This window comes from Amphibalanus amphitrite, unplaced genomic scaffold (assembly GCF_019059575.1).
Source record: "Amphibalanus amphitrite isolate SeventyFive unplaced genomic scaffold, NRLGWU_Aamphi_draft 000464F_arrow, whole genome shotgun sequence".
NCBI lineage: Eukaryota > Metazoa > Arthropoda > Thecostraca > Balanomorpha > Balanidae > Amphibalanus > Amphibalanus amphitrite.
The window spans coordinates 301999-445557 of record NW_024881958.1 but is presented as its reverse complement, the minus strand read 5'-3'; the positions used below and the strand labels follow the sequence as shown (position 1 = coordinate 445557).

Genomic DNA, 143559 nt, shown 5'->3' with positions numbered 1-143559 from the left:
GATTTAACGTGTCCTAACTCCCAAAATACTTCGATATTAGACCCGAGTTTTGCAAACCAGTCGAAAGGCTTAGAACGATCATTTGGTTGGGGCGCAGCCAGACGGCTCGACTGGGCGTGGAAGCCGGCGAAAAGGTGATCTCCACGCGATCATCATGTAAAGCGGTCTCCGTCGGACGATTGTGTCCGTGCGCAACGAATGATCTCGGCACACGTGGATGAGTTCGGCAGGACTCTCCACTGAGCGGTACTGGGCGCAGTCGAACGACGGTCGACGAAGCTAGCGCAGGTATTGTTACGAGCCGGACCAGTGTAGCGGGGCCGGAGCTTATATTGTTTGCTGTGTGGCGTTCCTTCGTCTTGACCACGGGGCCTGCATATCGGCTGAAACCACCTAGCCGGGTAGCATGACCTCCACCTCGCCGAAGTGGGGCGAACGACCGCCCTCAGCCCTGCAATGACCGCGGTGCAGTTAATCTGGGTAGGTATCTTCCTGAGGTAAGACACTCGCCTTGGCACAAGGCTTTATATGTATAGGCCTTGGCGAATCCTTAGCCCTCTTGGTCCTAGAAGTAGGTGTAATGCAGTGCGCGCGAAGCCGCCTCGCAGCACCGCAGTTCACTCGCTCGGCAGCGGAACTGTCCGTCCAGTTTTAGGTGGCGCCTCTGGGAACAATGTTTGCCGCTTCTTCCCCACTCTTTTGACATCTAGGGAAGAGGTGCGACTCCCGGATCCGTCGGGAGCGGGTCCCATCTATTACAGTCCCCACCTCATAAAAGGTGGGAGTGGGAGTCCATGCATTGCGTGCACGTTCGACACGATTATTTTCTACAAGGTGCGACTAAAAGCAGACAAAAAGGTTAATTGAAAGTTGAAGGTATTGTAAAAATGAAATATAATAGGCTGACAGGAAAAAAAGATCCACTTAAACGCACGCTTCCTATCGTCACCGTCATAAATGACGTAGGTTTATAATTTGGTGGTCTTGTATTGGCAAGTTTATTTTGGTCTAAATTTTGTGGTTACAACTCTTAAAAATATATGTAATGTTTCCCAGTAATAATATTTCTAAATCTTTGTGGTATTTGCATTAAAAAACACGCTTAAATTTAATTGAAACATGTTTTAGATAATTTATCAATCTCCTTGACCATTATCGATATTAAAATATCAGCTGACTGCCGGCGACAAATATTTCCGGCCGATGTCGGCTGGAATTTTTTTGTTGGTGAAACTCGTGGCTGTGTGGCGGCTATTTTTTCGGCTGGATATTTTATTTCGGCGGCCGGCTGGTATTTTTTGGTAAAACTGGCCTCTGGACAGGCCCGCGGGGCTGACGCCATTTTGTTTAGACGTCCCGTCGTCCCGGGAGTCTGAGTCACCGCAGCAGGGGGGAGGGGTGGGGGGAAGACGCACCCCGGGGCTGTCTAATGTCCGGAGGGACGCCTCGCTCTGGCAGATCTGGAGCGACTCAGTCGCAGAGGCGGTAACAGGGGTTGGGAGGAGCAGAGGCTGTAGGATTCTACATCAGTGGCGGATCCAGGGGGGGACAAAATGGGCATTTGCCCCCCCCCCCCAAACGGCATGATTTTAACATTACGCCTATGGACGATGCATGGAAAGAATCGATAAATTGTTATGGTTTGCCCCACCCCCAAAAACTCTGAGCTGGATCCGCCTCTGTTCTACATAGACGGATCCGGCAGATGCCACACAGGGAGGGACAGGGAAAGAGGGAGGGGGAGAATAATGGTGGGAACTGAGCTAGTTCTGATCAAGTTTACCAAATTTAACTTCCTTTTAGGCATATTCTTAGACAAACTTACTTGTACTAGGTATAAGTATCTTTTAAAAAAAAAACTACAAAGGCCGACAATTGATAACGCTAGCGACATTGATTGTCTCTGCTTGTCAGCGCAGCATGTCCATATCGGTTTGCGGTTGCCGTGGATCTGTCCGTGAGATGAGTCACGTTCAACATCGAGGTAGACGACGACAACGTGTCACAGCTCGAGTGACAGGTTGAGGTAACGAAACTCTACATAAGTTGGCGCCAAATAACCGTGAAACGGAAACGGGAAAATTTGCTCTGTCGAAATCAAGTAGGGAATCGAATGTCAGTGTCCCATAAATCCGTTCTCGTTGCAGACTCCGTTCTTTGCTTTCCTTCCCTTCTTCATTTTTCAGTCTTTCGTTTTCTTTCAAATTTTTCATTTCTCTGCCCGATCCGTTCCGATTCCTATTGTCTTTTTCTTTATCATCTCTCTCTCTCTCTCTCTCTCTCTCTCTCTCTCTCTCTCTCTCTCTCTCTCTCTCTCTCTCTCTCTCTCTCTCTCTCTCTCTCTCTCTCTCTCTCCTCTCTCTCTCTCTCTCTCTCTCTCTCTCTCTCTCTCTCTCTCTCTCTCTCTCTCTCTCTCTCTCTCTCTCTCTCTCTCTCTCTCTCTCTCTCTCTCTCTCTCTCTCTCTCTCTCTCTCTCTCTCTCTCTCTCTCTCTCTCTCGCTCTCTCTCTCTCTCTCTCTCTCTCTCACTCTCTCTCTCATTCTCTCTCGCTCTCTGTCTCTCTCTTCCTCTCTCTCTCTCTCTTTCTCTCCGTCTCTGTCTCTCTCCCCCCTCTCCCCTCCCCCACACTGACCTGAATGGAATGTGCTCTATGGCGGACGACTGCCGTCGCGTTGGCGTGCTTCTTGGTGAGCTGGAGTACATCTTGTCCACCTAGCTCTCCCTCCAGTCAGACTGAGGTGCTGCGGCCGCCTCAGACGCGGCCCCGCGCTGCCGTCCCCCGCCAGGGGAGGGCTCTGTCCGTCCGCCACGACTCGCTGCTCAGTTCAACTGACGCCGAGTCTCGCTGTTTGCACACCCGCAGCTCACTATCAGAAGTGCGGTCACAGTTCACGCGAAGAGTCAGTGACAAACACGGGTGACGGGTAAAGTCTGCTGGAGAAGCGTCCCGGCGCCGACGGACCGCTCCTCGCCGCGCTCCGAGCCGAGACTGCCCGCTCGTCGATCCCCTGTCCTCTCGCTCCGCCCTCTTTGTCCCTCCGTCGCCGTCTGCGCGGCGTCCCCCCGCGAGGCGCGTCTCTGACAGCGCCGCCGTCCGCGTCGAACGCCGCCAGGGGCGCCCCGGCCGGCCGACGGATGCGCGGCGGGCGGACCTTCTACCAGCGGCCGTCGACAGGGCGGCGGCGGGCGGACCGCGCCGAGCATCCGCCGCCAGCTCTGCGCAGATGCGCGCCATCCTCCGACGCCGCTGTTCTGTATAAATAGACCATCTCGTCTCCCGCTGGGAGGGGGAGCGGGGAGGGGGCTGCGTGTCGAGGGACTGAGTGCGTGGTGAGATCAGTGGCGGGGGGAGCGGATGGAGGCGCCGGCTGCTGGTGTTCCCAGCACCCTCCCGCCCCGACTCCGGCCACGAAACATCGGGAACATGGTCACTATGTGTGATCAGAGGACCCGAGCCTCTACGACCAGCCACGTGCCCGTTTGGAGTGCAGGCCACTGACCCGATCTGTGTCACACAGACACAGAGCTGCGTGCAGTGCACATTCGCGCACAGTGCACATCCGCACAGGGAACTGAATACTGATCAGCTGATTCGGTCCGAATTCGCTACACATGCTGATTGGTTGAAGCAGCGAGGCGTCGGTACAAGGTTTTCGGAGCTCCCCTTCTCTGCATATAATCAAGAAACGTTTTCTAGGAAATGTTATGGCGACGCACGACCTAGTCGTCTCTCAAGCAACGTCTTTCGTCAAGGCGACGTCTTTCTCAAGCAAATGCAAGAGAAACATAAAAATAACATGATATAGAAAACTAACGGAAAGAACGATAAATTCGTCATTTTATGCTTCACTGGCCTGTAATGGTTAGCAACATACATAGAACCCACATTGTTGCTACCGGCGTTGCAGCAGCCTGTTGACGGCCCGTTTCAATGACTAACGTGGCGGTACAGGTAACTCAACCCCCGAAAGTCGGTGTTGCTGAGTTGACCGCTGCGATCACATTTCTAGCCTGACGGCTGCGGTCACATATTTCCAGCCATGACCATGCCACCGCCCCGGTCTCATTCCATTCGCTGAGCTGCAAAACTGCCTGCTTGATCCTGCAACAGAGATCGGTTTATCAGTGTCGTCGGAAGTTACTGCCCACGCTTGCGTTTTCAGAGACAATCCGCGCAAAACTGTTTTTCAGAGAGGCTCAGTCCGATGTCACCTACAGTGCAAATTAACAAAAGCATAAAATAACCTTTCGCATAGCCCGCACGCTGTTGTTGTGCACGTTGGACTGCATTCCAGTCAGGTTGATGATGAGCAGACGTTTTTGGCCTGTTTTTTTTTGGCACAAATGCTTATGCCTATTACATTGGTGACCTAAATTCGGGTCGGCTTGGCGATCTATCTAGTTGAACTCAGTGGGAGAAAATAAAGTGCTAAGTTTTATTCGGACGAATACAATTCTAAAGCACTCTGAAGTCAGAGACAATGTTTTTAGATGCTTTTTGAAAATTGAATGCTGAATAATTTAAATGCACCCGTGACCTACATTAAAACTTCGAGTGTCCATAGCACTTCTATCTCAGTCAAGGACGGTTAAACTTTTAAAGTCAACGCAGCCCTCTATATCCCTCGCCCGCACATGCCATTTTCCCATCCTAGAACGCACATGGGGGGGGGGGGTGGTTGCCACCCCCCCGCGCCATTTCGTTCCTGTTGGAGATAGAGCTTAGCAGTAAAGACCAAAAAGATTCTTTGGGAAGAGACGAATCCAATGATACCCAGTTTTACCTTCTCAGGTCAGTCATTGACCTTCCAGGTCAGGTCAAACTAAAAAATGTTGCTGTTTTGGGTAACCGTTGGATATCAAGTGCGCTGCTTATCAAATACCGATGACGATGCTGTTTTCTGGTGCCAAGCCAGCTAGAACCTCTTTGTCACACTATCCGACCAGAATTTTGCTGCTGAGGTCATTTCAGGTCAAGTTAGGTCAAGGTCAATTATATGTGTTTGTATGTCTGTGTGTGTCTGTGTGTATACTGATGTGTGCACCGATTGTTTTTGGGTCCATATCACATGAAATCATGATCTGAGAAGCTTTTACCAAAAATGCAGTAAAAAAACTTCACAAAAAGTAAATTCAGCTTGCCTAAAACGCAATTATCTTAGATGACCTAGGTTGACCTTGACCCTGACCTTGACCCCTGTACATCGTCGAACAACATGTTCCATGATAGGTGGGAGGTAAGACTGGCAAAAAAGGCCGAAATCAGGGTGTCAAAAGCTCACAAGGCCCATGGCAAACGCAAGATGTTGAGAATTGGCCATTTGGGTCATGACATGACCTGAAAAACAAGTTCATATCTCCGAAACCAAAAATCACAGAAACTTGAAATTTTCAGTGGACATCAAGAAAGGATAGACGAGCAGCTATACGAAAAATCAGCCTTCTAGCTCTAAAAATGTTGAGTGCAGAGCAGAAAGACTGCCTGGGGGGGGGTGGCAACCACCCCCCCCCCCCATGTGCGGGCGAGGGATATGGGTCTTGACTTGAGACATTTATCCCCTATAGGTAGGTATTATTGCAATGAGCGAGACGGTCATTTACATATATTTGACACCGTAAAAACGGTCATTAGAGATAATAGCTATCTTACTCAAATTCATGTGGACTGTATAAATAAATGTATACCATTTGCAAGCTCAAATCGCAATAAACGGCACACGGCACAAATGGGTACAGCTCTCGAACCCATTTGACACTTGAGGCATGGATAAGTCGGTGAGCCATTCAGTCGCAGGCAGCTTTGCACACTACGCAGTGCACGGCGCACGCTGCACAATGCATTCGACTCCGTTGAGTCAGTCTTTTCAGGGCGGTGTGAGCCACCATCCTGTCGCTTACACCTCCGACCTACAACTGTCCGCAGTCCTGGATGATGATCTGTTTGGACGTCTTGCCCGAGGGCGACGAGCCGTAGCCCTCTATCTGTTTGACGACGTCCATACCCTCCGTGACGGCGCCGAACACCACATGCTTCCCATCCAGCCACTCTGTTTTGGCCACGCAGAGAAAGAACTGGCTACCGTTGGTGTTAGGCCCGGCGTTGGCCATCGACAGGATGCCCGGACCGGTGTGCTTCAGCGTGAAGTTCTCGTCCTCGAAGCGGTCGCCGTAGATGGAGCGGCCGCCGGTGCCGTTGTGGTTGGTGAAGTCGCCGCCCTGGCACATGAACTCGGGGATGACGCGGTGGAACGAGCAGCCCTTGAAGCCGAAGCCGTGCTCGCCGGTGCAGAGGGCGCGGAAGTTTTCGGCCGTGCGCGGCACCACGTCGGCGCGCAGCTCCATGACGATCCGGCCCAGGGGCTCGCCGTCGGCCGTCATGTCGAAGAAGACGCGCGGGTTGGTGCCGCTGCCGCCGCCGGCTGCCGGGGAACTGGTACCGGCGGGACCGTCAGCCGGGCTGGGCCCACAGCACAGACCGCACAGCCCAGCCATCACTGTGTCGGTGTGGGAGGTAGAGCTGCAACTCAGGTGATGCCGTAACACGGAAGATTATAAAGGTTGCGTGCTAGGACTGGAGCAGTCTATATTTTATGTAACCGCCTTAAATGTTTTTATTTATCTCCTTATATGTGATCTAAGGACACACGATGCTACTTTATCCGCTCCATGAATTAAATTAAATACACTGGCGAATGTTCTTTAGATCAGTGCTGAAAGAAAACGGATTAAGTAAACTATCATTGAACATAAGTCCTTTGCACGTATACCTATCCTAACTTCTGCGCGATAAAAATCCATATTCAATTTCTGAAGCTATCAAAGAAGTGGAAATAATGGTTGAAACTGATCCGCTCGAAAAGGTGCTATTATGAGTGATACACTTGCGCTACAAAATATCTTACGGCTGCCGCAGCTTTTTTATGATTCAGTGACGTACCTATCTGAATAGACGCATACCTACATCGTAGGAGAAGGTGGGGTAAGACGGCCCAGCGGGCAAGACGAACCACCAGCCTTCCCGGCTGAACCGCTGCTGTACATACTCTGCTGCTTTGTGCAATGTGCACTCACTATCTTTATTTTCCTTCGTACCAATGGCCACCTTGAGCTCATAGGGCCAGGATGCATAGATTTTGAGTTATTGAGAAAAATGTTGTTTTCCGTCAAACCGACCTAATAGGTATAAGAGGTCTAAAGGCGATTTAATTGGCAGCGCCTTTCGTGCATGATTACCTAGTATTTATATGCGACGAACACGACGAATATCATTATATTTTGCGGGGGCAGCCTACATGACGATTTATATTGTGAGATTTGATTGACCCAGGTATGTACCCTTTCTCAGGTACCTGGGTCCGCCTATTCCAATATTTTCATTGTAGAATGACGTCACATAGTCTTCAGTGTATACACATGAGTCCAGGGTAACTTCTTAAGGGGGAAAAGGGGAATTTCCCCCTTCGAAAATTCCGCTCCCCTTTCAAATTGTGTGTGAACGGCTAGAGAGGGAAGGGGGAATTTCCCCCTTTCAAATTTATTTTTGAGCCCATTTTCAATCAATTCGCTACTCAGATTCTATAATCATCGTTGATCAGACTCTAGTCATCAATCATCGTTGCTGGCGCTTAGATAATTTTCAATTTGAGGTTCCATCCAACCATTTTACGTTAAGTGCGGCGGGAACTCCAGATTTGACCCGATACCGATCGGATGGTCGGTGGAACCGTCTCTTGTCTTGTCTCTTCCGTCTCTTCGCAATCACTGACATATCGCTACAGGCGTCGGTGTAGAAACCGGCGGGGGACGGGGGTCATGACCTCTCCGAACCAAGGGTCTTCCTTCAAACCAGGGTCCTTCAATTGGTCTTGGCCTAGCAAAAATAGTCACGTCACAAAAATACTCTCTATTTAGAAAGGCGCTAGGTACTTGATGTTTGGCCAGGGTAATAGGTTGATATTACTGATTGACATTTGCAAGGGCGCAGTCAAGTTGGGACCTCCCCCGCCCCTTACCGCCAAGGTAGGTAGGTACCTACGTATATTTTTAGCTAATTTATTTTTTTGGTAACCTTACAATATAAAGTGGCCAGAATCCGGGAAGAGAGTGGGATTTGGGGGTAGGTAAGGTTCTGTGTAATGTAGGGGAGACCCGGGAGGTATGGGCCGGTTTTGTGAGAAGGCAATTTTCTTCCAGTGGTCAGTGGCTACATCCGGTTTTTCACTCTGTGCACGTGAAATTGCCTTTCGCCTGCAAAGTATGCCGAATATTAGGCATCTGGGACCAACTATTTTGTCTCGAGATAACTTTAAATAAATCATGCGCTTTTTCGATCCATCAAAATACACCGGGAGGTATGGGCCATGGCCCGGGAGGTATGGGCCGGTGCCAAGTTTCATATCCTTTTCTCGACAATGAGAACAATACTCGTAGCTGGTATTTACCTTGATCTCTCTTAGAGCCCAGGAACCGCATAAGCGGCCAATGCAGCTTAGGGGAAGGAGGGTGAATTGCGCCACCTTAAGGAAAAATGTTAATTGTAAGAAAACTACTTGAGATGTAAGCATGTACTGGTGACCATTTTAAAGAGGAACTCATTGGCTACGATTTAAGGGCCTCCCGATCAATTAAAAATGTTTCGTTTGCTTCTGACAGCTGCTTTTTCAGAAACATGCAAAAGGGCGCATTTACCAACAACTGCTGTAAATTGCGCCAGGGGGATGGCGCAATTAGAATCCAATTGCGCCCTATCCTTTAACATGGCTAAGCAAAGGAGACGGAAAGCATACACTCCGGCATTCTATGTCATTGTGGCTTACTTGAACATGTATTATGTGAATCAAGCTCGATACATAATAAATGTAGATATAAATTGCGATGTTTTTTTTTTTGCGCAGGTAAATAACTTTACTTGTGTCCGGACTCCGGTATGCTTGTGAAGTGGAACGAAAACGTTTGATGTAACCGACTAGATATATGTATATATGAACGTATGCGGCTAGACGGTTATATTTTCAATCGTTTCTCTCAAAATTAATATTTTGTATTGCTTCTACAACTTTTTTGACATCATTTTTACTTTGTATCATAGCTGTCACCTCTCACGCCTGTGTCCATATTAAAAATGCCGTATTTTGTCAATTACACCGCAAGTTCATAGCCCAAATGGCAGCTACATTATAAGTTCGATGAGAGAAATAATTTTTGGACTGACGATGGCGGGTCGCTCCCCTGCCTGACATAAAACTCCTTCTTTATTGCAATCAGTTAATGATGCATTCATACTGTCGTGATACAATAGCTACACCATTATTCTATTTGCGCCCCCCTGGCGCAATTGCCATGGGCGCAATTAAAATTGAGTTACTTTTTAATAAAAGCGTAGAAGTTACGCTTAAGTTACTTTATTAAACTTTAAATTATTAAAACTTTATAAAGTTTTTAAGTAACTTTATTGAGTTACTTTATAAAGATGCTTAAGGATGTTTACTGTTTCAGTGAAATATAATGAAAAAAGGATTTTTCTTTCCGAATATCACTCTCAAAATCACACAAGTATCGCCTATTTTTATAGCCAACGGTTCAAAATGCTGCCAAAAGGTTAAGAAAACGCCGTAATATCTTCGATGGCGTAATGAGCCTTGCTGATTGGCTTCATCGGAGAGCTTGGGCCATAAAAGGAACTATCCAGTGGTGAAAATAATGTTTTCGAAAACAAAATGCTGAACATGCCATTGAATTCGTGGGAATGTGGGTGGGCGCAATTGGTTAGGAGGGCGCAATACACCCACTTTCCCCTACTTCATGGAGGTCACTTGGGCACATATGTATTTTGGTAAACTCAATCATGCACCATGAAATAAAATATATAATATTTTTCTGTTCGAATGAAATTTGAAGCTAAATTTTCACCTTGCGCGACAAAAATAAAACTTATTGAAGATGACACTCAATGAAAGCATCTTTTTAGGTATTGATTTAGGATCAACGGGGGTGGGTGGCCCGAACCTCCCGGTTAGGACGCCAGAATTTGCGTAGCATCTCAGCTCATAATCTTGCAAGAAAGCTTCAAATTGTCTAGCCAGCCTTAATTTACATGCTTTAAACTTAATGTTAGCATTGGTCTGACATCATAAAACGAGCCTGGTTCAAATTTATCACGAATTTTCTGTATGTACAGTATTTTACTCGAGGAGGGCAAAAACGCTTTATCACCGCTCATTGCCAAAAAAGACTGAGGAAAATTTTGAAAATCACGTGGGTTGTATAACGGAATGGCTGCTACCAGTATACGCGGTCAAATGTGTAAAAACACGCAACACTTCTTCAAAATTGCGATGGCCCATACCTCCAGGGGGCCCATACCTCCCGGGTCTCCCCTACTCGTGATGCCAGCGGCAGCGCTACCGCCAACACCCGTGCAATCCTCCGACGGCCGTCTGCCACCCAGCCGTGGTGGTCCAACTATTTCATTTACTTTACTTTGGCATCCGGTGGACAGGGAATGCATCACCTTTGTGCACACACGGTGGGTCGCGCACCCTCGTGGGTTGCGGTGTGCAATACACCGTCTTTATTGCAAGTTACGTTAATATTGCATTTACGTTACGTTAAGCGTTTAAACTCCGTGACTCATTCATTATCCCCGTCTTTCGTCCCTCGATTCGATGTCTCTCTCCGCTAAACACGATAAAGATTACTGCTCCGTTATTATTAACATAAAGCAAGAATAAGGCCAAAGAGTGAAACATGACTGCTCGGGTACGATATTGTACGCCTACGGGAAATTATGTCACATCCGATAAACGCGCAGATTAGCCTAACATACCCTAACACGCGCAATCTACATATTTACTTTACCTTGCTCCTAGCCTAGCTAGGGAGGCGGGGTGAGCACAAGGCCCCATCTTCCGGGTCAGCGGGACACCTACCTCGAGCGAAGCCAGCACACGAGAGCCCCGATCGGCCGGTGCTCACGCGCTATAACCCAGCTCGAGGCGGGAGTCGGAACGGTCAGCCCGCCCGAGGTGAAAGCCAGCCTCGCGTTCCGACGCGGCGCCCGTCGACCAGGAAAACCTATTCCTACAGGCGCGGGCTTTACATCTGCAGGCGCCATCCTAACAAAAACCTAATGGCATTGGGCCCCCTTTCAGATGCCCCTGGATCCGCCCTTGCCCCGAACTTTATTCCCCCTCTCGACTTTTCCTGTAAAAGTAACCCTGCATATGACGGGGGGTGCCACTAGTCGCTGCTTAGCGGCAAATGTCGGAACAGTCAAAGCTGGGCTAAAACTACCCCCGAGGAACTCGTCCTGGAGACGCCTCTGCGCAAGCTAGAAACTCAACAATTTGACACAATGTGCGCAATGAATGGCAAGGAAAAGTCTCCAAATTTCAAGCCCCTAGCTAGAGTGGTTTTCCGTCGAGAGCAAAAAAAAAAAATACAGGTGGGGGCCGATTCAACCCCCCCCCCCCCCCCACCAGTAGGTAATAGGGTTGAAAGCCATTTTTCTAATAGAAGCGATAATTTTATAGGATAATTTTAAAGAGGAAAAATATCTGCAATAGTTCCTTTCCATGCTACAATCAACAATTTTCCAATTGCAGCAACCAAAGAACAGATAGGTATATGGATTTATTTTTTGCACGAATGTGCCCCACTCTACCCTATCTGCAGTGACCTCAAATAGTAAAATATAGGTATGTTGTTATGGACAATCCCCCATCGATGATTTGTAATGACATGCAATTGCATTTTACTTGATTTCACAACACATTTCTTTAACCCTCGCCCGCACATGCCATTTTCCCATCCTAGAACGCACATGGGGGGGTGGTTGCCACCCCCCCCGCGCCATTTCGTTCCTGTTGGAGATAGAGCTTAGCAGTAAAGACCAAAAAGATTCTTTGGGAAGAGACGAATCCAATGATACCCAGTTTTACCTTCTCAGGTCAGTCATTGACCTTCCAGGTCAGGTCAAACTAAAAAATGTTGCTGTTTTGGGTCACCGTTGGATATCAAGTGCGCTGCTTATCAAATACCGATGACGATGCTGTTTTCTGGTGCCAAGCCAGCTAGAACCTCTTTGTCACACTATCCGACCAGAATTTTGCTGCTGAGGTCATTTCAGGTCAAGTTAGGTCAAGGTCAATTATATGTGTTTGTATGTCTGTGTGTGTCTGTGTGTATACTGATGTGTGCACCGATTGTTTTTGGTCCATATCACATGAAATCATGATCTGAGAAGCTTTTACCAAAAATGCAGTCAAAAAACTTCACAAAAAGTAAATTCAGCTTGCCTAAAACGCAATAATCTTAGATGACCTAGGTTGACCTTGACCCTGACCTTGACCCCTGTACATCGTCGGACAACATGTTCCATGATAGGTGGGAGGTAAGACTGGCAAAAAAGGCCGAAATCAGGGTGTCAAAAGCTCACAAGGCCCATGGCAAACGCAAGATGTTGAGAATTGGCCATTTGGGTCATGACATGACCTGAAAAACAAGGTCATATCTCCGAAACCAAAAATCACAGAAACTTGAAATTTTCAGTGGACATCAAGAAAGGATAGACGAGCAGCTATACGAAAAATCAGCCTTCTAGCTTTAAAAATGTTGAGTGCAGAGCAGAAAGACTGCCTGGGGGGGGGGGGGGGTGGCAACCACCCCCCCCCCCATGTGCGGGCGAGGGTTAAAGGCCTGTAACGGTGAAAATTTGACATTTGACCTGACCTGTGACGTCATCGGTTAGACCGAGGTCAATGAACTTGGGTCACAAGGTAGTTAGTTCCCCGTTGGGGCTATCCAACGCCGTTTGCCGCTCAGTCGCTATATTGCTTGTTTCTCGAGATCTTGGGGGGGGGGGGTAAGATGCCCCCCCCCATCAGACCGCGTTGCTCGGCAGATCCCATCAGGGGCCAGGGCGCGGGTTAAGTTGACCTCATCCGAACAAAAAGAAGGTACCTTGCCTACCTATACCTACCATTAGAAGCACCGGGGCTAGGCGAACCCTATGATGCCAAAATCGCGGCCCTGTGGCCACTGGCCATTTTGCGAAGTTATTCACAAAAAACAAGTCCGTGATTTAGGCCAGCTGACCTGACCTCAGAGGTCACCGGTTGACCTGAGACCTTAGAATTGGGTACCAATCGTTGCATCTCGTAACGGTGAACGCGCTTATTTTTCCGCGAGGCAGCGCAACTCAATCAGCGAAGGGGTTCAATTCCATCCACTCATCGTGATCGGTGCGCGGAGCTTCGTGGCGTCCGTCCGGATTTTCTGCAGTAACACATATTTTGACAAAGCACTGAGCGGATCGAGCGGATCGAGCGGATTAAAAATAAAGGGTGCAGTGTTAAAACATCAGTACATTTAAAACATCAATGAAAGGCGTGTAGGTATGAATATTTCACAAATCACATGCCGTGGATATATTTGCAGTGTTTTAATGAGAGAATGGCAGCTAAAAAGTTGCATTATTTTAGAGCGAATAAATGGCCTTGTTGTGATGACGTCACAACAGCTGTTTTCTTGGGTGACAAATGTTTTTAGGTCAAAGCGAAGGAGTTCTATTATATTTTGATTTGTTTGGATTATATCTGCACACAGGAAAGTAATTTGAAACATTGCAAGTAACCAAGCATTCATGCGATGGCTCACGGGTCCAAGCAGCCTACAAGTAGTGCCTTGAGAGCATTATCATTGGAGTATAAGAGCTTGCAAGAGGAGCCCGTGGAGGGATTTCGTGTAAAACTTGCTGATGATGATAATATGTTTTGTTGGGAAGTTGCATTATTTGGACCTCCACATACTCTTTATGAGGGTGGATATTTCAAGGTTAGTATCCTTATTTTAGAGCAACGGGCAGTGGGCACCCATAAAATTTGGCTGTTACGAGCCAAATACGTTTGTTTATGCATGAAGCAGATCAAGATTAGATCTATAAATGTAAAGAAATGATTATCCTGATGATTATAATCAAAGTGAGATTATAAAGGATTTGATGGTATAATTTACTTTTTCAAGATGATACCTAGCACGACCATACACAACCATAACATTACCAAATTAGATGTAAAAGAAATTTTATTGCTTGCCTGCTTTCAGGTTGAAATGGTTTCAAGAAATAGGGACTTGAGGCCAGTTTTATGAAACATTATTGCAGCCTCAGCCTTCTTTGTGCAACTAGGGTCCAGTCTTCAATTTCATTGGGGCTTCCTGTGGTATTGTGCAGTGCATTAGGTGTAGGTATGTTCTCTGAGTAAAGTGAGCATGCAAATTGTAAGTTTACAACTTACTGGAACTGAAGTTCAGTTCTTAAAGTTCCTATGACCCATTTCAGCTGAATAAGAATGATACATGAATTAATATTTAATGGTGCCTATACTTTTAATTATTGGATGGTATACCTACCATTAATTTATCAACCTGAGTAAAAGTATATAAGATGACTTTAAAGTCCCATGATACATGATTTATAGACAGTTATGTAGCCTTCTTGTTATATATAATGTTTGGTTTGTTAGTATAAGGTCTGTGGTTGATCTTTTGATGTCTTTCACCATTCTTGAAAGTAGAATGGTTAGCTCAGCTCTAGCAGCTGCATACAGGTCCACTGGAATCCTGAACAAATTCCATTTGCTAATTCACCAGGTGGACTCACCTGGGTATTACTGTAAATAATGATCAAATTATCATACAAAAGTAATGATCAACTAGCATGTGTCTTGTGCCTATTCAAGGATAGATGCCTCATGCCCTTACCAGTAGCTTACACTAATGGCTAATTCTAAGGAAAATCATCCAAATGCCAAGAAAACATTGCATTGCTATCTGGGTAGTTGATGGCATATACCATGCAATATTTTGATATGTCATGTGTATGTATGTGTATGTGTATATTTTGATATGTATATGCTCCAGGCTTCAGGGACTAAAAGTTATCCCAGTTCTGCACAATTAACCATTTTATGCCTGCAGTGGTTGATTAATTGGTTATGTATGAAATGACACATTTTTTCTTGTTTTTCAGGCTCACCTGAATTTTCCAAGTGACTACCCATATTCACCACCTACAGTGAAGTTCCTTGGGAAAGTGTGGCATCCAAATGTATATGAGGTGAGATTCACATACATTTGTCAACCACTCATTTCATCAAGAGCTTACAAAATGACTGAGGCATATTGTTCCAATATGGTACTCAAACAAGATCCCCCTGATGTTAAAGGGACCCTCCCACCTTAACATTAGATTTGAGTTGAGATAGCCAAATTGGGGTCCCTGGCTCACAATTACCGGTTTCGGCACTCACAACATCGAGAAATGCCTTAAAGGAAATAGTTCACTTTTAACATGGGATTTTGAACTGGAATAGCAGTTTCGTAGCTTGAGCGGAGACTAGCACAAATCAGGAGCTTTTACGGCTCAACGATCACCCTAGACGAAGATATTCCATTTCTCGTTCCGAAAAGAGTGCCTTGCAGAGGAATGTGTGCCTTGCACAGGAATGCAGCCACGTCATCGTCAGCCAATCAGCATGCTGCTTACAGCTAATGCAGCATGCGTAGGTTTGAACTACGCAATATGATTGGTCAACGCGTAATAAGCTTCCGCGTCAAACATTATTTTACATAGAATATAGTTCGTCCTATATTAAAATATAGAAAATAATTGTTTTTACAAAAAGGTTTTATTTTGTTTTCTGATCATTTTGAGCATAAACAATCGTAAATCCATAGCAAAATACTAATTTCAGGAAAGTGAACTATTTCCTTTAAATCAGAAATATTGAATTTCAAAATTGCAGCATTTTGATTCAGAGGGGCTAATGCTTAGGAATACCCCTCTGAATGTGTGACGTCAGCGCAGATATCTAACGATTTTTAAATGTTTGACTAAAACGTTTTGTAGCACGCGGTGGTATATGCTATTTGCGCGCAACATCTGCCGCAAACGCCGCTTTTCTAAAATAAAGTCGCTAGAAACAGCGGAGATCCCAAAAAGTAAACAAAAGTAAAAGTCTAATATCTTGAAAACCGGTGAATATTTTACGGTAAAATTTGGTAGATATTCGTTTTCGCTCTTTCTGAACCGAGCGACATCACTTTCATGCCAATTCATAAACTTTTTTGAAGGTGGGAGGGTCCCTTTAAGAATGCAACTTTAACCACTTGGTGGCTGACCTGACCTCTAGTCAACTCTGCCCTAGCGCTCGGCCGAGTCTCGCGTCGGTCACGGGTCCGCCGCCTGCCCTGTCCTCCGACTGGCAATGGACAGCGCGACTGGTCGGTCACTGGCCGCAGTGTTCGCACCAGGCCACCACCTGAGAGAGCAGACACGACACGTCATTTTCCCCGTCCCCCGAGACATCAGCGATCACTTCCACGACCGCCTCTGACTCCGGTTACCCCACATGCACGCGTACTTTATGAGCCTGAGAGCTCCAGTGAACTGGCTTCACCAGGATCAGGCGAATGGCGCAACTTTGTCATCACCTTTACCGTCGCCCGAGTCTCGGACATCGTCCAGCCCATATCTCCAGATATCTCCAGATCCAGACGAGATATCTCCAGCACATCGTCCCTATCGTCTGAAGCGTATCGTATCGTCCGTCTCATCATATCGTCCTTGTTGTCTGAAGCGTCTCCAGCGTTTCGTCCGGTCTGTCGTCGCCAGTCACGTTGTCCCCGACAGGGTGTTTTGTCCAGGGGCGTATAGGCGATCCTAGCGCCACCTGTTACAGTCGCCCATGCCTGCCTCAGGTCCGGCTGTGGCGTCCACGCGCTGAGCGTGATCCCGTGCTCTCTGACTTAGCCTCGTGCCTGTCCGGTGTCAATGGCCCGGATATGCAGATCGCCTGAAACAGATCTGGTTCCATCATTTCATTGCCACTATTTCCATTTTTGTTGGTAATGTTTCAGGTCAAATTGCTGTTTGCATCTTTGTTTATTTATTTGTCTTTGCCTGAAATTCAGCAATTTGTAAAAGTAGCCACCGTGCATTTCTGGTTGCCCTGTTGCAGAACGGCGATCTGTGTATCAGCATCTTGCACCCTCCTACGGACGATCCGCAGAGCGGGGAGCTGCCCTGCGAACGCTGGAACCCCACGCAAAACGTCAGGTGCGTCCACAGCAACGGCAGAGCATCAGTGGTTACTTCAAATGAAGGTTGATAGACTGGCGGGTTGTCATCTGTGTAATGTGTATCCCAAAGCATGCTTTCTTGTGGTTTTCGGACAACATGCCTCTGGTTGATACTGATAGTGTTATGACTTATTATGGATATTTTGCTTTGCTCCTGTTCTCTTTGTTATGCTTGGCTGACAGAGCGGTGTAACCGAAACCTACTTGAAATATACGATACGATATTTATATTCGTAGGTATAAGATACGATATAGACGATACAAAAGTCGAGTCTCCTAAACGACCAGAACTGCAAACTTTACGTGGATGGATTCAAAATATGTGTGTCCTAACCACCTTGCATGAAGCCGCTATCTCCTCAGCTATGTGCCCTAGTAGTCGCCCTCCCCTCCCCAGTCGTTAACTGTGTGAGACAGAGTGTCGCCTCGCTCGGCAGGACGATTCTGTTGTCTGTGATATCGCTGCTGAACGAACCCAACACGTCCAGTCCGGCCAATGTGGACGCCTCGGTCATGTACCGACGCTGGAAGGAGTCCAAGGGCAAGGACAAGGAGTACGAGAACATCATCAGGTGAGATATTGTCGGCGGCGGTTGTGTGAGCTGTGGCAGAGAGTACCATAGATGGGTTATTTCCACGACAAGGGCCGCAACAAGTAGCGGTGAATGGGTGGAGCTCTGCTCAATAACGCCCCAGCACTGCCTGAAGCTGTTTGTCATGTCGGAAATCAGCGACATTATATGATAAAACGTCAACGTCATCGCTGAAGGCTGGAGCAAGTTTAAAACATCGCATGTGGCCTCTGGCCCGTTTTAAGTTGCCTTTTGCCTCATTTTACCTCGCATAGTGCCCCAATTCGCTGCACCAAACACGAATCCTATCTCGAAATAAAAACACCCTCAGTTTGTTTTTCAATAGAAAAACACAATTCTAAAGAATAGTGTTTGTCTAATGAAGAAACAACCTTCGGGTATGCATTGAAAACTATTAGATTCGTATCGTGGAAACGCCAAATCATCATTGGTATTTTATGTGCTCTGGATGTAATGCGCCGTTGTGTAATGCGTCCCAATAATTCAAGCTCAAAGGCGGGCGATGAGAGGACTCGTGCTGACCGATGCTGAGGGCCTGGTCCGGGCCGTTTCGGTATTTGTAGTGGCGTCGGACTCGGCTTGTGACGATTGCCAATTGTCGTGCTACGGTCCGTGTTAATTTTCAAATATAACGAGTATCTTTGTGGCCAGCGTTTACTAACTGGGACGCGGTCTACGTCAGCCGCCTTCGGCCATTTTCAGCCCCAACACTCGTCTGTCGCTCCAGCAGTACAGATCCACGAGTGTACCAGAATAGCCCTCTCGGTGACCGCCCCCTCCCCCGCGCTCTCCGCAGAAAGCAGGTGTCTTCCTCCCGGGTCGACGCTGAGCGCGACAACGTCGTGGTGCCCCTCACACTGGAGGACTACTGCATCAAGACGCACGCGCGGCCCGACTCGGAGCCGGTCGACATCACAGACTTCTACGATGACGACTACCTGGACGACGACGACGACGCGTCGTCGGACGGCGGTATGGCCAGCCGGCGGGGCTCTCACAGCGGCCAGCGGCCGCCGGCCGAGCCGCGGCCCGCCCGGCCGGCCGCCGACGGCGCCGGGCCGTCCGCCGAGCCGCCAGAGACGCCCGAGCGGGCCGCCTCGGCGCCAGAGACCGTCCTGCGTCCGCCCCAGTCCTGGCCGCCCTCCTGAGTCGCCGCTCCGATCCTTCCCACTCCGTCCGAGGTAACAGCAGAGCGGCCCATCCTTCCACCGGCAGAGGCTCCCACCTGGCACCATATCGTAAAACCGCTGAAAGCAGCAGTTCATGTAGAATAAAATCATTGTTCATGTGAAAATGGGTTGGTCACGTGTCAGGTTATAAGATGACTTGTTGGAATATGTTCAACATCGTTAGGAAGTCGAATTCGCATTAGCATCATACTTCGTGGCACATTTTCAAATGATCTTTGAAAGGCGATACACGACACAAATACATCACATGCATAACACTTTGGTGTACTCCACACGAGAATGAGCTACCTACTGCCTGCATAAAGTTGCCATACTCAGTGGCACTGCTGATATTTAGTCGTTCAGGCTGCAAGATGGGGTGGACATGGGTCTCCCTCTGGGCCCTATCTTTGCAAATATTTTTCTCCGTTGTTCAGACTAGGATTGTGCTCTTGAATATGTAAGTATTCCAGTCACTGTTGGTCAATATCCGTCCAGTAACCGTAGGTCAGTATCCTTACATATTCATGAGCACAATCGTAGTCTGTACAGCAAGTTTCCTGCAGCGCCCCTGAATATTATAACTTTATGTAGGCAGTAGGTAGCTCAAACTTGTATGAAGTACACCAAAGCGTTACGCTTGTGATTTACCTGTGTCACGTATCACCTTTCAAGGAACATTTGAAAATGTGTCACCAACTATGATGTTAATGCGAATTCCACTTGCTTACGATGTAGGTGGAACGATGCGTTATATTCCACATTTCTTTTGATGGCCTGGATACATTCTGCTGGACACCTACATAGCTGTTTGAAATCAGTCAACTAGCATGTTTGGATTATGATATTTTACCTTTTTCAGACGACCTGGACAACGGGGACGACAGTGGCAACGGCGGCTCGTGATGACCGCCGGCGCCGCGCGCGCTCCTCCCTCGTCTTTCTGGCGGCCGCGGCGCGGCGCTGCGGGCGGCCGGCCCGCCAGGAGAGGCGCCTGTCGCCGCGCGGCCGGGCCGGGCGGCCAGCGGCGCCGGCCGAACAGCAATAACCGAGGAGCTGCGGCAGGCGGCTCGGCAGGCGGCGACTCCGCGTCCGATGGCTGGTGCGTGCTGCAGGGGCGAGCTTCCAGATCAGTGGCGCGTATTTTACAGACAGACTGTCTCTTCTGTGCCGAGAGGCCCAGCTGGTATTGCCATATAGATTTTGTAAGATCTGAGTTTGACGTAAATCGGGTATGTCAGCAACCGATCGCGGATTGATACGAATAGACGATAAGATGAGTTGATATGTGTTGATCAAATCGTGTTTTGTCGGCTCTCTTAGCTGATGGCAGCTTTGAGTTGTCAGCAGTGACGACACCGTTTTATTTTGAAGATGCTCGCGAAACTAGGTTACACACGTTGGCATTAGGTAGGTGCTTGCGTTGCTCTGACAGAGACTGTAGTGTCTCTACCACCTTAGTTTCTTTCAGTTTGTAAGGTCAGCTGCGGGTGCATGCGAACAAATTTGCCAGGTTTGTCCATTGTTTGTTGGGGAGTAACCAACATGCCGTGTGTATTGTCATTCATCATATTGTAATACACGATGAAAAGCTCAGCTATTTGTGATGTGCAGAAGGGTAAAAGGAAAATAGAAGCAAGGGATTTACAGAAAATGGTGCACAAATTCATTGCATTATGCGATAGGGAAGCAAGACCCTCTGACTGCTGAAAGTAAAAGAGAACAATACGAGCTGAATTCACGTCCTACTGCGGTGTTTTTAACACCCCATGCGGTTTTTCGAGAATGTCTAAAAAACGACGGCGATTCGCGTCACCGTTTTTGACACACCTTATCACATATCTTTTCTGCACTTGCTGTGAAAATTGCAGACCAAGGTCACTCAAGTTCAGGTTAGGTCACGTCAAGTGAGCTCACATGCAAGGTTTCAATGCCTGCCATAGCTGCACCATGTGACCGATCGCTCCTCAGCAGACTGCGTGGTAGGTATCTTTTTTTTTGGACAAAACCGATAACTACTCAAGTGCTATGTTATTAGTCGGTCGAATCTCACTGCAAATAGATTTGTCATGCTCCAATCCTTCAATTGGGTATATCACTAAACAAAGTATACGACTTGTGTGGCAATAAAATGCATAAGTTTGTTTTGGGGGCTAATATAAACTTTCAGGTTTGTTGCCAAATTGGATGGAAAATGAATACGATGATAATGCCAATCTAAGGTGCGGAGTCTCGCGCGTCTTGCTGTTACGATTTCCGAGTGACCGATAGCATAGTATTCACATTATTCTCGGTTTTGTCGAAAAAAAAAGAATGCCTACCTACCACGCAGTTTGCATAGTGCTGTACAAATTGCATATCTCCGAATTTTGATATGGGTGACATAAGGTCAAGCATAACGTCATAACGTCGTCATAACGTCAAGCCGCACGTCGCGTTTCGAACCCGGACATTTGCACCCGGGACGTGCGCTCTTACCACACGGAGTCCAACGCTCTACCAACTGATCTACCGGGACGGATGTTTGCCTTCGGCCTTCGGGTTTCGCCTCGTCACAGCCGTCAGACCCTTTGGTCGAACTTTAGCCGAAACACTGAGCAAGCTGCGCGGGGCGATACGTAGGGTGAAGTCGTATAAGAGTACGCACTTAGTGGATTTCTTGCTCTCGTTTGTTTAATATTTGAAAGAAAGAAATCGCAAATAGGGAATATTAAAGTTCATTGAATTAGCCATCAACCCATGGGGCAACGATCCTTCAGCGTAAATAGAAGTGGTCTAAAACTGACATTTTCTGAACCGCTGCAGTTGCGTACTCTTACCATATGGGGTGTGTAAGAGTACGCACGCCAGGCGGGTGGAGTACGCAAGCATATGAACACACGCCTATGCAGCTTGTACTGTCCAAATGCTTAACTTTAAACTCAGAAGGCATTTAAGTTAATTCTAGTATCCAAAAAGAAAAACATAAAATAAATCTTTCAAGTCTATAAATCAGGAAATAATCATGTTGTGTGTTTCTTAAAAAAAAAAAAAATGCACAATCAATAGGGAGAATAACTCGTATTTGGAAGAATTTCGGGTACCCATCTGCATCACAGTGCTCCATTGATGATATACCTACAAAACAAACGTCATTGAGCGATAGATTAATAATTTTATATTTCTGTATCTTCGATTTAATGTATGATTCTGCGTACTCTTACCCTCCTGAACAGTGCGTCCTCTTACCGTACATGCAATTCGCGCACAAAACAACCCCGAAACGTTGTGCAAAACTTCGCAAACAGAATATTGCACTGCACAGTATTTCCCCAGATAACCTCACAAGTTTCCCACAACGATCACGGAAATGCACCTTATCTCAACTGCCAAGTATCAAAATTATTGTACCATACCATAATAATATCATAACGCTCGAAAATAATATTCATCGCCATAAACTCAACAGCGTCGCCGCTCAACGCCCACGTTCCGTTGGTGACAAGCACGCACTGGCGGCTTCATGTCACTTCATGAACTCGACAAACCTGCGTTGCTAAGCAACCGAAACAGTTGATGCGTACTCTTATCGCCCGCGTACTCTTACCCGCCCTTACCCTATGTCCTCGTAGCAGCGTTAACCCGCGCCCGGCTGGGGGTCCTGGATTTCCACGCCCTGCTGGGGGGGGGGTGTTTAAACACCCCCCCCCCTTGTAACTCGGCTCCTGGGCCACGTAGCGATACGCGGAAGGCGGCGTTCGAAAGAGCGTCAAAAATAATGACGAAATCACTTCAGTCAATTTTTTGGTCAGGTCAAAGGTCAGGTCACCAGAGGTCATTGAAGGCAAAATTTCGCCGATTTCCAGGTCGAATGTCGAAAATTTCCAAGAAGCCATTGCATAACTCGGGAACCAATAGAGCTACAGCGCCGCGGAAAAGCGCATTCGATAGCCCTATTAACGCCCTTTCTGAGTAATTCTCTCAGATTTGACCTAACGTCAACAGTTTTGCCTGCAGGGGGCAAAAACTGCAAAAATAGCCGATTTTTTCGAAAACAGTTTTTCTGCAATAACTTTTGACCCAAGCCTTGTACGAGCTTACTTTTACCGGCATCGTGTTCCTCTCGTCAAGACGCATCGAATGAACTATAACCTGACCTTGAAAGGTCAACTTGAAAATTTGACCTCAGGTCAAGGTCATGACCTGACCGGAAAGGGTCATGTTGCATATCAGTCGATCCGTATCGTCGAGCTGAACACATCTAAGGTGTTTTCATCGCTCTAGCATGCCTCTATCAAAAGTTATTTGCGAAAAACTGTTAGATACCATTCGTGACCTAAGATGACCTCAGGGCATAAACAAGGGTCACGGACACCATTTTCATGTTCAGTGTGTCTAAACCACTTGTAATTCGGTGTTTGGGAGTGTTTATAATGTCTTGCATCCAAAAGAGGCGCATTTCAATTTTCTCCCATTGACTTATAATGGCGAGGTCGCAAAATTGACCTGACCTTAGGTCATCAATATCAAAATTCTGAGATATACATTTTGTACATGCTATTGCCCTTAGCAATCGCTGAAAGTTTCAAAGCGATCGGTCACTCGGTGTAGCTATGACAGACATTGAAAGTTTTTATGAGGTGAGGTCACTTCAAGTGACCTGGTGACCTGACCTTGAATGACCTTGGTCTGAAATTTTCACAACATGTGTAGAATTGATGCATGATAAGGTGTACCAAAAACGGCGGCGCTCCGCGCCGCCGTTTTTTGAGATATTCGCGAAAAACCACAAGGGGGGGGGGGTGTTCAAACACCCCCCCAGCAGGGCGCGGGTTAACCCGCGCCCCGCTGGGCTATTCAGCCATACGCGCCCTGCTGGGGGGGGGGGGGGGCAGATTCTGCCCCCCCCGTCTAACTTCCGAACCGATGGTCGTAGAAAGACGGGGAAAATGGCAATCGAAAGCTCTCAAAAAGGCGGATATTGAGCCCAAATTTTTTACTTAAGTGGGTCAGAGGTCAGGTCAAGGTCAGGTCAAGGGTACAAAATGCAGGTTTCTACAGTATCGGCCTTGCACCGTAGGTAGTTGCCGAAGAATGGACTGAGACTGATTGCCCAAAACGTGTTCTTAGACTACCAATACAATATTCGTTGCATACAATGTCATTCAAAGGTCAAGGTCAAGGTCAGGTCAGGACAGGACAGGTCAGGGCACCAAAAACAAAATATAGAAAAGGGCATGTTCGACACATGTTTTATGGGTTATTTCACTCATAGAATTCAATGGGCACACTCAATAAGTGATATGGACCACATCTGGATGAATTTCAGGTCGAGGTCAGGTCAAGGTCAGGTCAAGTGAGGTCAAATTTTGAAGTTGGTTGTTAAGGCCTAAAAAATGTCTATCTGATGCAGTTTTCACGGCAAATCGAATGGTGCTATTTTTGTTTCCGTACGAGGTCTAGAACGTAAAAAAATCATTTTTCAAAATTTTTGTGTGTCGTGACGTCAGAAAATTTTGAATAACTCCCACATTTTTGAACCGATTTTTCTAGAAATTAGTATGTAGGTGCACATAGACCACTTCTCTGACATATATTCCGGTTTTTTCGATACACTCAAAATTTTGGATTTTATAATTACTTTCCCAAAGAAGTCAGTTTTTTTGAAAAATTTGGGCCAAAATACAAAATTTTCACAAAACCTAGATAGCCATTTGATAGACAAAGTAGAATCCCGTATAACCTTTTTTGTTACGTCTTGATTCCCTTATTCCGCGCCCCACTGGGGGGGGGGGGCTATTTATAGCCCCCTCCGGTTTTTCTGCAATAACTTCCAAACCGCTTGACGCATCGACGCCAAACTTTCAGTACCTTCGGCTGCATCAATTTGACACCTTGTGTCAAAATTTAAACTTCGTAGTTACCATAGATCGGCCGGAAATGACGTCAGAGTAACGTCCTGCTCGGCCGACTTCGACGCAAAACATTGAACCACGGCAAACGCTCCCAAGGGCTCAGTTTTTAAGCTAGATCCAATTTCTTTAAATGAGGTGACTCAGAATAGACTGCGCTATCAAACTGCTATCTCGGATTTTAGAAATTTTGAAAACTTTGAAAATTTTATGTTATAAAATTCAAAATTTACATTTTTACATTTTTTTTCAAAAAGTTTTTGACTTTTCGAAAAAAAACGGAATATATGTGATAGAACGCGTTATTATGACTAACTCTAGCAAGTTTTAGCTAAATATCTTCAAAAATGGCCAAGTTATACGCATTATTGCAAAAAATTCACAATTATTAATTTTTCAAAACATTTTTCACCACGTAGGGGAGATCCGTGTAAGACGCCCAGGGTCGGTAAGAGGCCCCATCGCTTTTTTTACCAAACCAATAATGTTATTTATTTTTTAATGTTCTTGTAAAGCAGAAGCCCTCTTGAAACAACAACTCACGAAACCTGAGGTATCAGGTGCGTCGCAGCGACTTTTGGTAAGCCTGTTTCTGTTTTTGCCCCTTTACTTGCTAGATATATGCATCTTTATCACCCTTATATATCTGAAAAAAACAATGGCTATCAAATGCAATCTTTTCTCATCGAAATTGTCACATGTTAGCTTCAGAATAGACCATGTTCTGGTGCGCTGCAAATGTCTCATAAACCATAAATATTGTGGACGTTAAAACACTGTATTTTTTTAAGAGGCCCTCCCTTCGAGGATGATAAAACGCCCCCCGATAAAAAAAACGCCCCCGATGCTAAAACGCCTGCACCTGCGGCAGGCGTGGCATTCTTTTTTCAAGGAGTTTGTTTTTGTTTCTTTTTTCTGTTTCTTTTCTTAGAGGTTATAGGTACAATTTTCGTTGGTCATCAGCGTTTGGTTGTGCTAGTTTTCGCATTGTTCGAGCGCTTTGGAAGTGTTATTGGTTTCGATAACACCGTATTTGCTTAGCTTTTCGAAATAAAAGGCCTTGCAGCTGTGTTCGCAAAGCGTCTTTTACAAGTCGACTTGACTTTTAAAACGCCCGAGGGGGGGGGGGGGCGTCTTACCATACCCATAGTGTAAGAGGCCCTTTTGCAACTTTTTCCAAAATGTTAAAGTTTACGGTTTGTGTACCCCCTAGATTCATTTTGAATGCAAATATGTATGGGAAAATGATGCATGCTCACAGCGCATGCACACGTTAGCGCTTAAATATTATCAGTTGTCTAAAAATAGTAACTGAGCTTAAGGGGGGGCCTCCTGCACCACTCTCCCCTACCTACCTATTTGACATCGTAAGCCAATATAAATAGCACCATCGTGTTCCTGAGCTCAAACTGCATCCAATAGACACCTTTTCTGTTGAAAAATTATAACTTCAAAAGTTGACCTTTTTTGACCTGAAGGTGACCTGAACTAAGCTAAATTCGACTCAAAATGACCTCGAATGACACAGACGACATCAAATTCGAAACATTTGGCCTAAATGGACCTTAAAACATGGTCACGTGACCGACGCATGCTATCATATTTTCATGACCTGTGATGACCTGACCTTGACCTGAAAATCAAAGTGCAAGTTTGGTACCCTCAGGGTATCTAGAGCATCTGTTCACGAGTGTGTGAACCAAAAATGAGCCTGATCTGGCTTGTAAGACGGCGGCCAGAGCCCAAAACGTGAACAAGCCAAAATGCTAATAATTTTTACTTTGACCTGACCTGTGACGTCATCGGTGACATCGAGGTCAATGAAATTAGGCTCGACAGTTTTTCCGGGGCTATCAGACGCCGTTTGAATTTTGACGATCGGCCCAGTAGTTTCGGAGTTAGGAGGGGGGCTATGAATAGCCCCCCCCAGTAGGGCGTGTTATACGCAGACCCCAGTCAGTGGGGCGCGGGTTAAAAATGAAGATGTTAGCGGCGTTTGAAATTTTGCCGTTTTTTAGGCGAAAATGGCAAACATGACGTCACTAAAACGTCAATTTCTCAAAAATTGTTCGACGGATTTCGCTCAAATTTTCAGGGTACGTGTCAAATTGATGTATGATAACGTACTGAAAGTTTGACGTCGCTGGCGTAACGCGTTTAGAAGTTATTGGCGAAAAACGGGAGGGGGCAGATTCTGCCCCCCCCCCCTAGCGGGGCGCGGGTTAACCCGCGCCCGGCTGGGGGTCCTGGATTTCCACGCCCTGCTGGGGGGGGGGGGTGTTTGAACACCCCCCCCCCTTCTAACTCGGCTCCTGGGCCACGTAGCGATACGCGGAAGGCGGCGTTCGAAAGAGCGTCAAAAATAATGACGAAATCACTTCGGTCAATTTTTTGGTCAGGTCAAAGGTCAGGTCACCAGAGGTCATTGAAGGCAAAATTTCGCCGATTTCCAGGTCGAATGTCGAAAATTTCCAAGAAGCCAACGCATAACTCGGGAACCAATAGAGCTACAGCGCCGCGGAAAAGCGCATTCGATAGCCCTATTAACGCCCTTTCTGAGTAATTCTCTCAGATTTGACCTAACGTCAACGGTTTTGCCTGCAGGGGGCAAAAACTGCAAAAATAGCCGATTTTTTCGGAAACAGTTTTTCTGCAATAACTTTTGACCCAAGCCTTGTACGAGCTTACTTTTACCGGCATCGTGTTCCTCTCGTGAAGACGCATCGAATGAACTATAACTTGACCTTGAAAGGTCAACTTGAAAATTTGACCTCAGGTCAAGGTCATGACCTGACCGGAAAGGGTCATGTTGCATATCAGTCGATCCGTATCGTCGAGCTGAACACATCTAAGGTGTTTTCATCGCTCTAGCATGCCTCTATCAAAAGTTATTTGCGAAAAACTGTTAGATACCATTCGTGACCTAAGATGACCTCAGGGCATAAACAGGGGTCACGGACACCATTTTCATGTTCAGTGTGTCTGAACCACTTGTAGTTCAGTGTTTGGGAGTGTTTATAATGTCTTTCGTCCAAAAGAGACGCATTTCAATTTTCTCCCATTGACTTATAATGGGGAGGTCGCAAAATTGACCTGACCTTAGGTCATCGATATCAAAATTCTGAGATATACATTTTGTACATGCTATTGCTCTTAGCAATCGCTGAAAGTTTCAAAGCGATCGGTCACTCGGTGTAGCTATGACAGACATTGAAACTTTTTATGAGGTGAGGTCACTTCAAGTGACCTGGTGACCTGACCTTGAATGACCTTGGTCTGAAATTTTCACAACATGTGTAGAATTGATGCACGATAAGGTGTACCAAAAACGGCGGCGCTCCGCGCCGCCGTTTTTGAGATATTCGCGAAAAACCACAAGGGGGGGGTGTTCAAACACCCCCCCCAGCAGGGCGCGGGTTAACCTGTGACGGTGCGAGCTGAATGCGACGTCGTCAGTCGAGCCCTACTCCCGGGTCTGGTTTTATCTAGACACGAACCAAAACCTTTTCTTCTACTGCAGTCTGCAACACAGACAAACACGATGGCAATGGCATCTTTCCCCAATATCTTTCCCCAATATGCTCTCAATAAAGTCAAAATTGTCGCTTATAGATGTTTAGCTAAGCTTCATTTTTCCATCCGCGGATGACTGGGGTATTTTCCATAACGCGAGTGACTGGGGGCGGGGGGGGGGGCTCTCCAGAGCCCCCCTCTTATCTCCGAAACTACTGGCCGATCATCAAAATTCAAACGGTATCTGATAGCCCTAGAAGAACTGTGCAGCGAAACCTATTTTCATTGACCTCGAGGTCACCGATGACGTCACAGGTCAGGTCAAAGTAAAAATGATCGGCATTTCTGCTTGTTCATAATTTAGGCTCTGGCCGCCGCACACTGGTCGGAAACGCTCCAGCGAGAGGCCAGCGGCCTTTCCGCAAAATTTTTTTGCTTGTTATTCCACAACTAGTGAAGCAAACTTCATAAAACTTTGCATACCTTCTCTGTCATATGTAAGCTATCATTTGGATGTCAAGCACTAAATATATGACGTAAATCTGTTAAGTTATGACGTCATAATTGAGAATAATACAGGATCTAGCACCACTTTAAGCCAAGAAGGGAAATTGGGAGCTGCTATTCGGGCACCGGGAATGGTTTCATGCACTCCTTGCAAGGTCCAGTGCTTGACTTTAGCATTGTTGACTTTGCGTGACGTCATTTATGACGTCACTAAGGCCATGTAAGTTTTTCGTCAATAACTCCTGATCAGATGGAGCTAGAGTCGGGAAAGCCACCATTGGACTCAGGAAGACCTGCCGAATCGAATGATATGCGATATGACCTCCTTCAACATTTTCGTGACCTGAGGGGCTCCGACCTGACCTTGACCCGAGGTTAACACCTTAACCCTCGCCGGCACAGGGGGGGGGGGGTATGATCGCAACGAAACTTTTAGTACCCTCGCATTGATCAATTTTACACCTACCCTGAAAATTGCATGACCCTGACCCCAATGACCTTTGACCTGTGACCTCTTTTCCGTGACCATGTTTGGCCGAAATCGCGATTCGGCGTATGTCGGCTCGCATTAGCCGCGCGTTTGCAAGCTTTTCGTGGTTTCAAACGTTCAAACATGTGATTTGATGTTGCTCCCATACATTAGGATGGGTGTCAAGGTCACCTGAAGGTCAGGTCAGGTCATTGACCTTTGGTGACCTCGCGGGTGAACTCGGTTCACTTTTTCGAGTTTTACATGTTTCTAGGCTAGTTTTTGGAGCTGAATTCTAATTAAGCAACCAATTGAACATTTACGAAGTAGTTTTGGTGCCTTCGTGACATGTTACGAAGCTGTCAGAGGCGGTTGACACGTATTACGAATACCCGTCACAACCCCTACCGGTTGACCTGACCTGACCTGACCCGACCTGGTCTAAATGCTTAAAGACATCATCTCTGATCAAAACTAATACGATATTCGTGATCAGCACCCCGGAAAACCACATAGCAGCCACAATGTACGACTTTCTAACAGGTCCCGATTTTCCCGGTTTTCGGGTCATTGACCTGACCTGGAAGGTCACCCGATGACCTAGGACCTTAAAATTGGGTATTATCGGCTTCCTCTCGTGACGGGCAACACGCTCGTTTTTTCTGCGAGGCTCTAGCTCGGCCAGGGGCCAAACGCGAGGGGGTCGTACCAACCCCCCCCCTTGTGCCGTCGAAGGACGCAAAATTGCCTGTGCCGGTGAGGGTTAAGTTGACTTCACCCGAACACCAAGTATAGCATTCAACGCGCCTGAGCTAGACAAACACGATTATGCCAAAATCGCGGCAGTGCGACCATTTTTGGCAAGGTAATTAACCTAAAACCGAGCCCGTGCCTTGGGGCACTTACCTGACCTAAGAGGTCACTGGCTGACCTAAGACCTTAAAATCGGGTAGTACCTAATTTTTGCGTCTTATAACGGCACACAAGATTGTTTTTTTTTTCCGCGAGGCTCTAGCTCAATTAGAGGCGAAACGGCGAGGGAGATGTACATACCAACCCTCCCCGGTCAATGTAGAAAACCAATCGGTCCGGCCAGGGTTAAATACCGGAATTGTGATCTAATGTAAAAAGACGGCCCAAGGTAACCCGACGTCAGTGACAGGTGTCCTATATTTGCAGCGTCTTATATTCACGAAGGTTTCAATTTCCACTTTCTTCAGCCGAGTGATGGTTGTCAATAGCAAGGCTCTCTAAATACAAGCCGTAATCGCCACGCAATATGTGGAAGGCTTTTGATGTCAATACATACATAAATGCATATGTACATAAAACGCGCTTTTCACAAAATTCATAAACTCAAGCGCATCTGTTTTTAATGACCAGTCAGCTGCGCATGGATGCGTGCAGGCCACACAGGTCAGCGTAAGCCGGGCGCGGCGGCCGAGCCGAAACTGGGGCGGGGCGGGCGGTAGTTGGGTAGGAAGAACGGCTCCTGCAAATTTTGCGCAAATATGCGCAGTTAGCTTTTATGTTGCCCTGGTGTAAATTTAAATCCTACTTCATCTCACAAAAAATCAGGGTGGAACTAGATGGGACTACCTGTTGTTTCCTTACCTAAACTTTGCAGTTATATTCCAGAATCACTGTAGGAGAGCCTTCATAAAAAAGCTATAGTACATCTTAGTTAGGGAAAAAGTATACCAAAAATTTTGCACTGACCAGTCGGCTACTTCATAACGAACATTTTGATGCATAATATGTGGGATTTCAATTTGGTGTCTATCAGCAATAAGACTCTGAATATCCGCCTCAAGAAACCTCTTGCTCCGCGTTAGTTTCCGAGTTCTGGGATACCCCATCTTCGGGGGCTGATTACAGCTATTTTTGGTCACCCGGATTAGTTTTTTTGGCCTAAGTATAATAATTTGATCAATTTCAAATCGATCTATATAAAAAATAATCCGAAACTCCGGAATCGCCCGTGGCCTCTCGTGAGGGCGTTTCCGACCAGTGTGCGCCGGCTGACAAGTTCGATCATGCTCATTTTGGTTTACGCACTCCATGATATATGCCTATTGCCTTAGATACCCTGAGGGTACCGAACTTTTACTTTGAATTTTTCAAGTCACGGGCAGGTCATCCTAGTTCACGAAAGTCGAAAATTGTATGTCATGTATCGGCCACGTGACGCATGTTTTATGGTCCATTTTACTCGTAGATTTCGAAAATAATGAGTAGAGTGCTTTAACCCTCGCCCTGGCAGGGGGGGGGGGTCGATGCGACCCCCCCCTAAGGTTTTTCGAAGATAGCGTAAAAACGGCGGCGCGCAGCGCCGCCAAATTTGGCACAGCCTATGGGGCAACCTTTTTACATATGACCTGAAAATTTCAGGTCCGGGTGACCTTGGGTCAGGTCACCAGGTCAGAAAAACCGGTACAAGGTCATGGTCAAATTTCAATTTTCTTTTTGCACCTGTCCAACTCACATTTTTTGACTGATTTCCTTCAAACTTTCAGGATGTGCTAAGTTCACCGATTTGTATAACATATAGTCCGGCTTTTTTGAGGTCACTGACCTGAGGTCAGTTAGAGGTCATTACGTCGTAATGTTAAGCCTATGGGAAAATACTAAATTCGGAAAATACTGGAGATATCCGCTTCGTTCTATCACTTTTGTGCTTTGAAACCACGGTACTTAACAGCAGGTCATTTGGTGCTTCTTTGTTTGGTGTACTTATCCATGGGTCAGGTCAAATGAGGTCAACTGAGGTCAAATGACGTTTTTGCCAATAACTTGGCACATAATGACGCTAGAGCTTAAAAAATGGTATCATTGTGTTCCTGGTGATCAGCCGAATCGAATGATATGCGATATGATGCAATTTGGTTAACTTGAACTTAATTTATTAATTTAAGTTTACTTAAAATTTAAGAAAAACTTTAAGTACACTTAAGCAAGCTAAAAAGTATATCATTCGACGCGCCTTGACGTGCTGAGTTCACTGGTGCTTTTTTTTGCTCTATCTTAATTAGATCAAAAGTTATAAGCGAAAAACTTTTGACCTGTTTTTAGCGAAATTTTTACATTTATACCCCCCAAAACCCCCCTAAATATTGACCTAGAGCAACCAAATTTGCACAGGGGCGAGAACTCCAGGGGGCCCACCTACCTACCAAATTTGGTGTTTCTAGGTGCCATAGGAGCCAATCGCGAGGGGGGGGGGGTCGCATCGACCCCCCCCTGCCAGGCCGTGTTATGAAAAATGCCCTGCCAGGGCGAGGGTTAAAGTTTTGAGACGCTGGTAGCATGCGTTCTGGATCAAAATAAGCCGAAAATGCTCGGAAATATCGGGCACTCTGGAAAATCAGCGTCGTTTTCATCGGGACCGTCAAGCCAATATGGCGGCCGTCTCTGCCCCGTTTATTTCTTGGTTTGTGAAGCTTGCTGCGCACAGGATATGACCAAAACGGTCCGATCATGATAAGAAGAGACTATGCTGATTAGGCATCCCACAAATGCTGTTCTAAAGTTGTTACCTTGCCTTCAGCACTAGGTTTTTTTTAGTTGACAACTAGCCACTCGGCGTAAATGAGTTAATTGCCGTAAATAAGATTCCTGCACTGTAGCCTAGACCTACCCTCAGAGGTCACCGACTGACCTGGAATATGAAATTCTGGTAGCAGTCGTTGCACCTTGTAACGACGGACACACTCGCTGTTTTTATGTGGCTGTAGACAATTTTGGGGAAAGGTGATGGGGGTGTCGATAATCCCCACCCTCTTGAGTTTTGGGTATGAATAGAGGATTGATATGTCCAAAACGAGGCCCGTGGGTACCTACCTAATGTTTTCGGCGCATTGTGAAGCAGTTTGATAAGATATGACCGGGCTTCATCTGGAGTAAAAAGTACCATGAATGTTGGGAGATGTGCGGGTAACCCTCTTTGTATAGACGGGTGTTTCACTGCTCCCCCGGGATTTCACCATCTGTTAGTCAGTGACTCTGTAGTTGAGGCGGAGCAGATAAGGCGCCTTACTCATGCCCTTGCTCTGTGGCCACGATAACCCTATGCCGTGGGTAAACAGAGCACAGGCCCCGTCAGCGCTCAGCGCTCGGCCCGACAGCCCCCCCCCCCTCCCCCCTCCTCCGTGGAGAGCGGAATGGGGAACGCCGGGGAGATTGGACACGTAGCCAACAGGGCTTACTGTGCAGCGTTGTGGTCTTGTTGTATTGTATTGTATTGTATTTACGTCATAGACTCATCCCTTCATGAGATCGGAATCACAGGGCTATTCTCGAGTCAGAGTCAACACACGCTAAGAAATGCAATGATGAGGATAAAAAGTGAACACACATAAACCACACTACACACACGATGCAGAAGCTAAAAGCGGTTACAGTGACGTGTCAGCTCATGTCACCGAAGATAAGAGTTCTAAGACCTTGCTGGTAAACATCGAGGTGGACATGTCCCAGAACTCGCGTGGTAGGGCGTTATAGCCTGCGGCAGCGCGGTACACGAATTGCCGCTTCCCCGCAGCCGAGCCGTGTATGCGGGGAAGACTAAGCAGGTGGTCCTGCCTGGTGCTGCGGCTACGGTCTGGACGCTCGGCATTAGTGGCAAATAGTGCAGCTAGTGACTCGGGCTGACCTGTTCGTCTAGCTTTGTGTAGGATGTTTAGGGTTTGGGCTTGAACCATAGTGGAGGGGTCCGGCCAGCCGAGTGAGGCACGGACAGAGGAGATGTGGTCGAATTTCTTTTTGCCGGAGATGATGCGGGCCGCAAAATTTAGAATTTTGTTGATGGTGGCGAGGTTCTTGGCAGACCCGTTGCCATAGACGGAGAGGCAGTAGCGGACGTGGGAAAGGACGAGGGCAGACACAAGGATTGTTCGTTTATCACACACTAAAGATAGCGTAGTGGTTGTCGAGTCATATCGATAGGCTTTGATCTATCATCTAAATGGCGTTTGGACCTGCTTTGTGGTTGTTGGTGTTTGACACATACATACCTAGCCAAATGTCGTCTCTAAAAGGTAATGATCATTATATTTTCACTATGCTGCTTTTCATAGGTAATTCACGATGTTGTGTTCGCACACTGTATTACCAGTTCCGCGCGGTTCGAGCTGGTCTCGGAAGTCGGACCAACGCGGCCGGCGGCCCAGTCAGCCAGTCGGCACTTTTCCGTTCCGCCACAACACTAACAGCGCAGTTTGGGATCTGGCTATTCGTCAGCGGTGACCCTGATCGTGCAGGACGGGGGTGCCCGGAGGCGGTCCCGGGCTCGTAACACGTTCCACCGTCTTGGCAAGCCTGGCGCATGGCATAAATACACACATCGTGTGTACGGCATCTAACAGTGGTTACTCGGAATCATGCAGCTCCAACCCTTGCAAGGAGAATTGAGGCCACGGCGGAGACGGAATCCTGTTTGTCACACCAAGTAATTCAAAGAATCGGCACCACGGGAGAAACAAAAGAATATATATTTTTACTTATTGTTCTCGGTGATAAACTTCGACCGGGTCGGGGGGGGGACGTTTTTGGCCACACCTGCCAGTTTTTGCGTGTGTGAAAAAAACGCGAGATGCAGCGCCGCGACATATGGTACCTATAGCTTGTGAAAGGTAATCAATTTCGCATCGTGTATGACAGTTTTGATTTCAGGTTACATAAATGTCAGGCCATGCACACTTTACAGTTTACACCATAAAGAAATTCTAAAACTTCTATAGAAGTTATAGAAACTTCTATAGAACTTTGAAATTCAGACTATTGCATGAAGGGATCAGTGTGAACAATATATATTTCTAGGAATTTTGATATCGGTGACCTAAGGTCAGGTCCATTTTGCGATCTCTCTAATACCCATAATGTCAATCGGAGCACACTAGTGTGTTCTTCAACAGAGCAAGTTCAAAAGAGCACTAAGTGTGTTCTTTTGAACGAACACACTTTAACCCGCGCCCCGTTGCGGTCTGCCGAGCAACGCGCCCTGTGCCCCCCCCCCCCCTAAGATCTCGAGAACCACGCAACATAGCGACAAGCGGCAAACGGTGTTGGATAGCCACCCCAACAGGGAACTACCTTGTGACCCAATATTGACCTAGGTCAAACCGATGACGTCACAGGTCAGGTCAAATGTCGAATTTTCACCGTTTACAGGCATTTCAAGAAATGCGTTGTAAAATCGAGTGAAATGCATTTCAATGAAAATCATCGATGGACAAATGTTCGTCAAACACTTATTTTGCTATTTGAGGTCACTGATACCAGGTCAGGTCACAAAGGTCAGGTCACTGCCCAGCCAGCAATTTTGCTCCGGGCCCAAGCAGGCTCAAGTGCGGATTGCCCGAGATTTTTAGTCGGGCTAAAGTCGGCTAGGGCTTGGGCTAAAGTCGGCGTATGACACAAAAAACGCCGACTAAAGCCCATGCTCTGCCGGAAATATGCCCGCTCTGCGAGCTCCGGACAGCCGTAGTTTAGCCCTAGTTGAGCGACGATTGGCGTTAGCCCGATTTAAGCCCGAGCAGTGAATCCATTTATATAATGGAGGTTACTCTGGGCCCGAGCGGGCTGAACTCCGGCAAGCCCACTCTGTGTGCCCTGTCTATCCCGACTTAAGCCATAGAAGTGAATGGGGTTTATACATTGCAAACTGCTGTGGCTTTGCTCGGGTTCGGCTCGAGTGACGGCTCCTGTTTTCTCAAGTCTCGACTTGACTTCATCTTGCTTTTGCTTCACACTGGATCAAGTAGCAAGGAGCAGCCAATGCACTTTCAGCAAGTTGTGCGGTTTCAATGCATATTTAAAATTGTTACGGTCACTCATATGCTCTGTTAACCGGTCATCGAGCATTGCGAAAGGAAAGTAGTGATTGACTTTGATTGAATGTATATTTCAAACGACTACTGACACTCAAATGAAACACAAATACATGAAACAGTGGACTGCAAACTGCAGCAATAATATGGCATGAGTCATGAAAAAGCGCCATCAAAACTATAAAACAATCAAAGGCCCGCTAGCCTCCCTCCCCGTTCATAATACTTAGTTGAACACTCAACCGAAAGCATAAAGTAAGGACAGCAAGTAATCGCTCATAAGACATAAAGCAATTAGCAAACAATCATTTATAAGGAACTTCTTTCTGGTGAATGGGAGCTTTGGAGGCGTCTGGCTCCTCCACACACACACACACATCTGCAGTAGGTGGTCGGCCAGCTTTCGGCGTAGTTTCCGTATATGTAGGTAGGTATACCTACTTAATTATAAGCAGGTAGTTTCCGCTAAACCACTTGGCGAGGGCGACTGCGGCGTCCATCCGGTCCCGGTTTGTATAACTCTTCCATTTTTGTTTTTAACCATTTGCTCCAATGGTACGTACCTGAAAAAGAAATTAATTGGTTTAATTTACATTGCATGTTTGCTTGAAAATAACTTATTATTGCATTAATACTGTAAAAGCACTTCTCATTGATCCGTATAAAATGATCATTCGATTTTCAACGCGGACAGAGAATGAGCGAGCTCGGTGATAAGTAGATAAATAACTGTGTTTTGTATTTCATTTTCCTGGTTCAGAAGTGCTGGTATTTCACAAAGATATAAAGGCACGGAATGCGGCTTTTCTGAGCGAGGGTATAAGTCGTCAGGCTGAACAGCTATTCAGCTTCATGTTTGATGGCGTGAAACTCAGTCAAAATCATGACGTTTACATACGATCAAGCGCACCATTCAATACACTTACCTACCGTAAAACTCCATGCCAGTCCACTTGATAAGAGCAGTGAGCACTATCCCAATTCTTCGCGCTGTCACACGCGCCCAAACATCAACCACCAAATGCCCCAACACCGGTGTGTCGTTTCGTCGCACAGCGCACAGACTGTCACAAACGCTGCACATGATTGGCGCAGAACTGCGCATGCGCGAACAGCCGAACAAGTATGGCTAAGCTCCGGCTTTACTCCAGTTAGCCGAAGGACACAGCCAGCTTGATCAGCCCGCGCTCCGCCCAAGTTAAGCCTGTTTTTGGATGCGCGGGCAGATGTCGGGCTGATCTACTGCTATCCGCACGTGGGCATAGCTGCGGCATGCCCCAGCTCAGCCCTAGTACAAAATGCATTGGTTTTGATCAAATTGGGCAAACACAAGCTAACCCCAAGCTGCCCGACGTTTGCCACAGTTCAGCCCAAGCGAATTGCTGGCTGGGTGAGGGTCACAATATGAAAATATCATGCGATGCATGTTTTATGGTCCATTTTATATGCCAAATACGATTGTGTGGGTCAGGCAGCCTTTGGGGTCAGTTTAGATTATGTTCTGGTGAAGGTCAGGTCAAGGTCAGATCAAGGTCAGGTCAAATTTGGTCAAATTTCAAAGTTGATATTATTGCATAAAATGGGCATCGATTCTATGCAGCTCGTCACGTTGAGTTCAATGGTGGTCTTTGTTTTGCGCTACGTGGTCTAGAATTGCTAAAAATAGAGTTCAAAAATTGACGTCATCAATTTTGAACAGTTTTTTTTTCGCCATAACATGGCCAAAAAAGGAGATATCGATCTAAAATTTGGTATGTTTATAGAAGAGCGCTATCACATATATTCCCTTTTTCAAAATACGGAAAAATTTGGGATTTTCTTGCGTTTTTCTAAAAAATCAATTTTATGATTTTTGGGGGGTAAAAATCCAAAAATATTGAAAATTCGAGTTAGGAGTTTTGTAGCGCCTCCTTTTTCCAACATGACCATATAAAGAACTTTGAAATTTCTTGGTAACTGTAGCTTTTAGAGCGTTTCAAGATTTCATGTTTTTGGCTCATTTTTGCTCGAACATGACCTCAGTTTGACCTCAATAACTGCTGACCTAAGGTGACCTGAGACTTGAAATTTTGTGTGACGGTGTCAAATTAATGCCGAGGAAGGTACTGAAAATTTTGGCGGCGCAGTGCGCCGCCGTTTTTTGCTATTCAGGAAAAACCTCAGGGGGAGGCCAAATTGCCCCCCCCCCCCAGCCGGGCGAGGGTTAACATCGGGATAGAGGTAAGCATCTGAATCGGAATATTGCACCCGTGACCCCTTCTATGTCGTTGAGGCCATCTCAGGTCATGAAACGTCTCCAACAGTTTTTTTTTTACAATTACTTATGACATAGATCTACTGTTATCTATGCTTATGATTAACCCTCGCCGGACCTATTGGCTTTCTACATACGCGCCGGCCGAGGGGGGGGGGGCGGGTACGACCCCCTCGCCGTTTCGCCCCTGGTGGAGCTAGAGCGTGGCGGAAAAAACGAGCGTGTGCGCCGTTACGAGACGCAGAGATTGGTACCCGATTTTAAGGTCCTAGGTCAACCGGTAACCTCTGAGGTCAGGTCAAGTGCCCCAAGGCACGGTTCAGGTTTTGGTGAATAACTTCGCGAAAAACGGCCGCAGAGCCGCGATTTTTGCAGCAACGTGTTCGCCTCGCTCAGGCGCGTCGAATGATATACGTTTTGTCCGGGTCACGTCAACTTGGGGTGTTGACCTCAGGTCAAGGTCAGGTCAGCACCCCCAGGTCACGAAGTTGGTTGAAAGAGGTCATGCCGCATATCATTCGATTCGACAGGTCTTCCTGAGTCCATTGGTGGCTTTCCCGACTCGCTAGCTCAATTTGATCAACAGTTATTGAAGAAAAACTAATATGACCTTGATGACGTCATAAATGACGTTACGCAAGGTCAACATTGCCTAAGTGACGCACCTAACCTTGCAAGGAGTGCATCAAATCACGATTCTGTGTGCTTAAGATAGTTGGAGATCGTTCCCGGCGCCAGAATAGCAGTTTTCATTTTTCCTCATTGACTTATACCTAATGGTGAGGTCACGAAAATGACCTGACCTCATATGACCTTTAGGAAACATCCGAGATATACAAGTTGTGAGACTCATAATGGATACTAGATCCTGCAACTTGCAAGTTTCATTTCCCTGTGACATCTCCTCTGGCAGTGAGGGCGTTGCGAAATTGCGACATCTGAAGACCGTGCATAGGTTCACTTATGACGTCATAGGTCAGTGACCTGACCTGATTAAAAAATGCGGTTGTTGTCAAAAGATCCAGCGTGAATCAAAGGTCAGGTATGCCAAGTTTCAGCTCTCTATCGCCAGCGTGTTTGGAGCTGTCGCGAAAAAACTCTATGGGGGGCGGCACCCGCCCCCCCCCCCCTTCGGCCGGCGAGGGCACTGGCGGATCCAGGGGGGGGGCCACGGGGGCCATGGCCCCCCCCCCCAAAGGCCTAAAGTGGCCTGTTTGGCCCCCCCAAAACGTAAGAAAAATTGCTAAGAAAATATACCTTGATGGAGGTTTTTAGCCACTTGGTGAAGTAAAGCTTTCCACAGCAGTATATGGAAGCAATATGGTAGCAGTGAGGGTCAGTCAAAAGTTGCGCGAGTGGAGTCGACCTTCAAAAAGGACGACGGTGAAAACAGGGCGCCTGGGGCGATTTGATCAAGGTTCGTGAAATTTACACGTGACGTTTGGGATGTAGAAGGCCCACGGAGGGGGAAGAGTTCCAAATATCACGTGACTAATATGCCCTGCGGCGCCCTGTTTTCACCGGCGTCCTTCAAAAAAGACTTGTTGGCACGTGTTTAAGGCGTGGTAGCTGGGAGTTGGCGGTGTTTCGCGTGGTGTGGCATCACTGGCGGATCCGGGGGGGGGGGGGGGGGCACGGGAGCCTGAGGTGCCCCTGACAGACCCGTGGTGCCCTTGGTAGGTCTGTGGTGCCCCTGGACCCTGGCAGGCCTGTGGTGCCTCTGGCGGGCCTAGGGTGCCCCTGCTAGGCTGCTGATGCCCCTGGGACCTGGCAGGACTGTGGTGCCCCTGACAAGCCTAAAGTGCCCCCAACAGGCCCGTGATGCCCCCGACAGGCCCAAGGTGCCCCTGCGTGATGCCGTGATGCCTGCGAGGCCGGTGGTACCCCTGCGAGGTCGGTGGGGCCCCTGACAGGCCCATGGTGCCCCTGCGAGGCCGGTGGTGCCCCTGCTAGACCGGTGGTGCCCCTGGCAGGCCTGTGGTGCCCCTGCTAGGCCGCTGGTGCCCCTGGGCCCTGACAGGACTGTGGTGCCCCTGCGAGGCCGGCGGCGCCCCTGGCAGGTCTCTGGTGTCCCTGACAGACCTGGAGTGCCCCTGACAAGCCTGTGGGGCCCCTCACAGGCCCGTGGTGCCCTTGTTAGGCCTGTGGTGCCCCTGGCGGGCTGGTGGTGCCCCTGCTAGGCCGGTGGTGCCCCTGACAGGCCTGTGGTGCCCCCGGGCACCAAGGGGGGTCATGACCCATGTGGCCCCCCTTGGATCTGCCACTGGTACATATTATATTGATTTGTAATGGCGTTATGGCTTATGCAATATGCAATTGCAGGCACTTGGTATCCCTCACTTATCCCTCATTGGGGGCTTTGGCGGGCTTCTGAGGGCCCACGTCTATCTCCGGGAGCCCTAGACAGGCTCCTTTGGGTCCTTTCAGTTCACTATAGCATAAGAGGTCTCCATGCGAGTCCTATACATCTGAGGACGTACCCTGACGTCTGAGGTACTCAACTGCAGCTCCAATGGTCTCTTACACTGGCGAATCCAGGGAGGGGGCATTTAGGGCCATGCCCCCTTCCCAGAGGCCTAAAGTGGCCCGTTTGCCCCCTCCCCCAAGCGATAATGAAGCACAGTTCAATCAGTGCCTGGCCCAGGAGCCGAGTTAGACCACCTCCCGTTTTACCACCTCCCGGCCCGCAAAGGGACCCAAGCACTGACTCGAAGCGGGTTAACTGGTCGACAAAAGCAATGGTAAGTGTTTACAAAGTAATATAAAGGCATGGGTCGGGTGGGCTACCATTTATATATTTTTATTTTTAGTTAAAAAAAAAATATTCATAGTGTCAGGGCTGTGACGAAAAATAAGTGGCCTAAATCCGATGAGAAAACAGGATTTGGGGGTACCCTAGGTTTGGCTCCTGCATGAGTTGGCCCCCCCCCCCCAAAACGCAAGTCTGGATCCGCCAGTGGGCGAGGGTCAAAGAGATGAAGGAGAAGAGAAGAGATGACTTGAATAGAGAGCGCTAAAAGCACCATAGATACTTTCAGCTTAACGGTACACAAATAGCCTAAGCATTATGACCTTTTCTGTGACCTTTGCCTAATTTCAATGTTTTAGTCTACCTTTCAGGTCAATATGTTCCAACGATATTTTGAGAGACATTGCAAAAACGTACGAAAATTAACTTAAGTCTCATCCTTTCTAACTATACATTTTGGATTTGAAAGGGAATAACTTTTCGAGAAGCTTTCGGCATTGCGCCATCATCAGCTCTACATCGCCCCTGATGACTGCGATATAGAGCTGAGTATGGCGCAATGCCGAAAGCTTCTAGAAAATTTGTTTTCTTTGGAATCCCGAATTTATGCTTAGAAGACATGACAGTTATCTTAACCCGGCAGTTGCTGGGGATTTCGCCACCCCCTGTTTGCTGAGGGGGTGGGGGCGTTAACCCTATTAGTGGCAGGTTCCTGGCTACCCTTATTAGTGGCAGGGGGGGGGGGCTGTTTACGACCCCCCTTGATATCTCGAGATCTAACGGGCCGATTTTCAAAATTCAAACGGCATTCGATTTCGCTCAACGAGATCTACATTTCAAAAAAAAATGTCAATAGGGGGTAGAGGGGGGTAAAAACAGGCAAATTGCAGATACATTTTAGACTGTTTATCACGGCCAGGTTTCTGAGCCAATCTTAACGCAACTTTTGCCGATCGATAGAGAATGAACCAGGAATTCACATGGATCCTAAAAATATGCATTTTCAAAAATCATAGGCGGATACAGATTATTGAGATTGGGGGTACACAAAAAGTATAGTAAATAAGGTTTTTGTTGGTACTGTTTCTAAAAAGGGTGGCAATGGTCTTGTTATGTTACAATTTTCTTATGAAAGAACGACTAAAATTGTATTGGTCATGCATAGGCGGTGTCAGGACACCTATGTTGGGAGGTAAAAAATAACCCCCCTTTTTGGACGCCTGGATCCGCCTATTATAGCAAAAACGTGTCAAAAGAGGATGCACAATAACTTTGTATATGTCATCACATGATACCTTTCATTCACTGTTCGTAAAACTGGTGCAGCATCGTGATCTTTGCCCAAATGACTCGCTTCACGAATAGTACCCCCCAATTCCCAGTGCTCTGGAGCCGCCCCTGGTAAAGTTATGAACTTGAAATTTTCAGGGAATGTGCCCAATTTAGTTTTAGGAAAAGTCAGAAAATTTCAGCATCGTAGCTTCAGCGGTTTCGGAGATATTCCCGAAAAACCTGAGGGGTGGATAAAAACAACCCCCCTGCCACTAATTGGGTTAAACGCCCCCAGCCGATAACTCGAGAACCAATAGGCGCAGCGAAACGCAGGAGGCGGCAAACGAAAGAACGCGACGAGACGCTTCAGATGAGTACTTAAACCTCGCCAGGCGAGGGCCTTTTCCATAACACGGACGGCGAGGGGGGTTGGTACGACCCCCCTCGCGATTGGCTCCTATGGCACTTAGAAACGCCAAATTTACAGGGTAGGTGGCTCCTGAGGAGATCTCGCCCCTGTGAAAGTTTGGTGACTCTAAGTCAATATTTAGGGGGGTTTTAGGGGGGGGGGTGTGAGTGCAAAATTTTTGCTAAAACATGTCAAAAGTTTTTCGCTCATAACTTTTAACCTAGTAAAGATAGTAAAGATAGAGCAAAAATAAAAGCACCAGTGAACTCAGGACGTCCGTGCGCATCGAATGATATACTTTGTTACCAATTTTAGTGAACTCTGGAATTCAGTTGCCGCTAAGCTAGTTCATTTTTTCCCCTGACTTTGTACCGGTTTTTGTGACCTGGTTGACCTGACCTGAAAAGACTGGGACTTCAAATTTTCAGGATAGGTGCGAAAAGGTTGCCCCAGAGAGTATGCCAAATTTTTACGTTATTTGCCGCCGTTTTCACGTTATTTGCGGAAAACCTTAGGGGGGGTTGCAACAACCCCCCTCGCCGGGCGAGGGTTAAAAGTTGAATTTTGAGGTCACAGGTCGGGTCAAGGTCAGGTCAAACGCCTGAAATCGGGCTTTCAGTAGCATGGACTTCAGGACTTCGCAATGGGCGCCTCTCGTCATAAACTCTGTCAAAACGGTGCGCAATCTTTCATATAAGGCCTACAAGAGTGTCAGCTCCATGTAGGGGTCAGTCAAGCATAGGTCAGGGTCAAGGTCAGGTCAACCGGGTAGGCACATATCTCCGAAAATCAAAACTGATATTCGCAACCTGTGACACATGTTTTGTGGGTAATTTTGGGCGTAGAACACGATGGTGACATTCATTTTATCATATGTGTACGTGTTTTGTTCAAGAAGTTCAATTTAAGAAACGCATGTTTCATGGTCGTGAAGAAGTCACGAGAAATTGCCAGGATTCAGTTCAAGATTTTGGAAAATGCGGAACGATAATAAATAATCGAAGATAGCCATTTGATTGCTCATGGTACCTATTGGCAGTCTAATGGCGCTTGCGGCATGTCTGTATGTCCATTCTGTGATTGTATATGATTTTTTGAACATATGCCGTTTTTGGTCGAAAACTCAGAAATCATGACGTCACTAAAACCTCGATATCTCAAAAAGTTTTCCGACCGATTTTTTTAAACTTTATCACAATAAACAATTCAATCAATGCCCTACAGGTACCCAAATTTTGGCGCGCCTGCGGCGCGCCGTTTTTATAATATGGCCCGGCGAAAAAAGTGGGGGCGTTTAACGCCCCCCCCCCCAGGCAACTCGCGGGCTAACCCGGCCGGGCCCGGAGGTAATCCCAACTATCTCAGCCTGGGGGAAATATTTACCCTCCCCCCATTCTAACTCTGTAAATATAGGAGCTACGGAAACAACAAAGCACCAAATGAAAGCACTATACGAGAAGATTCTAATACACCTACGAGTTTTGACCTCAGATCAATTTGCAAGGTCAGAGGTCAAGGTCAAAGGCAAAAAAGTAGGCATCATACCTCTGTGTAGTGATCTCATACGATGTGTTCCTGAGTACGGCTGGATACATGTATAGGTTGAAACAGACGGGAAACGACATAAGGGAATCTAAGGAATCCGGCAGCGCTCCGCGCCGCCTTTTTTATATATTTGCGAAAAACCACAGGGGTGGGTGTGTTCAAACACAACACCCCTCCCCCCAGCAGGGCAAGGGTTAAGCTATTTGCGAAAACCTTTCTGAAGAATGCAAACACCGATGTATCTTCATTTTAGCACATGTCTTGAGTGGGTTTGACAAAATGACAAAGCATAGATCGGGGAAGTTTGACTGTCGTTGTCTTTGTACCTAAGGATCGGACCATCGCGCCACCACAGCGCTGGTTTAAAGTGCTCTGCCACGTCAGCCGTGTTTCGTCTCGCGCTGAATTGCGAATGATGGCGACCTCGTTGCCCGGGTATCCCCCGCGGCTATCCGACCCGGGGATGACGCCACTTGGCATCAGCCATGGGGGCAACAAGAGGCGGCGGGCGGCGCGTGCAGCGGCAGTCGGCCGGCCATCCGCAGCGGAACTGCTGGTGCCACGCGGGGTGAGGTGGGCTCGTGCGCCGTGCTTTTGAACTGAAGAGAAGGGCGGCGGACTGTCGCGATCTGCAGCACGAGCACCGCGTGTCCGGACTCGGAGGCACAACTCAGCGCAGCCATGGAACATGTTGAAAGAAGAAAAGCCATCCTTGGTTAGTGGGGTTTGACTGATTTCGTAGGACTACATACATAACTACTCTTGGGTCGCGGTGCTGCTTCCATTTCTTTTGCGAGGAATGACATAAGATTGTACGAGCGGGTCATGCAAGCAGAGCATTGCTTTGATAATTTATTGTTACAACTTTAACCCTATTAGTGGCAGGCTCCTGGCTACCCCCTATTCATATTAGTGGCAGGGGGGGGGGGGCTGTTTACGACCCCCCCTTGATATCTCGAGATCTAACGGGCCGATTTTCAAAATTCAAACGGCATTCGATTTCGCACAACGTGATCTACATTTCTAAAACATAAAAAGAATTGAAAAAATGTCAATAGGGGGGGTAAAAACGGGCAAATTGCAGATACATTTTAGACTGTTTATCACGGCCAGGTTTTTGATCCAATCTTAACGCAACTTTTGCCGATCGATAGAGAATGAACCAGGAATTCACATGGATCCTAAAAATATGCATTTTCAAAAATCATAGGCGGATACAGATCATTGAGATTGGGGGTACACAAAAAGTATAGTAAATAAGATTTTTGTTGGTACTGTTTCTAAAAAGGGTGGTAATGGTCTTGTTATGTTACAATTTTTTTTTTTTATGAGAGAACGACTACAATTGTATTATTCATGCATAGGCGGTGTCAGGGCACCTATTTTGGGAGGTAAAACATAACCCCCCTTTTTGAACGCCTGGATCCGCCTATTATAGCAAAAACGTGTCAAAAGAGGATGCACAATAACTGTATATGTTATCACATGATACCTTTCATTCACTGTTCGTAAAACTGGTGCAGCATCGTGATCTTCGCCCAAATGACTCGCTTCACGAATAGGACCCCCCAATTCCCAGTGCTCTGGAGCCGCCCCTGGTAAACCTATGAACTTGAAATTTTCAGGGAATGTGCCCAATTTAGTTTTAGGAAAAGTCAGAAAATTTCAGCATCGTAGCTTCAGCGGTTTCAGAGATATTCCCGAAAAACCTGAGGGGTGGATAAAAACAACCCCCCTGCCACTAATAGGGTTAATCCCTGCAGATAAAGCAAACTTTAAAAAATTGCAATGACGATAACCGCCGTGGGCATTTATCATTCATGGCGGGCACATATCATAAAGGGCATTAACCCGCGCCCTGATGGGGTCTGCCGAGCAACGTGGTCTGATGGGGGGGGGCATTTTGCCCCCCCCCCCCTAAGATCTCGAGAACCACGCAACATAGCGACAAGCGGCAAACGGCGTTGGATAGCCCCAACGGGGATCTACCTTGTGTCCCAATTTCATTGACCTCAGTCTAACCGATGACGTCACAGGTCAGGTCAAATGTCGAATTTTCAACGTTTGACAGGCATCTCAAGAAATGCGTTGTAAAATCGAGTAAAATGCATTTCATTGAAAATCATCGATGTGGAAATGTTCGTCAAACACGTATTTTGCCATTTGAGGTCACTGATACCAGGTCAGGTCACAGAGGTCAGGTCACTGAGGGTCACCATATAAAAATATGCGATGCATGTTTTATGGTCCATTTTAGATGCCAAATGCGATGATGTGGGACAGGCAGCCCTTGGGGTCAGTTGAGATTATGTTTTTGTGAAGGTCAAGTCAAGGTCAGGTCAAGGTCAGGTCAAATAACGTCAAATTTCAAAGTTGATATCTTTGCATAAAATGGGTATCAATTCGATGCACCTGGTCACGGGGAGTTCAATGGTGGTCTTTGTTTTGCGCTACGTGGTCTATAGATTTGCTAAAGATGGAGTTAAAAATTTGACATAATCAATTTTGAACAGTTTCTTTCGCTATTACTTGGCCAAAAAATGAGGTATCGATTTAGAAATTTGGTATGTAGATAGAAGAGCGCAGGGACTATCACATAGGTATATTCCATTTTTTTCCGAAACTCGAAAAACTTTCGGATTTTTTTGCGTTTTCCTTAAAAATCAACTTTTTTATTTTTGGGGGTCAAAATCCCAACATTTTTAAAAGGCTAGATAGCAACTTTGTAGCGCTGTATTTTCTCTACATGACCACATAAAGAACGTTGAAATTGCTTAGTAACTGAAGCTTTTGTGAGCGTTTCAAGATTTCATGTTTTGCTCATGTTTGCTCGAACATGACCTCTGCAGTTTGACCTCAATAGCTCCTGACATAAGGCGACCTAAGACTTGAATTTTTGTTCAAGACTTGAATTTTTGTTTGTGGTGTCAAATTGATGCCCGGGAAAGTACTGAAAATTTGGCGGCGCTGCACGCCGCCGTTTTCTTGCTATTTAGGAAAAACCACAGGGGGTCGGGGCAAACTGGCCCCCCTCCAACGGGGCTAGAGTTCAAGTACACGTCAAACATTTTCGCTTATAACTTTTTATCTAATAAAGGTAGAGCAGAAAAAAGCACCGGTGAACCAGTGAGCTTAGCAAATCAATGCGTATCAAATAGTATCGTTTGTTACCAGTTTGGGCGAAATTTAACCCTCGCCGGACCTATTGGTTTTCTACATACGCGCCGGCCGAGGGGGGAGGGGGGCGGGTATGACCCCAACCTCGCCATTTCGCTCCTGGTGGAGCTAGCGCGTCGCAGAAAAAAACGAACGTGTGCGCCGTTACGAGACGCAGAGATTGGTACCCGATTTTAACCCTCGCCGGCCGAGGGGGGGGGGGGGGGGTTCGGGTGCCGCCCCCCATACATAGTTTTTTTTTCGCGATAGCTCCAAACACGCTGGAGATAGAGAGCTGAAACTTGGCATACCTGACCTTTGATTCAAGCCGGATCTTTTGACACCAACCGCATTTTTAGGTCAGGTCAGGTCACTGACCTATGACGTCATAAGTGAACCTCTGCACGGTCTTCAGATGTCGCAACTTCGCAACGCCCTCACTGCCAGAGGAGATGTCAACAGGGAAATGAAACTTGCAGGATCTAGTATCCATTATGAGTCTCACAACTTGTATATCTCGGATTTTTCCTGAAGGTCATATGAGGTCAGGTCATTTTCGTGGCCTCACCATTACCTACAAGTCAATTGGGAAAAATGAAAACTGCTATGCTGGCGCCGGGAACGATCTCAAACTATCTCAAGCACACAGAATCGTGATTTGAGGCACCCTTGGAAGGTTAGATGCCTCACTTTTGCAATGTTGACCTTGTGTGACGTCATTTATGACGTCATCAAGGTCATATTAATTTTTCGTCAATAACTCTTCATCAAATTGAGCTAGCGAGTCAGGAAAGCCACCAATGGACTCAGGAAGACCTGCCGAATCGAATGATATGCAATATGACCTCTTTCGACCAACTTCATGACCTGGGGGTGCTGACCTGACCTTGACCTGAGGTTAACACCCTAAGTTGACCTGACCCGAACAAAAAGTATATCATTTGACGCGTCTGAGCGAGGCGAACACGATGCTACCAAAGTCGCAGCTCTGCGGCCGTTTTTCGCGAAGTTATTTACAAAAAAACTGAACCGTACCTTGGGGTAATTGACCTGACCTCAGAGGTCACCAGTTGACCTAGGACCCTAACCTTCCAGGCGGTGGGGGGGGGGGGCATTTTTTGCCCCCCTTTAGTTTTTCGATATATCTCGAGAACCGCTGCGCCGATCGTCACCAAACTTTCAGTACCCCCCGTGAATAGCTATTGCACATTGTGACCAAAAATTTTCCCAAAGGCTATGATAGGTTGGCCGCTAATGACGTCAGAGTGACGTCATTTTTGCCATTTTCGACCTAAAAAAAGGTTTCGCGGGAAGAGCTGTCAGGCCTACAGCTTTAGAGATACAGAAAAATGTTACAGACATAAGAGGTGTAGAATTAAGAGGGCTACACTATTGTTATGTGGGATTTTAGAAATTTTTGGATTTTGACCCCCAGAAAATAAAAAAATAGATTTTTTTTTGAAATTAATAGCCGAAAAAATCCATTTTTTTTAATTTCGAAAAAACCGGAAGATATGTGATAGTCCCTACCGCGTTCTATCTACATACCAAATTTGAGATCGATACCTCTTATTTTGGCCAAGTTATAGCGAAAAAACTGTTCAAAATTGATGATGTCAAATATTCAAACTCAATTAATAGTAATTCTAGACCTTGTAGCGCAAAACAAAGAACACCATTAGACTCCCCTTGACGAGCTGCATCGAATCAACACCCATTTTATGCAAAACTAGCAACTTAGAAATTTGACTTTTTTGACCTGACCTTAACCTGACGTCCATCAGAAAGTGACCTAAACCGTATCTGATGGTCTTATAACCAACACCATTGAGTTGGAAATGAAAAGTTGGCCATAAAACATGCATCGCACAACATTAATAAAGTTGGGTTCATGTGGTGACCCTTGGAGACCCTTGGTGACCTGACCTGTGACCTGACCTGGTATAACCAGTGACCTCTAATAGCAACATATGTACTAGACAACTGACGCCCTATCGCTGATTTCCAACAAAATGCGTTTTACTCGGTGTTATAGCGCTTTCCCTAGATGACCCGTGAACGGTGAAACATTTTATCTTTAACATGACCTGTGACGTCATCGGTGACCCCGAGGTCAATGAAATTTGGCTTCTCTCGACAAATTTGACAGGGCTATCGAACGCCGTTTGAATTTTCCGGATCCGTCCAGTAGTTTCGGAGATACGGGAGGGGGGGGGGGGCAAAAAAAAAGCCCCCCATCCCCCACCGCGCGGAAGGTGGCCGGGAGGCCCACCGCCTGCCGGGTTAAAATCGGGTACCAATCTCTGCGTCTCGTAACGGCGTACACGCTCGTTTTTTTCCGCGACGCGCTAGCTCCACCAGGGGCGAAACGGCGAGGGGGGTCGTACCCGCCCCCCTCGGCCGGCGCGTTTGTAGAAAACCAATAGGTCCGGCGAGGGTTAAGGTCCTAGGTCAACCGGTGACCGAAGGTCAAAGGTCAGGTCAAGTGCCCCAAGGCCTACGGTTCAGTTTTTGGTGAATAACTTCGCAAAAACGGCCGCATAGCGCCGATTTTGGCAGCATCGTGTTCGCCTCGCTCAGGCGCGTCAAATGATATACTTTTTGTTTGGGTCAGGTCAACTTCGGGTGTTGACCTCAGGTCAAGGACAGGTCAGCGCCCCCAGGTCACGAAGTTGGTCGAAAGAGGTCATGTCGTATATCATTCGATTCGGCACGTCTTCCTGAGTCCATTGGTGGCTTTCCCGGCTCGCTAGCTCAATTTGATCGGGAGTTAATGACAAAAAACTAGTATGACCTTGATGACGTCATAAATGACGTCACGCAAGGTCAATATTGCAAAAGTGACGCATCTAACCTTGCAAGGAGTGCATCAACTCACGATTCTGTGTGCTTGAGATAGTTGCAGGTCGTTCCCGGCGCCAGAATAGCAGTTAATTGACTTATAATGGTGAGGTCACGAAAATGACCTGACCACATATGATCTTTAGGAAAACTCCGAGATATACAAGATGTGAGACTCGTAATGGATACTAGATCCTGCAAGTTTCATTTCCCTGTGAAAGCTCCTCTGGCAGTGAGGGCGTTGCGAAGTTGCGACATCTGAAGACCGTGCAGAGGTTCACTTATGACGTCATAGGTCAGTGACCTGACCTGACCCGAAAATGTAATTGGTGTCAAAAGATCCGGCTTGAATCAAAGGTCAGATATGCCAAGTTTCAGCTCTCTATCGCCAGCGTGTTCGGAGCTATCGCGAACAAACCCTATGGGGGGGGGGGCGGCACCGGCCCCCCCCCTCGGCCGCCGAGGATTAAAGTTGATGGTGCTCCGTGCCACGGTTCTTACGCTATTACCGAAAAAAAACTTTGTGATTCCGTTGCCGCTAAACAAGCCCAATTTTACTTTGACCTTGCATCGTTTTTGGTGATCTAGTGACCTGACCTGAAACTATTGAGACCTGAAGTTTTCAGGGAGGGTGCCAAAAGGTTCTCACACAGGGTATCTCAAAATTGGCGGCGCTACGCGCCGCTGGTTTTTCCAGTTAAAGCTCTGAGAAATTATTGCGCATTAAATTAAGATCTTAACCCTCGCCGGCACAGGGGGGGGAGGGTTGATGCAACCCCCCCCCTAAGGTTTTTCGCGAATAACTCGCATAAAAAGCGGCCGATCGCGACGAAACTTTCAGTACCCTCGCATGGATCAATTTTACACCTACCCTAAAAAATTTATGACCCTGACCCCAATGACCTTTGACCTGTGACCTCTTTTCTGTGACCATATTTGAATCACGGTTCGGCGCATGTCGGCTCGCATTAGCCGCGCGTTTGCAAGCTTTTCGTGGTTTCAAACGTTCAAACATGTGATTTGATGTTGCTCCCATGCATTAGGGTGGGTGTCAACTGTCAAGGTCACCTGAAGGTCAGGTCAGGTCATTGACCTTTGGTGACCTCGGGTGACCTCGGTTCACTTTTTCGAGTTTTACATGTTTCTAGGCTAGTTTTTGGAGCTGAATTCGAATTTAGCAACCATTTGAACATTAACGAAGTAGTTTGGGTGCCTTCGTAACATGTTACGAAGCTGTCCGAGGCGGTTGACACGTATTACGAATACCCGTCACAACCCCTACCGGTTGACCTGACCTGACCTGACCCGACCTGGTCTAAATGCTTAAAGACATCATCTCTGATCAAAACTAACACGATATTCGTGATCAGCACCCCGGAAAACCACATAGCAGCCACACTTTACGACTTTCTAACAGGTCCCGATTTTCCCGGTTTTCGGGTCATTGACCTGACCTGGAAGGTCACCCGATGACCTAGGACCTTAACCCTCGCCGGCCGAGGGGGGGGGGGGGCGGGTGCCGCCCTGACCTATGACGTCACTGACCTATGACGTCATAAGTGAACCTCTGCACGGTCTTCAGATGTCGCAACTTCGCAACGCCCTCACTGCCAGAGGAGATGTCACAGGGAAATGAAACTTGCAGGATCTAGTATCCATTATGAGTCCCACAACTTGTATATCTCGGATTTTTCCTAAAGGTCATATGAGGTCAGGTCATTTTCGTGGCCTCACCATTATAAGTCAATGGGGAAAAATTCAAACTGCTATTCTGGCGCCGGGAACGATCTCCAACTATCTCAAGCACACAGAATCGTGGTTTGATGCACTCCTTGCAAGGTTAGATGCGTCACTTTTGCAATGTTGACCTTGCGTGACGTCATTTATGACGTAATCAAGGTCATATGAGTTTTTCGTCAATAACTCTTGATCAAATTGAGCTAGCGAGTCGGGAAAGCCACCAATGGACTCAGAACGACCTGCCGAATCGAATGATATGCGACATGACCTCTTTTGACCAACTTCGTGACCTGGGGGTGCTGACCTGACCTTGACCCGAGGTCAACACCCCAAGTTGACCTGACCCGGACAAAAAGTATATCATTCGACGCGCCTGAGCGAGACGAACACGATGCTGCCAAAATCGGCGCTCTGCGGCCGTTTTTTGCGAAGTTATTCACCAAAAACTGAACCGTACTTTGGGGCACTTGACCTGACCTCAGAGGTCACCGGTTGACCTAGGACCCTAAAATCGGGTACCAATCTCTGCGTCTTGTAACGGCGCACACGCTCGTTTTTTCCGCGACGCGCTAGCTCCACCAGGGGCGAAACAGCGAGGGGGGGGTCGTACCCGCCCCCCCCCCCCCCTCGACCGGCGCGTATGTAGAAAACCAATAGGTCCGGCGAGGGTTAAAATTGGGTATCATCGGCTTCCTCTCGTGACGGGCAACACGATCGTTTTTTCCGCGAAGCTCTAGCTCGATCAGGGGCCAAACGCGAGGGGGGGGTCGTGCCAACCCCCCCTTGTGCCGTCGAAGGACTCAAAATGGCCTGTGCCGGCGAGGGTTAATGATATGAACAAAAGCGCAACAGCAATAATGCTAACGGTAAATACGGACGTGTTTGTGGAGCGCTCTTGGAAACGTCTGACCCTCCAAATGGTTAGTACCTATGCTATGTCTTGATCATTTTTCTGTATCTTCAAAGCTGTAGGCCTGACAGCTCTTCTCGCGAAGGTCTTTTTTCGGTCGAAAATGGCAGAACATGACATCATTCTGACGGGGCGCGGGTTAAGGTTCACTAAAATGAAGTGAGCTTAGATTAATTATTTAAGTTATAAGTTCATAAGCTCATCAAAATGCATTTTGTGCCAAAATGATAGCAAAAACGTAGTTTGACGTCATTTGACCTCAGATGATTCGACCCTAGCATTCTTGCAGCAAGTACCTACCCATTAAATTTATCACGTATTGCTGTAAACTGACTACTGAGGCATCACAGCACAACAAACACGTTGAAATGGAACATATTTTTACACGTTAACCCTCGCCCTGGCAGGAGGGGTTGATGCAGCCCCCCCCCCCAGGTTTTTCAAAGATAGTGTCAAAACGGCGGCGCAAATTTGGCACAGCCTATGGTGCAGCCTTTTTACATATGACCTGTAAATTTCAGGTCCGGGTGGCCTTGGGTTAGGTCACCAGGTCAGAAAAACCGGCAAGAACGTGTTAACCCTCGCCCGTAAACGGTGTTTTGCCACCTTCGCCCATGCAGGGGGGGGGGGGGGTTGGTGCGACCCCTCCTGGTGTTTGAAAACGGAGCGTCGTAGAGCTTAGCGAAAAAGGCCAACGGATTGCTCTCAACGAGGTCTCGCGATTGGTGGTATATTTTTTGGTCTTAGGTCAACATTTGACCTACTTATGACCGGTCAAAGGTCAAGTTTTCGGAAAAATATAACTTTTTTTCAGAGTTCCGCGCCAATTGCGGCAAAACGGTAAGAGGCATCGGCTTGAAACCTTCACTATCGTGATCCTTGATCAACTCTCTATTCGTTTGGTGTGTATTTCGATGTCATAACACTAAAAATGATGCGGTGGAAGCATCGGAAGTCTGCAAGGTCATTTGTGCATTGGGTCACGTCAGGCGTGTGACGTCACTGACCTGACCCTGACCCAAAATGAACTACAAGAAACAACCGACGATGCCTGAAATGGATAGCAAATTCGAATTCAGGGCATCAAAGTACCCCGAAAAGGCATACAAGTGCAAGAAGTCATTACAGGTCAACCGAGGTCACTGACCTTACCTTGACCTTTAGTACCTAACCTTCAAAATGTCAACGGACATTGTGCCAATGTCAAATCAGCCAGTTGTGATTTTAAAACAATCCATCAGTGTGTCAGGTCAGTCGGCATTTATGCCAATGTAAAGCAATCTCCAATTTAGTGTAAATCTGGCCGGAAGTTGTTCCCTTTATGACGTCATAACTCCGTGACCTGACATGACCTTGACAAAAAAAAACAAAAGTTGCGCAAAGGATGCCCCAAAGGGTACTGAAAATTTGAGCAGGCTATCTGAAACGATTCGGCGTGTAGCTAAGAAAAACCTCAGGGGGGTGGGGGTTGCACCAGCCCCCCCCCCTACATGGGCGAGGGTTAAAATTTCAATTTTCTTTGTGCACCTGTCCAGCTCACAGTTTTGGACTGATTTCCTTCATACTTGCAGGATTTGCTTAGCTCACCGAGTTCTATAACATATCGTTCGTTTTTTATGTCACTGACATGAGCTCAGTTAGAGGTCATTACGTCGTAATGTTAACCCGCGCCCCGCTGGGCTATTCAGTCATACGCTCCCTGCTGGGGGGGGGGGGGCAGATTCTGCCCTTCCTGTCTAACTTCCTAACCGATGGTCGTAGAAAAACGGGGTAAACGGTAATCGAAAGCTCTCAACAAGGCGGATCTTGAGCCTAATTTTTTGTTTTGCCTAAGTAGGTCAGAGGTCAGATGAAGGTCAGGTCAAGGGTACAAAATGCAAGTTTCTGCAATATATGTATTATCGGCCTTGCACCGTAGTTGCCGAATAATGGACTGAGACTGATTGCCCAAAACGTGTTCTTAGGCTACCAAGACAATATTCGTTGCATACAATATTATGCAAAGGTCAAGGTCAAGGTCAGGTCACGTCACCAAAAACGAAATATAGAAAAGGGCATGTGCGACACATGTTTTATGAATCATTTTATTCATTAGAATTCAATAGGCACACTCAATAAGTGATATGGACCATATCTGGATGAATCTCAGGTCGAGGCCACAGGCAGTGAAAACCTAGTCAGATAGCGTGACAAATAGCTGTTCTAGCTGGCTTGGCACCACAAACGGCAGCGCCATCGCTATATGATGGGCACCGCACGTGATATTCCAACGGTGGCTCCAAGCAGCAACATTTTTAGTTTGACCTGACCTGGAAGGTCAATGATTGACCTAATGAGGTAAAATTGGGTACCTACCTACCATTGGATTTGTCTCTTCCCAAAGAATCTGTTGGTCTTTACCGCGAAGCTTTATCTCAAGCAGGAACGAAATGGCGCGGGGTTGGCAACTAGTGATGTCAATTACGGAAAATCGGAATACCGATACCAAACCAAATACCAACCAAAACCGTGGAGAAATACCGAAACCAAACCAACTTGGGAACATGAGGAAAATAACAAATTTTTACCTATTTCTTAGCCTCTTAAACATTAGCGAGGGTTCATGATACCAACAAAATACCAAACACATTAGGATTGAAATACCAAATACTGAGTTGGTATCGGTTTGGTATCGGTATACCAAAAAGTTGGTATCCGATTGACATATCTATTGGCAACGTTCTAGGATGGGAAAATGTGCGGGCGAGGGTTAAGTAAGAAAAAAGTAGGTATATCCAGGGTTACTTTTACAGGAAAAGTTGAGAGGGGGAATAAAGTTCGGGGCAAAGGCGGATCCAGGGGCATCTGAAAGGGGGGGGGGGTGGGCGGCAATACCATTAGGTTTTTCGTTAGGATGGAGCCCGCAGAACCTTACCTACCCCCAAATCCTATTCTTTCCTCGGGTTTCATTCAGCCACTTTATTTTGGAAGGTTGCCAAAAAATAATTTTGCTAAAAAATATACGCACCTACCTTGGCTGTAAGGGGCGGGGGAGGTCCCAACTTGACTGCGCCCTTGCAAATGCCAATCAGTAGTATCAACCTATCAGTGGTATCAATAACTAGTAGGTATACCCCGGCCAAACATTAACCCTCGCATGTGTGCGGCGTTTGCCAGCTTCTAATGTGTAGGGGGGGGGGTCGGTTGGACCCCCCCCTTGCCGTTTGGCCCCTGATCGAGCTAGAGCTTCGCGGAAAAAAAAACGAGCGTGTTGCCCGTGACGAGAGGAAGCCGATGATACCCAATTTTAAGGTCCTAGGTCATTGGTTGACCTTCCAGGTCAGGTCAATGACCCAAAGTCGGGAAAATCGGGACCTGTTAGAAAGTCGTAAAGTGTGGCTGCTAAGGGGTTTTTCGGGGTGCTGATCACGAATATCGTGTTAGTTTTGATCACAGATGATGTCTTGAAGCATTTAGACTAGGTCGGGTCAGGTCAGGTCAGGTCAACCAGTAGGCGTCGTGACGGGTATTCGTAGTACGTGTCAACCGCCTCTGACAGCTTCGTAACATGTTACGAAGTCACCAAAACTACTTCGTAAATGTTCAAATGGTTGCTAAATTCGAATTCAGCTCCAAAAACTAGCCTAGAAACATGTAAAACTCGGGTCACCCGAGGTCACCAAAGGTCAATGACCTGACCTGACCTTCAGGTGACCTTGACACACACGGGAGTAACATCAAATCACATGTTTGAACGTTTGAAACCACGAAAAGCTTGCAAACACGCGGCTAGTGCGAGCCGACATACGCGAAATCGCGATTCCGGCCAAACATGGTCTCGGAAAAGAGGTCACAGGTTAAAGGTCATTTGGGTCAGGGTCATGCAATTTTCAGGGTAGGTGTAAAATTGATCAATGCGAGGGTACTGAAAGTTTCGTCGCGATCGGCCGCTTTTTACGCGAGTTATTCGCGAAAAACCATTGGGGGGGGGTCCATCCGACCCCCCCCCCCCCTACACATGCGAGGGTTAAGTAACGCCTTTCTAAAGAGAGAGGTTAATCCGCGCCCTGATTGGAGGTCATTTTGGCCCCCCCATGTGGGTTTTCTTGAAAAGCGAAAAACGGCGGCGCGCAGCGCCGCCAATTTTTTAGTACCTTACCGGGCATCAATTTGAAACCTTCGCACAAAATTTCAAGTCTTAGGTCACCTTAGGTCAGGAGTAATTGATGTCAAACTGTTCGAGCAAAAATGAGCAAAAAAACATGAAATTCTTAAACGCTCACAAAAGCTACAGTTAACGAGCAATTCCAAAGTTCTTTGTGTGGTCGTGTATGTACTATGTAGAGAAACGACGGCGCTACAAAACTGCAACCTCTACAACTACAAGGTGGGCAGTGATATCCGAACAAAAACTAATGAAGCACAAAACTTGAATTATAACTATTAGTATTAGTGAGCAGTGAAAGTTCCATTGGGAAAGCCGGCTGTGATGAGATACATTTTTTTTTGCGCCCTGCTCTGCATGCAAAGCAGATGAACGTGAATGCTGCATAAAGAGAAAAGTCATTTATTACTCAAAGCTTTGATGCCTATGGGACAAAAATAACGTTGTTTTTCCTTCAATGATTCCGGTTTGGAGGATGGTTAAACACGGCCATTGTCATATTGGGACAAAAATTTTAGATGTCTGGCCTTGGCGTCGATGAAAAAGTGAAAATAATCGTGAATAAATGGGTCGTTTCTGAGAAAGAACACAGAATATAAAAGGGGGTCCAAAAGGGGGTCACCTTCTTTTTGCGTCAAAGGAGGGGCCATGGCCCATTGCCCCCCTCCCCCTGTATCCACCCTTGGTTCGGAGAGGTAATCCCGTCCCCCGCCGGTTTCTACGCCGACGCCTGTACCTACCGATATGTCAGTGATTGCGAAAAGACGGAAGAGACAAGACAAGAGACGGTCCCACCGACTATCCGATCGGTATCGGGTCAAATCTGGAGTTCCTGCTGCACTGAACGTAAAATGGTTGGATGGAACCGAAAATTGAAAATTAATAATTATCTTAACGCCAGCAACGTTGATTGATGACGAGAATCTGATTAACGATGACTATAGAATCTGAATAGCGAATTGATTGAAAATGGGCTCCAAAATAAATTTGAAAGGGGGAAATTCCCCCTTCCCTCCCTAGCCGCTCAGACACGATTTGAAAGGGGGAGCGGAATTTTCGAAGGGGGGAAATTCCCCTCTTCCCCCCTTTAAAAGTAACCCTGGGTATATCATTCGACGCGCCTTGACGTGCTGAGTTCAATGCTGCTCTTATTTTTGCTCTATCTGAATTATATCAAAAGTTATAAGCGAAAACCTTTTGACCTGTTTTTAGCAGAATTTTTACATTTATGCTCCCAAACCCCCCCTAAATATTGACCTAGAGCAATCAAATTTGCACAAGAATTCCAGAGGGCCCACCTACCTACCAAATTTGGTGTTTCTAGGTGCGCTAGGTGCCATAGGAGCCAAACGCGATGGGCAGGGGGCTCGCATCAACCCCCTGCCAGGCCGTGTTATGAAAAATGCCCTGCCAGAGCGAGGGTTAAGCCATTCGGCCAAATTTTCTCGGAATTTGTCGCGACCTCTACATGACCTCAGGTCACCTGAACTTGAAAAACCTGGATGTATGTAGGCACAGACTTCTCTATATATATATAGAGAAGTCTGTGATGTAGGTTATACAACTCGGTGAGCTTAGCATACCCTGACAGTTTGAATCAAATCGATTAACAATTCTAGATTTTATTGACAAAATAGCGTATTTCCAGTGCCATTTTGACCATGTACCAGTTTTTGTGACCTTGTACCTGACCTGAGGTCACTGGAACTCAAAACTCCTAGAACATACGGCAAATGATTGCCCCAAACTGCGTCTTAAATTTGATGGCGCTATGTGCCACGGTTCTTACGCTATTAACCGAAAAAAAACTATGTGATTCCGTTGCCGCTAAACTAGCCCAATTTTGCCTTGACCTTGCATCGGTTTTTGGTGATCTAGTGACCTGACCTGAAACTATTGAGACCTGAAGTTTTCAGGGAGAGTGCCAAAACGTTCTCACAGAGGGCATCTAAAAATTGGCGGCGCTACGCGCCGCTGGTTTTACGGTATTTGCCAAAAACCTTAGGGGTTGCATCAACCCCCCTGGCCCGGCGAGGGCCGTGTCAGGGGGCCCTGGCCGTGTCATTGTTCCTGTGCTGACCTCCGTTACCGTTTCCAGCGGTTCACCCGCAGGTGCGCGCGCTGATGGGCGCCGAGCCGCGGCTGGCGCTGGCCTCTGCCGCCGTGGTGGCCGCCCAGCTGTACGTCGGCTACCTGCTGCGCCGCTTCTGCTGGCCGGCCGTTGTGGCCGCCGCCTACTTGGTCGGCGGCTCGCTGTGGCTGCTGCAGTTCACCCTGCAGCACGACGCCCAGCACCGCAACGTGTTCGGGCCGCGCTGGCCGCGCCTCAACGACGCGCTGGCCTGGGTGCTGGGCGCTCCGGCGCTGGTGCCGTACCGGTTCGGCCGGCGCCGCAAACACCTCGACCACCACCGCCACCTGGGCGAGCCGGGCAGGGACGCTGACCGGCCGTCGGAGCGCCAGGTGGCGCTGAGCCGCCGCCGCGCCGGCCGCCTGCTGCTGCTGCTCACCGCGCCGCTGGCGTCGCGCGCGCGCCAGCTGCGCCGCCCGGCGGACGCCGCGCAGTCGGCGCTGCTGGTGACGGGCGCGCTGCTGCTGGGCGGGCCGCGCACGGCCGCCTACCTGGCGCTGGGCCCGCTGCTGGGCCGCACGCTGCACCCGTTCGGGGCAGCACTGCTCTGCAGCCACTCGTACGGCCCCGGAAACCAGGCGGTCACCTACAGCTACCGCGGCCCGCTCAACTGGCTCTTCCTCAACACCGGCTACCACATCGAGCACCACGACTTCCCCAACGTGCCCTGCTGTCGGCTGGCGGCGGTCACGCGCGCGGCGCCCGAGTTCTACGCTGGCCTGCCCCACGTGGACAGCTGGTTCACCTGCATGATCAACTATGTGACGGGCGCGAACCGCGACCTTACCACCCGACACGACACCTGAGTTTCAGCAGTGAGCACTGAGCCAGGGCCGGACGAAGAGACCGGTTAACCCTCGCCCCGTTGGGGGGGGGGGGCCATTTTGGCCCCCCCCTGTGGTTTTTCCTGAATAGCAAGAAAACGGCGGCGCGCAGCGCCGCCAAATTTTCAGTACCTTCCCGGGCATCAATTTGACACCTTCACACCAAATTTCAAGTCTTAGGTCACCTTAGGTCAGGAGTTATTGAGGTCAAACTGAGGTCATGTTCGAGCAAAAATGAGCAAAAAACATGCAATATTGAAACGCTCACCAAATCTACAGTTATCAAGCAATTTCAAAGTTCTTTATATGGTCTAGTAGACAAAAGGCGGCGCTACAAAACTGCTATCTCGGATTTTCAAAATTTTTGGTTTTTGACCCAAAAAAATCAAAAAATTGATTTTTTTAGAAAAACTTTGAAAAAATCCAAAAATTTTCCGAATTTCGAAAAAACCGGAATATATGTGATAGTCCCAGCGCTCTTCTATATACATACCAAATTTCAGATCGATATCTCGTTTTTTGGCCAAGTTATAGCGAAAAAAACTGTTCAAAAATGATGACGTCAAATTTTTGAACTCAATTTTTAGCAATTCTAGACCTCGTACGGCAAAACAAAGACCACCATTGAACTCCCCGTGACGAGCTGCATCGATTCGATACCCATTTTATGCAAAAATATTAACTTTGAAATTTGACCTAATTTGACCTGACCTTGACCTGACCTTGACCTGACCTTGACCAAAACGTGATCTAAGCTGGCCCCAAAGGCTGCCTGACCCATATAATCGCATTTGTCATGTAAAATGGACCATAAAACATGTATCACACGACACTTTCATATTGTGACCCCCCCGTGACCTGACCTCTGTGACCTGACCTGGTATCAGTGACCTCAAATAGCAAAATATGTGTTTGAAGAACATTTCCCCATCGATGATTTTCAATGAAATGCATTTTACTCGATTTTACAACGCCTTTCTTGAAGTGCCTGTAAACGGTGAAAATTGGACCTTTGACCTGACCTGTGACGTCATCGGTTTGACCTAGGTCAATAAAATTGGGTCACAAGGTAGTTCCCCGTTGGGGCTATCCAACGCCGTTTACCGCTTGTCGCTATGTTGCGTGGTTCTCGAGATCTTAGGGGGGGGGGGCAAAATGGCCCCCCCCCCCAACCGGGCGCGTTGCTCGGCAGAGCCCAACGGGGCGCGGGTTAAGAGACGATGAGGCAGCCCGCGCACGGCGGGATGCGGAGCGGAACAGGATTGCGCACAGTGGAAGGTATGGAGGGCGCGGGGTCCTCCGGGAGAGAGGACTTCACGTGCAGGAGAGGACTGCACCGGGGAGAACAGCGCTTTGGGAGACGACTTCACCGTGGGAGGACTGCACTGGGAGAGGACTGGGCGGGGAGAGGACTTCACTCTCTCACAGGTCTCGTGGCAGAGCAGGGCTGCAACCGTCCGTGGAAAGCGGCATCAAATCGGAGAGCGCAGTGGATGCAATGCCGGGACAGGGCCGCTCAACGATCGTGTATAATTTGTGATACTGACGCTTGTCCTCTGCTTCGTGCATAGTTTGTGATAACGACGCTTACACCTTGCTTTGTGAGAATCGAATGGTATGGTATGCATATTGACCGCAATGCTCTTATGCTATTATTGTGTTACTTGATTGGTGAGAGCTGGTGCTTTTACAGCCTGTAGCTATTGTTTCTGAATGAACTCGGAACCTTGTTGAATATTCTTGTGTGTAGGAATAGCACGTGTATAAGGGTTATACACAAAACATGGCTGTTTTCAGGTACGGAGGACTGTTTGTACCTGATTATTTGATTGATTGATTGGCAGAGTGATCAAGGCCGTCTTTGCATCAGTGTTTTAGAGTCTGTGAACCTTGAGGTAGATATAGCCCGTCTTCGCATAAGCAGCCATGACAATTTACGAAATCGTCACTTCCATGAATATGAGGTAGTTATTCATTTGAGCTGGTTGTGGTGGCCGTCGGCCGATCTCGATGGCTTTGATTTACAGCTAAGGCATCAGACTATGTAAAAGAAAGCGCTTTTTGCGTAAATGATTGCTGGTTCCAGCAGGGGAAAAGCCAACCCCCATGAGGCATCACGAAAAGAGCGCAATGCACGGCGTCTGGCATGACTTGGTGTTACTGACAACCAAGCTATTTAGCCGATGGGTATTCGCATGACGTTAAACGCCGTCCTGAGTGACGAGCAAATATAGGCCTGCAATAGATGCGTACTGGGTATGTGCATGACAGATTATATGACATAGCTGCGGTGCTGATGTAAAATATATTTTCAAATCAAGTCGTTAGCGTATGAACCAAAATATGAAAAACTTCACCACTGGGTTCTCTTATGCTATAAGAAATATAGGTAGGTAATTGTTACACTTCTTGGCTTAGTGTTACATACCGCTACACTGGGTGCGCGTTGCGGATCATGGATCCGTAATGTTACACAACATAGCACGCTTAGCGGGCACCCAGACCCGTAACAAACCATTCAACCATTGGGACTGAATTGATGAATATTGTTTTCAACTATCACATAGTAGACGTTTTCACGACGGGCTATCCGGCGAGTGCACCTAATTTGACCAAATCTGCACCTAATCTCCTTTACAGCAAATATCTTTATATTATGAATATATTTCTCTGATAATATGGCAAAGCAGGCATATAAGCAATTAGCGCAACCCTAGCTGATAGCTACTAAGAGACACACTGAACACAGTTTGACCAAATCTGCACCTAATCTGTACCAAATGTGCACCAAATGTGTTCCAGATGGCCGTCGTGAAAACGGCTAGTAACTCTTTGGTAAGTAGATTGACAATGGAGGTATCAAGTACATGCATACAAACCTTCACGTTTCCCTGCTCCCACGAGCACAAAATGATCACAACAACGTATAGCCGCCTAAAATAGAATGTTGCTGATGCTTATCACATCATTATTTTCCCATTTGTACCAATCATGTCACACAGTAGAGTGATCTTCTTTTATGTAGACCCCTCACAAATGAGCGTGGTCGATGTTAACGCTGCGAATACCTACACTCCGAACACTGATGGATCCCAAGAGGGAAAGTGAGCAATGCATTGACAGAAGCCCCAAACGACCCTCGTCGTCAGCAATGGTGGCGGGTATGAAAATCATTCAGCATTTCGGCCAGTTGCCCCATGTAAATAAACCAGTAAAACTCCTTTTTGGCGAAGAACGAGCGAGCGAGATAGTGAGCCCTGCACGTGCGGAAGGGCGAGAGGGTGCTTCCAACGGGCTTGAGCACCCTTCTAACTGGTCGCTAGCGGTGTGCCAAATTTGAGCGCAATCGGCCCAGCCGTTCCTGAGATCTGGAAGCGGCATTCTGCACGTGCGCACGTGCAAACGGGGTCCAATATGACTTTTGCACGGCACCCTACTAACTGGTCCCCAACCGTGTACCAAATTTGAGCGCAATCGGCCCAGCCGTTCTCGAGATCTGGAAACGCCCCTTGCACGTGCGCACGTGCAGTAGTACCCTAACCGCAACACATGGGAATGCATTGCCTGGTGGGTGCCTACCTGTATGCCAAGTTTCAGCGAAATCGCCCCAGTAATTACCGAGTTACTGAAATGGGAACAAATTTGGCACCTCTTATTGTTGTATTTTGCACGTGCACTGGGGGTGACCCACATGCATCGAGATTATCCTATTTTGGGTAGAAGGGTTGCTGCTACCCTATAAAAAATTGCCGCAAGTCAATCGCCCAAGCGGCTGCTGAGATATGAGCCTCTCAAAATCACTACTTTTGCAAAACAGCTTGAACACCCTTGACTTTTCACGTGGCACGTGCCACGACGGTCACTGAGATGTATCAAAAGTAGTCAATTACGGGGAAGAAGGGATGGGGCTACCCAGCAAAAAAGACCGCAGGCCAATCGGTCCAGCGGTTGGTGAGATATAAGCCTCTCAAAAGCGTTACAGGCCGGGCCGGGACGGGCCGCTCATACTGAGATTTTTCCGTTATATTGAAAAGACTCACTTCGCTCGCTGCGCTCGCTCGCTCGTAATCAGTAAATGGACAATATCTTTTGGGGAAAGGTTACGTCAAATTCGGTTATTTTGTGACCTCGAATACGCAATATACATCATCGTTGATTACATTTCATTGACAGCGTTCAATTCATGAAGGGATGTATATCCACATTACCACATGCATTAGCATTCAGCACATGCCAGCCGCGCCGTCACACATACGTTTCATGATCAACAATAGCATAATGTTGTCGTGATTTCATATGAGCATCTGAATGAACAATCACCTCCAACACGCAGCACAACAAATACATCCCGACGACAGAAATCATCGGAAGTCTAAGTGCCGGCGGCGTCGATCAGGGAGCGTGCTTCTAGTGCCTCCCTACAGCGAGTCCAGGTCCGACGGAGGACGAGCGCGCCGCGTCGGCGGCACGCTCTCCTCTCGTCGGTGGCGACGACTGGACGCGTCGGCTCCGACACCAGTGTCGGTGGTGGCCGGGGACGCGTCGGACCGACGGGCCGGGGACTGTAGGATCGACGTCCCGGAGGCTGGAGGACCGGTGGGCCGGAGGCAGGAGGTGCCAATCGTCAGGTGAGGGCGGGAAGGGTGGAGGTCAGCACTGGCGCAGGCGGAAGCAGGTAAATTTTATTGGACGGTCGCGGGTCATACGGACAACTGCGAGGTCAGACGATCGTTTGACGATGGTTTTGGCGATGAAGAATCACGAAAGACACGTTTTTGTTGGGCATGTTTCTTCATTTTCAACTGATTTACCGGTAAAGCATATATGTATGGTTTCATTATTTTTTTTTCACATCCCGGACCTCCCTGCGCGACGCACAGGTGCGTCTCTTATCGCGTTGATCGAGTTCTGTCAAGTGCCACCTCTTGCTCAGGTGAGACCAGTCTGCCGTCTCCTAGGGCGCAGCTCTACGTGACTTTGGGCGTGTTTTTAGCCGCGACGGCTCGATGCTGGTCATACAATGATTTTTTCTTCAAAATGTCATCTTAGGGGTTTTATGGATCAGTGTGACAAAATAACGGTTAAAATTGAAAAAGCTAGCTTGGCCTTCTTCATAGAAGCAGAGCCGGAAATGAGTTTAGACCAGAATAACACCAGCGAGTACCTATTGGCTCAGAACCAAAGAGGACACAGAGTTGTTTGTGATTGATCACCTTTCTTCAAATATAGCTTGGAAGGACGAACATTTTCTTGAATGAATAAAACGTGCACGGGTAATCATTTACATTTTTTTGCTTCAATAGGTTGACTGGTTATATTTAGCCTCATATTCACTTTTCTAGCCTGTACATAGGTAAGTGTTACCTAATGTCGGACATCATTGACTTAAACCCCAACCAATATTGACTGCACCATATATTAGGAACATAAAATGTCATACGATTCTCTGTTTTCAGTGACAATGGCGTTGAAATCTGCAACCACGTCAATCCTCACACTTCTGCTGTCATTTATTGCCGCCACCAGCAGCGTACTACCATCCACCGTCAAAATCGGTAAGTGCAGCCTGATCCCACCAGGAGTTCACATCACCTAAGACAGACAGGCAAGCGCTTAGCCTACTGAGACACCAACAGTAGTCCCATATGTTGGTCCGCCTGTCCCCATGTGTTACCACGTCTCTGCTGAAGCCTCCCAACACACCATGGAGTTTTGTGTTGTGAACTGGGCGCTGTCGGCTGTCGGTTCGTGGCGCCGCTGCGGCCGTGGAGAGCTGCGGCAGCTCCGTGGGGCTTCGGCAGCTCGCTGAGCCGGCGCGGCGGTAGCTGCTGACCGACCGGCCCCTCCAGAGAAGCCGGGAAGCCCCACCGGGGACGGAGACCCGCCGGCGACGGGCGAGGGGGGGGGGGGGGCACGAGAACCCGGCTGTCTTTCCGGAAGAATTTAGGGTACTAAGTGATGCAGTACTCAGAGTTATGCAAAAACCATACGCAAACAGTCGTTACACTCTAACAACTGTGTGAAGACTGATAACAAATCCACGTAATCTCATGTAAGATATTCATCCTTGCGATCAATACATTCCACGAGGCAGCGAACGAGTAAAGAAAGTATTGCCTTTGTGCGTACATTGGAGAGTTCGTCTCTTTTAGCTCTGTCGGCAAAAATAACAGGCTAACATACGGCCATCCGCCCCGGTCATCTGTGTTTGTCGGAAAACACCTTCCTGAGAGACAAATCACGCCCTTGGGATAGCTTCATAACACGATGTTGCGGGACCCTTGCGACAAATCCACTGAACGTTGTGAATTACCGGCTCTCATTGTCCGGGGACACACTTTTTAGCTTTAACTGCTTACTGCCGAAAAAAAAAAACATTAACAAGATAGTTTGTCTATCACTAAATCCCACGTCTCCGACCAAATCATTCTCTCGTAGAAGCAAAATAGATCCAGAAACTGGGCGTCACCCTCCATCAGCGCACAGTGACGCTGTTTTACCGGCTGTCACGGGCGGCAAAGGGCTGGCAGGCGGACGACGCTCTCCTTTTTATCATGCCATTGATTCGACAAACGGAACTGAAAGCAGAGCGAGCCGGATTGGATGGCGGTCGCCAATTTCATTCGGACAGGCGCGAGCGGTCGCACGGCGGGGAGGTGACGGCGGTGGAACTGGGGAGCGGACCGGCGCGCGGAGGCCGCGGGAAACGGACCACGGAGTGCGGCGGAGGGATGCGGGTGTGTGGGTGAATGCTGCATTTATTTTACTCCCAGGTGACATTGTAAAGCACCAGTGGAACATGCTGAAAAACAGTGAGTTTGCATCACTTTTTCTTCGACAATTGGCGGATTTGATTGTTCTGAGTGTAGTTTTGATGGGTTTCAATATATTAGCGGCCTATTCATAAAAATCGACGCATTTTCATCGACAAGTGATATCAATGAAGTTCTTGGCAGAAGCTTGATTAGGAAGTGCAGAAGCTATTTATTATGTTTTATGTAAGAATCGCAGCTTCTTTTATACAGACCCGAAGAACAAAGATTTCCGTCTGAAAACTTGAGTCTTCCGTCTTGGTAACATTCGCAAGAAAATATATTATTGTTCTCAATCAAGAAATTGACATACACGAAACCTTTGAGCAACTTTATTAGCATCAAGTGCAGATCGTTTAGTGCGTATCAACTGTATGGTGCCGACTGTATGACTGGTGGGACCGTTATGTTTGGCAATAGGTCATATTGCTGGCGGACTAATGTCCGAAATCCACCAATTTGCCGATTGGCTGGTGTCCACACTGACGGCCCACATTCCCAAATAAGGGTGGACTCTCCAAGAGAGCCCCCCCCCGCCCCCGCCGAGGAAGTAGGCGCACACCCGGTGCTGTGCCTTGGGGGGGGGGGGGGGGTGAACTGGGGGTGCTGAGTGATGGTCGCGGGGACCTGGTGCGCGGCCGGGGGCGGGCCGGCAGGTCGTCAGCTCCGTCACCATTGTGCGCTGCCATTCAGGCGCCGCCGGGAGGTGGCGGTCCAGGGAGATGAATGAACAGCTCGCCGCTTAATGACGCGGCAGGGGAGACTCGAACGACGGGATCCCAGCGTCCAGACCCGAACACTGACACCCGAACGATGTGATCCGAGCGTCCAGACCCGAACTACGAGACCTGAACACCGAGACCCGAACATACGAGGCGCAAACACAAGCTGCAGGGGGGTTCAACTGACCAAAGAGTACGCAGACGGGCCAGGACTGGTCTGACGGCCAAGTTGCGTGACCTCGCAGTCGATCGCTGTCAGTAAGTAATGACTAAGGAACTTGAGGTCTGCGCGCTCTGATGAGATGCGGTGCGTCAAGAAAGCGGCACTCCCATATTGAGTAACTTTAGCATCAGTGACTGGTCCTTCTGGTGCTGCTGATGATGGTGCTGATGCTATCAATGGTGCTGGTGCTGCCGCTGGTGGTGTTTGCGATGATGCGGAAACCGCTGCGAAACTTTTGCCATGGCAGGGTGGGGAAGCATTGAATGATGTGAGGGTGAGGTACAAACACATTCGATAGATTATGGAGGCTAGCCAATAGCCATGCTGATTTTACCAGTCCTGACGAGTACATAAAGCCGCACGTAAAAATATGCGCATCATCCAAAATAAATAACGAGGCCACAACTCCTTACTCGCCATGACAAATAGTGCTGACGATGGCGAACAATGCTTAAATAAGGAAATAGTTCGTGAGATAAGAGTACTAGGGCCTGTCACCATCGTCGGGTCCATTTGAGTCGCAGCTCAGTCGTCAGTCATGGCCTCTGTCAGAACTCAGATGGGTTTACTCAGAAAACATCCATTAGTGGCGGCTTCGGCTGGCTGAAAGGCTAACGAGCCGCCATCGCCAACGGAGAAAGGCTCCAAATGCGTGGCTATTAGCTATGATGCATGTGAATACCCGCATGTCTAAGAAAACGTGACGTCATGCAAGGAGACACTAGACAGCACTGCAGCATGTTTCAGCACTTGATGGAATATAAAGACCGTTTTGACGACGGACTCGAGCAAAGAGAAAGTGCGAAGTGGTACATACTAAGTTGTTGCTGACAAAACATTTTCTTTCTACCAACTATAAATAACTTAAGTCCTTTCCATGGAAAAGCCCGATCAAAAGTAGCCCCAGATTCTCCACCAGTCGTCTATCGCTGCTCCAATCAAAACAGTCGTATGCTGGTCACTGTTCAATACATTTCGCTGCGAGTCACTGCTGTAGCGATTTCGACATCGCGTCGGGAGCTCCCTAGATTGTTTCACGGTCAACTGGCTCACATTGAGCCGTTTATCGCCGCTAGATGTGGCAAAAAGGGTCCAGTTGGGGCTCGGCCGGGGCTGAAAACCATTCAGACAGGAAGTCCCTGATCAGGACTGGTCATTGGCAATCAGCCGACAGGCGGGGCCAGCAATCATAATAAAAAACGAAGATGTCTGTCATGACGTCTGTTGAGGCGTGTTATGTAATCAATACATTTGTCGAGTACGCATCTAATGGACTAAATTTATCGCAGCTAATACCGTTTTCACGACGGGCTATCCGGCGAGTGCACCTAATTTGACTAAATCTGCACCTACTCTCTTTTACAGCAAATATCTTTATTTTATGAATATATTTAAGTGTTTATGATGTTACGCAGCAGCGTGACAGAAGACGACTATCAACAGTCAACAGCAGCAGAGTACCCAGAATCACTGAGCATTTCGGCCGCTCCTGTCATCTCTGTCTGCCGTTGCCCGATTGGGGCAATGGATGCGTCATTACTGGCCAGCCGCGGGACGGGACGCGGGGGGGGGTGGGATGGACGGGGGGGGGGGGCACATCGCGATCCATCAGCGCGGGTTTCCGGCTGGCTGGTCGCCGGTCGGATGGCCGCCACCCCAGGGTCGCTGCGAGGCGCCCGTGTCACGCGGGTGCCAGTGAGGGACAACAGCGCGTATCCTAACACGCGCCGCACCTCCCTCGGTAGGTGCTGTTACAGAGGCCTTGTCATGTATGCTTTCCTTTCAGTTCTGAGCCCTCTATGTAGTTGTAATCTGAATATTGAAAGATCCCATCGAAAGGCACATACACGAAATGCATATACGCATAACCGGAACATTGTATCCAATCCGTTGCCGTGGACGCCGATACGATTTCATCATCCACTCAGATGCAGCTGTCTGATCCGTTGGACACCACGACAGTGGAATCAGTGACGAAGTTGAAGTGTGTAAGATAGGTTCTCAGAATTGCGTCCAGATAGGTTATTGAGCCGGTAGGTGTGTCTGAAGGGCTGTTGCACGTGGCAAGGATCACTCCGGAAGTGGCTCTCGACCCGTCCGGCCAATATCAGGCTGAGTCGGGTACTCCAGGTCTCTCAGCGCTGAATGAGGCGCCGTTTCTCCGTTTTGGTGGACGATCGGGATACCCACCTGAAGGGTCGCTGAGAAACCTCCCGGGGCGGGAGCTGAGTCAGACCTGCGGCTGTGCCAGAGCTCACAGACGCGCTGCGACAGCTCACAGACGGGCTGCGACAGCTCACAGACGGGCTGTGACAGCCCTCGGTCAGCTGCTCACCGCTGTGACAGCTCACAGACGGACTGTGACAGCCCACAGGCAGGGCTGTGGCAGCCCTCGGTCAGCTGTTCACCGCTGTGGCAGCCCTAGAGTGACGGCTGTGCGCTGGACAACGGCTGATCCGCGCTACCGGACGGCAGAACGTTCGCTGGTGGCGGTGATGACGAACAAAAAGTACATTCGCTCGGCCACTGGGGCCTTTTTGTTCTGTTTCACTGGCAAATGAGGCGCGGGGAGCGGTGGCACGCGCCCGAGAGCCGTTTTCAGCGCCGACGGAGTTAGCGAGGGATCTTTTTGTCTTCGCCGCTGCTCGAAAAGTCTCAACCAGAACGGCTGTAAATTACGAAAGGAGGAATTCCTTCCTTATCAAAGCTTGGCTCTCTTCCACACGCCGTGATATTATTTAAGATTTCTAAGGAGGTAATTTTGAGCCAAAGAATGTCGCAAATTGGTGAATCTCGTCTAGCTGAACAGTGCCGCTTGGTCTCAGCGTTTCCGATATATGCGGGGCGTTTTCCGGTACATCTGGCGGCAGTTGGCGGCAGAGATGGACCGGTGCCACCACCAACCTGGCCGTCTCGTCTGGCTCCGATGGGACGATCATCGCCTTGTGCTCCATTTCACCGGCGCTATCGCTCCCCCGCCGACTGATAGCGAGGCTCCTCTGTCGTCTCCGAATGTGGAGCGGAGGGAGGAGACGAGATCCACGTACACTGACGGTGGATTTGGCGACCGGCGATAGGCGAGAGAACAACAATGGGTGCCTGCTCACAATAGGGTAGAAATCGGAGGCCCACAGGTTCTGTGCAATGCACAGGACCTGGGTGCTTTGCTCGGGTCGGGGGTCTCGCCCGGTCAGGGGTTACGTCGGTTAGGGCCGTGAGTTTTGCCTGGTTAGGGGATGCGCTCGGGTCATTGGGTCTGGTCCCCGCCCGAGCCGCTTTGTTTACATACTAACGCTCTGCTAAGGCCGTATGCTGTCTCGAGTATCTGCCCACGTGGCTGAAGGTCTGTTTTGTCTCTTCGGTCCAACTTCAATTAGACGGATCAGCATTGAGGCTGCTCTGAAGCTAAACCTCTTTTATCTGTCGAAATAGCGGTATTGCTGAATTGCTAATCTCTCAGTGGCAATCGGTTGTGCCTACCTATATAGCAAGGATTACAAGAAAATTTATACATTGATATTGGTATCTCAAATGATGCACCGAACATATCCTCGGCCCGGATCGTTTGACTGAGGTGTTTGCAACGTGTTATATAAGACGGCCGCAGAAGAGCAGGCCCCCGCATCGCAGACCGAGCTAGTGAAGCGGCTAGGTATGCATTGCATCTGTTATAAACGATGTATGAAATTTAGATAGCACAATGTTTATAAATGATAAATAAGAGCGCGATGAGCAGCAGCACCTGCGCATTTCATACGGCAAGCTGGCAGCTGTTAACTACACTTGAAATAACTTGTATAAGCTCTCTTCTGGAAGGGTCTTGTGTCCAACGATTCAAGCGGTGGGATCTCCTTAGGACGCTCTAACTTACAAGGCAATCAAAAGTTGACCAAGAACGAAGCTGTTCTCATCTAAAGCATGCGAGTTGAGTCTGTATCCTATATGTGCATCTTTGGACCTGGAGTTTTAAACACCCCGACCACCAGCGTGCCCGTACTCATGTGACATGTCATGTCGGCGGTCTGCTAACAAATCCCCCGGGGCACGGGAGCCGGTCATGGCGCTACTTCTCCCCTACCCTCCCCATTTCAGCGAGGGCGCTCCCGGGGGTCGCCAATAGGGCATGGTAATCTGACGGGCCTAATGAGACGTGGATTTGTCATGATTGGCCGGGATTAATGGTCGGTGGATGGGTCTGTGACGCCCCTCCCCTCGCTCTGTCACGGTCTCATTGACAGAGCTGTCAATGTCTCAGCGGTGAGGCGCAGTGCCGTGGTTTTCCCGGCCGTCTGTTCCAGGAATGCAGCAGACGTCAGGCGTAACGAAGTTTGTGCGTCACGTGACATGTGTCACAGGAGACGATGGTGTCGCTATGTGCCAAAGTTCATCACATTAACGTACATGTGCCAGTGTCGATATCTTTGGCAATTCAATTCAAAGAACACGCGTATGAGTCACATGACAATAAACATTTTCCATGCGTGAACTACGGTAGCCATTCTAGATACGTTTTGAAAAGCCTTTAACTAGTTAGCTTGAGAGCAAATAAGTTTACACTGTACATTGCCCTGATAAAATTCTGACCGTCTGTTTCAGGTGCCATTTTTACCGAGGACCAGCGGGACAGTGCAGTGGAGATGGCCTTCAAATACGCCGTGCTGCGAGTGAATAAGGATGAGAACATCCTGCCCAACACAACGCTCACCCATTACATCCAGTACGCGCCGAGGGACAACAGCTTCCACACGGCCAAAATCGGTAAGACGGTGATCGTAACTAAAGGAACACATATGTACTGCGTTCTGCCTGCGGGCTATCACGAGTGAATAGAAAACCACATAAAAAGCTGGTAATGTGGAAGTGAAGATCACATAAGATGTCAAAATAGCATACCTTCTTTTATAAGCCATGTTTTGGCTTGAAATTCCACGGACTATACCCATAGACGGCTGGCTATTCTATGTAGGTTTGATCATTTTTCTTTTCATGGAATAATTAACCGAATTCCGGTAACCCAAGAACGTTCTTCCGCCGAGTGAGTCTGGTGTATGTACACTGAGCCTCCTTTGGGAAAAGCATACGTCATCATCTTTGTTACAAAGCAGTGATGATAAAAACCAGACTAATATCGCGGCGTTCTGTGGGCGTTTTTACGGCTGTGGAATGTCATTCATCACGAGTGTGCGCGGTTTTCGTCCGCCGTCCCCGGGCGAAGATAGATGTGCGCCTGGTGCGGCAACTGCAGAGAGCCACACTGTCCCATCTTATATAATTAGCGATGAGAAGATCATGAATAGATTGAAGGGAATATGCAGCGCCCATTTTGATGGGACCAGCGCATTTCCGCAAAGCCAGCAACTCATCATAGCTCATGGCGAAATTCTTACCGATTAATTTCGCACAGATATAGTTACTTTCAATCACATTGCGAGAAACCTTGCTGGTTATATTATTATCACAGGAAATTTACTTTCTACAACGTACTTACATACATACATGAGCGTTAGTGCCTACATTTATATGTAACCTGGACTCGAAAGCGACAACAGCATCCAGCTCTGTTTTCAGCCCCATTACGACATAAATGTGACGTAAAATAGAACCATCAACTGCTGTCGCGCTTGCCGCCGCAATGATGTGACTTTAAACAGGCACCCAAGCATCTGATAACCCATGCGTTAATCCTGCGAGGCTGTATGCTTAGCAAAAATTCGCAAACTTGCCTCAATTTGTTATAAGGTGATTTGTGACGATAAATTACCGATTCCAGTCAAAGGATGATTGTCGAAATGCCATCTATGTTTTCATCTATCGTCCTAGTAGGACATACCTGTCAGTGTTTTTGTCCGTCAATCCTGGTTCAGCCTCACGTGGACTGATAAATGGCCGTTAGGTGATCAGGGACACTCCGCAGAGGACCTGTCGACCGCTGTGACCGGTCTGACGCCTCCCCGGCTCTGTTCGGGTTAATCACAGTACGCCAGTGACCGCCGTGGGTCCACCACCTCCGCCGATCGGGTCGGTCGGACCGCCACGTCAGCTAATGGCACCACTCGCCTCTGTCCTAGGGGGAGGGGGGGGCAGGGGTCCATCAGCTGGGGCAGAGAGCCAGCGACCAGCGAGGGCACCCACCCACAGACACAGAGCTGCCAGGTCCGTGATGAGGTATTGATGAGCCACACGGGATATTACTGTAGGACTTGGCAGCCGCGGAACTGAGCAACATGAGGAATCGACAAAATCTATATCTATGCTGTGTGTCACCGTTAGCCGTTAAAAAATATGAAACTTAATGCCGCAAATGCACTTTCGAAATCAATGTTTATTTTGGTACAGGCTTGATCCACTTCGCTCCTTGATCGAAATGAAAAACACCGTTCCAAAAGTCGCACATTGCGGCTAACGAGAACTAAGAAATAAGTTGAAACATAAAGATAAACCTTTCTTGAATGTCACTTTGACACTTGTTAATCAGTGAATGCATCGTCCTTGACCTTGGCTTTGCATATTTACTTTCACTGTTTCAGAATGAGCTATAATAATGACCCCGTTTCCATCAGTTTCTCATCCAAAAAGCCCCCTTTTCCTTAATTTTCTAAGCACAAAAATATGACAACAATTTCGTTGCTAGGCAACAAACGCACAGTACCCCCCGGTCGCGACATCCTCCCCCACCAGTGTTCACAAGGGGGAACACGAAACATGTCACTCGCGATACAGGCCACACGTTCCTGACACCCCTCGGTGTCTTTCACTCTGCACTTAACGACCACACCGTGTCAGCTCTGAGCACTAACGGCCCATGCCGATTCTGTCACGGCTCGCGTTGACCTTACGCAGGTCACAAATGTGGGTGCTAGCCACGCGGATCATTATCAATGTCTTCGAACACAGAACGTACCCCCTCCATCAAGATCAACATTACTTTCACGGTTCGTCTCACATGAGCATCACATATTGGGCCAGTTGGCCGTGCACCCCGTCGCACGGATTCTCCGATGATTCCGATTTAGAGGCTTAGTTGAGACTCTCCAAGAGACACAACTTCGTTGTCGGGCGAACATACGTCCCACTCTTTGTCTTCACTTCCGCTGATCTGACTCCTCCGTCAGAGCCTGGGTAGACTCTTGTGATGCGTCCCAATTCCCAGTATCCTCTAGGACTCTGACTGTTGACGACCAAAACTACGTCGTCTATCTGCAGATTCTTCTTCTCTGTCTTCCATTTCTGTCTGTTTATCAGCGTAGGAAGGTACTCCTTGAGCCACCTTTTCCACAGATGTTCAGCGAGGATCTGTACTTGTTGCCATCTCCTCCGTCCAACAACATCAGCATCAGCATCATTGAATACCCCTGGCGGTAGTCCTTCTCTTCCATCAGATGAGCCCAACAAGAAGTGGTTGGGCGTAAGAGGTTCGGGGTCTTGAGGATCACTGCTAATGTAGGTCAGAGGACGGCCGTTGATCATGAATTCGACCTCCGCTAGGGTCGTCTGAAGAACGTCCTCCGAGACGCATTTGTTTCCTAGAACCACTTTGAGGGAGCGCTTCACCGAGGCGATCAGACGCTCCCATGCACCGCCCATATGCGGGGCGGCTGGCGGGATGAACACCCACTGGATGTTTCTCTGACTCAAAGCATCGGATATCTGTGCCTGATTCCAATGTTCGATGGCTTCTCGCAGTTCTCTTTCGCCTCCGACTAGATTAGTGCCATTGTCCGAGTAGATAGTTCGAGGTCTACCTCTTCGTGCGATAAAGCGGCGCAGTGCCATGATGAAGCTACTGGTGTCCATCAAAGCAGCTAGCTCCAAATGGATGGCCCGAGTGGCGAGACATGTGATCAGCAGCACATATCTCTTTTCTGTCTTTCGAAACTTCTTCACCGTCAGAGGTCCGAAAAAGTCGAGTCCGACTGTGCTGAACGGACGTCTCATGTCTAGACGGGCCTCTGGCAAGTCTGCCATCCTGGGTGGCTGAGGCGAGGCGCGGCGGTTACGGCAGAATGCACACTTCCACAGGTACTTCTTCACAGCTGACCGCATCCGTTGCACCCAGTACTTCGATCTCAGCTCACAAAGTGTTCTTTCCAATCCCCAATGCATGACTCGCTGATGTGCATCGACAATGACCAGTCTGGTGATCTCACTCTTGGCGTCAAGAATGACGGGGTGTTTCGTGTACTCGTCTAACGAAGTCTTGCTCAGGCGCCCACCAACTCTCATGAGGCCGTGTTGATCTCGGAATGGAGACAGGTGGTCGAGACTAGCTTGTTTCATGCAGGTTTCTTGATCGTCCTTTATTATGTTGATTTCAGCCGCATCAATTTCTGCGCTGCGTAGTGGACCATCAATGACTTCTGTGCCAGCAACCTTGCTCTTCACGTTGCTGATGAATCGCCTTATCCATGCGACAATGCGTCTGTAACGAGTCCATGAAGAGAACCGCGCCGGGTCTATGAGCTGGGACAGTAGAGAAGTGATCTCTTCTTTTGGTGAACTAGCATGACTTGTCGCACAGATGGCTGCTGACCTCTTGACTTCTACACAGTCTGGACTGATGTCTCCTACGTCTTCTTGTGGTGGCCAGTGCTCTTCTTTGCTTTCTAGAAACGCTGGGCCTAGCCACCACTCTTGCTGGTTTTTCAACTCTGACAGAGACTTTCCTCTTGAGCAGAGATCTGCCGGATTTTCTGAGCCTGGCACGAAGCGCCACTGATCTGGGCTTGTCGTGTCGTGAATCTCAGATACACGATTCGCCACAAATGTGTGGTATCGCCGACTTTCGTTCTTCAAAAACTGCAGCACCACTTGACTGTCTGTCCAGAAGACGATTCGCTTGAAGTTGTAGTTCATTTCCCTTTTGATAAGACTGGCTACTCTTGTTGACATGACGGCACCTTGCAGCTCAAGTCGGACTATCGACAGCTGTCGCAGAGGTGCGAGCCTAGTGCGAGCCATCACAAAGCGACTGTGATAGTAGCCGCTGGACAATACTCTGATGTATGCTACGGTACCGAACGCTAATTCGGAGGCGTCGCTGAACATGTGCAGCTCGTACTGAGCGTCAACTTCTTGTTCCGGCGCGCCATACCACCGTGGAACACATGCGTCCTCAACATGCTGAAGCTCTTCTTGCCAGCGTCTCCAGATATGTAGGGTTTCTCCTGTGATTCCTTCATCCCAGCCTAGCTTTCTTTCCCAGAGACTCTGGATCAGTTTCTTCGCCACTAGTGTGTAGGGCGCCACGATCCCTAAAGGATCAAACATAGACGCGACTTGCTTCAGGATTCCTCTCTTCGTCGGCGGCACCGCGACTACGCTACACTTGACGGCCAGGTAGTCGTCCTGCGGGGTCCATTTGCATCCTAAAACGCTGCAGTACGACTTGCCCGAAGAGTCTATCTTCAAGACAGCTCTTTCATCAACCGGGACTTCAGCCAGCACCCTCTCCTCATTGCTCATCCACTTCGTGAGGCAAAACCCTCCTTTGGCGAGGATGCTGGAGACTTCTCTTTTCATATTGAGTGCAGCTTCACTGGAACATTCTGACTTGACGAAGTCATCCATGTAAAAGCTGGTCTGAACCGCTTTCTTGGCTGCTGTGGACTCTTCTGTGCCAGTGCAGCCGTCTTCTGCCGCTCTCTGTAGTACAAAATTTGCGATCGCTGGGCTGCACTTCGCGCCAAATATTGCTACTTGCATTTGGTACATATCAGGCTGTCGTGTGGTGTCAAGGTTTCGCCACCAGAAACTTAATGCTGGCTGGTCTTCCTGGCGAATCCTGATCTGGTGGAACATCTTCTTGATGTCTGCTACCATGGCAGTCTGTTCCTCTCTGAAGCGGAGCAAAATTCCAACCAGATTCTGCAGCATGTCCGGTCCCTTCATCAGCTCACTGTTCAGGGACACTCCCAGGTGTGTCGCTGCAGCATCAAAGACTACCCTCAGCTTGGGTTTATTGGGGTTTACTACCGCGTGATGTGGTAGAAGCCAGCGCTTTTTCAAACGCTGATCGGCTTCTTCTTGAGACAGCTTGCGTGCGTGCCCCGCTTCAACATAAGCTTGGAGCTCGGCTTCATACGCCTTAGCCTTTTCCGGGTTACGTAACAAGCCTTTCTCAAGGCTCTGAAGTCTTCTCATGGCTGATGCTCTGTTGTCAGGCATTCTCTGATCTTTGCCTTTCCAAAGAAGTCCTGCTTCGTATCGGTCTCCGCATTTCTTCACTGATGTATCTAGGAGACGCAATGCCCGCAGGTCTTCTGCTGAAGCTTCCCCTTTGAGCTCAACTTTCGTGCCAAATGAATCAGTCTTCCACCACTCTTCGACACACTCTCCGAGATGCCTGTCTTCTGTGTCCGCACGGTGGATGAACATCACCTCTCTGGTTTGAGGTGGGACGAAACCAGCGATCGTGCCGGTCAACGTCCAGCCAAATGCCGTGCGCACCGCCACCGGTTCTCCTGCTCGTCCAACTTTGGCTTCGCGTTGAAGAACGGCTTCAAGGACATTAGCGCCTAGAAGCACCTCCACTGTTCCCTGTGAGCAGTCAGGTATGTTTATGCCTTGTAGATGCTTCCAGTCATCTTTCAATCGTTTAGGAATGTGCTGTGCTCGGACGTTTACTCGCGGCACAGAGAACGCTTCAGGAACAAGGATCTTGCGGTCAACATCTTGACCTTCGCACAAAGGACTCAGAGTCAGCTGGACCCTTTCAGACCTCTTGGTACTTCCTCGTCCTTCAACATTTTCGATGCATAGCGACTGCGCTTCGCCTGAAATCTTCACATCTCTGATGATTGCTTCCGAGCATAAGCTGGTCTGAGATCCTGGATCTAGCAGGGCCAGCGTGTCTCTAAATCTTCCATCTTGGCCGTGCACTCGAACGGGAACTATCTGGAGAAGCGTCATTCCCTCTGCTGGTCGGTTTCCCGTTACTGCGGCTATGACTCTCTGGTCACCACCGTGAGGCCTTACACGGTGACTGCCGTGCAGCATCTTGTGGTGTTTCATCCTGCACCCGACTTCTTGCGAACAGAGATTCAGATTGCGTTGGCACAGGACGGGCGCTGGACGGCAGAATAGGCACATGCACTTCAGGGCTGTCATCTTCAGACTCCTTTTCAGCTGGGGAATCGCCTTCGGTTTGAGCTCCTTGCTCTTCAACTGCGGATGCCTCACCATCAAAATCCTTTCTGCGGTCCCAGCTGAGCTCACTCTCAGCAGCTGCGGTAAGGCGCGCTTCTAGCCTGGCTAACTCTTCGGCATCTTTAGCGGCTTGAAGCTCATTTTTTCTTCGCAACTCTTGTTCTTCCCTTTCTCTCAGGTGTCGCCGCTCCAGAAGCTTACGTTCCTTTTCTTTCACTTGAAAAGCAATGTCAGCGCTTCGAGCAGCTAACGAGCTGCTGGACTGGTGAGACTGAATTGAGCCCGACACTATAGATGGTGTTTCACCTTGTCTGGATTTCAAATATTCTCGTATGCATTGATATGCTTCGTCGTGTTGCTGCTCTGCAACCTTCATGTAATCGACCGCTTCTTGAACAAGTGCTTCATCTTCTGCTATTGCTTCTTTGAGCTCTTCGTTCACTTCTTCTAAAGACTCAAGTGCAGCGTCCAGCTCCTTAAGCATGTCGACCAGCTGCGTCCTAGAGCCTCTATTTTCAATCATTACTAGGGCTCGTCTTCTTACTCTGGTGAGATTTGACAGCATCCTCCCACGCTTCCTTTTGAAATCAGATGCTGACATGATTGGTGCAAATAAATCAGTGTATCTTAATCAAAGTTGATAACTTGAATTCAGACGCTACATTGGTTTGCATCATGCTACTTTATATCTGAGCAGCTTCTCTTAAACTTATGCTGTGCAGTTCATCTTAGAGTTTTGCAAACATTTTTGGAACTGTCACCGTTAGCCGTTAAAAAATATGAAACTTAATGCCGCAAATGCACTTTCGAAATCAATGTTTATTTTGGTACAGGCTTGATCCACTTCGCTCCTTGATCGAAATGAAAAACACCGTTCCAAAAGTCGCACATTGCGGCTAACGAGAACTAAGAAATAAGTTGAAACATAAAGATAAACCTTTCTTGAATGTCACTTTGACACTTGTTAATCAGTGAATGCATCGTCCTTGACCTTGGCTTTGCATATTTACTTTCACTGTTTCAGAATGAGCTATAATAATGACCCCGTTTCCATCAGTTTCTCATCCAAAAAGCCCCCTTTTCCTTAATTTTCTAAGCACAAAAATATGACAACAATTTCGTTGCTAGGCAACAAACGCACAGTACCCCCCGGTCGCGACACTGTGAATAAAAAAAAACATCTTTATTGACTTTTGTGGAGTTGAAATTAAGAATTGATCATGGTAAAAGCACTGATAATCGCAAATTATTTTATTCGACGAAAAAATAAAATAAACACAACCTTTTGGTGGGCTTTCACAATCAGTTGTGTCTTTTTTTTCTAAATGCGTCATCTGCTCAAAATCGTTTTCATCTTCCGATTTCCCACCCCCTCATCATTTTATTGCCACTCTTGGATCGATCGATACCCAAACATCACCGCAAACTTCCAGCCGATTCCTAATGTTATGCAAACGCGTTTCTCGCTTGTTTACACCGTTTATCGTTTGTAGCTGTGAGGAAACTCTCCAGCCATTCCCGGCTTTGTAGTGGGACTAAAGGAGCGTAAAACTCCGCTCCCTCTTGTTATGCCGGCTAATTTAATATTCTAATTGCGCCGTAACTGTTTACCGGGCGTGGCGCCTGAGGGCTGCCAAGCTTTGTTCCACAACCGTCAAACCTAATTTGGGCGGAACACCAAATGGCTGTGTGTTCGTGCGCTTCGGTGACGGGGATGAGCAAAACATTGGTTGAAGCCATCAACGACAGGCACGGGTGCATCAAGGCAGAGGCAATGTTTTGATCAGGGCAGAGGAGGAACTGTGCGGGCTATCCTCCTGACTATCCCCATGATCATTGAATGTTTGCTTTCACAATGTGAATTTTTGTTGCGAACATGGTTACACAGTCCCAAAAACCACGACTATGCTGGTTTTGATATGGAACCAGACCCCTCTTTTCCATGTTCTCTCGCATCCCCTTCGTAGTGGAACTCTCCGGGGTTTGTTCCGCAGTTTTTGCTGTCGTCCGTTCACGTCCCATTGCCTGATGTCTGTGCTCATTTCCTGGGACCACCTTCTCTCCACATTTCCGCCCTTTTTAGTGCATAATTCTGCAGAGTGATGAAGAGCTTCCGATGCAATCAGTGGTTGTGCTAGCTAAGAACACTGATACCTAAAGTAAGCCAGATAGAGGTGGTAGCTAGCATTTAGGCACAATGGTAAATACTTACGTATGTGTATGCATTTTAGCCACAACCTAGGGCACAGCTCCGTGGACATTCCCTCTCCGGGCTAACCACATCCACGCTGTGCCCCTCAGCGTGTCACCTGGTCGACCAGGGGGTGTACGCCATTTTCGGCCCGTCCGACCCGCAGCTGGGCGCGCACGTGCAGTCCATCTGTGACGCGCTGGACATCCCGCACGTGGAGACGCGACTGGACGTGGAGCGGCACAGCCGCGAGTTCAGCGTCAACCTGCACCCGCACCAGCCGCTGATGAACGCCGCGCTCAGGGACGTCATGGCCTTCCTCAACTGGACCCGCGTGGCCATCGTCTATGAGGAGGAGCACGGTGAGCGGCGCCAGCGGTCGATAGAGGGGGAGGAGAGGGGAGGGAGGGATAGAGGTGGTAGGGTGAGGGGATGAGCATTAGTGGATCAGCGAGAAAGAAACGCTAAATGCGTAATTCATGCACGCATCTGAACCTGAATGGAGCGTGATTTAGTGGCGCATAGGCCGGTGTGGCACAGTCCTCGCGAACACAACGATTGTATTGTCTTCTTAACAGGAGACAAAATTGTTCCTGAACGGCGAAACCCGCTTCGAATTAGCACTTGTCTATTTTAATGTCTTATAAGCGAGGGCAAGAAACGCCATAAGGCGATAAATCCGATCCAGCTACTGGCTAGATGTGTCATAATTCAGGCTAATAGCCTCAATGCCATCGTTCCATCGTTCTCGGACCATCGTTCATTTAGTTGTCAGTTAGACATTTTAGCAGACTGATGTCGTGATTCAAACTTTACGTCAATTGAAATGTCAGATAAAGTTGATGTTTTAGTTGGAAATGATAGAGCCGCAATAAAAGCTATTTTTGCGTGTTTTTTTCAGGCCTGGTCAAGCTCCAAGACTTGATACGGACACCGTCTAACATGGACATCGACATAACGCTTCGCCAAGGCTCGCCGGACACCTTCCGACGGGTGCTGAAGGAGGTCAAATCCCGGGACATCTTCAACCTCATCGTGGACACCAAGGCTCAGTCCATGCCGGCGTTTCTCAGAGCGGTGGGTGAGCACGTCCTCTCATTTTAGGACATCATATAGGTCACCTGTCGGCTCTTTTTCTCTAAAGATACGTGTAATGCATCGTTTGGTTGAGCCGGCGTACCGTCACTGGTTTGCCAACAGGTATCGATCGATCATTTTCGTTTGAGTGGAACACCGCATGTTTTAGCGGTGAGGCTGTGACTTTGCTGGTATCCGTGAAAGTGAATGCGATATTCACATGCCTTTTGTTTCGTTCCCAGATATTACAACTGCAAATGAACGACTACAAGTATCACTACCTTTTTACAACGTTTGTAAGTAGCCGCAGGTTGTTTGAAAATCAGACATGAGACAAACACTATTCGTTAGAATTATGTTTTTCTATTGAAAAATAACCGGAGCAGTTTGAGGTTGGTATTAGATAGTTTTTTTTTTTAGGGCTTCATATCTTATTGGTAATGATCCTGTTTCATATACACGTTCTGGGCTTAGGACAGGCTACCTTGCTTTCGTGCACTTGATATCTTATGAAAAAAATATGTCGCGCCACATATTTCTCTTGTTCAAGTCAGCTGCTGCTCTAGCTCGTATATCCAATGCCCATGTGTAGCTCGGAGCCAATCTCGGGGTTGACCGCCTCACCAGCTGCCGGGGTGATCCCATATCACACCGTGACCCCACATCCCACCCGGGTGTCTGGCGGCGCTCTCCGGTCATCCCCGCCGGCTGCAGGACGGCGCCGCGCCGATCCGCGCCGCGCTGCGCCGGATATGAAGCCGGTCGAGCGCCGCCGCCGCCGCCGGTCGGCACTGCATCAGCGTGCCATCAGAGACACTCGGCTCACCGTCCACTGCATCACGGCCAGTCAGCAGCACACGGCGCCGGCCGTCATCACCCTCCCCCCCCCCCCCCGACGGCCTCCCGCCGCCCCGGCCCTGACCCGGCCGGCCGCCGCCTCAGGCCACTACAGACAGCGGGGGTCGTCTGCCCGGTCTGCTGTCCGAGGCCCCGCGGAGGTCACCGCACACGGGCCGGGGGGGGGGGGGAGGGGAGACGGCCGAGGGAGACAGGGGAGGGACGGCTTCGCTAACGATCGGGACAGTGCAGATGGCAGCGAGATGCGAGAAGTGGCACTGCCAAAATTTGTGCTGGAATGAAGAAGCCTATAAATTATTTCAAGGATCTTAACCCGGCAGTTGCTGGGGTATTTCGCCACCCACCGTTTGCTGGGGGGGGGGGGGGGGCGTTAAACGCCCCCAGCCGATAACTCGAGAACCAATAGGCGCAGCGAAACGCACGAGGCGGCAAACGAAAGAGCACGACGAGCCCCTTCAGATGAGTACTTTAAAGTTGAATTTTGAGGTCACAGGTCGGGTCAAGGTCAGGTCAAACACCTGAAATCGGACTTTCAGTAGCATGGACTTCAGGACTTCGCAATGGGCGCCTCTCGCCATAAACTCTGTCAAAACGGTGCACAATCCATCTTATAAGGCCTACAAGAGTGTCAGTTCCATGTAGGGGTCAGTCAAGCATAGGTCAGGGTCAAGGTCAGGTCAACCGGGTAGGCACATATCCCCGAAAATCAAAACTGATATTCGCAGCCTGTGACACATGTTTTATAGGTAATTTGGGGCGTAGAACACGATGGTGACATTCATTTTATCATATGTGCACGTGTTTGGCTCAAAAAGTTCAATTTAATAAATTCATGTATCATGGTCGTGAAGTAGTCACGAAAAATTGCCAAGATTCAGTTCAAGATTATGGAAAACGCGGAACGATAATCAATAATCGAAGATAGCCATTTGATTGATCATGATATTGGCAGTCTAATGGCGTTTACGGCATGTCTGTATGTTTATCCTGTGATTTTATATGATTTTTTGAACATATGCCGTTTTTGGTCGAAAACTCAGAAATCATGACGTCACTAAAACCTCGATATCTAAAAAAATTTCCGACCGATTTTTTTGAAACTTTGTCACAATAAACTTCAATCAATTCCCTACAGGTACCCAAAATTTGGCGCGCCTGCGGCGCGCCGTTTTTATGCTATGGCCCGGCGAAAAAAGTGGGGGCGTTTAACGCCCCCCCCCCCAGCAACTCGCGGGTTAACGATTACACCAAATGATTTGATAATAGTGCCAGGGTTATAAAAGCCATGATATGAAATACCAAGCGATATGAAGCCTGTTAATAATTATCCAGCAGTAAATTTAGTTGGAAATAAAATATGGTGCATTATTGTTGCAAAACAAAAGGCTTGGAACGCCTTGCATACCAAATAATATAGGTAAGTACAAAAATAGGTAAGTAGATTAGTGAGGTAAATTGTAAAGCTAACGACAAACTTTCCGTTACGGCGTAAAAGTGTTTTGGTTTTGTTTGTCGACTTTTATAAGGCTTCCATGAGTAATGGAGCGATCTGCAGCTGAAGGAACGACAAATGCCATACGTTATTGTCGTTACCCAAAACTCCAATCGCTGCCCACCGGTCGTTGTTTACCACACTCAGGGTGGGGTCCCCGACTACCCGCTGGACGGCGGCGGTAGATAACCGTTTGATGTCGCGTGTCGGTAGATTGCCCATGACGGGGTGCGCTCCCAGTCAATCAGTTATGTGGGGACGCCACGCGAATAACCCTGCCGCGCCATACATATTCAGTGGGGCTCCGCTGATCTATGTGGCGCAGCTGGGTCATCCATTGGTCGTCCCATATCGCCCAGCATCAACAGACTACTCCGACGTTCTCCCCCCTCCCACGCACAGCCTGCTGCTCACACCCACACACGCACACTGCCCGACAACGACAGAAGTGGAACAAACCATGAGGACAAGGGAATAAATGTGTCATAAAATCAGAAAATGCTCATCATAACCAATTCGAAAAGTGAATGATCTTGAAGTAAGTACTGGTGTCTACGTATCTTTGAAAATAGTTGACGCAATTACTCTAATAAGTTGCACACAAAATGAACATCAGCCAGACATCGACAAAAGATGCAGCTGCTGATGCTGATAGCGCTTATTATTCCACCGTTCCAATAACACTGACGCCTTCTCATCTGCGTCCTGTGCAGGACATAGAGACGTTTGACCTGGAGGACTTCAAGTACAACTTTGTCAACATGACGGCGTTCCGGCTGGTCTCTGACTCATTCCACGTGCGGGAGATCCTGCGGCAGATGCAGCAGTTCCAGCCGGTCGGCAACAACATCGTCTCCAAGGCCGGCGTGATCGAGGTCAGTTCACAGCCACACTCGACGTGCCCTCAACGGTGCGCTTCAGGTAAGTCCAAACTTCTGAGCCCAATGGAGGCGACGAAATCTCACCTTGATAGGAAAGATAACAGTTGTAAAATCAATGGTTATTTCTAAACTAGTACATATTGTATCGTCATTGCCAACCCCAAACGAAAAGGACATTTCTTACATTAATAATATATTGTTCAAATATATCTGGAACGATGGTCCTGATAAAGTTAAAAGAAACAAGTTGGTACAAGATTACGATCACGGGGGTTTGAAAATGGTCGATATTAGGTCGTTTATAAAGAGCCTAAAAGTTAACTGGATAAAAAGACTATATTGGTCAACATCTGATGTTGTATGGGCTAACATAATCAAGAAAACTTTACCTCCTATTTGTGAACTAGTTTGCTACGGCACGGAGAAGTTGAGAAACATCTCGAATCATAGATTACGTAATACATTTTGGAAAGATGTGCTGAACGCCTGGGCGGATTTTTGTGCGGTCTTCCGAACAACACCAGAAAACGTTCTGACGGACAAGCTGTGGTATTCAGATCACAGCAAATTCCAAACGAGCATTGTAAAAGATTGGGATAGAAAGGGTTTGAGATTTGTTGCAGATTTGTATTCTAAGGATAGCGGATCATTTTTAGAACAACGAACTCTAAGTGAAACCTTTAACATCAAAATGTCGTTTCTATGCTATGAATCTTTAACCAGAAGTATACCGCATCATGTGGATAATACTGTTGTTGCCTGTAAAATCATTTACCCAATAATACCTTATAAAATAGCGCTACTCTCCCAGAAAACAAACACTTCACGCTTAGCATATAATGAATTCGTTTCTGCCCTGTTAAAACGAGAAACAAACCAGTCAACGCAAAATCATATTAAGCGTAAATGGAATAGAGATATAGGGTGTACGCATGAGGGCACGATGTATGATATTCGCCATGCGACTAGAAACACATACTTACAAACGTTCCATTATCGTATAATAAATAGAATAATATCTACAAACACTTTTTTGTATCGTATTGGAAAAGCAGAAAGTGCAGTTTGTACTTTTTGCAACGAGCGTGATGAAACGTTATGTCATATACTTTGGGAATGTAGAATAGTAAAAGACTTTATAAAAGATATAGTAGCATACTTTCGAAAAGAATACAATTTTATAGTAAATATCTCAGTGCAGTCGTGGATATTTCCAAGGCTAGCGGATGAAAGCGAAATAAATATATTAATATTCACATTAGCAAAACAAGTAATATTTAGGGCAAGACATAACACTCAGATTCCCAGCATACATCATTTTCATCACATACTTAAAAGAGAGGCTGAAAATGAAAGTAAATTCTTTTTAAGGCATAAGTCTACTGACAAGTTTTTGTCCAAGTGGGGCAACGTCTCGAATATTCTGTCACAGAATCTTCCCTCCGCACACAACCAACCTACATCCTAGATTTCTTTACCCATCCTTATTGGCCGGCCAATCTCTCCAGCACTCTCTGGTCGGCCTGCGCTCGCGGGACGTCTCGGTCGCTGCGGGTCGTCGGCGGGGGGCCGGTGGTTGGCGCTGGGTGGCAGCCGCTGCCTGGTGGTCCGTGTGCCCTGGCCGCCCTTCGCGGGGCGCCCGCTAGCGCGTCTGCCGCCGCCGCCGCCCGTGCTGGTTTGAGCTGTATCGGGCAATTTTCTTTTTACCGTTCTTGTTTTTCGTGTTTACTCCGCGTGTCATGAGAACTGGGACTGCGTTCCAGCGCTCAAGTGTCACCGGGACAGTTTTTTTTTACCCGCCTCTGTCCTCCATTGTGCGTCGTGAGGACAGGGAACTGTTCGCTGATGTGTCAGCTGTGTGTTCCCTGTGGGACTCGTCTGATTGAACGAATATACGATAAAATTAAAAAAAAAAATTAAAAAAAAAAGTCCAAACTTCTGAGGACGTGATTGCATACCACATATTGCCGAAATATGCAGCTTGCATTGCCTTCAGCAGTTGCTGCAGCAGCAGCAGTGATGCTGCTATGCAGCATAGATGACGCATTGTCAATGATAAGTAAAACGTCCCAGCCTGCACTGCACCGGCCTCTTCACCCCTTATGCAGCGATCAGTAAATCTACCCTGCACCTCACGTCTGTGCGCGCGCGGCGGTGCCTCCCTGGTACGCGCCGTGCACACACACATACTGACGCGGTGTCGGCTGTCTGAGCTCGGTGGATCCTGTCGCACAGGGGCTGCGGCTCCGGTCAAATCACACAGATCGTGTTGACAGAGGCCCGCGGCGGCGCTGGCCCATTGATTCCGGCTTGTCTGTGGCGTCGATCGGGGATCGTATAACAGGAGCCCAAGCAACGGGATGATGGGGAGGTGGTACGGAGAGAGAAAGAGAGAGAGAGAGAGAGAGAGAGAGAGAGAGAGAGAGAGAGAGAGAGAGAGAGAGAGAGAGAGAGAGAGAGAGAGAGAGAGAGAGAGAGAGAGAGAGAGAGAGAGAGAGAGAGAGAGAGAGAGAGAGAGGCTTAGCACAGTGCAGACCGGGCTGTCAAACGTGCTGACATTTGTTGATCGAGGTCAACACCGGACTGCCGAAAACTGCTGATTGCTGATGCAGTAGTTTATGAAAGGCTCAAGCCTCAACTCATGACATCCCTGGTCCCCTGGGTCCGGTCCTGGGTCCTGGTGTTTTGGTCCACAAAAGGACAGATGATAGTCAAGGTTGGCGCTGACCTGTGGCCTCTGACCCTGCCCTGAGCCTGTGACCTCTCACCCTTAGCCTGTGACCGTTGACCCTGATGCTGAGACACATCAACCCACCTGTTCTAGTCATACTGGCGCTGACCTGCGACCCACCTGTTTCAATAAGAACTAGCCCTGACCTGTGACCCCCTGTTCCATTCGTACTGGCGCTGACCTTAATTAACCCCTCTGTTCCAGTCGGAGCCGGCGCTGGTGTATGACTCTGTTCTGGTGTTCGCCCGCGCGCTGCCCTGTGACCCGTGGTCGTGACCCTCTGTTCCAGTCTGAGCCGGCCTGCTGACCTGTGACCTGTGACCTCCCTCTGTTCCAGTCTGTCGCCGACCCTGACGAGCCTCTGATGGGGGCCGGGACATTTATTGTAGCGGAGGAAAAACTTCGATGAATTTTGAAGAATGTATTGAAGAAATCCGGACGATAGATGATGACGAACGGTAGACGAGGGTGAAATGAGGAGCGCAGAGTAGACAGGTGGACCAGAGAAAAACACAGTGAGCACTGTCGATGAAGTTCACTGTTCAGAGTTCAGATGACACATCGGCGCCGCCGCGGACGGGGCGCCGTCAGAGCCGTTCACTGCACTGCAATACGCCGGCGCTCGTCGGGGCGCCGGCGAATTCGCGCACTGCCACTGAGCTGGGCTCAGTGGCGTTCACTGGGCACACGAACGGGGGTGCCCTCGGAATCGTGCTCGGTGGCACGACTCCGTCACTGTTCACGTTGGCAACCCGCTGGGGGTGCCGTCGGAATCGCGCACGATTCCGTCACGGGTTCACTACACCGGCGCACATCGGGGCGCCGGCGGAGCCGCGCACCGCCACCGAGGACTGTACCCGGTGGCGTTCAAGTGGAGACTGCCCGCAGCGACTCGAGGAGCCGCCGCGGGCACAAAGAACAATCAGTCGTACATCTAAAAGCAATTAGAATATGAAACGAGAAACCTGTGAGAAGAGCCAGAGCAGGCTCGCGCGGCACGTTCGGTTATACGATACGGCGGCGGCGAGCACGAACAGCCGTCAAGTGTGAAGCGATAGCGCGAGTGACAAATTGTAGGCAATTAGAACTTGAGACGAGAAACTAACACAAGAGCTGGTCCAGGCTCACGGGGCATGACCAGTACTGCGATAGATCACGCGTGGCTGTCAAATGTAAAACGAAAGAGAAGAACAACAGGGCAGTTCATTTCGTCGGTGACACACTCCTCCCCTGTGATCGACTTAAGACGGGAGATCACACAACCACTGAACACCGACGGAACATTCTGTACATCCACGAGATTCACGACTTCGCTACGCAGGTTCTCGCGAGTTCTTCCTAAACTACACAAGCACCTATACAGATTTATGGTACACTACCTATATCACTTAGTACTAAATCATAACGAATGCAAACACTTTCGGCACCTTCACAATCGTTCATTGCGCTAGACCTCGTCCCTGGTCATCTGCACATTAGTCCACTGGTCGCGTCACTTTGTCACTTCTGACGCCAGTCTCCGGTGCGCAGTGTTCGGCTACACCAGAAACGCAACGCGAGTGTTCACACGGCTGTTGCCGGTTTCGGTTGTCGTTCTCCAGAATAGCTGATGTGCTGTCCTTCCAGCAGTCAGCTGATCGGTCGCTGCTCTCAGTAGGTCAGCAGGGTCCTTCGTCGCCTCAGTTTCCCTCGGTACTCAAGGTCAGTGTCAACCGGCAGCGCGGCACGCGCCACTCAGCTGAGCTCCCCCACCTCCAGATGTCACTCGTGCCTAATGGCCGGCTGCGCGGACGGGGGAGGGGAAAGCGGTCCATGTGGCGAGCCGGGCTAGAGGGGGACACGGGAAAAGACATAAATCTCGGCGAGTTTGGTGTCTGCTCCACGGGACGGAGGGCGAGATGAAGTTTCAGAAATGGTCTATAGGCCAGGCTCAGTGGGTCAGTGGGAGTACGGTCGAAGTACAGCTGTCAGGATGTGGGAATGATGTGGCGACAAACCCGTTCACTACAGCTGAGCTGCTTCTTCTAGGACAGCGACCACGTGACCGGCCGTGTGTGGGTCGCTCCATTCGCAGTGACGAGTCGTACAGCGCGCACTCGTCTGTCCGGTCCTGGCAGGAGCTCTGTTCTCGAACCAGGGACCAGAGTCCTTTCGATGTGCCAGGTTTTGGGATTTTTTTCTTTCTTCCATCGGCTCCGGATGTGTCGTAGCATCCAGAGTTTCTCCTTGAGGATCTGCACCGTGATCCGATACGGAGCGGCGATCCTCACGGGGTCGAAGATAACCGCAGTTCTCCTGAGCGCTCCTCGTCTGGTCGTCTGCTTCTTACTGTCTCGGAACTGGGCACTCGGCGAGTCTCGCTCTTCGTCCCAGACAGCACCCAGAGCTCCTTCCGCAGGGAGATAGGTGTCATCGTAGTCCGCATCGGGGTGTGCTTGTCTCACATATGGTGTGCTGCTTTGCACTTCACTCGTGTTGTTCATGGTTTTCGAGCCGTAAGTTTTCCTTTGTGAGCAGATCGGGACCATCTCTTCTTACTGCTCTGGCGGCCTCTGACACGGTTCGTTCTGGTTGCTGGGCGTCGTCCATACAGACACTGCCGTGTCGCGCTTTCGTGGTCTCTGTCTTCAGTTTGACTTGTGCATCTGCATCATGATCGGTGACTGTTTTCTGCGGCACAAGGTCAGCGGACGCCAGCCACGATTCGGTTTTGAAGACGTTTTCTTCCTTCTCGTTCTGGTCTGATTTTTGTCCGTCGTTCAGGTCAGGCGAGAGGCGGTTTTGAGCCGTTCTTTCTTGTCGGATGAACTGTTTCTGATCAGCCGTCTCCTGGATATCCGCTACGCAGGCCACAGCCCTTTCCTGGAATCGTTGCGGGACGTCAGTTTGACTTTTCCGCATGTCTGACTCAGCGAGTGGTCGATTGTTGCACGAGGCGCCAAGCACCTGGGCAGCAGCGTCGGAGTCGGAGATCACCTGGATTTCCGGGTCTTCGCTCGGTTTTCTGGCTGAGGGATGCTGCAGGGATTTTGCTGCCTCAGCTGTTTCACCTGGGTTCACTTTTCGGAGGCGTCCTTCTTTCGAGCAGGATTCTTGAGTCACCTCTTTCAGGTTCTTGTTGCTAGCGAGTTCTTTTTCCGAGCTCAGCAGGTCTGGCCCAGCGGGTAGCTGGTTGTCGAATGAGATGCCAAGTACCTGGGCAGTAGCGATGGAGATCCATCTGGTTGTCACTTTCTGGCTGTCCGTAACTTTCAACTTCTGGACACTTTCTGACGCCGGTATCCTATCTTTGGGTAACTCGTCGATCCACGATGGTCTGCTGATCTGAGGGCTAGCTGGGACGGGGCTAGCAGGGAGAGGGAGAGGACAGTGGAATGATATTTCGGACTGCGGGAGTCTCGTAGTAACCGTTCGCTGTCCTTCCCGTTCAGCTTTCGTGAAGTCGTCCCTTCTGCCGGCGTTTCGTCGATCATTCATCTGCTGTCGCCATTGTGCCTCTAGTGCAGCTTGTTCCATTTCATCTTTTGCGATTTGCAGCTCACGTCGTCTTCTCACTTCATCTTCATGACGCTTCAACTCCTCTTGCTGCCGCCTCAACTTCTCTTCTTGTTGCTGCTTTCGCTCCGCTTCCTGTCGCTCCATCTCCAGTCGTTTTTCCAACTGTTTCACATGCAGAGCCCTTTTTCGCGCCGTGAGCTGAGCCTCAGCGGATGCGCGGGATGCTGACGAACTGGAACTCACCTCAGGGCGCGGCTGCTGCAGCGTCGAAACCTCCATGGTTTCTTCAGTTTCTATCGTCACAGGAACTCCGCCGACAGCGCCTTCACTTTGCGGTCTCCCTTCTTGTTTTTCCATTTTCGATGAAGTTTCCTCCGCTTCTGATTTCTTCTGGCCTGATCCGGCCCGGAGGACCATTAAATGTCGCCGACCCTGACGAGCCTCTGATGGGGGCCGGGACATTTATTGTAGCGGAGGAAAAACTTCGATGAATTTTGAAGAATGTATTGAAGAAATCCGGACGATAGATGATGACGAACGGTAGACGAGGGTGAAATGAGGAGCGCAGAGTAGACAGGTGGACCAGAGAAAAACACAGTGAGCACTGTCGATGAAGTTCACTGTTCAGAGTTCAGATGACACATCGGCGCCGCCGCGGACGGGGCGCCGTCAGAGCCGTTCACTGCACTGCAATACGCCGGCGCTCGTCGGGGCGCCGGCGAATTCGCGCACTGCCACTGAGCTGGGCTCAGTGGCGTTCACTGGGCACACGAACGGGGGTGCCCTCGGAATCGTGCTCGGTGGCACGACTCCGTCACTGTTCACGTTGGCAACCCGCTGGGGGTGCCGTCGGAATCGCGCACGATTCCGTCACGGGTTCACTACACCGGCGCACATCGGGGCGCCGGCGGAGCCGCGCACCGCCACCGAGGACTGTACCCGGTGGCGTTCAAGTGGAGACTGCCCGCAGCGACTCGAGGAGCCGCCGCGGGCACAAAGAACAATCAGTCGTACATCTAAAAGCAATTAGAATATGAAACGAGAAACCTGTGAGAAGAGCCAGAGCAGGCTCGCGCGGCACGTTCGGTTATACGATACGGCGGCGGCGAGCACGAACAGCCGTCAAGTGTGAAGCGATAGCGCGAGTGACAAATTGTAGGCAATTAGAACTTGAGACGAGAAACTAACACAAGAGCTGGTCCAGGCTCACGGGGCATGACCAGTACTGCGATAGATCACGCGTGGCTGTCAAATGTAAAACGAAAGAGAAGAACAACAGGGCAGTTCATTTCGTCGGTGACACAGTCGGAGCCGGCGCTGGTGTATGACTCTGTTCTGGTGTTCGCCCGCGCGCTGCCCTGTGACCCGTGGTCGTGACCCTCTGTTCCAGTCTGAGCCGGCCCCCTGACCTGTGACCTGTGACTCCTCTGTTACAGTCGGAGCCGGCGCTGGTGTATGACTCTGTTCTGGTGTTCGCCCGCGCGCTGACCGCCATGCAGGACGGCGTGCAGTTTCGCAGCAGCGGGGTCTCGTGCGGCCGCGAGCAGCCCTGGGTGGACGGCAGCAGTCTCTTCAACTATATCAACGCGGTGAGTCTGTTGATGTTTAGTCGCGAGGGGCACGGAGCGATGCGCAGATGTGGGCATGCGTACTACGTAGAATGTGCGAACGTAAGCGTCGCATGTGTCCACTGATCTTTGGTCTGTGTTCACCAAGGTCAGCTATCGGTGTTGAGATACATATCTCCTTCCTGTTGTGAATGAGCGGAACACTCGAGTGCAAAAACCCACCCCTCGGAAAAATAGTCGGTAAAAAGTGGGCGTGGATGCAATCTTTGACTAGGCATTCTGGGAAGGTGTCCTCTGTCCGGGGCCGTATCGTCAGTCTAGCCGAGCAGTGTTCGATGTGTGATCGTTCACGACGTAGTACTTTACCAGATAAACTTATCGGTGACCGGAGGACAAAGGGCAACAAGACAGGAGCGCGGTTCTCGGGAGCGGGCGGCGTGTCAGTGCCTCGGCAAATGACTAACGTTGCTGGAGTGGCCCAGTCACCTCGGTCAAATAAGCATCTCAGATACGCAGCAGCTGCTCTGCCGGACAATGACTCAAAGTCAACACACGTGGACATTTCTGGGTAGTCTTGTGTGTTTAATTATCCTACGATCGTTTGTTGGTGGCGGATTTTCCATCTGTTCATTCATTTAATTGTGAAATTCGCTTTAGAGTGCAGCAAATCAGTCAATCAGTTACGTTAACAACCAGGCCTGCTAGTGCTAGGTGTAACGAAGTTAGTGTTGTCGCTTGCCACGGGTGAGGCTAACCGTTAACTGAGTCAACAGTAAGACCAGCTAGTTTTATTTATTTTATTTTCTTCTGCTTCATTTGATCAGCAGCAGCCCGCACCTCCATTTCTGCTATTTTATTATAAGTTTGTGAGCCACCTGGCGCCTGTTTCCGATCTTTGTCTTCCACTTTTCACAACTGGGAAGGAGCTACCAGCCGGGCCTCGCTCCTCTCCGAGCCGTTGTGTGCCGTGACCCCAGTCGACCCTAGTTCACCACCAGTGACCGTTTGCTGCTCTATACAACCCAGTCCCGTCTCTGTGTGTGTGTCTGCCGGCCTTGATATCCCGTTCACATGGTGACAGGGGCCGCGAGACGTCGCAAAGTGGCCGTCTGTTTATTGCTGACCTCCCGAGAGCTGTTCACCACCCGACATCTCTGTTAGTATCCACGTAACGAGACATGATACAAGATCGAACAGTTCATTCAAACGCTTCTTGCAATCGACTTTACACAGCGGTCCGCTTCACTTCGTGTATGCTTGCATGCAAATTGCAAGTGGCTGCCACTCCTCAATATGAAAAAGGAGTATGTTTTCCAATTGATGACTCAACAAAAACAAAAAATGTAAGTTTGTTGTTCCAAGCGACTCCCCAAAAATATGACAATAAACAGCTCTTGTCATTTTCAGGAATGTTTAGTGTTTACCCTAGAGGAAATTGAGCAATGTTTTTTTTTTTAATATGACTGTCGGTGAATTTAACCCGCGCACCGACGCGACGGGGGGGGGGGGGCGGGGTTATCGGCCTCCCCCCTAAGGTTTTTCGTGAATAGCGGGAAAACTGCAAATTTGGCATGACTATTCTCTCATCAATTTTGCACATGGTGTGCAAGTTTGAACCCCCTAAGTCCTAACTTTTAAGGTCAGGTCACCAGGTCACGTCGAATGACCCAACCTCAAGTCACTTTTTTGCAACTTTGCCACAGTGTCAGAGCTACAGTAGATGACGGAGGTCTTTGAAAGTCGCAGGACGTTATTAGGTCATTAATAGCTAAAATTTGCATGTCTCCGAATTTCGATGTCGATGACCTAAAGTCAGGTCAATTTCTCGACCTCCCCATCACACATTGCCCCAAAAGACGGTAAATAACTTTTGAAAATACCCATCTCCAATTTTAGTGTTTTCTGGACCAAAATTTTGCGAGCAATCCGATGGTGTGGTCCCGGAGATCTGAAAATTTCCATTTTGGAGATAGCACCTATTTTTTGAAAAATAAATATTTGTCAGGCATAATAGTCAAATAAATTGAAAATATAATGAGTTAATTTTTGTAACAACACTAGAATGTGTCGAACATGAAATAGAGAAATATTTTAGCTGAGATGATACTATATCTGCGCATACATGTACATGAACTAGTACATTAACCCTCGTCGGCCGAGAAGGGGTGGGGCGGGTGCCGCCTCATAGGGCTTTTCGCGATAGCTTAAAACTCGCCTAGGGTAAACAGCTGAAACTTGGCATACCTAATCTTTTATTCAAACTAGATCTTTTGACCTCAACTGCGTTTTCAGGTCAGGTCAGGTCACTGACCTATGACGTCATAAATAAACCTCTGCGAGGTCCTCAGATGTTGCAACTTTGCAACGCCCTCAGTGCCAGAGGAAATTTCACAGGAAGATGAAAGTTACAGGACGTAGTATCCTTCTGAGGTCTCACAACTTGTATATCTCGGATTTAAGCTAAATGTCACATGAGGTCAGGTCGGTCACGTGACATTACCATTATAAGTCAATGGGGGAAATATTGAAACTGTTATTTTGGCGCTGGAATTGATCTAAAACTATCCCAAGCACATGAAATCGTGGTTTCATGATCGGACCTTACAAAGAGTGCATGAAACCACGATTTGATGTGCTTGGAAAAGTTTTAGACAATTTCCGGCGCCAAAATAACAGTTTTCATATTTCCCCCATTGACTTATTATGGTGAGGTCACGTGACCGAACTGGCCTCATGTGACATTTTGGAAAAATCCGAGATATACAATTTGTGAGACCTGTAGAGGATACTACGTCCTGTAAGTTTCATCTTCCTGTGAAAGTTCCTCTGGTACTGAGGGCGTTGCAAAGTTGCAACTTCTGAGAACCGTGCAGATGTTATTTATGACGCCATAGGTCAGTGACCTGACCTGACCTGAAAACGCAGTTGGTTTCAAAAGATCCAGCTTGAATAAAATATTAGGTATGCCAAGTTTCAGCTGTCTACCCTCAGCGTGTTTTGAGCTATCGCGAAAAACCCTATGAGGCGGCATCCGCCCCACCCCTTCTCGGCCGGAGAGGGTTAATGTACTAGTTTCTGTACATGTATGCGCAGATATAGTATCATCTCAGCTAAAATATATCACTTATTCATGTTCGATACATTCTAGTGTTGTTATAAATATTCACTCATTATATTTTCAATTTATTTGACTTTTGTGCATGACGAATATTTACTTTAAAAAAATAGTTGCTATCTCCAAAATGGAAATTTTTCAGATTTCGGGGACCACACCATCGGATTCCCCGCAAAATTTTGGTTCAGAAAACACTAAAATTGGAGTTGGGTATTTTCAAAAGTTATTTACCGTCTGTTGGAGCAATGTGATCATTAGTCAATGGGGGGGGGAATCAACTCCCTGTTTTTCCACCAAAACGCGTCGGAATGGCCCCATATACCATACCTGACTTCATATACCATCAACCTTCCTACTTTGAGGCCTGTTTTGCTGTTGGACAGTTGTAAGGTCATGTGACGTCATCAAAGGTCACCAACGGTGTTTTGCCAACAACTCCTTACAGGAACGAGATGCAGCCGCGCGGATGGTCTCATTGTGTTCAGCTCGTCAAGGCGCATCGAATGATATACATGATGACCTCGAGGTCATGTGACCTGAGGTCAACCATTGACCTTGACCTTTCGAGGTCAACATATATATGATGCGGATTGACGAGAGGATCACGATGATGCTCTTAGTTTGTTCCTAGCTTGACTAATTCGAACGTTATTTGATAAAAACTCTCAATATCTAGCGCCGCCATTTTGACTTTTTTGACCCCTGTAACGTCATCTTTGACCTGACCTGAATGTGTCCTATGTAAAAATTGTAGACCTTGTCCGTGCGTACCCCATGCCGTTTACCGCTTGTCGCTATCTTGCTTCGTTCTCGAGATCTAAGTGGGGGGTGCGGTCATCCGCCCCCCCCCCCCCCCCCCGTCGGTTGTAAGCTGGCGCAGACCCCGTCGGTGCGCGGGTTAACCTCATTTATTGCACACATTTTCAGTTTGGCATATATTTGCTGCACCCGATAATTTCGATGACATCGATGACATATGATCGATCGGGTGATCACCGCTAACCAAAATAAGAATACAGCTGCACAGTGCACACAGCTGTTGGGCTCCCTACGTTGCACATTGTCCTCACCCGTTGCATATGACGCTGCTTTCTGCTGCGTAAAACTTGTATCACATCGGATGGTCTCTTCAGCCTATTTTCTTTCCACTTCCAAGAAACCTATCTGTGACAGTCCAAGGGAGCACACGAAATCCGCCGAACGAAGACCTCTTGAGCGGTATTCAGTATGGGGCAGAATCGTGTTCAAATAGTGCCAGTCACTCGACAAATGTAATCTGTCTCTTACGTCTGATTGGCCATCGACACGAGGTCTCACATCGGCTGAAGAGGGGGCCATTGACGCGCAGTAAATGTGCGTTGCGGAGCTTGCTCGTGCTCTGCTCTTGCTTGACTTATATTTTTTGTCACTATTTGCTCTCAGAAGCATCGATGAAATATGAAAGCGTAATTAATGTTATATTAGGTGAGACAGCCGAAATGTGCTGCCCTGGAATAAAACAGACTATTCCATTTAGACAAAGGCGAGTGAGTTAGTCAGTTTGTATTTGTCGATATCAGCCGGGACGGACTCCAGAACGGGCGGCGGGCTGAGGGTTGCAAGCTTTGCTCATATTCTTGTGACGCCAGGCAACGTTTTGTTGAATTTAGCCATCTCGGGTGTGTACTTCAAACTTCCGACATTCCAGTTTTACGGAGTCTGACCGTTCTCGAATTGTTTCACTGACGCCCCTCTGTTGGCCAGGTGCGGGAGCTGCGCGGTCTGACCGGGCCTATCCAGTTCAGCGAGGGCAAGAGGACCACCTTCAAACTGGACCTGCTCAAACTCAAACAGCACGACCTCGTCAAGGTATGAATGGGTCCTGGCGACATCTTTTACAGCACAGGTGTGCATGTGCGCACGGTCCGTTGCATTCCTGGCTGACTGCCGCGGACTGGAGTCGCTGGACGCATTGACGCCGAGAAAGTTAACCCTATTAGTGGCAGGCTCCTGGCTACCCCATATTAGTGGCAGGGGGGGGGGGGGCTGTTTACGACCCCCCTTGATATCTCGAGATCTAACCGGCCGATTTTCAAAATTCAAACGGCATTCGATTTGGCTCAACGAGATCTACATTTCTAAAAAATAAAATTAAAAAATATCAATAGGGGGTAGAGGGGGGTAAAAACGGGCAAATTGCAGATACATTTTAGACTGTTTATCACGGCCAGGTTTCTGAACCAATCTTAACGCAACTTTTGCCGATCGATAGAGAATGAACCAGGAATTCACATGGATCCTAAAAATATGCATTTTCAAAAATCATAGGCGGATACAGATCATTGAGATTGGGGGTACACAAAAAGCATAGTAAATAAGGTTTTTGTTGGTACTGTTTCTAAAAAGGGTGGCAATGGTCTTGTTATGTTACAATTTTCTTATGAGAGAACGACTAAAATTGTATTGGTCATGCATAGGCGGTGTCAGGGCACCTATGTTGGGAGGTAAAAAATAACCCCCCTTTTTGGACGCCTGGATCCGCCTATTATAGCAAAAACGTGTCAAAAGAGGATGCACAATAACTTTGTATATGTTATCACATGATACCTTTCATTCACTGTTCGTAAAACTGGTGCAGCATCGTGATCTTCGCCCAAATGACTCGCTTCACGAATAGGACCCCCAATTCCCAGTGCTCTGGAGCCGCCCCTGGTAAAGTTATGAACTTGAAATTTTCAGGGAATGTGCCCAATTTAGTTTTAGGAAAAGTCAGAAAATTTCAGCATCGTAGCTTCAGCGGTTTCGGAGATATTCCCGAAAAACCTGAGGGGTGGATAAAAACAACCCCCTGCCACTAATAGGGTTAAGTGTTTGTTTAATGTAAAATTAATGCAACTGTTTGTTGTCCGTAAAATGCAACAAAATGATATTCGGAAAGGCCTACAGACAAAACGGCATCAGACATCCACACACAGGCCTACATACAAACTGACATTTAGACTGGCCCACAGACAAAGTAACATTCAGACAGGCATATAAACAAACTCATGACATCCGAACAGCCATCAAATGTATAAACATTTGGACAAGCATCAGACGGGCTGACACTTTGACAGGTCTACTGACGGACTGACATTTTGACAGGTCTACTGACGGACTGACATTCGGTCGGGCTGAGGTCTACTGACGGACTGATATTCGGGCAGGTCTACTGACGGACAGGCAGGCCGGCAGTACACAGCTCAGCGAGCGGACGTGCGGTAAATCAGGAAGCACTCAATTCCATAGTGCCGGACGGTCTCCCTGATGCTCGTGATTTGCGTGGGTACTGGGTATGCTGCATAAAATCTGCCGCTGCAGGAACATAGCAATACTCATAATTGGATGGTAGAAAAGAGCTCCGGAAAGAGCCTTTTTCTAATGCTTATTTTTTTTTTTTTTTTTGCAAATACATAGTTGGTCATATAATAGGGTCTCACTAAAAATTAAGAGTTCAGAAATACAGCGGCATCCCATTTTGTAAATAAAACGTTTGTAGTGTTGGCATGTTGTCACTGCAACAGAGTATGGCGTGACGTACCTGTGGTAGGTATATTGGTAGAACCCCAGCTATAGGACATGACGTGACTTCGCTCCGAATGGTGATCGCTGGCGTGCGGTCTATCATCCCGGGACACAGAACCTCGGAGCATGTAGGAATGTTCTGACTATGCTGATCTCTCTGAAGCCAAGGCCAGGTAAATAAAACGGCGGCAGCCGTATCAGCTGTCTAATCGTATTTGCCCACTTCAACTTTTAACCCTATTAGTGGCAGGGGGGGTTGTTTTCATCCACCCCTCAGGTTTTTCGGGAATATCTCCGAAACCGCTGAAGCTACGATGCTGAAACTTTCTGACTTTTCCTAAAACTAAATTGGGCACATTCCCTGAAAATTTCAAGTTCATAACTTTACCAGGGGCGGCTCCAGAGCACTGGGAATTGGGGGGTCCTATTCGTGAAGCGAGTCATTTGGGCGAAGATCACGATGCTGCACCAGTTTTACGAACAGTGAATGAAAGGCATCATGTGATAACATATACAGTTATTGTGCATCCTCTTTTGACACGTTTTTGCTATAATAGGCGGATCCAGGCGTCCAAAAAGGGGGGTTATGCTTTACCTCCCAACATAGGTGCCCTGACACCGCCTATGCATGACCAATACAATTGTAGTCGCTCTCTCATAAGAAAATTGTAACATAACAAGACCATTACCACCCTTTTTAGAAACAGTACCAACAAAAACCTTATTTACTATACTTTTTGTGTACCCCAAATCTCAATGATCTGTATCCGCCTATGATTTTTGAAAATGCATATTTTTAGGATCCATGTGAATTCCTGGTTCATTCTCTATCGATCGGCAAAAGTTGCGTTAAGATTGGTTCAGAAACCTGGCCGTGATAAACAGTCTAAAATGTATCTGCAATTTGCCCGTTTTTACCCCCCTCTACCCCCCAATTGACATTTTTTAATTTTTATTTTTTAGAAATGTAGATCACGTTGAGCGAAATCGAATGCCGTTTGAATTTTGAAAATCGGCCCGTTAGATCTCGAGATATCAAGGGGGGGTCGTAAACAGCCCCCCCTGCCACTAATAGGGGTAGCCAGGAGCCTGCCACTAATAGGGTTAAGGCTATGAATGCTCACTGTGGGTGGGAAGGCAAACAAAAGAAAAACTTAGCGTATGAACAAGTGTATTGGCACAGATCATGCAACAGTACATGATATGTAATAAATTCAACATTGCACACATCTTAGTCATCAACATACGCACAACGTAAAGTCAACAGCGAACTCGGCGAAGAAGGCTGCAGCAGGCGATTTTACTGAATTGAAAATGTGGCTAGACGCTTTTTCTGCAAACGAGGAGCTATGATCTACAAATACACAGGCCACAACTAGGTATTTCATATAACATAGTTACATAGTTACATAGTAACATAGTTAGTAATTCAGTGCGAATCGATCCTCAAGTAGCGTTGTCGGTTCATGACGCGAAGCCGCGAGGCCCAAACGTCGAGCGACAGCGACTTTCATATAGCAAACAGTAGATCGGATTTCGTAAAAGACATCGATTCGGAGGTAATGCCACAGTGTAGCCACAACCTCATTCCACATGATAAAGACGCCATCTCAATGGAGTCACTCTTCCGTACATTTTCAGCAACCCCTGTGACTTAACCCGCGCGGGGCTGGGGTCTCCAGCCGAACGCGCGGGGCTGGGGGGGGGTAAATTTTACCCCCCCCTGTTATCTCCCGAACTAATGGTCCGATTTGGAAAATTCAAACGCCAATCGAAAGCTCTCATCACGAACTACTAAAAACATGTACTTAATTTAAAGTTTGAGGTCAAGGTCAAGGTCAGGTCAAGGGTACAAATTGCAAGTTTCTACAGTATCGGCCTTGCACCGTAGTTGCCGAAGAATGGAGTCATGGACTGAGACTGATCGCCCAAAACGTGTTCTTAGGCTACCAAGACAATATTCGTTGCATACAATATCATTCAGAGGTCAAGGTCAAGGTCAGGTCAGGTCAGGTCAGGTCACCAAAAAACAAAATATAGAAAAGGGCATGTGCGACACATGTTTTATGGGTCATTTTACTCATAGAATTCAATAGGCACACTCAATAAGTGATATGGACCACCTCTGGATGAATTTCAGGTCGAGGTCAGGTCAAGGTCAGGTCAAGTGAGGTCAAATTTTGAAGTTGGTTGTTAAGGCCTAAAAAGGTGTCTATCTGATGCAGTTTTTCACGGCGAATCGAATGGTGCTATTTTTGTTTCCGTACGAGGTCTAGAACTTCCAAAAAAAGTCATTTTTTCAAAAAAATTGTGTGTCGTGACGTCATAAAATTTTAAATAACTCCCACATTTTTAAACCGATTCTTCTAAAATTTGGTATGTAGGTGCACATAGACCACTTCTCTGACATATATTCCGGTTTTTTCGATAGACTCAAAATTTTGGATTTTATAATGATTTTCCCAAAAAAGTCAGTTTTTTGAAAAAAATTTAGGCCAAAATCCAAACTTTTCAAAAAACCGAGATAGCCATTTGATAGACAAAGTAAAATTACGTATAAACTTTTTTGTTACGTCTTGATTCCTTTAAAAATGAAGATGTTAGCGGCGTTTGAACTTTTGCCGTTTTTGAGGCGAAAATGGCGAACATGACGTCACTAAAACGTCAATTTCTCAACAATTTTCCGACGGATATCGCTCAAATTTTCAGGGAACGTGTCAAATTGATGTAAAAAAAGGTACTGAAAGTTTGGCGGCGCTGCGCGCCGCCGTTTTTGAGATATCGCAAAAATTCGCGAGGGGGGGGTAAAATTTACCCCCCAGCCCCGCGCGGGTTAACCAGGACTCGATAGAAGCAGGCGCTGACGCATTTGCCCAGGTCCCCGTCGTCCGAGACATACCTACATCGATGCATTCAGTTCGTCATCGTCAATGCAAGCCCAAAGTCTTGCTATAATAAGCATCACTTTATGTGCATCATTTGCGATGGACGGTTCATGGACGAACCACACATACTCGTGCAGGTCGCATGGTTCCCTGCAGGTCTTCCACAGCGGCCCCCATTTAGCGCTACGTAACCCGTCACTTGTCACGTGCAATCGCGACATGGCATATATCTCGGAGATCACGTGCTCGACGAGCATGCAGTTTATCGACTGAAGCACTTGTCTATCGATGTTTGATCATGAAGCGATGTGCCTAATGGGTTAAGGTTATCATTAATCTGTGCCTTTCTGAAGTCGCATTGACATTTCGGTGGACATCTCTGGTCACCGTAAAACAATGCTGCTTCCCTGAAGCCAGGAACTTGACATCTCGATCCACCTTTTGGCGAGATATTACCCCTCTGTGAGGTAAACGATCAGTGACATTCCCGCGAAGCCGAGGAACATGCAGGCGATGCTGACGAAGGCGTTACGAGAGTGTTCGAGCTCGTCGGGCACCAGCTCCATGAAAGTCACGTGCAGAAACACTCCGGCGGCCAGCGCCTGGAACGTCCCAGAGATAGCGTTGCCAATCAGACCGGTGGCTGTCCCCACCGCAATACCCAACCCAATTCCAACGGGGATCATCAGTGTAAACGTGCAGATGAGCTTCAGACTGCGCCAGAACGAGGCGCCCTGCTGCGCGATCTTGACACCGATGGCCAGCGCTACCAGAGACTCATGGATGAGAATCGCCAACAGCAGGTTCAGCAGGGTGGAGAGTGAGACCTGGAGGCCGATCGCCATGCCCTCGAACAGCGAGTGCAGGCTGATGGCGGCCAGCAGCATCAGGAAGCGCAGTCCCGAGTGTTCGGCCTCGAACATGGCGCCGTGGCTGTGTCCGTGCGCGGCGCCGTCGTCCTCTGGCGCCGCGGCCACGGCCACCTGCTGCAGCTCCACGCCGTTCAGCGCCTGCTTCTCGGGCCGCGCCTCAGAACTCTCCTGCAAGGAGTCCCTCCGACTGGGCACCTGCGACGCCACCTCGGCAATGTCGTCCATACTCAGAGCCCGCAGACCGGAGCTCTTGCCCTTCGGCTGCCGACTCTGCAGCCAGATCGCAAAGTTCTCCGCAGTGAGGATCATAAAGAATCCACACAGCACAATGGCCTCACCGACGGGGTAGTGTACTTCAGTTTCCAGTTCCTGCCATACCTTATTGAACAGATCTTGCACCATCGGAATCAAACCGAGAAAACACAGGTCGAGAAATACTCCAGACGCCAGCGAGTTGGCGACGCTCACCATCAGCCGGAACCCGGGCGAGTTCGTGTCCAGAGACTTGGAGTTCCTCCTGAGCAGAATGCCGGGCGTCACGCCGATCGTCGTCGTCATGAAGAAGATGGCGGTGATGCCGAGAATCTGTGCCACGTAGACCTCCATGTCGAGGGCGGCGGGCGCGGAGCGGGTTTGGTCGGCACGGGATCTCCACCAGTGGCCGACTGCGGCCTATGGCGGGAGGCCACGGCGGCGCGGGCGCGGCAGATAACCGTCCGATCGCTCCGTGTCGAGAGGCTGGGGCACGGCGGAGGGGCGCGCGGGAGGCGGCACACGATCAGCGGCGCGCGACCCACCGAGATGCACTGACGGTGCGGAGAGGCGTCCGCCAGTTTGTATACGAGAGAGACCACTGTCGCCGGACGCGCAGAGCTGCCTGGTAGCGGCCGCTGGTCAGCTGGGAGGCTCGTCAGTGCACGGTTCAACTTCTGTTTATCTTTTCCGAGGGATGGCGTAAGTAAAGCCTGTAAGTAAAAAAATGCTACAGACCGTTTAAACTTCAAATCACTTTTATTTGGCTACTGTTATAGTAACCTCTATCCACTAAAGTGTGTCAATTGATACCTCCGGTGCATCTCTTACTAACGTGTGTCCACACTGCATCGATTTGGGAGTGAACTACATGCCCTACTCCACACCAGCCTTGCAGGCTGGTAGTGTGACTCTTGTTCGCCCCTCCCGCAGGTGGGGGAGTGGACCCCGGCTGGACAGGTGAACATCACGGACTACGAGGCGTTCTACGACCCCGGATCGCTGAACGTCACACTGGTGGTTACAACTAACCTGGTGAGTCGTTGTACTGGCTAATAAACAACGAACTAAGAATTGCTAGCTAGCTTATCTCTTACGAGCTGCAATATAACATAGCCTGACACTCTGAAACAGCTTTGATTACTGTAAGACCATTTTTAGTACGAACGGTTCGGGGTAGCTAAACAAAATAATCAGCTTCTAGGGTACTCATGGACCAGAGCGGGTAGACGATTTCATACTCAAACGGCAATACCACTGGAGAGATCCCAGTTCCATCACCAGAAAACGTCTAAATCTAGAATCATGGAAATTCATCATCATCCTAATGAGCATTTGTATTTATCACCCAACATTGTCGTGGCTCTCGGTTAAGGGGACCGTGGATGCCGCAGACAATTGGATCATGGGTCATGTCTGCTGGTAACAGTGGTTTATGACAGTTGTGGACGACAAAAGTCTCTGATAACATGACCATTGAGATGCACCAGAATTGCCTCCCGGTCTATTTTAGGATTTGTATTTGTAGTTCACATATGTTCGAAAAGTCTGTTCGTACATACATGACGTATTCAGAATACTATGATTTTCAACAAGCAATTGCCGGCTTGGTCCGCATCTCTTTCTCTGCTGCCCCTGTGAGAACGTGCTAATCGTATTTACGCCCCAGTTGGCACGTGCATTAGCCCGTGAGACGGCAGCGGATAGCTGCCCTGACTGCCGGCCTCGCCACTCACTGAGGTAGCTGCGACTGCAGGATGCGCAACACTGAAAAGATGAAGCCACGGGGCCGAACGAAGACGCTTCGGTGTTCTTTCTCGTACATCATGTTTCTAAGCTCATTCAAATGTCGTTCTCACCTGATAATAGGGGAAGTTGGGGCAATGCCGGAGTTGGGGCAATGCCGAAATTCGAGATATTTCTAAAACCATACGACATGGATGCCACGTCTCAGTGATGCTCTGAAGCTTAAGTGACTACAATTATCGCATGTTTGTTACGAGTCGTCATTTGGAATACTTCGGCTGTGAGGGCGCCAAAAGCGTTTTCAAGGTACGTTTCCCTTGTACTACATGCGCCTTTGAAGCTGCATTTCTTACTCATTATGCTACCGTTTGTCTGGCCAATTCGGTCAAGTAATCTTCAGCATGTCTTTGCATAAGTGTGCTGCCTATTTGAAATTTATACAGCACGTTGAAAAGTTATGGGCCTGCAAATTAAAGTATGGCTGGCTGGGGTAATGCCGAAAACGTGCAATTACGCGCGTTAAAGCACGCTACGTGAACTTTACCGCTGTAGAATAGCAACGCGTATTTTTAGTCACACAAATTACACTTTTAACCGACACAACGGCCTGTTACCATAAGGAATGATTTACCTGGCCTTTTCTTATTATATCACACAATTATAACTTCCAGTGTGCACCAAGCGTCCTCAAGCTCTTAAAACGCGTGTCAGCTTTGACGAATTCTGGATAAAATTTGAGATAAAATAGCAAAACATCAATTTCGGCATTCCCGTAGATCATTTCTCCCATTTTCGGCTTTCCCCGCAGTCCGGGGCAACGCCGAAAAAGTCACTTCTTTGATATTTTTAGTTTTTGCGTTTAACGGTATGCGAATTCATCAAATGCGCCTGGTATGTTTGAAAGACAAAAGACTGGCCTCTCGAATGACGCCAACAAGAATAGCTTATGTTGTCTACCTTGCGTGCTACGGGCGTCAGAAAAAAAGTATTCGGCGTTCCCCCAACTTCCCCTAGTTTACTTGTCAGTATGTACCGTTCTTTTTGTTGCCACGGCTCGGATATCTCATAGGGACATTACCTTCAAAGCCATTCAAATTCGGTGTTTTTTACATTTCATTTATTTGAAACGATTTTATCATTCTTTTAAAATGCATTTCCGAGCGCCATGCTAGATTTTTTAATGCCAAAGTTTATTTGATCATGACCCTCAACACCACGCTGTCCTGTAGACGGTAGTTTCATGCGTATGAAACAACTTGTGCTTGGTGTTTATTATTATATCATATATTAATTTACTTTTTTCTAAACACAAGGGGACACAGCACTCACAATGTCAGCACTCAATCGCACATTCTCTGCCCGAGCCAGGAAACGCCCTACGTCATGATGCGCGCTGGCAAAAACTACACGGGCAACGCTCGTTTCTACGGCTTCTGCATCGACTTGTTGGAGCTGATCGCCGACATGGCCGGCTTCTCCTACATCATGGAGGTGGTGCCCGACCGGCGGTACGGCGCCCAGGACCCCGAGACCGGAGAGTGGGACGGCATGGTCAACGAGATCATCAAGGGCGTACGTGTCGCCGGCCGCGCACCTGGGACTCCCCCGGGGAGGCACAGCGCCGGCACTTCGGCTAGCGTTGGACACCGCAGAGAGATTTCACCGCAGTGGGGGGCCGTAGAACACTGATTTAGTTGATACGTGTATCTGGTGAGAGCAGGTGATCCATTAGACACTTACGCACTTTTAGTTCCGTTTTGAGCATCCTTCCACGGTGTAGGACAGTCGTCGTCTTCTGTAACTTGTCTTACCCTAAACAGTAGTCACCCACCCGTAAAACTCACCTGGTCACCGGCTCCGTTCCAGTTTCACCAGTAAGCTCGGTATCACGGTAAAATAAAGTGGGTTATCTCAAGTGTGTTACTGAGCTCACATGGACGTCTAGCGAGGCAACGACTTTCATCAATATCATGGTGCCTATTTTTAACGTCCCTATTCCCCGTGATACGCTAAATTGCACAAATTTCCCAGACATTTATTCAATAAAACCTGTTAGCCTGGTGAACACGTGCTATCGATGATCGATAATCTCATATCCCATGAGTGCGTCATATGGTATGAAAACGCTCCACCAGAAAATAAACTGAACTCGGAGCCTTCGATCATTTTGCGTGTACCAAACGAACCCGCATTATTTTATGAGGCTAGTAAAATGCTCCTAACTTTTCAATGATGCGTAAGTATTCCAATCTGAAAGAATTACGACACTGTTCCTATCAAAATACCACTTCTCTTCCAGATATCCCATTTCAGCTTTTGCCGCATGTTCGTCCGCTGGAACCCAATTGGGCGGTACCTCTCGGCTGATTTTGCATTCAACTCCTGTCGAGCAGCGCTGTGCGATAAGCGGACCGCAGGAGATCAGGGCGGCACAGCCCGACAGCGAGCTGGCTCGACATAGATCGACATGGCTGGACATAGCTCGACATAGATCGACATGGATCGACACGTCTCGACATAACTCGGCAGGGCATCGACTCTCCTTGAATCGAAATGGAATTCGTCTCACATCAACTCTTACAGTTCGACTCCTCGAGAATCGTCTCATCTTTATGCGTGGCTCTACCGATGAACCCGCGCTGTTCCGTCTGACTATATGGCTAGCGCTGGCCGCGGTAGGCAGGCTGGTGGAGGGGGCGGTATTTATTGGAGACAGCCCACCGCGGTCCTGTCGCGGCGCGAGGCTTTCTGACGCGGACCGCTGAGGGAAGGCGCGTGACTCGTGTGTCGAGTTCCCGGCAGGCCCCGCCGCCGAGATGGGCCGGCCTTCCCCGAAACTCCGCGGCTGAGATTGGCACTCTAAACGGCTGTTTGGTGCAGCATCCTCAATGAACGCCGCTTGGTTCCTGGTTCGATTGAAATGTCATTAAATGGTCGTCACCCCGAGTCCAATTAATAATTTGCATGCAAAACAGAATCGCAGAGTGATTTGCTAATCAGTGAGCCAATCATAAATTTGTGGCAGGAATTTTGAACAACGCATGGCGAGAAGCGCTTTATGGAGAGAGCTCAAGCCTCAACGGCATGTATCCATATAGACGTGATTTGCGCGAAATACGCACTTTTTTATTTAACTAATGTGCTTGCTGTTTTAATGTGCTTGCTGTTTTCCAAAATCCCACGACTCCCCTATGACTACTTACCCAGCCTGGGTTAAAAAGAAACAAGCCAGTAAATGCTCATTGCATTCAAGACACGCTTTCACTCCTATCTGCCATTTCGGTTTTGATGTAGGAGATGTTGCGCTTTACTCTCGGCTCGCTGCCATAAAAGACTGTCACCACTCCCAACACCACCACCGCACAGGACACGCCGTACGTGATGTTGCGCCAGGGGGCCAACCTCACCGGCAACGACCGGTTCGAGGGGTTCTGCATCGACCTTCTGCGCGCCATCGCCAACTTTGTGGGCTTCAACTACACGATCACGCTGAACCCGGACGGCCTGTACGGCGTGGTGGACCTCGAGACGGGCGAGTGGAACGGCATCGTCCGACAGCTCATCGACAAGGTGCGGGACGTGCAGCGCGCCGGACAGGACGCGGTGACGACGCTGCAGTCTGTGCTGAAGATGATGCTTACCGCCTGCCGGCTGCATGCAGCTATTGCATGTTTGCAAGGTTTGTCATTGTTTGACGTTTCTGGCAATGGATAGATAAAAGTATTTGTGGAACGATGTCGGTGATGATCAAAGCATGTTGTGTTAACCCTCGCGGGCCCGGGGGGGGCGTTTTTCGCCCCCCCCTGGCGAATATTTGCGATAGCTCCCGAACGCTTAGGGATAGGAAAGCGAAACTTTCAGTACCTTTTCTCCCACCAATTTGACATCTTCTGAAGCAAAAAATTTGAACCTAGCCCCCTTGATGACGTCACAAGGTCCATTTTTCTAGACCCCTGCACGGCAAACTTCGGCGTCACAGACGCAAACTTCAAATAGCTGCTAAAAATAGAGTTTTGGAGTTAAAGACAAATTACGAGCACGGCTGTGTAGCGTTTGACATAGAGAAAAATAGAAAAATAGTTTTGATGACCTGAGGTCAGAGGTCAGGTCAACGACCCCGAAATGTGGTTTTAGTTTTTCGCAAATAACTTCGACAAAAATAGTCCTAGAGCTTCGGCAGTGGTACCATCGCATTCGCCTTGTCAAGCCGCGTCGAATGATATATATTTTGTTCGGAAAAGGTCAAGTTTTAGGTTGACCTCATGTGACCTCGAATGACCTCTGGTTGACCTTGACACATGAAAGATCGTTTCTGATGGATTTGTATCCGCTGCTCACGAATCTGGCATCTATTTTCCTCTAAGCCTTCATTTAGAGCTTCTGGATGGCAAAATTGTCTTACTTATTATTACTAACTTGAATTAGTGAAATAGCCTCTAGCAGGGATACTCTTCAGTGACCTTGACCTTTGAGCAGCCTTGTATCGTAAGATGAACCACAAATAGGGAACTGATAAGCCTCAAAGCATTTCAAAACATCTTGGAAGTTAGCACGCAACATGTGCGAAAAAGTGCCAAGTTTGAGGTCAGTTTTGAGCGTGACCTTGACCTTGACCTTTGATTTTGAGCACATTTTCGAAATTCTCAGATTCTCTTCTTTCGTTTGACACCCAATTTTGCCGGTTTGATGCAGTCTGCCGTCCTCTAGAAGGCTTACTTTGAGATCACTACACATGTGCCGGTTTTGGCCTTTGACCTTGACCTCTGACCTTGAAAATTGACCTGAGGTCAAAAATTTTAGGTGCATTAGAATCCTCTCGTAAGGACCTTTCGTTTGGTATCGCTTTTGTTTCCGTAGCTCCCTTATTTACGGAGTTAGACAGGGGGGGCGAAAAACGCCCCCCCCCCCCGGGCTGCGGTGGTTGGGATTACCCCCCGGGCCCGGCCGGGTTAACGTACATTTTCGCCTGCTTATGATGTGGAAGTTTCGCGTGCACGGCAAACGCTCGGATGCTGAGGTTTTTTATGATTGCACGATCATAACAGAAGGTGCTTATGAATGAGTTACTACGGCGTTTATGATAACTGCCGTGACCATTGGTGCATCCTTCATGCATGCACGCTATCATGCGACTCGTATGCGATTTTACCACTGTTTTTTTTCTTTACACCGTTTGGAATGGGCGCCGCTTTGGCTATTTTTCTTCACGGCGCAGAAAAAGAAGACCAATGAGTGCTCGCCTTTCCGCCGGCCATCTGAGGCCATTCAGGGTGGACCCGCTCTCCCTCGGTACCTGTGTCCGGCGCCTCACACTCACTGCGAGTGCTATTCGCCATTTATCTCCGACCAGCGGGTGTGGCAGACCTAACGGAGATTGAGGATCGGCCGGCTCATACGAGTATAGGAGGGACGGACGTAACGGACGTAACCACCGGCCAGCCCCGCACCAATCCCCGTATTGGGCCTGTTGACGGGCCGGGTGTATTTACTGCTCTGTAACGTTTTTATGATGCAGAAAAAGGATTATCCACGAAAATATTGATTACAATTAGTGCAAAACAATCCACTCCAGTGCTACAAGTAAGTGTTGGGCGTCCTGCTTGATTATGAAAGTTTGGGTTGTTGAACAAGAAAAGGTGACAGACGAACTATCATTTTTTCGATAAGTGGTAACCGAGAAGCACGTCAATCACTGTTTTATTTGTTTTATTGATGAATTTGTAACTATTTGTTGAGTTGCAGTATCTCAGTCGCATGTTCGGTGTCTCAGCAGTCAGCACCCTTCACTCAGTAGGTCGTTTGCATGAGAAGCATGTCTGTGCTGCATATCATGTTTCATGTTTACTTGCTGAATAATGAATCAAATAATTTGTCAAAATATTTCATTAACAATTGACGCGTTTCACCCCTATAAAAATCCCTTCACAATCTCTCGAGATCGCGTAAAACACTGACTTGTAAAAAACAAAGCGCAGCGCGTGTTCGAATACCTACATGTTGCCCGTTTCGTCCCGCAGAAGGCCGACCTGGCCGTGGGCTCAATGTCCATCAACTACGCCAGAGAGACGGTCATCGACTTCACCAAACCCTTCATGAACCTGGGCATCACCATTCTGTTCAAGGTAAGGGCGTGCAAGCGGGCTAGCGGATGGCCTGTCTTTGTGCAAAAAAAAAAAAGGAAAAAGAAAAAAGAATCGGCTGTGCTGGATATTCATGTGCGACATTGTTTATCAGACTGCGATGTTTCAAGTCAAAACATTTTGTCCTACTTTCTATAGGTACACACAGCTCTCTCCCTTTGTCCTCTCTCTCTCTCTCTCTCTCTCTCTCTCTCTCTCTCTCTCTCTCTCTCTCTCTCTCTCTCTCTCTCTCTCTCTCTCTCTCTCTCTCTCTCTCTCTTCTCTCTCTCTCTCTTTCTCTCTCGCGCTCTCTCTATCTCTCTCCCTCTCTCTTCATCTCTTTCTTCACCCCTCTCTCTCTTTCTACATCTCTCTCTCTCTCTCTCTCTCTCTCTCTCTCTCTCTCTCTCTCTCTCTCTCTCTCTCTCTCTCTCTCTCTCTCTCTCTCAAGCTCTATCTCTCTCTCAAGCTCTATCAAGTGGTCTTCGATTAGCCGCATAATCAAATTGCACCGATGCTTTGACGGGCGAGTATCAATATTATGCTTATCAACAAACTTTGACTGTTCAAACAGACCTCGCATCGGCTAATCAAACAGTTCCTCCGAAATGACGTCCATGCACTCGAAGGATTGAACACGGATATAGCTTGTTGTTAGACTGTCGGACATTGTTCGAAATGCCAGTCCTAATGTAACGATGCCGCGCATTTTATTGCGTCCTTTACACGGCTAGCAGACTACTCAAAATCTTTAGGAGCACAATCCGAGTACGACCACCACAATAGTGCTTATCTGTGGTGACATTCGTTCACCCCTCATCCATTTGATCGTGCTCACGGGCGTCCACTCCGCCCCAGTTCCCTAACCCGCGCGCCGAGTCAGCGCCTTCTCTCCCCGTCTGTCTGTCTGTGCGGCCCGGCGCGGCCGCCAGCACACATCGCCCTCCGGATCTTGCGCATCTCCGGGTCGTGGCAGGGTCCCAACGCCGTATCCGCCCGGTGGGGGGCGGTGGGCCGAGCCAAGTGGTCCCACACGCCCGGCGGAGCAGACACGCCCCCACACACTGCCTGCCCATACACACCAACATACACACACGGACACGCTGCTAATGCCTGGCCGGTAATGTCATAACGCCGAGCGCTCACAAACAGGAAACTGCTCTCGCCGCGGCTGCCCACGCAGCTGGGTCTCGGTCAGAATACACCAGAGATGTCTCGGCCAGAGGCGCCCTGCCAACAGCCGTAAACTGTGTTCTGTTGTGCACTGATAACACACTAGCGCTGCGGAGATAGATGCGGAAAACACACTGACCAAAGAGGCAAAGATTAGACGAACAAAAACCAAGAGATAACCCAGTATAGTTTCTGTTACAAGGCTCCTGTAAACGGAAAGCATGTTTTACAATGAGTGTCCTCGTCACAAAAAGATCACAAATGAGCGACAACATTCGACGCATGTTTCTGTAACGATGCTCACAACTTTTTCTGACCCCCCCCCCCCCCCCGGCTTATTCTGCTGTATGATCGTTCTCTGTGCCACCTTGCCATGCAGCATATTGTGCGATTCATGTCGCCGTATGGCCTTGTAGTTATGTCGCTGTATGACTACTGTGGCTTTTTGTGACCCAATGTAGCGTTGTATGACCCACTGTGTCGCCATATGTTCCCGCGTGTCACCGTCTGACCCGCTCCGTGCCGCGGCACCCCCGTCCCCCGACAGAAGCCGACCAGCCAGGAGACGCGGCTGTTTTCGTTCATGAACCCGCTGGCGGTCCACATCTGGCTGTACGTGCTGACCGCCTACCTGCTCGTCTCGCTTACCATGTTTGTGGTGGCGCGCGTCAGCCCGTACGAGTGGCACAACCCGCACCCGTGCACCGCCGCCGGCGACGTCATGGAGAACCAGTTCAGCGTCAGCAACAGCTTCTGGTTCACCATCGGCACGCTGATGCAGCAGGGCTCCGACCTCAACCCCAAGGTGGGCGCGGGAGGGGGACAGGCGTGAGTCACATCCGATCTCTGGCCCAAGGGCGAGGGGTTGGGGATGATGGTCCGGGACTCCGGAGGGGTCAGCAGCAGTGACTGACAGACCAATCAGTGGCCTTTATCGCGTCTCTGGGACTGCGACTGTGTCCCGTGAGTCCGTCCCCTCCCTCTATTTGCTGCTGACACTTCTAGTTGATACAGTTTCAGTGCCTTTGACCTTTGAACGACTGTCCCCCGGGAGACTTGTTTGTATCGCCATTACATTTGCATATCTGGGTGATGCCGGGGCGGCTATTAGGCGGTCGTAGTTCAGAGAGGCTCCTCGGCTCGCAGGATCAACTCCTCCGGGCTAATTGCCTGTCTTTGGGAATCATGCAGTCCTGCAGCGGAAGGCTGCTCTGAAGACGTTAGGCACTGAAAGGAGACCCGACAGGCACCTCTCCACCACCGTGCTTTCATTACCCGGTGTCTTAGAACATAATATCGGAGTTAATGCGAAACCTTCGTGTGGTGGCTTTTAGACGAGATTGACGATCACTGTTCAAAAAAGTATGTTTAAGCGTGTTTATTGTTCACTAATCACTCTGACAGCTGAGATCTTTAGAAAAAGGGTCAACATAAAGTTTCACAAGTCCGAGACCAAAAAGGAAGCAGTTAAGTTTGCCAGCGTCCTACAAGTGTCACGTATCAACTCGCTCACAAAAAAGAGATAGTGTGACAGTTTCTAACATTCAAACAGCGTGAAGTTAGTTGACTACGAAGCTGCTTTCGCCTATCACGCGACCTTTTCATTCTATATATGCGAATGTGTGTGGAAAATTGGGTGAGTCAAGTCAATTCATGCCAATACCTACGGTTATGTGATGAGTGCCCCCAGGGGGTCCGGAAGCGGTGGGGAGTATGTTTTCAAAAAAAAAAATATATTGTTTAATAAAATTTCTTTCATCGGGGGTGTTTTTCTTTCCGAGATGGTTGCCGACCTGCGCCGTGCTCTGGAACAACCTCAGGTGAGTGTTTTCGACTGGTAGATCCTCAAATGGTTGATTAACGAGTTGATTTTCTTGCTGTTTGACTTCTCTCTTGTTCAAACGCAATTGCACACCCATTTTCAATTGATGATCGGTCCGTTGGTTTCAAGCTGACCGATTCCTTTCCGCCACCGTTCCTTGCGCCTGGGGCTCGTCACAAACAATATTTATAATGAGGCTGGCTTGTCGCTTGTCAACATATAGTCTTCACTGCCTAGGATGGTATCTGTCTCATAAGGAATTTAGGACACGGAAGTCTCCCCAAAGTATATAATTTTGATGCCTCCCTTGAGGACATAACCTGAAGCCACCATCTGATACCTGATAGCTACCCACAATTCTCTCCCTTTCTAATGCCTATCATCCCAAAGGTAATCGAGTACATCCCCATTTAATGTCGCCCTCAATGCTGAGATTAGATCTCCCGCTGGTCCTTACACTATATGACGCATACCTCAATCTCCCTCAGACCCACTCTCTTTGTCATACCTCTCTCATTCCACTACAATAAATTTGATCTCGCGTCGACCTCTCAGTCCCTCCCAGCAATTATTCTAACTCCCTCCAGCGGTACATATCAGGGACAATAAACGCAATTTGTTCAATAGACTCCGTGATTAGTGTGAATTTCATCTAGGCTTACTCTTACCTCCCAACGACTTATCGCGCCACATTCCAACATTGGAATCGTGTGTGCTCTTCCTAGCACCTCTTGGGCTCCCTGGCCCAATATCCTCGAACACCTACATCACTTGACCCGGATTACTTGTCTAAAGGTGCAACGCAGGTAGCGATTACATTATTAGCGTTCGTCGATGGGTGTGATTGGTTCAATCAATCTCTGCCGGCCCACTCTCTTCGAACACCTACATCATTTGACCCCGATTACTTGTCTTAAGATCGACGCGGGTAGCGTCAGTTATTAGCGTTCCTCGGTGGCTTATGATTGGTCCGTCAACCTCTGCCGCTCACGGCACATCTCTGTTTCCCTACTAAAACCCCGCGGCCGGACGTTGGTTACTGACCCTTGCAGCCCTTCTGTGAGAGACCGTCTTACGCGTTTTCACCCAACGAACCGGTGGACACAAGCCTGCTACCCCGACGACCGCAGTCTCACCGGGCTCATAGACAGGCACCTACTCAGTACTCTCATGCAGTCATGGCACCCGCAAGTGGCGCCTTTGAATCATTGACCGGTGTGATTCGAAAGACTCCATGACTGAATCTATCCTGCAATTTTATCCGACGCCGTGGAATTCTGTCCTGCAGATGTGTTTTCAAGCGCGTTAGCGTCATGAGTGATGTATGCTGCGATCTTTCCGACGGTGGACTTATCACTTACCTCATCCCGGCGGTATTACTCCTCGCCTTATTATTCTATCATCTTCTTCGTATTTGTCACTCACCTTGGGCGGGGTGCTCCCTCGCCCCGTCTCTCTCTGACCCACCTCTCAGCTTGGGCGTCTTATGGCGTTCTTCGTTCCGATATCTGCCTAACATACTTACTTCTTCCGTAACGTGAGACAGTTCCGATCCTAGTAGACTTAGACGTATCAGCAGAGTCAAAAACACATGAAAGTGTTGCAACATACCTCCTCTTCGGCTAGCATCCATCCTTAGATCTTTTCCTCCTTGTGTAATTCCGGTTTCAATATCTATCGACCACTTCAGAGTCACTCCTTCTGTATCTCCTTACCTGTCTGATCCGTAGAATCCCTTCAGTCCATGTGCGCACCGCTGCGCGGTACGAGTCATTTGTTTCCCGCGACATGAACACAAAAAAAAATCATTGGATAGAGAAATCTGCGCCGCCAAATACTCAGACCATCTACTACTCCTTTCATCTACACGATATTTACGCCTATCAGCCGAAACGTCTCCACCGTAGCTTGCTATATTCACTCAGTGACGTCATATTCCAGGAAACAGGCTGTGTTTACACTTGTTGATCAGTAATGACGTCATAAGCTCGTGTCGTCGGCGGTTGGTACATCCTGACTTCTCATCGTCTAACCTTGGACACGCCAACTTTTGGTCGGAATTTCAACTTGACTCTCTTGAGTGTTCCCCGTGGTTTCAATGAAGCAATTCTCGGTAGTGCCCAATCATTTGTGATCATGAATATTTTTATGTGGATTGTTGACTGGCGTCCCTCGCCACGCTGTCGCAAATTTCTCTGGGGTCGTAAGTATTTGCATCAAGGGAACTCTAAGGTAGTGCGCCGGATTAGTCTCAATTTTGCATTTCGATTTAAAAACAATCCAATTCATGTGATTTCCTGTTATCTTACTGAACCGATTTATGAGAGTCAATTTTATAATGCAGATTTTATTGACATACTCGACCAGATGATTTATTAACTTGCAATTGGCAATCGACTTGTGGTGTTCTAATTTAAGGAAGCTCGGTTTACCGATTGCTATGTTGTTGAAGGTATACAAATTTTGGCAAATGTGATATCCAATTATTCGAGTGGGAACATCAGCAATGAGAAATGGTTATATCAAATCAAGCGGGGACTGTGTCCACTTCCAGTCTTGAGGACAGGTTAAACTTTCTGACAATTTTATGCTATGCAACTGGAATTGCGCGGTCGGTTGGCAGGCCGAGTTCAGCACAACAAGCTATGCTTAGTGCGAGCTCTGATTTCTCAACTCTGCCCATTCACCCATTCAGACTAAATTAAAAAAAGGCAAGAGCAGTAACTTTAACAAGCTAATGGGAACCGTCCAATGGAGAATGGTGCTAATTTCAAACTAAATTGATGGCTCGGCAAAGACTGGTGTAATCAATAGTACGCTCATTGCCATTTCTCCAGTGTTAATGGTAATTTGATTTATTTACCTAGTGGGTACTTTTGCTGGCAAACCTGCTATTATAATCTCAGTCAAGGTAGCTGTCCAGGATAGAGGACAATCCGATAGACAGCCCTTCGTTGTATCTGTTCCGCCATCTGACAAAGTTTGTCATGTTCAATGATGCCTTATAAATTTCAATTCCAGGATATCCCTTTTAAGTGAAACCGCACTGGTCTGAAACTGTTTTGCTAGCATCCAAGGCCAGATATGAGATTAGTGTGACCTGAGGGGTCAATGGTCATTGACATTGAAATTCCATGTTCAATAGATCATGTCAATAGAAAGAGATCAACTAAGGGATGTTACTGGGAATAATATGACTTGAATTGTTGCATGTTACTGATTTATCATCTGAATTCATAAATTTCAGTGTGTCCCTCCAAAACTTCGTATAAGTACAGTTGTCAGTAGCTTTTCACACCACGCTTGACATGAGATGACTGTTCTCCTAGGCTTGGGGTGGCAATGTCAAAGTTTTAGTGATGCGCGCTCAATCATAACACAATTAATTTCCCCATTCCTGTTTTAGCCTATAATTGTCTGCTAATCTAATGTTAACCTGACTCGCGATGTAGAGTTTGGTTTCGACTGACGAAGGTAACCTGTTTCTCCCAGATTTAGACCGTAGAGTTGTTCACCAAGATTTACTAAAATTTTGATCGTATGTGACTGCTGTCAATTTCTCCCCCTTTTTTGACCACCCGCAAATTTGTCCGCCTTCCTACTGAGGTCAGCGTGGGTCAATCGTTGAAAGAGGGGTTCGTCCAGCTGTCTTACCAGATAATTCGTTTCTCTCAGCAGGTCCATGTTTGTGCATTGTTCGCGATTCCGCTGAGCTGAGGGCTTGCTGGGCCAGCGCTCTCCAATCCGACGGGACTGGATGTGAGATCTACTGCCCACGCCCTTGGCTTCCTCTGGTCTACATTAGCAATTCACACCTTGCCTACTGATTTGCAATGAAGTATCATACCCTACTCGGATGTTTACGATAAATTAAGTGTAATTTCAATGCAATGATCACTAAATGTTATTTAGATCATTTGAGAATGTGCCCTGTGATCAAAAGCTATCTTGTTTGATTCCCTCATATGTTAGATGTTGAAACGAAGTTGAAACTCAGACCTTTGGTTTGTTATTGCTCTGAGTCCTTTAAACAAAAGATATTTCATCGAATCTATACGATATCTGTAATTTAAGCCAACGCAGAGAGTTAGATGATAACCATTTTTAAATGCTTGTAATTATGAGCTTAGCGGGGATATGACCTTGTTCCACACCTGACCGGCGACCATTCTCGACTCATCGACTCATCGAGCGTCGACTCATCGACGCTTTTGGCGCCGCCTAGTGGATGTAGTTGTAGGTTACACGGGCTAGGTGGCAGTAGAGTGCCACGCATCTCATTCGTACCAAAAGCTTTCATTTATGGGGTCGATCTTTGTAAAGACTGAATTAAAACGTTTTGCTTCGACATCCTCCTCCCTCTTTCTCTCTCTCTCTCTCTCTCTCTCTCTCTCTCTCTCTCTCTCTCTCTCTCTCTCTCTCTCTCTCTCTCTCTCTCTCTCTCTCTCTCTCTCTCTCTCTCTCTCTCTCTCTCTCTCTCTCGCTCACTCACTCTCTCGCTTACTCACTCTCTCGCTCACTCACCTTCTCGCTTACTCACTCTCTCGCTCACTCACCTTCTCGCTCTCTCTCTCTCTCTCTCTCTCTCTCTCTCTCTCTCTCTCTCTCTCTCTCTCTCTCTCTCTCTCTCTCTCTCTCTCTCTCTCTCTCTCTCTCTCTCTCTCTCTCTCTCTCTCTCTCACTATGATCATTCACATTCGCCCTCTCACTCACCCACTCATTTCAGTCAGTCACACGCAATTGCGTGCCGACACGAGGGACCTCTTGCGGCAGTTTAGGGAACCAGCTTGGTCTATTTCACGCTAGGCGGCACTGCTAGTACTGTCAGCTGCATCTGAGCGCTGTCGGAGTTTGTGCCGAAGGCAATGGATCTTGTAGGTGGCGCTAGTGGTGCTACCGTTGGTGCGTCAATTGACCTGTTAATTGTTTAAGGTCATGTTTAAGGTCAATGTCATACATTTTTCATTTCGCGCGGACTACAATCGCTCAGTTTAGAGAAAAGCTCACAGGTCCAACATCAGCTAATTAGGATCTGCATCTCGTTCAGTAAGGTGGCCTGGGGACAATCTGACCTGAATAGAACAAATTCTTTATTCTACATGAAGGACATGAGCTGCGGTAATTTCTCGCTTCCCTCCGTAACCAACTCTAGGCGTGTGCAAGCAGGGTGACATTTTTGACATAATCACGTCACATTGAACGGTAACTCGCTTGATGTTTATGATCCATTGTCTCAAATGATGCATCAATTTAGCAACCGTAACATTTCCACGTTATTCTTTGATATACCTCGAAGGGGGAGCTGGCATCAATATCCGTTAGGTACTGATAATGCTAGGAGAGAAAGGGGGATTGATTGACAGGTTACGAACAGCGATAAATTTATAACGATTGAAAAGGTGATTCAGATTTGTATCGGTTATATGAACGCGAATCACGAAACGACTCAATGCTGATTTAATAACAACCCGGAAGGCGATTCAGACCCCCAGCGTTCTTGTTCTGGCGCTGAGCTGCCGAAGGAGCAGAATAATGTTTGATGTTTATGTTTACTCTCCTTATCCGAATGTAACTGAACACGTCACGACTTCTTGGGCCGCCTTCGTATCAAACCTTATCCAAATGGTGAATCTGTCCCAGGAATGTGGCGATCCTACGCTGACCGTCGATTTATCTCGAATAGCACTTGTAAGAATTGAGAATCGATTGACAGACTTGGAATTAACACTAGATTGACAATGGATTGATACGCTGGCCTACCGAGTTCAAACTAGTTAGATTATGAAACAACTTATGCTGACCTGCTAGCTTCAAAAAAAAAAAATGTATCTGTGATGGTCGCGTCGTGAGGGGTGATCATTGCATTTCCGTTGATTGATGATCAGACGGCCGTGGCGTAGTCCCATTTAACTCCGGTGAACCTGTGGTGTGAGGCCGGCGTGAGGCCGTGTGATCGACGATGACGACTCAATGATAATTACGTTAGCGGTCTCTGTGAATCCGAATCAGCAACATATCTGGAGTAACCCTCCCTTCTTTTTTTTTCCCAGACAGATTGTTAAATTTTCACGCTATATTTACAAACGGGCGATACAGCAGTGGTCAAGCTCAAGTCCTAAACGGTGCATTGCGATCGAGATAGTCAACTCGCCATTCTCGATACAAACCTAGCCTTAAACCTAATCCTAGCTCCCTCACCGCGAAAAAAAAGATTAATTACAAACATCGCCAATTGAACTGTCATGACGTCATCTGACGTAGTTTGACGCGTCAATGGTGACCAGCGCCCCAAAAATGATACCACCTGACCTGTTCCCCTCCCCTCGAATCCCACACCCCACTGCGGCCGGACCGCGCGCGTGATGGCCGACAGATAGTGCCACCCCAATACCAATGTAATGGTGAGCCATTAGCCTACACTGACCATTACTAACCCTGTCCCTCTAACCCCTCTGTCTATCCCATAGACAAGGCCGGACCAGTCAGGCCCATTAGCCCCTCCCCGTCTTTACAAACAGACGCCCCACTGCCGCGCTGCTCGGTCGGGAGCGGAATGTAGCGACCATCTGCCCTCCCTTCCCTGCCGAATAACACTCCCACGATGTTAAATCCATTACCCTCTAATGGTGGCTCAGGTTAGACCCCAGGGAGTGGCATTTGTAATCCAGATCAGAGACATCCGATGGGTAAATGGGAGGTGAATTGTCCATGACGGGGAGGCAGTCTTGATGAGGCGGACAGATGAGATGACTCACTTGACAGTGTTTGATGATTGCTGTCCACTCCAGCTGAGGTCCGGTGCAGTGATGATCCGATCAGCAGAGAAGCCGCTCCGGCCGAAGTTGGGCGGGGCGGTGTCCCGCGCCGAGTCCCGAGGCGTTCTGTCTGGTGGTCGGCCTCCGGTGGTCGGTCTCGGGTCTGTCTGAATCCCTTCTCCTTCTGCATTGAGTTTTTGTTCTCCTGTGATTTCCGGGCCGGAGGTTCCGGGCGTCGCCGGGCCTCGCTGACCGGGGCAGAAAATTGGCGACATCCCGTCTCGCATCCGGAGTCGAGACCGTCGCCCTCCTCCTCCATTCCGCCGGAACGTGACGTCATCCTCACTTGCTCGGCTCATCCGTCTCAGCTGTCTCCTGCCGGATGACGTTTTCACACTCGATTTTCGCCGGATGTCGGTCCCTGCCTGTGCCGGACGGCTGACCGCAACGACATCCTCCCACCTTCCTGTCAGCTGCGTCGGCAGGATGTGCGTGGCGCCAGGCGTCGGGAGGCTGGTCCAGCACCGGGAGCAGCTGTTTCCGGCTGCGTTGCGTTTGTCGGCGGCCACTGCGCCGGCCCGGATGGGTGTGTTTGTACTCCACCCTTCGGCGAGCCTTTGATCTTCGCTTAATGGTGACCGGCCGACGAGTCGGGGATCGTTTGGTCGACCCCCTCCCCACGCCGGCTCAGCGCCGCGGCAGGCAGTGCGATCGTCCTTACGTATAGAGTGTGAGAGATGTCCTTTTTGATGTACGGAGAAAAAAAATGTCACAGCTTCCAGCTGTTACAGTTACATTTTTTTTCTTTTTTATAGGCCTTATCGACGAGAATTGTTGGTGGTATCTGGTGGTTCTTCACGCTGATTATCATTTCGTCATACACTGCGAATCTGGCAGCCTTCCTCACAGTCGAGAGAATGATTACACCGATTGGTAAGCTAAGTGCCTAGCTAGGAACATACCTAGGCGTTTTTTTTATTATAATCCAAACGCTAGTAGCAAAGTACTGCACTCAGACCCAAGGTGTCGTCTATCCGTTTGTGATGTTACAGACTAGAGTACTGAGGGACTGGTCGATCTGGAGATCAATTACCACAAGATGATCTCGTCTCTTATGTTTCAGAGAGTACCGAGGGGCTGCTGATCTCAATGATAACTGGTAGTTACGTCACGATGATCTTGTCTCTTACGTTTCAGAGAGTGCCGAGGGTCTGGCCGATCAGAGTGAAATCAGCTACGGCACTCTGGAGGGAGGGTCCACGCTCACCTTCTTCAGGGTAAGCAAGCGCCTGCCTTTAGGCATTATCTACAAAGGGAACGGCTCGTGTCTGAATCATTGACCATGTTGAAACGTTACGATTGATGTCATGTTCATCGTAAAAAGTCAAAGCACAATGATAGAATCAACGCAAATGTTGACAAATATCCTTTTGTCGTTAAAAAAAATATATTACATTTGCTATATAACCTGAAAATATGCATTATTCCCATTATCAGTGACGATGACTTTAGTTATTCCCATCAGTACCAAAGTGCCATCTGCATATGCAGCCACATCAGCTGATCACAGGTAATATTTCTGTTGCAGGATTCCAAAATAGACACGTACAAGAAGATGTGGCGGTTTATGGAGAACAAGAAGCCGTCCGTGTTTACGAAAACCTACGAGGAGGGGATCGAGCGAGTACTGGAGGGCAACTACGCCTTCCTCGCCGAGTCCAACACCATCGACTACATCGTCAACAGGAATTGCAACCTGACGCAGATCGGAGGACTGCTCGACTCGAAGGGGTTCGGCATCGCAACAACCATGGGTGGGTTTTCCTGCGCCTGAAGTTTTTTTTTTATGAACTTTTTTGCTTCACAAATATGATGCTGTGAATGTCAATGATAAATGATGTCTGAAGTCACGTGTGATGAGGTATTATTACGTCGATTTCAGGGTCGCCGTGGCGGGACCCGATCTCGCTGGCCATTCTGGAGCTGCAGGAGAAGGCGGTCATCCACACGCTCTACAACAAGTGGTGGAAGGACAATGCCGACTCGTGCAACCGAGACGACAAGAACAAGGGCTCCAAGGCTAGCGAGCTGGGCGTCGCTAACATAGGTGGGCGCCACCGACAGCGGTCAATCCGTCCCCAGGGCGGGCCTGTTGGTCTGTTGGACGGGATTGCAGCCCGCCGCATGAGGCTAAGTCATGAGGCTCAATGATGCAGGGAAGATGTTATACGAGTTATTCACGAATTGCATCCGATACTCTCCAATAAAGCTTCTTAGAGTACAATTGCAGTTATCTCTGGAGTACAACAATAACGAGGTACCAAATATAGTTCATTGTCCTCCGCCCTGATAACGTCGACCCTGCAGCTCCGTTATAACGCTGATAGTACCTATACCGGTGACAAAGCCGCCCACCGCGCCGCCGTGCCCTGACCCCCGGCCCTGTCTCTCTGTCCCACTGCTGACCCCGGCCCTGTCTCTCGGTCCCGCTGCTGATCCCGGCCCTGTCTCTCTGTCCCTCTGCTCCCCAGGCGGTGTGTTCGTGGTGCTGCTGACCCCGTCTCTGTCCCGTGTCTCCCTCTGCTCCCCAGGCGGTGTGTTCGTGGTGCTGCTGACCCCGTCTCTGGCCCGTGTCTCCCTTTGCTCCCCAGGCGGTGTGTTCGTGGTGCTGCTCTGCGGCCTGGCGTTCGCCGTGTGTGTGGCCATTGTCGAGTTCTGCTGGACGGCGAAACGCAACGCCCAGCTGGACAAGGTATGAACGGATGGTATGACGACAAACCATGGACTTCGTCACAAACGTCAGCAATGTACGTCACAGAGACCTGTGTATATGTTAAAATTCACCCCTTAACACCGACCAGAAAACTCAAGTCATGCAGAATTTCCTTATTGCAGCGCCGGATGAGGCCGACGATCTTGTTATGATTGGCGCCATTGTTTGCTATTACGATAAGGTGAATGGTGCAATGCTCAAGGACCACTATCGCTATCGCCGATGTCAACAAGTGTTGCATCAAGCTATTTACTACCTGCATTCCGACTGACAGCTTCCTGTCTGTCGCGCCTGGTGGGTGATTGTGTCAATCGCCGGCTCCACCCACATGCGCTAAGCGTGAATGCGCGAGGGATGCATGTCTACCCAAATCCCTCGTGTTCAAGTGCCTGTCTATATGCTAAAACCGTAACTAGGCCAAGACAAACAGGGAGTTCGTCATCTCTGATTTGACGCTGCTTCTCCAAAGTCAACGTCCGACCACACCTATTTTTCAACTGTGTGACATGTCACACATCTCTCAGGTTGTTTCCCCCAAACCGTCGGTAACATCTCCATGTCTCCGCCCGGCAGCAATCGCTCTGTTCGGAGATGCTGGAGGAGCTGTGTTTCGCGATGCGGTGCCACGCGTCCCACCAGCGGCCGGCGCTGACCCGCCACTGCGACCGGTGCCTGACCCCGGCGGCGCCCGACATGCCCCGAGGCGCGCACGACCCGCCCCTCAACGGCAGTCAGGTGCGCTCCTATGGCATGGGCATTGTAGGGATTAGTGATGACTCATGACTGTTTTACGCTCTTAATGGTTTCTAATTTGGCAATTAATTCGACTAATATACATTTAGCCTCCGTTTATTTTATGTAGACTCGGATTTTATGAAAGCTGCTGAATTTTCCTCATTCAAAACAGTGTTGACTGTTGATTTAAATGCCCTTGTAGACCGGACTCACAAAGGTTCATCGGTGATTCGACGATTTATCTACACTGTCATATTGCTCCTGTTTCAGGGTTTGCGATGTCTCAAGTCCACTGTTTCGGTCCCCCGTCCAAGCCGTTATGTTAGTCTCAGTAACTCTGCCCCCGTCCCTTCCTCGCCTGTGTGGTGACCGTGACCTTACGGCGGTGCTCTCTACTTCAGTCGGGTCACGGCGACTCCCACTACGCCGTCGCAGGCCGGTATTGCTTCACACCCTGCCAGGACCCGGAGGTTCGTATGTGTGTGATGTCAGCCGCGAGCTAATGAACGCACAGCCGTCGCCTCACTGCGTGGTATAGTTATTTTTGTTTCGATAAAACTGATAGAAGTTCTGAGGCTACGGTATCGTGCTGTCACGCACGTTATCTTGCTTTGATCAATGCATAAAGTAGCTCACACATACAACTCCGTGCAAGGCGTAGCGCTGGCTAATATCGTAAGTGGTCTGGCAAATCCCGGCAAATATTTACGTTCGTCGCTGTGTATCTAACGCACCGTCCCCGGATGTGTACATTCATTCTCATCTGCTCTTCCGGTGGCGTTAGGCAGGGTGGGCTCGATCATATGCGAGTCTGGACACGGGCAGCTCTTTGATTAGGTTGTGCAAACTAATCGGAGCTCCGCGAGTAGGTACGTGATAAGCTGTGATTAGCAGACGACGAAGTCTTTTTCACATAGGGTATGATGCACGTACTATTTAGTCTTTTACATTGCGTTTGCCTGGGAATCGAGGTAAATAAAACATGAAAGAGTATCTCGTCTCCAAGCCCGGAAAGCTATACTTTTTTTTTAAAGAGTATCTCGTCTCCAAGCCCGGAAAGCTATACTGTTTACTCGTGTCCACAATAATTTGATGAACACAATACAATAAGTTTGAATGCAGCACTGACTGCGTGTTGATATGTTTTTATGTGGGCGAGGATGGATGACATGATTATTATTAATATAAGGAGGCTTGAAATGATCTCACGCATGTCAAAGTGTTTTTATTTTAGGCAAAATAAATATCTAAAACAGTAAAACTGTTTTACTGTTTTAGATATTTATTTTGCCTAAAATAAAAACACTTTGACATGCGTGAGATCATTTCAAGCCTCCTTATATTGATATGTTTTCCCAGGGCAACGGTATGATGAAGATGGTAGAGTTCTCTCGAAGATCGCCGGCGCCACTGCCCGAGTACGAGGCTTATGACGCGTAGCCAGCACGGACAACGGACCACTGATCTACCACAGTGTAATGACACATGTGCATAATAAGAACCGGACCTCAACTGTGCACGGTCTATATGGGACATATTTGAGTGGCAGTTACGAACATGGACCAATGTTTATCAAGTGTTTGGGTCACTGATATCTCTGCGGAACAGAAACGACCATCGGTCTTCGGAGGTGACGCAAGTTGTGACACTAGTGTCACAAGTGAATTGCTTGTACATTTGTCAATGCAGTATATCACATGTGTAAAAACCGCATCGTCATTTGCACCCTTATCAGTATTTGCACTGTATTATCTATATCCTGCAATTTATATTTTAGTCACCGTGAGGTGGGGCTATTTGAGACAGTGGGTCTATTTAAGTCTGTATGTAATGCTTAAGTAAAATCGCTATATAAACGAAAACCGTTTGACATTTTTTGCAATTTTTGCTCTGGCAATTCACCGCTCGATTCATCACGGTATGCAATCGAGCGGCGAATTGAAGCACACCAATCTGAGCAAAAATAACAAAAAAAATGATGGTTATATAGCAATTTTGCTAAACCACTAACTACACACTGTCCCAAATAGCCCCACCTTACGGAAGTTACGGTAGTCGTTGAACGCTATATGTGAATGTGATGTGAGTAGGTAGAAATTGTGTTGGACTTGGTACTGTTGTATTTTTAACTGTGAAGACGATGCTAGTCACGCCAATGATGAATAAGATGGTGTTAACTTTGCAATGAATTAATAATATAGGTACCTACAAGCGTTCCATTAAATACCTCTTGTCTTGAGACCGATGTAACAAATGACAACATTGGAAAAGGTTGAGCCGTGTCTGACAATGAACGAACAGGTACCTGTACATTTACTGTACTCAATAAAGCGCCCCACTTGCATTCTATCATTTGCACTTGCACAGTCAAAATAAATAACTAGCACCAAAACACGATAGTGAGCTTACCACAGCCCATACAGCTTTGACTTTGAGGCAGGAAAGGGCTATCAGCCGCACTCTGGCGGCTAATGGCTGAACCTCTAGTTCCGTAGGTACACGCCAGCAGTGGTGGCGCTACTCCGTCACTTCTTACTTGCTTGCATGTTTTGCTCTGCGGTGACTTGACTTGGAATAACGTTAGGCCCCCGTTATCACTCGTTCCGTCATATCTATCCTCAGGATACTGTAATCCTCCTCCACGCCGCAACCCCCCTCCGGACCGGACAGGCAACTTTATCCCATGATGCGGGCTGCTCCCTTGGAGCGCACCGCAGCTCCTGAGGGAGCCACCCGTAGCCGGGTGCAGGGAGTGCTGGGGGGGGGGGGGGGGGGGGCATGGGCTGGGTGGCCTGTCCCTAACAGACGGGCTCAGCCTCGACGAATCCCTGGGGTGCCTGCCCAGACCTAACCTAACCAATGTTTCCCCCTTAATTCCTATCATCCTTCCGGCTCTGCAATGGTCATTGGACCGAAAGGGCCTAATCCAACAAAACAAACAAAACAAACACAAGCCCCTGCTACCTATTGAGGCAACTCCAGGGCCATGGGATACTAAGGTGTTCAGCTGTTGGGCTGAGACGACCGTCTGGTGTGCAGCTGCCCCGCATTAGCGGTAGCGGAGCCAATCACAATTCACGCTAAGAATTATGACCAGCTAGGAAATTGAATTATGTCCACGTGTTTCCACTAATATGTGACCAGCGCCAGATGGCCTTTTGTCTCTCACCACAGGTACGCAGTGACAGAGCCTTTGACCTCGGGTAACAGTTATTTATAGGTATGTATCTCTCCTCCGTCCTTGGTGACTGGTGAGTCGTTCTAATTATTCAAAATTTCCAAGGAAACGAAATATTACTTGCTTTTGACGTATCCTGAGACAGTAATTATTCGTTTTGCAACCTCTTTTTACAGCGTGCTAATTTGCTGCCCTTCCGTTCACTTGTGTTTTATATCTTGCATATACGCACCACCTCCACTGCCTTTTCAGTTTGGATTCTTTTTGAATATTTCCACCGCACCTAGCCGGCCATCCGATATGCATAATCATCCACATGTCGACAAGCAGCACTTTCCGGCTGCTGGATTATGCTCGAAATGTAAAACTGTGGCCAAACTTGTGCCGAAAGGCCGACAGGCAAAGTTTGGCAAACTTTTAGGGTCGTACCAACTACGGCGTTTTCATTACGGCGGCACATTAATGGTCGGGAAGTCTTTTCAGGCCGCGCTGCCAGCCCCAGCCGCGCCGCAGCGATATCCCGTTGATTAGTGCTGAAAGCAAAATAAAATAAACCAATACTTAGACGCTGCGCCGCAGGCTAGCACAACTACACATTTTTCCAGCTCGGGGAAAATAACGACTTAACTATTCGTGTGGTAGCCAACAAGCTATTTAACTTATGGCATTTGCGATGTGTTGTTTTTAAATATTGCATTAGATGCCTACAGACAAAATAAGAGCATAAGGGTAAGTAAATAATCATCTTCGTGGCTAACATCTAGCGGACCTTGGCATTCGCCTATCAGAAACTTGTTCTATATCCTTCTGCCCCTGCTCATCTATGTAAAATATTACATCGCAAGTCAATTTAATGTCATTTGCATCGTTTCGATACGGAAGGCCCAACATAAGATGGCTCTATTGGAGCTGTTCTCCGGAGGGGCCATTTGATCCGATAACGTCTCGATAGCGCGCTATATGTGGTCGTTCATTGCCACCCTGAGCCCGCTGGGCCTATCGTTTTGTCAAAGAGGCGGCCGACGGGACGCCATGGGAACATAAGTCTGGCCACGCAGTTAGACACTCCCCAGGGCGCGGCAGCGGCGTCTGTATCATATGTGTGCAGCAGCTTATTGACTTCACGTCGTCAAAATGGGATGGACCTAGTCTACATACCAGTTAGGTGCTTGTTCACCATTTAGTTTTTTTTAGAACTCTTTGATGACCGGGAGAACCTACTTGGAACTTGTTATTGAAAACTGATGAACATTCCTGCATCAAAAATATGGAATGCATTCTGCCGTCTCCGAGTGCCTTCGTCTCCTCTCCCCGTCTCTTCGTCTCCTCACCTTCGTCTGGTGGTCCTTGCCGCCTCTCGTCTGTGCGTCTCTCCGTCCGCCCGTCTCCCGTCTGGCCCGTCTCTCCCCGACGATGCGTCTGTTCCCACCAGGCGTCTGCGTGCCTCGTGCCAAGCGCATCCGGCCGTCTTTGTGCGTCCCCAGCCAGGTCCGTCCATTTCCGACACGGCGCCAGCGTCGATGGTGTATCTCCGGACCCCCAAACGACCCCAAGGTAAATCATTAGCCGTGGGAGACAGCCGCCGCCGGCGCGGCGCGGCGCCGCGAGCTGCGTCTGCCTGCGTTGTGCGCCGTCAGGGCTGGGGAGACGGGATGGGGCACCCGAGAGGAGCAAACCTTAGCGATAAAGAGCGATGACGCATATCGGAACTCCTAGCTACTGTAGAAAGGATGCCTAGCTTGTTATTGTGTTTGATAAGTGTAACTTCCCACAAATGCTATGCTGGTTTGTTTTCAACCATAAATGGCCCGGACTTTTACGATGTTGTCTATATCCAATAATCATGTCTTTCATCTATGTTTTACCTACCGTCTCAATAACTGCGCAAAACTTTATGGCATATATTATATATCCAGCAATGCAGGTACCCAATCGGTATCGATTGCAGATTCTGAGGACCTTTAGCCAAGTGGAGATGTGATAGCGTCACGCACCTACCAGATGACCTCCATTTGGACCATCAATTGGAGTCTCATCTGGCCTAGCAATCTCGGCTCAGTGACTTATGATCCATCCGTGCTGTAAATGGACGACTCCTGGGATGGACGGACGGGGTTCCAATTCGCCGCGGCTCCGCCAGCGTCGCAGCACGTCGCTCAGTGGGCGTCCCACCCGTGGCCGATATGGTCGTGGGCCGGCACTTGGACAGCTCTTGTCCGGGACAGCTGAAAACAACGAAAAATGATGTTTCGTCATGCAGTTGTGGTGGCGTCTGTAGTGGTTTTACGCTCCTTTTCTGGCAATAGCAAACTGTGGAATGGAAATTCTGGTACTTTTGCCAAGGAAGTGTTTTTCCAAGAAATGCTATAGAGACACTGTGACCTGGCTATCCGACACATGAGCGTCATCGACCACACTCTCAGTATCCCAAGCGGACTGGTTTGTGTGATTTCCCGCACCAGTCTCTGATTGATTCGACTCTCGATTGAGTTGACCCTGTGCGGCTGCTCGACGGCGCCACGCCGCTGTCGGTGCTGTCGGCCGTCTCGCTCCGTTCCGGTCCCCTGTCGTCGACGTCGCTGGCCCCTCATCGGCCACCGGTCCGACGACGGGGCCGATTAACCTTTGGTCGACGGCCCGTTTCATATCGAGCCTCGGCGTCCAACACCCATCACCGGCCGGCGTGCATTACGTAAGCTCGTTAGGGGCCGCCGAGAGCACACGCGCCCAGCCGGAAATGAGGCCTGAAAGGCGACACAGAGCACAGCTGATACCAGCGCACATTGTAAGAACAAGGTTTGTTATTCCTTAGTTTTCCTTAACCCTCGCATGTGTGCGGCGTTTGCCAGCTTCTAATGTGTAGGGGGGGTCGGTTGGACCCCCCCCTTGCCGTTTGGCCCCTGATCGAGCTAAAGCTTCGCGGAAAAAAACGAGCGTGTTGCCCGTGACGAGAGGAAGCCGATGATACCCAATTTTAAGGTCCTAGGTCATTGGTTGACCTTCCAGGTCAGGTCAATGACCCAAAGTCGGGAAAATCGGGACCTGTTAGAAAGTCGTAAAGTGTGGCTGCTAAGGGGTTTTTCGGGGTGCTGATCACGAATATCGTGTTAGTTTTGATCACAGATGATGTCTTGAAGCATTTAGACCAGGTCGGGTCAGGTCAGGTCAGGTCAACCAGTAGGCGTCGTGACGGGTATTCGTAGTACGTATCAACCGCCTCTGACAGCTTCGTAACATGTTACGAAGTCACCAAAACTACTTCGTAAATGTTCAAATGGTTGCTAAATTCGAATTCAGCTCCAAAAACTAGCCTAGAAACATGTAAAACTCGAAAAAGTGACCCGAGGTCACCCGAGGTCACCAAAGGTCAATGACCTGACATGACCTTCAGGTGACCTTGACACACACGGGAGTAACATCAAATCACATGTTTGAACGTTTGAAACCACGAAAAGCTTGCAAACACGCGGCTAGTGCGAGCCGACATACGCGAAATCGCGATTCCAGCCAAACATGGTCTCGGAAAAGAGGTCACAGGTCAAAGGTCATTTGGGTCAGGGTCATGAAATTTTCAGGGTAGGTGTCAAATTGATCAATGCGAGGGTACTGAAAGTTTCGTCGCGATCGGCCGCTTTTTAAGCGAGTTATTCGCGAAAAACCATGGGGGGGTCCATCCGACCCCCCCCCCCTACACATGCGAGGGTTAACACTGCTTGTCTTCAGTTAATTAGATTTTACTCTGTGAAGATGTTGTGAGTTGTCTTACAGATGTTCCAATAATCCCTCCCCAAATGGCTGAGTTTTTGAAAGGTATTTACATAGACCTAATGCGACTACAATGCTAAGCGTTCACGGTGCAGGTGCAAACTCAAAAGCTTGTCCAGTAGACGATGATTTATAGAAGCAGCACCCCGTTTTCATGTTGTATGCTGGGTGACAATATTTCATGCACTTACATTGAAAACCAACGTTGTGCCAAACTATCGGCATCAGTACATCGCCTTCGTCATGCGAGGCAGTCGTACGGCAGGTTATACCCCGTCATCACGCCATGAACTTCGTGACGTTCCGTCGTTTGGTTGACTCTCAAAACTACCTAAGCACTTTATCACCCACCCTTTCATTTAAAGTTCTCGCGTGTTTCTCGTGGACGGTGGTATGTTGCCGTAACCGGTCCTCAATAAGTAATATAAATGGTGTGCACTGTTACATAACTTCCTGCGGCTCTTCCACTGAGACGAGGATAGACACTCGTATAGTTTCAATATCCTCGCGGGGCTGGGCCTGGCTTTCTAGGGTGTGCTTACTTTTTTAGTCTTCCTCCATTGAAAGGCCAGCCATAAGTTGGCACCTCCCGAATTTCGCCAGTGACTAGGAGCTGGTTCTGTCTCGCGGCCATAGATTTTCAGGAGTAGCTCGTCGGATCACGTGATGTATCGAGGTGGCCACACCCGGCGCTGGCAGTTACGTCCTGACAGAAAGCCGTACCACATGTACAAGGCATTGTTACCGAAAAACAATGAGCTCGGCACTAACTTTGAAGTCAGAACTTATTCCTAAGATGATCGAATGTATGAACCCATGAATAAACCAATGAAACCCACGCACAGGATCGTTTGTGCGAGCAAAAACAGACTTGGCCCCGAAGGGTTGAGACCAGCTGATTGACTTGTTGCTTGGAATTCACAACACAATGCTTAGCTGAAACATCAACCGCTACCCATTCACGCTAAAAACCAATAAGCTCAAGTAGCGCACGAAGTCGTCAAACAATATGTAACTAATATTAAACCTTTACATAACGCAGCAAATGTCAGGCAACCGTTAGCGACTACCACATGGGGAGAGGCGGACGATCGATGGCCTCAGAGTTAAGCAGACAGCTGGCGTGACGGCATGGTCCCAGTTCACTCCGACAGCCGCCCCACAACGCCCTATTAAATCACTCGGCTGTGGCGCAACAAAAGATTTAGGCGCCGCTGCTCGAAATGATGCTCGACATTGAGCAACTGTGTAATGGCAGTAGCGACGGCCAAATGTGTCTAGGGTTAAAAGCTATATTGCCATTCTGTTTAGTCTCATCTACTGCACTCACCACAGCACAACGTAACACTGTTCACTGTTTCTAGAGGAAAGCACTGGCTTCTTTGGCGGCACGGCGCAGACAGCGTGACGGCCGGGTGACATCGAATTACATGTTGCTATCTTTTCTGTAATCTTATATCTATCTTGTGGTGCCAGAAGATTGACATTACTGGTCTTTCGTCCCGGCGTGCAGTAATGCTCGGTCACCACCGGCTTTTTGCGTCGCCAAGACAGCACTGGCAACACAAAAGAAATACATTTGTTCTCAGGAGCTGCAAAAATAAATGGAGAGAAGCAACCTAAGACAGAACTTGGCCAAGCTCCCCAGTCCCCACCCTTCCGGGATGCTTGTGATCTATCGATAAGAGAAATGTCGGCGTTTTACCAATGGCATACAATTCTAAATACAGAAGATATTCATTTATCATGTAAAAGTTAAGGATCACTGGAAGTACAGTTTAGGCCGTGGTTGACTTATATTGAGTTTAACCCTATTCCTGGCGGGGGGGGGCCTCAGGAGCCCCCCTGAGGTTTTTTGGTTATTTCTCCCAAACGCGTTGGGCTAGGAAGCTCAAATTTTCTGACTTTTCCTAAAAGGCTTCTACGCAACATGTCTGAAAATTTTGAGTTGATCTGACCTCAGGTCAGGTCACCAGAGGCGGTTTGGTGACCCTACCTCAGAAAAGTTTGCAATCACGCCAGAGCTAGAGTTTTTGACCGATCAATTTCTTCTCTTCAGGCTTTAGTTAGGGTACCAGTATGTGCAATTTGTATATCTCGGAATTTTGATATCGGTGACCTAAGGTCAGGTCAGTTTTGCGACCTCCCCATTATAAGTCAATGGGGGAAAAATCAACTCCCTGTTTTTACCACTAAAACGGGTCGGAATGGCCCCATATACCATACATGACTTCATATACGATCAACCTTCACTACCTTGAGGTCTGTTTTGCTGTTGGGCAGCTGTGAGGTCATGTGACGTCATCAAAGGTCACCAAAGGTTTTTGGCCAATAACTCCGTACAGGAACAAGATACAGACGCGTGGATGGTCTCATTGTGTTCGGCTCGTCAAGACGCATCGAATAATATACATGATGACCTCGAGGTCACGTGACCTGAGGTCAACCTTTGACCTTGACCTTTCGAGGTCAACATATATATCATTCGATGCGGATTGACGAGAGGATCACGATGATACCCTTAGTTTGTTCCTATCTTGACTAATTCGAAAGTTATTCGAGAAAAACTCTCTCCATATCTAGCGCCGCCATTTTGACTTTTTCGACCCCTGTGACGTCATCTTTGACCTGACCTGAAAATGACCTGTGTAAAAATTGTAGACCTTGTCCATGCGTATCCGATGCCGTTTACCGCTTGTCGCTATCTTGCTTCGTTCTCGAGATCTCAGGGGGGGGGGCCGAATCGCCCCCCCCCCCCCCGCCAGTTTCTTGTCCCGGCGGAGCCCGCCAGGAATAGGGTTAAAGTCAAGTGGTTAACATTTGATGCTATTAGAGTGTTCAGTGTTGATAAGCTATCGCATTTTGCGGCGAAACGCAACATGGCGCACAAGCCTGGATATGAAATACATATGAATGATAAACAGCTCCTTATGGTCTAAGCTCTTCATGCCAGATCAGCGACGCCTTGAGTCTGTTCTCAGATGGAGCCTCACCTCCTGACAGAAAGTCAAATGGGCCGTCAGGACCACAGTGTAAGAATGATGCTATTGATTCGGTGATACGGCACGACGGATGGTCCGACGTCTTGAGACTCCACTAAAATGCATCATACGGTATAATAAAAAATGAATATTTTTTTTTTCACGAGCCTTTTCAGCAGACGCTTATTCGTTGTTTTGCTGTGGTTATTTGAGATGCATTATACGTGTACCTACCTGCTTTCTGTATTTTTTTCTTCATGTTCTCTTCATTTTGTACTGTGTCGGACTGTGCATTGGGCTGGAGCGTCCCCGAATGCTTCTTTCTGTTGTTTTCACTAGTCTTTCGTCCATGTCTACTAGCATTTCTCTTCGTTAACCTGTCGCACGTCTTTGTTAGGCAGAACGACTCCATTTTTCATGTGTGAAGTTGTTTTCAGCGACACAAACTTTGGACCCAAAGGCGGGAAGACGTCGGCGGCACGTCGAGCTCTGTCTGTACCCACGACTCCCGGATGGGCGTCAACTTCTGTCAGTCCCAGCAGACAGCTGGTCAGGGCATGAAAGAGCAGAGCAGCGTCATCATTCACTCAGCCGGTCCCTAACGATCGACCCGACGGCCCAGCTCCATTTCATGGATCACAGGCTAGAATCATTGCGAATGCTGGAAACGAGAATTGCGTCGACAGCAAAGACCATTAGAAATGGCATGCAATGAATAAATACTCAGCCTAACCGAAAATTGTTTCGCAGGCTCAGAGGCAGAGTTACATAATTTGCCAACCTTATCGATCAATGCCAGTAACAGTGGTTGCATTGCTAAATTCTTGACTCGCTTAGAAACGTCTGCGAATGTTAATACCCGTTTTATGAGGGCGTACTTGGGTATATGGGGCTTGGAAAAGCAGTCGCGAAGATAAACTGTTATGAAGGAATTAGCGTAACGACATGTGGAACGTGCTCGAGATTCGAAACGAAGAGGCGCTGGGCAGTTTCCAACTAAACGAAATTCATGCTGTCGGATCGTAAGCGGCCGCGTCTAGCATCGGACGCCGTTCGTTTGAAGCCGGTAACTGCGTTACATTGAAGCTGAAGCTGCACACAGCTCTAACACGGTCCGCTGCTCCCAGTGGCCACGCGGCGCGCGGCGGCGGCGCTCGCTATCAGGGCTTCCTTAGACGCCGCTCAGCACTCGTAAATAATTGAGTTGTCGCCAGTTGGTGGGGCCGCGCGGCGGCTGTAGCTCTCTGAAACAGACCGCGGTCGGCCTGTGTAATTTCCGTAGGCGGCGTCTGCACCAAAACAGCCGTATCTTAGAGCGGCGCGTCGGCCGATTGCCGCGGATTGACTCGGCGGAATAATTCGGCCACCGCCGCCGCTCGGCAGTCAACACACACTCACGGCCGGCGGGGCCAGTCCAGTTACCATAATGGATAGGATGGTGTGCAGGGTCGACCCAGCCGGCTGGACAGACGAACGGACGGCGGAGGGGTCTGCCGACACCCACCCACTCCCATCGGGAGGACCTCATTGTAAAATGTACCGCTGTGCCGGCTGCCGACGGCCCATTAGGAAATGGGATGTCGGGTAGAGCTGTGATGATTTACCGCAGCTGCTCCTGATGGGGGATATTCAAATAGATCCTGGGCCTTCGCCTACTAGCCTCGACGCATGACAAAGGCGCATGCTCGAATTCGCCCTATGCTCTCGAAAAGTGTTTCGTTGTAAGAAGCCAAAGCACGAGTTGACATGGTGATGAAGATGATGAGATGAGAGTGCGAGATGGCGCACCGATTCGCGACAGCTGACAAGCACCCCCGCTTCAAACGCTTTCCCCAAGACGCATTTACTCCCCTAAAAGCCCAATATGTTGTTCCGGCCCCCGGGCTGGACGGTCACCATTTTCCGACGCGAGTAGTTAGGTCTGATCCGAGCATGTTGTCATGTTGTGCGGTAACCTTTCGCGCAGCTGAGTACTAACCCCGTCCGTCGGGACGGTCTCAGCCGCAGTGGCGCAACACGGTGGCGTCTTAGACTAGCGTCCCTGATCTCCTAAATCCCGCGGCTCTGAAATGGTCTATCTAGGCCGAAACCACCTAAACCGAGACAGCTAGGAAGCTGGCACCCTCAAAACACTTTCCTCTGAAGTCTTTTACCGGAACGAGCCGCTGTGTACGGGCAAATAAACTGCAAAGCTAAGAAGCTTTTATCTTTGCACTCAAAGGAGTGCGAGATAGAAATAGGTAGATGTATGTGTACTGAAGACTCAATTAAAAGAAACTACTACAAATCTATCAAATGAACTCATCCCGCTTTCCTCTTCCGCTGTCCTTACCATTTCAATCGTAAAGTTACGAAATAGTGCATCCTTACAGCCAGTGGGGAAAAAATTCTCAGTTATTCCTCTTACTTGCAAATTCAGTTTAAGATGTCTATCTCTCAGATAATTTCATCAGAAGTACGGATAATTGATTTTCCGCCGATAATTACGGAACAAAAATAAAAGTACTGTATAACTTTTATAGCACACGCCGGTCGGTCTACCCATTCATTGTTTCCTTGGGCGGAAAAGTTGCAGACCATGCAGACATGAGGTATGGAGACGTAACGAACAAAGTTGCTGCGGTGAAGTTTCTGCAAAACTACTAGTGGCAGTCTCTAACCGTCCTTAACCGTTCCCTCCGCCTCTTCTCACCATTTATTTGGAGGGAGAAGTGGTGGAGAGAAGGCCCATTTGAGGAGGTCCGTCCATCTCGGCGGGCTGCGGTCGGCTCGGATCCGGGGGCACCATTTCTGAGACGGCCAGCTACGTCAGCCGGCAATCAGTTGCGCTTTTTGCCGCCGCCGTAACGGCTTCGTTAGGAGCGACCGGCCCGCTGGACGTCGCTCCCCAGATATGGATCGCAGAAAGAAGCGCCGGCCTGTGCAGTAGCTCTGTCACGCGAGCGGTCATGCCAGTCGGCCGCCGGACTATTCGAGAGAAATTACTATCCACGCAAAAGAACAGGGTCTTATATGTGTGCGAGCCAGATGGTATTCTCACAGGCCAAACATTGATTATAATGATGTGCGCGTACCGATAATCGGACGACTGAAATGCAATTCTATGAGTGATATGATATTCTAAATGTAACTATATTTCGTCTGCGTTGGTGTTTCCGCAGCGTCTAATAACATGCGAATGGGATGGGTAATCGGATCCCCATTCTTAGCCGGGCCTTGATCGAGCTATAGATATTTTCGGAAAGGCGGGCTTTTGCTCGTGACGAGAGAGAGCCGATGGTAACAAACAGATTTATGACAACTGTCACTTTTTCCAACATCGTGAGATCCGATCCGACCTTTATCGGTCGTCGTCGCCAAACGTATCCGATCTTTTTGCGAACTTGGATCGCTTGTGAAGTTCCTCGATACGGACAAAGGCGCAGTGACATTCATATGACAATAATATTTCTTTACACAGAATTGAGCCACTGAGCTGAGCATCTAGCAATCCCCAGGGTAACTTGGGCTTTCGCAATAAATCCAGCTTTGTCGAAGCCAGTACGGAGATGCTGATATGTTGTAGCTTGGCTATATAGGTAGGTATGTTTGCTGCTCGCTCTACATCAAACACTGCGATTCTTGAAGGCATAACCGACGATAATAAACACTTTGAAACGAGTCATTACAGAATAGCTGCCTATCTGTGCGACTGGCTCCAGAACTCGGGCATTTCATCCCACGCTGTTTCTGTCGGTCGCCGTGACCTTTTGCCGGTGATGGCTTTTCAATCGGCCTCACCTGTGTCGCCCCCGGCGCCGGCCGGCGCGTCGAGTAATCGCTCCTAACTTTTGATAGTCCTCCTCCGCAGCGGCAGCGATGGCCGGAAATCGCCGCTTTGTCGTCAGCATCTCAAACGGCTCTCTTCGTCATCTCTTTATAGTCAATCTGTTAAAACCATCCACACAACTTACGGCCATCCACTTTTAGAAATGTCTGTTATTCTTTGATAGTATTCGTTTGCTTTGCCCGCAGCGACGCTTGGTAAAGCAAACGAAGGCGAACAATCTCCAGAAGTTGGTCTGCCGTGGTGGTGCACTGCACCCTATGGGCGTGTGCTTCGTGTAGCTGCAGCGCACACCATCCAGTAATGTCTATAGCAGCGCACACCATCCAGTAATGTCTATGGTAGCGTTACACTCTCCAGTTGTCTGCCGCATCGCACACCCCCAGGCCTGTCTGCCGCAGCTCGGCTGCCCCTGAGGGCGGTCGGCCGACCCGCGCGGTCGTCCGACCAGCCCCCAAACCGTTTACGGCGACACTCGCTCTTTATGTGGGCGGTCGCGTGCTTTACGACACCGCCCGCGGCAAGGCGCTGCAGCCCGGGGCGGCTGGCGCGGCGGAAACCCGACAATAGTCCGCCGGTCCGCGGCCACTCGGAGCCGGCCCCGGGGGAGGAGGTCAGAGGACTGCGCCGGCCGTACCCGGCGGCATAACCCGGCCCGCAGCGCCAGGGCCGCCCGAGAGGCGCGGATACGAAAACTTGGCCGTGTCGACAGCTGCACGGATTCATTTATCTTTGGCGGGTGCCGATCAGGCGGGAGGGGGCGATCTTGCCGCCGCGCTGCCTGAGCTCAGCCCGGGTAAAAGAGCTGAGCAAGCTGAGCGGCGGCCGAAATTGCAGCTCTCTGGTGTGCTGCGGATCTGAAGCGGGTCAAGGCTGTGTGAAGAGAGCTGTGAAAATTGAACAACGCAAGCACATCGATAATGTTCAGGCCTAATCTTTCGGAAATTTTTGCAAGGTCCCTCCAAAATATCTAGCATGTAAGACATACGGCGACAGACAATTTGCTCATGCTCGAGGGGAAGGCAAAATAATGCCTGGTCACTATATCCCTTGGGCTTTGATAACGCGCCATGCGTGTAAGCAGAGTAGCCACCAATCCTGCCGATTAGTGTCATAGGCTGGCTGGTGTCGGCGCCGCTGTGGTCCGGATGTGGCCGGCGGCGGACAGTGGGTGGGTCGTCGCTCTGCCGTAACGAGATCAGCCGGAGAGGGCTCCAGCCGTGCGTGAGCCCTGCCGTCACCGAGTCCCGACAGCCGGCGGCGTGATCAGCATCTCGAGCGGGGGTGAGAAGAAGATCTGCGGGGGAAATATCAGGGAGGCTGGACAAACATTTGTTTGGGTGTGGTATTGTGCGGTGCAAGGTTCGAAGCTTTGTAGCATCATTTATCCGGAATATTGCGGAATATGGCCGAGTTCAATAACACATATTGATCGATGGAAAAGCAACAACAACAACAACAACAACAACAACAACAATAGCAACAACAACAACAAAATACGTTTTCTATACAATAAGATGGAAATGAGCGTATGGTCCAGGTGGTGGTGCAAAAGCCTACCACCTGGTCAATGCGTATTCGAGTGTCAAATCAAAATGTCAAAAGAGAAAAGATAGGACAAGGGGCTAAACAGTAACGCGTCTCAAAGCTAAATCATGGTATGGACTTATCATCCATTGAGAAAATCACAAAGCGGCCGATTTTCAAGACCACATGAAGGCCGGTTTTTACCTAAAAGCAGTCACTCCATTTGTCCATCTCTCACATGGAGCCCATGCATCTCTGAGCTAGCCGAGAGACCCCAGGCCCTATCCGCTGCACGGCGCGTGTCCGGCGCGCCGTACATCTCCCCGTCGACAGCCGTGTGTGCCTCCGGCCAGCTCCGAAACGGACGGTGAGCTCTGAATTGTTTAGCGGAATCCGGGGTCGCCTGTAGCCCGTCACGTGACCGAACCGGAGACCGGTGTCTGTTCAGGAATCGCCCCTGTAGGATGAATACTTGATATGTTGTTGCATAGGTTGGCTGACTAGACTGCAGTATGTCCGAGAACTCGCATTGAATAGTTTTTTTCTTCATTTGCCTCCGGCTAACTCGAAGTTATCGAAGGAAAGTTTTTGGTGTCGTTGAATTGGTATATTTCCAGCTAACCCTATGTTTTTATCGAAGCTTTATCACGACCAACAAATTTGAACCACAATAAAATATGCATGTATGTTAGTCTTCCCTACCCATGCATGCTCTTGCGTCTCAAACAAAGCGCGCAATCTCGCGGTCGTATACGGCTCTTGCGACCCGTTTTTACGACTGCTAATTATACCTAACTTCTGTCTGGCAAACAGCGTGAGACCATTCCTTCTCCATTTGCGGATGACGCAGGGTTTTTAGAGTTCTGTCGGCAACGACTCATTACACTAATGTTTTCCCTGTGATTGATTGCCTCTGTGTTTGTGAGAAACTATTCCTGGAAAAAAGGACCGCGGTCAGAGTATATACAGTGGGCAACTGCCAACGACAGTGTCCACTGTCCACTCGGGTCCCAGAGCAGGGCACAGTCGGGTCCGCTGGATCCAGGGCTACCGGATAGTGGGCAGCCGGGTCCTTTAGTCTCAGAGCAGTTGGTATTCGTGTTCACTGGTCTCAGAGCAGTGGGTATTCGGGTTCACTGGTACCGGTTAACACCTGAACGGTCGTCTGGATCCACTCGTTCCCTTTGCCATGGACAGTCCATTGGTTTTATAAGAAAGGGTGTTGCGACTCAGTAGTGTGTCACCGGCGTATACGGGGCTGTCTGTCCGCAGCATAGAGCGTACAGGTTGTCCTTCGCCTTCAGCCAACTTCATATCAGTCTCGGTACATTAGCGTCACATTGGTATTCCGAAATACGCGATATTTCATCGTCCGCAGTTTGAGGATCACGCAAATTGCCCAATTCATTTTTAGCCGTTACCCACAGAGGTGTTTTGCTCGATTTTTGTTCCGTAGTCAGTTACTGCTCTTAGGTCACCGTGTGTATAGGCTGTTTGCCCAACATTGGAAGCATCGTCAGAAGTACAAAGGCTTGTTAATGTAATTCCATGTTTTGTTTTTATTTACTTCGAATGGCTGCACGAACAAAAATCACTCAAATCAATCTTCAATAACATCAAAGGAAGCCTGGAATCTTTGCAATAACTCATCAATAGGTAATAATTTATATTAACAAATTACAAAAGTAATTCGTCAGAATCGTATGTTATCGTAGCACACCTATTGTCAGTAAACATCACAAAACGTTATATTTTGCCTAATGCAAGTTTGTTTTACCTTCTCTCCCTTATTGGTATGGCTTTACAGTCGACGTTTACTTTAGTTCATTCGAGGTTCTGACGGGCACAAAAAGAGCATCGGCTTGAGTTTGCGGGCAGCATTTCCCTCAAATCCTACGACGTTGTCGCTGTCTGCAGCCCATCCTTTGCCTGCGGTAAGCTGCCTGCTCGCCGGTCGTTACGCCCGGCTCTCTCTCCCTGGCGTATCGTTCTTCCACGGGACCCTGGGGGCGAGCCATGGATTTGGCCTGTCAGATTGCGCCCTCCGCAATGGATCGACGCCCGACAAGGAATAGAGCGAAATGATGGTGTATGCCAAGGGCATATGCTGCGTCGCTTCAGCTCAGCGCAAAAAACGACCTTTTTCATTTTCAACAATGCTGCTCCAGAAGGCTTGTTAACCCTCGCCCGCACATGCCATTTTCCCATCCTAGAACGCACATGGGGGGGGGGGGGTGGTTGCCACCCCCCCCGCGCCATTTCGTTCCTGTTGGAGATAGAGCTTAGCAGTAAAGACCAAAAAGATTCTTTGGGAAGAGACGAATCCAATGATACCCAGTTTTACCTTCTCAGGTCAGTCATTGACCTTCCAGGTCAGGTCAAACTAAAAAATGTTGCTGTTTTGGGTCACCGTTGGATATCAAGTGCGCTGCTTATCAAATACCGATGACGATGCTGTTTTCTGGTGCCAAGCCAGCTAGAACCTCTATGTCACACTACCCGACCAGAATTTTGCTGCTGAGGTCATTTCAGGTCAAGTTAGGTCAAGGTCAATTATATGTGTTTGTATGTCTGTGTGTATCTGTGTGTATACTGATGTGTACACCGATTGTTTTTGGGTCCATATTACATGAAATCATGATCTGAGAAGCCTTTACCAAAAATGCAGTCAAAAAACTTCAAAAAAAGTAAATTCAGCTAGCCTAAAACGCAATTATCTTAGATGACCTAGGTTGACCTTGACCCTGACCTTGACCCCTGTACATCGTCGAACAACATGTTCGATGATAGATGGGAGGTAAGACTGGCAAAAAAGGCCGAAATCAGGGTGTCAAAAGCTCACAAGGCCCATGGCAAACGCAAGATGTTGAGAATTGGCCATTTGGGTCATGACATGACCTGAAAAACAAGGTCATATCTCCGAAACCAAAAATCACAGAAACTTCAAATTTTCAGTGGACATCAAGAAAGGATAGAGGAGCAGCTATACGAAAAATCAGCCCTCTAGCTCTAAAAATGTTGAGTGCAGAGCAGAAAGACTACCTGGGGGGGGGGGGTGGGGGTGGCAACCACCCCCCCCCCCCATGTGCGGGCGAGGGTTAAATATATCCGCCTCCTAGACAAATCAGGATGGCGAGGTCTCGGTGCTAGCCACTTCCCTGCTCATTAGTTAGCTCCGACTGGGATGACCTGCGTCACTTCATGGCAGTTG

General features: G+C 48.5%; 6 protein-coding genes across 9 annotated transcripts in view; 3 read left to right on the top strand and 3 right to left on the bottom strand.

Moving 5' to 3' along the window:
• The window catches only part of LOC122391987 (stress response protein NST1-like), a 22520-nt gene extending 19434 nt beyond the window's left edge, over positions 1-3086 (bottom strand). Inside the window, exon 1 of the mRNA XM_043386374.1 lies at positions 2633-3086. Within this exon, the coding sequence (XP_043242309.1) occupies positions 2633-2703 (71 nt within the window). The 5' untranslated portion in view covers positions 2704-3086. The remainder of the gene's footprint in view (positions 1-2632) is intronic.
• Positions 3087-5663: 2577 nt separating this feature from the next.
• Positions 5664-6809, bottom strand: LOC122391979 (peptidyl-prolyl cis-trans isomerase-like). Its single transcript, XM_043386364.1, has one exon. The coding sequence runs from the start codon at positions 6490-6492 to the stop codon at positions 5908-5910; it is 585 nt and encodes a 194-aa protein (XP_043242299.1). The 5' UTR covers positions 6493-6809; the 3' UTR covers positions 5664-5907.
• A 6684-nt stretch (positions 6810-13493) lies between these two features.
• Positions 13494-20497, top strand: LOC122391978 (ubiquitin-conjugating enzyme E2 R2-like). 2 transcript variants are annotated; one of them, XM_043386363.1, is made up of 6 exons: positions 13494-13833; positions 15029-15115; positions 17019-17116; positions 17577-17711; positions 18529-18704; positions 19764-20497. In XM_043386363.1, the coding sequence occupies exons 1-6, from the start codon at positions 13648-13650 to the stop codon at positions 19805-19807; spliced, it is 726 nt and encodes a 241-aa protein (XP_043242298.1). In that variant the 5' UTR covers positions 13494-13647; the 3' UTR covers positions 19808-20497. The 2 variants fall into 2 exon arrangements, with proteins under 2 accessions (XP_043242298.1, XP_043242297.1); XM_043386362.1 differs by having other exon boundaries at positions 13522-13833; positions 18529-18913.
• Positions 20498-44837: 24340 nt separating this feature from the next.
• On the top strand, positions 44838-62403 carry LOC122391985 (sphingolipid delta(4)-desaturase/C4-monooxygenase DES2-like). The gene is made up of 2 exons (XM_043386371.1): positions 44838-45052; positions 59227-62403. Exons 1-2 carry the CDS (start codon positions 45019-45021, stop codon positions 60063-60065), a joined length of 873 nt encoding a protein of 290 aa, XP_043242306.1. The 5' UTR covers positions 44838-45018; the 3' UTR covers positions 60066-62403.
• Positions 62404-64606: 2203 nt separating this feature from the next.
• LOC122391967 (glutamate receptor ionotropic, kainate 2-like) lies at positions 64607-127415 on the top strand. 3 transcript variants are annotated; one of them, XM_043386345.1, is made up of 21 exons: positions 64607-64711; positions 65540-65638; positions 72437-72598; positions 81287-81538; positions 82078-82253; positions 82496-82549; positions 85317-85478; positions 93150-93302; positions 98140-98244; positions 104882-104983; positions 107063-107266; positions 111712-111816; positions 113534-113791; positions 122379-122496; positions 122761-122840; positions 123152-123377; positions 123506-123670; positions 124215-124315; positions 124910-125071; positions 125473-125541; positions 126431-127415. In XM_043386345.1, the coding sequence occupies exons 2-21, from the start codon at positions 65545-65547 to the stop codon at positions 126509-126511; spliced, it is 2829 nt and encodes a 942-aa protein (XP_043242280.1). In that variant the 5' UTR covers positions 64607-64711; positions 65540-65544; the 3' UTR covers positions 126512-127415. The 3 variants fall into 3 exon arrangements, with proteins under 3 accessions (XP_043242280.1, XP_043242279.1, XP_043242281.1); XM_043386344.1 differs by lacking the exon at positions 107063-107266 and adding an exon at positions 109061-109264 and having other exon boundaries at positions 64641-64711; XM_043386346.1 differs by lacking the exon at positions 107063-107266 and having other exon boundaries at positions 64644-64711.
• Positions 101094-104543, bottom strand: LOC122391968 (zinc transporter ZIP3-like). The gene has a single exon (XM_043386347.1). The coding sequence runs from the start codon at positions 104300-104302 to the stop codon at positions 103277-103279; it is 1026 nt and encodes a 341-aa protein (XP_043242282.1). The 5' UTR covers positions 104303-104543; the 3' UTR covers positions 101094-103276.
• Positions 127416-143559: the final 16144 nt, after the last annotated feature.

Excerpts from the sequence above, each read along its gene's own strand:
- LOC122391978 (XM_043386362.1), top strand. The coding sequence starts at position 13,648 with ATGGCTCACGGGTCCAAGCAGCCTACAAGTAGTGCCTTGAGAGCATTA. Across the intron at positions 17,117-17,576 it reads AACCCCACGCAAAACGTCAG|GACGATTCTGTTGTCTGTGA; the intron begins GTGCGTCCACAG and ends CTCGCTCGGCAG. Across the intron at positions 17,712-18,528 it reads GAGTACGAGAACATCATCAG|AAAGCAGGTGTCTTCCTCCC; the intron begins GTGAGATATTGT and ends CGCTCTCCGCAG.
- LOC122391979 (XM_043386364.1), bottom strand. The coding sequence starts at position 6,492 with ATGGCTGGGCTGTGCGGTCTGTGCTGTGGGCCCAGCCCGGCTGACGGT.
- LOC122391985 (XM_043386371.1), top strand. The coding sequence starts at position 45,019 with ATGGAACATGTTGAAAGAAGAAAAGCCATCCTTG. Across the intron at positions 45,053-59,226 it reads AAGAAGAAAAGCCATCCTTG|CGGTTCACCCGCAGGTGCGC; the intron begins GTTAGTGGGGTT and ends TACCGTTTCCAG.
- LOC122391968 (XM_043386347.1), bottom strand. The coding sequence starts at position 104,302 with ATGGAGGTCTACGTGGCACAGATTCTCGGCATCACCGCCATCTTCTTC.
- LOC122391967 (XM_043386345.1), top strand. The coding sequence starts at position 65,545 with ATGGCGTTGAAATCTGCAACCACGTCAATCCTCACACTTCTGCTGTCA. Across the intron at positions 65,639-72,436 it reads ACCATCCACCGTCAAAATCG|GTGCCATTTTTACCGAGGAC; the intron begins GTAAGTGCAGCC and ends CGTCTGTTTCAG. Across the intron at positions 125,072-125,472 it reads CGCCCCTCAACGGCAGTCAG|TCGGGTCACGGCGACTCCCA; the intron begins GTGCGCTCCTAT and ends TCTCTACTTCAG.